Raw genomic sequence first — 144,179 nt, 5'->3', positions numbered from 1 at the left:
AAAATATAAGAGTTGGAAGAAATTACAAATCCTGTTATATCAGTCACAGTACTGACAAATCAATGGCACACTTAAAGATCTCCATGAACAGAAGTTAATAAAGGGGCACCTAACAGGGTTTGAAATCTACAATAAATTGTGAAGCACCCAAGGAGTATCAATAATGGGAAGCCATTACTACCATTATCACCACTGACCTGATGGAACAAGCACTAAAGAAGAATTGTCAATGGCAGGAGCCAGGGAAGAGAGACTGACCCATATGAGTCATAACTGTAGAGTAAATATAGCAGTTGCCCAAACTATGGCCAACTACAGAGAGGCATGAAATAGCAAAGAAGAGTCATACCTTGATCTTTACTTTTATATATTTTCAACTGTTTGTCTTTTTCCAGAAATCAATGGACTATAGCATTACATGTTGCAGTCTGCAGGGATTAATCTTTCTAGGCACGAAGCTAAAAATACGGTCTGAAACTTATGGGTACACCACTACTTTGGCCACCCAACATTCATCACCATCAACATTCCTGTAATTCATTCATGTAAAGAAATTCCCATTTCCCCAGGAACAAAATGTAATGTCTCATCAGCCAACATATACTAGCAGGGCATGATTGTATCAATAACAATTAGCCACAACTGTTACTTATTTATACATTTTTAGAATAAAAGGAAGGAAGAAAAAAATGAACACTAAACAGAGCTGCTACAGTCCCCACTTTGTAGCTGGTAATAAGCCCCATGAGTAATCATAGCTTCCTTTATATCCTACACATTCTATCTTCTCCTGCCTTCTACCAACACTGCCAATAGTTGTTAAGTTTTTGTTTGTGTTTTTCTTTCCTGGAGGAATGACTCAAACTTCTATCGTTACAACTTCTAAGTCCCTATAGGACCTTTCTTCATGAGACTACTTCTGTTTTTTTTTATTATTATTAATTACTACTATTGAAATGGGAACACTGAGCTACACCCAAGTGATTCTCCAGGTTCCACACATAGTCCTACATGCTATATCATGCAGCCATAATCTAGTTTACTCTAGGTTATAGGTATCAAGCATCTTTCCCAGTATACTGATTCAGAAGCATGCCAGTTTAGTAGTATAAAATTGTCAGGGTGCACTCTCAGCTTCTAACTGATAATAATCAAAGCTATGTTTCTAGAGGAATTAGTATTCTCTGAAGCACTTTTATGTCCAAACTCACCAAGTCCAAGACTGTGGGAATAGGAAGAAAAGTAATTTTAGTAGGTTATTGAGTATAATTATGAGAAGAGCCACCACACCTTAACCTTTAGGTTTCTGGACCCTTGAAAACTGGGAAATTTGCAAAAGGTCACCCTAAATTGGCTTTAAGGCATACATTATGCCCTTTGAGAAGGCACACCAATATAATTAGTTGTTATTCTGCAGCTTGCTCTGTAATTGAGACTTCAGCAAACCTTTCTATAGTTCTAACAGTCCATATGCTTTTGAGTAATGCAGCCCATGAAACAACCTGAGAATATCATCAGTGGAAGCCCATTGCAGACTGCCAAAAGAGGCTTGCTTATGTGTAAAGAAGGGGTCAGCTTTTTAACCTGATCGTTGATAAGCTTCTCTGCCCTAGAAACTCTTCAGTGGGAATTTACATGAAATCAGATATAGTCATAGTATACCTATTCTCTACATGCCTCTCTGGAAAACTCCCTTGTTACCAGACTTCAGTCTGTCCTTTCTAAGTCCTTGGGAAATTGGGCAACCCATTAATCACTTTTCATGGGTCTGTGAGGATCCCTATACTCCAAGCCATCTCTCATTCTAGACAGTAGAAACCCAGATATTTTGCCCAAAGTTCTTCTCACTGGCATGTTTCGTTTTCATACAGTTTATTAGGGCTCTCTGTAAGTGAGGTTGTAATGCAGCACTATATACTTCCAGCGGTGCTAAATGCCATGCAGACTTATTTATATGTCTACCCTAGACATGGTTAACTAGCCCCCCTGTTAACATAGGAAACTCCTCATGAGGCCATTTATTTAGGTGTAAAGAGAAGTAGTGAAGTGTTTAGAGCAGGGAGCAGGTAACATATGAGTATGAGCAATATTTGTATCCAACTTTCTTGTGCCTTCAAGACTTCCTTTGGTACATTCACAATATATGACTTTGATTTAATAGAAAGTTTACCTTTCTATGTCCAACGTTCTGATTGAGTGGATCAAATTCACATTTTAATATTGGGCATCTTGGGTTTCACATTCATTTAATTTTCTATGATCAGGCACTATGGCTCTCTCTTGGTCCAATGGTAAGATAGAAACTATTTTGCTAAATGCAGAATTTTTGTCAGCAGAATACAGAATATACCATGACCTTATTTCAACATTTTTGGGTCTTCACTGTAGTTCTCCTATTGGGAGTTGCTGAAGCCTTCAGACTATACCTCTTTATGGTACAGACTGCTGAGGCACAATTTAGGCTGTTGGAACACATGATCCAAGTGGCATAGGTGCTTTCATCACAGCCTAGATGTAATACAAATCATTTTTTTCTTTTCTTTTTTTTTTTTCTGCTCTGGCACTGCTGAAACTGGCAGTATTACAGACTATCTGGTAAATGAATTAGAGGACTGCACCCCTTTTCCCTCAAAAATCTAAACATTTCTCTTTTTTACCTAGTAAGTGGCTCAGGAAACAGCAACTTTTCTTTTACTTTAAAGGAGATCTTATGATGTGCCCAGAAAACTGGACCCCTAGAATTTCCAAATATATGGCATACCCCTGACATTTCTCACAAATTAGAGTACTCTGTTTTCTAGGGTCTCAAGGATGTTTTCAGTTTCCTGCTCGCCAGGTTCAGTTTGCATAAGAGCATCAATATGTTACACAAAGCTGACATTCTGAAGGATAACAAGGTGATCAAACTTCTTCAAACTAAGTCATGACAGAAAGCATGACAGTTGATATAACCCTGAGCTAAGATAGTATTAGTATACTATTATTCTTGAAGAGATAAAAGCAAACTGTTTCTGATGTCTTTACCGACTGCACAGAGTATAAATCATTTCTTAGATCAATAGCTACATACCAGTATTTTGTTGATATCAGTATGGAATAGTAGCTATGACTAGTATAATTGATTGAATGAATTTAAAATTAGCTAGTCATTTTCCAAGAGTTATTTGACTTTCTCACTGGCCCCGGAAGGGAATAGTGGATATTGTAAGTTTCACTGGGGCAATACACTATGGACTACTAGAGGGCTGAAGGAAAGAGGTGGGCATGGGTTCTAAACTACCTGTTAGATACTGTACTCACTACCTGGGTGATGTGATCTGTAGCCCAAACCTCAGCATCATTCAGTATACCCATGTAACAAATTTGCACAGGTACCCCCATATGTAAAATAAAAGTTGAAATTATTTAAAAAGGTGTAAAATAATAAAAAGAAGCAAAATGAAACAAAATGAAGAACTGAAACAATGATAATAGCTGCAAAAATATCACTACCCATGCTGTTTTGACACTGCTGGTGGAAGAATATTCTCTGAAATTCCCCCAGGGATGCATTATTGCCTTTGGCTACTATATGGCTAAAATGACAGATAAGGTATGGCAGGTGACAATTCCAGATATCCTTCCTACCATGGTACCCCACTGATAACACTAAGAAATCAACTGGAGATTCTGCAATTTAATATGTATTCCTACTCTACATTCTGCGGCATAGAAAATAACCACAGGATAGGTCCCTGGATCCACTGGACTTATCTTGAGATTTATGTAGACCAAGACTCCATCTATCACCTAATTACCATGATCACAGAGGTGATTAGACAACTCCCAGCAACTTTATATACATGAAAATCAGTTTAAGACTAACTCTGTGTTTGTGTATACGTCTCTGGAAAGTTTTAAACCAATCCTTTCCAATTTCTATTTTTCATCACTTTACATAATCAAGCACTTCAGAAGAAAATACTGCCCTAGTGGTATGTCTACTTTCCTACCTTCAGGCAAATATTTTCTTAAAATAACTGAACAATGACTCTTGCATTCTATAAAATTGTGCCTTTCTCATTAATTTGTTCAACAAATATTTATTGAGCACATACTAAGAGCTCAAAAAAAAAAAAAAGGATAAAAACAAGACATGCGCCTCGCGCCAATGAAGCTTACATTGTAAGTTGAAGATAAACATACATAAATACTTAGTTATGGTGTGAAAATAAAGACCAAGGAAAAGTAGAGCAGCAATAACACTTGTAAGGGAGACATTATTTGATCTGAGAGGCACCACAGACTTCCTGGGAAGCAGATTTTTGAGTTAAAAGCTGAAAGATACGTAAGATATTAAATCAACTTTAGAAATGTGAGAGAGAAGAAAGGTCTATGGGGCTGGGGGATCAATTCCAAAATTCCAGGCAGATAGAAGACTATGACAATCTTAAGGAAAGCAGATGTAATGGAGGATTCTAGAAGTTATACATCAATGATCAGACTCACACAAGTTTCAGGTTATCAACTAAAAGTTTAGTTTAAAATGAATAAATTTATACATACCAAAACATATTTTACATGGTAGCAGGAAAATAAAACTGAAGCCTGGAGTAAGTAGCTCCTGTATTTGCCTGGTGTTGGCAGATCTAGATTTCAGCAGTTAAAATGAATTAGGTTTCCTGTAATCCAAAGAGCTGGAGTTAATTTCAAGGTGCCCTCCTCAACCCTTCCCTGTATACAAAGTACACTTGAGAGGCGAGAACAACAGGATCACCAGAGAAGAGACAGGAAGCACTGGAAGTAAGGAAAGGGCTTGAGGCAGCTTGCCTGGGACAGGGACTGACTGAGGGCCAGGAGAGATTCTTGAATACAGGCAAATAGTGAGAGAGAAATCCCCGGGGCCCCACAATCCAAAACGGGCTTCTACAATCTTGGCTACAAGAGAAACCCTCCACTCATTAGGGCCTTGTCCCTGACATACAGAACTGCCTAAAGATTGCAGAGTCACTGCTGCAGAAAGGGAACCCACAAGGAATCCCACAGGCATCCAAGCCTAGAGCAGCCTCAATTGGGTGCCATTTTGGGAGCCTAAATACCGGAGACCTACAGACATGGCTGCTGCTGCTAAACTGCTCCAAGGAAGGAGAGAGGAGACTGGGTGCTCCCACACCCCACCGGGAGGGTCCCTACCACCCTGCTGCAGGCTCCTGTTAAGACTGAGAACTGAATGCATGACACTATTCATAGCTTCTTGCCCATGCTGCTTGCCACATGGGAGGGACCCTGCCCTCTGTGGTCTCAGTCTCAAGGCACCATTTTGAGAGTTTATGGCTGGGTTACCCCCTGCCCTCAGGTGGAGTTCAGAATGATGTAGCTGCAGCCACAGCACCTGCCCAAGGAGAGACAGGAAACCAGATTGTCCTATACACATTTAGAACAATACCCATTTCCCTGCAATGGGCTTCTGTGAGACAGACTGCACTCCCCACAGCTTCCTGCTCACACTGCCTGCCTGGGAAGGGCCCTGGCTTCCCTGGTCACAAGATCAAGGCACCATTTTGAGACTTTAATCCTGAGCTGCACCCTGTCCTTGGGTCAAGTTCGAGTTGATATGGCTGCAGCCACTGCCAGGCCAAAGAGGGACAGAAAACCAGGCTTTCCTATGCATACCTAGGACAAAATCCACTGCTCTGCTACTGGCTACTGTGAGACCAAGACTTGAGTGAACCACACTCCCCACATGCTTGCCCACAATGCTCATCTGAGGGGGGCTCTGCCCTCTCTGGTCACAAGCTTACAACTGTTACTGTTTTTGAGAGTTTAATCCTGTTATGTGCTTACTCTTGAGCCAAGTTCTAGGTAGTGTGGCTACAGGTACCACCCATACAGGGGAGGCACAGGGGAGCTGAGAACACTTAGGACAATACCCACTGCTCTTCTACAGCTAACTGTGGGACTAGGACTAGCCTGCCCAATTCATTCAGCTCCCAGGAACAGGAACATGAACCACTTCAGTCGCAGTGGGCTGCTCCGCCACCACTACTGCCATCACCCACATCATATGAGCTGCCCAGATACTGAGAACCTGCCCAAGCACCTGCCCTGTAACTCCCACTGCTGTATTTGAAGCAGGTTACCTGGAGGTTCAAGAATCAACCTTCCAGGACTCACTAACATCAGAGCAATGTAAACTGCTCTGAGACCTAAAATCAGGCACATTTGTCCCACTGCTGCTACCACTGGGGCCTAAAGACTGGCTCAGTTTGTATCCAACTGCTGAGCAAAACTTCAATGCAACCTCAAGAAATAACTATGCTCTGAGCCACTGAGGAAATCACAGATACCACTGACCCTTTTTGCAATGTGTACTGCTGTGTACTGCTGAAGACATCATACAAAGATCACACTACCAAAGGAAGCCAAAATCAAAGCCAAAGTATCCTACTAAATCAACAACATGCACACATTTTCAGAAAAAAATTCTCCCCTACAAGAGCAATTTAAAAATTGGAAAAAGCAACTGTTACACTAGATATGCACATATCAATGAAAAGGCACATTGATATTGAAGAAAAAACAGGGAAATATGACACTACCCAAGAACCACAACAATTGCCCAGCAACAGACCCCAATCAAAAAGAATTCCTCAAAACACCAGATAAGGAATTTAAAATGTTGATTTCAAAGAAGCTTTGCCTTGGTTTTCAAATTACTCTTGCAATGAGATGCAAGAGAAATTTCAAAATCAATGTAAAGAAATTAGAAGATCAATTCAGAATATGTATGAGAAACTTACCCCGGACACAGATATAATTTTTTTTAAAAAAGCAGAAATTCTGGAACTAAAAAATTATTTGAAAGCCCTACATTTGGAAGCTTCAGTAATAAACTAGACCAAGCGGAAGAAAAAAATCTCAAAACTTGAAGTATTTTGAAATAATCTAGTCAGAAAATTATTTAAAAAATAGAATAAAAATGAACGAACAAAGGTTTTGAGACACATAGGGCTACATAAAACCTCAGAACTTATGAGTTATTGATATTTCCAGGAAGAAAGAGCAATCAAAATGTTTAGAAAACATACTTAAGGAAATAATCAACGAAAACATCCCAAATCTAGCAAGAGCATCAGATATGAAGATACTGGAGGCTCAGTAATCCCCAGGGAAATATATTGCAGAAAGGACTTCATCATGGCATATTATAATCATAATGGCTAAAGTATAAAAAAGAATGAAATTAGCAAGAGAAAAGCATCTAGTCATCTAGAAAGGAAATCCCATCATACTAAGTAGATATTTCAGCAGAACTCTTACACCCCAGAAGAGAATGAAATGAAATTTTCAAAGTGCTGAAGGAAAAAACTGTCAATCAAAAATTATACATCCTGCAAGAATAATTGTCATAAATAAAGGAGAAATATTATCCACACAGGCAAACATGGAAAGAATTTGTCACCATTACAGTAAAGAAAATGGTCAGAGGTCTTAAACAAGGAAACAAAAGACCAATATTCACTATCAGAAAAATACACAGAAATATAAAACTCACAGTATGTATAAAACAACTGCACAAAAGAAGAGAAAGTAATTAAGTGGCAATATGTCAGAATTTCATCCATCCACAAAGACAAAAAGAGGGGAAAAAAGGAAAAAAGTTATAAAACAACTGGAAAACAGCAATGTAAAATAACTTTAAAACTAATAATTTATAAAACAACCGGAAAACAATTAACTATTAATATCAATATTATGAATGTAAATTGATTACATGTGTCATTAAAAGATACAGATTGGCAGGATGGATTTTTAAAAAATCATCCAAGTATATGCTTCACACAAGAAAATCACCTTACATGTAAAGACATAGATTGAAATTAAAGGGGTAAAAAAGATATTCCATGCAAATGGTAAGCAAAATCAAGCAGGAATAGTACTTATATCACATAAAACAGACTTTAAATCAAAAATATTAATATAAAAAGATAATTATTTAATAAGGGGATCATTTTAGCAAAAGGATATAATAGTCCTAAATATATATACACCCAATGCTGGAGCACCCAAGTTCACCAGATAAATATTACTAGACCTAAAGAGAGAGAAATATTGGACTTCAATCGGACTTTAGATCAAATGGACTTAACAGATATTTACAAAACATTTGCCAAACAAATACAGAATACAGTTTTGTTTTGTTTTTTTTTTTTTTGAGACAGTCTCACTCTATCACCATGCTGGAGTGCAGTGAAGCGATCTCAGCTCACTGCAACTTCCCACTCCCGGGTTCAAGCGATTCTCCTGCCTCAGCCTCCCAAGCAGTTGGGACTACAGGCATGCACCACCATGCCCAGCTAATTTTTTATTTTTAGTAGACAAGGGGTTTCACTATGTTGTCAGGGTGGTCTTGACCTCTTGACCTTGTGATCCACCCACCTCAGCCTCCCAAAGTGCTGGGATTACAAGTGTGAGCCATCACGCCCAGCCAACACACAGTCTTTTTATCAGCACATGGAACATTCTCCAAGATAGACCACATATTAGGCCACAAAAAAAAGTCTTAAAAATTTTTTCTTAAAAATCGAAATCATATCAAGTATTTTATCAGACTACAGTGGAATAAAACTAGAAATCAATACCAAGGGAAATTTTCACAATTATACAAATACTTGGAAATTAAACAGCATATTCCTGAACTGTCACTCAGTAGATTAATATGGAAAGTTTTTAAAATTAAACAAATAAAAATGAAAACATATGAAAACCTGTGAGAGACAACAAGAGCAATGTTAACAGAAACATCTACAGCATTAAATGCCTACATCAAAACATTATAAAGATCACAAATTAACCTAGAGTTACAACTCAAGGAATTGGAAAACAAGAACAAACCAAACCTAAAGTTAGCAGAAGAAAAGAAGTAAAAATCAGAACAGCACTGAATGAAATACAGACCTAAATAAATAAATAAATAAATAAATAAATAAATAAATAAAAGATAATACAAATGATCATTGAAACCAAAAGTTGGTTCTTCAAAAAGACAAACAAAATTGATAAACCACTAGTTACACTAATGAAGAGAGAAGATCAAACAAATACAATCAGCAATGTAAAATGAGACATTACAATAGCTATTACAGAAACACAAAAGATTGACGATTATGAACAACTATATTCTCACAAACAAGAAAACCTGGAAGAAATGGATAAATTCCTGCAAACACACAACCTTCTGAGAATAAACCAGGAAGAAATAGAAGTTCCTGAAGAGACCAATAATGATTAGCAAGATTGAATTAGTAATAAAAGAATCTCCCAACACACACACAAAAATCCAGGATCAGATGAATTGCACAACTTATTCCACCAACTATGCAAAGAACACTAATATTCTCAAAACTATATATTTTAAATCAAGGGAAGAGGGAATTCTCCCAACTGAATCTGAGGCCAGTATTATCCTGATACTAAAACCAGAGAAGGACACACCCCACCAAAGAAAGAAAGAGAGAAAGAGAGAAAGAGAGAAAGAGAGAAAGAGAGAAAGAAAGAAAGAAAGAAAGAAAGAAAGAAAGAAAGAAAGAAAGAAAGAAAGAAAGAAAGGGAGGGAGGGAGGGAGGGAGGGAGGGAGGGAGGGAGGAAGGGAGGAAGGGAGGAAGGGGAGAGAGGATATACAACTATAGACCAATATTCCTGATAAACATAGATGCAAAAATTCTTAACAAAATACTAGCAAATCAAATCCATCAGCATATGAAATAATACATCATGATCAGGAATTATCCCAGAATCCCAGGGATGCCAGCATATTTTGATATATGTGAATAAATGTGATACATCACATAGAGATAAAAATCATATAATCATTTAAATAGATGCAGAAAAAGTATTACATAAAATGTGGCATCCCTCCTGATAAAAATCCTCAACAAAGTAGGTATAGCAGGAACATACGTTAACATAGTAGAGGATCAATATGTGACCAACTGTCAGCCAACATCATACCTATTGGAAAAAAGTTGAATGAGAACTGGAACAAGAGAAGTATGTCAACTTTCACTACTCTTATTACTGGAAGACCTTGCCAGAGCAATTGGGCAAAACAAGAAAATAAAATGCATCCAAATTGGAAAAGAAGAAGTCAAATTACCCCTGTTCACTGACTATATGATCTTATACCTAGAAAAACCACTTCAGTAAAGTTCAGTAAAGTTTCAGGATAAAAAAATTAAGGAACAGAAATCAGTAACATGTATATACACAAATAATGATCCAGCTGAAGATCAAATCAAGAAGGCAGTCTCATTTGCAATAGCTACAAAAAGGCAAAATACCTAGGAATAAGTTTAACCAGGGAAGTCAAAGATCCCTATAAGGAGAACCACAAATCACTAATAAAGAAAACCATAGATGGCACAAACAAATGGAAAAATATCCCATTATCATAGATTGGAAGAATCAATATTGGTAAAATGACCACATTGCCCAATGCAATCTATAGATTCAATGCAATCCCTATAAAATTACTAATGTCACATTTCACAGAATTAGAAAAAAATAATCCTAACATTCATATGGAACCAAATATGATTTCTTGCTCCTGAATAGCAAAAGAAATCCTAAGCAAAAAGAACAAAGCTAGAGTCTTTACGTTACCTGACTTCAAATTATACTACAAGGCTATAGTAATCAAAACAGTATGGCACTTGTACAAGAAACATACATAGATCAATGAAACGGAACAGAGATCCCAGGAACAAAATCCACATACCTACAACCAAATGACCTTTGACAAAGTCATAAAAAATGTGCACTGGGAAAAGCACACCTTGTTCAACAAATGGCACTGTAAAAATTGGGAAGTCATATGCTATATGCAGAAGGATAAAATTAGACCTATACCTCTCATTATATGCAAAAATTAACCACTAAGAACGTAAATGTAAGACCTGAAACTATAAAATTTCTAGAAGAAAATCTAGGAAAATGTCCTGGACATTGGCCTAGGCAAAGAATATTACCAAACTTCAAATGCAAATGTAACAAAAACAAAAACAGGTGAATGAAGCTTAAAGAGATTAAACACAGTAAAAAAGAATCAACAGAGTTAAACAGACAACTCACAGAATTGGAAAAAATATTTGCAAATTATATATCCATAAGAGGTCTAATAACTAGATTCTACAAGGAATTCAACAAGCAAAAATACATACATACATACATACATACATAAATACAAAATAATCCCAGTAAAAAGTGGCACTGTCCACCACTTCAGACATAAAAGTGGTCAACGTGAAAAAAATACTCATCACTAATTATTGAAAAAATGCAAATTAAGACCACAAAGATAAACTGTCTTGCACAAGTCAGAATAGCTATTATTTTAAAAGTCAGAAAATCACAGTTGGTGAGGTTGAAGGGAAAAGGGAAGTATTATATACTGTGGGTAGCAATGTAAATTAGTACAGCATTATGAAAAACCATATGAAGATTTCTCAAAAAACTTAAAATAGAACTATAATTTGACCCAGCAATCCCACTACTGGGTATATACTCAAAGGGGAAAAAATAATTATACCAAAAAGATACCTGTACTTACATGTTTATCACACCACTATTCCCAATAGCAAAGATATAGAATCAACTTACGTCCATTGACAGATAATTGGAGATATCACATTTTCTCATATATGCACACATACCTCCAACACACGCACCATGGAATATATTGTACCATAAAACATAAAATTATGTAATTTGTAGCAACATGATGAAAGTGGAGGCCATTATCTTAAGTGAAATAACAAAGTCAAATACCATTTATTCTTACTTATAAGTTGGAGATGGTAATGGGTACACATGAACATACAGAACAGAATAATATACATCTGACTCCATAAAAGGTAGAATTGGAAGAGAGGGATAAGGATTGAAAGATTACCTGTTCAGTACAATGTTCACTATTTGGGTGATGAGTACATTAAAAGCCCAAACTTCACCACTACCCATTTATATGCTAATGAGAAATCTGCACTCATACCCCCTAAATGCAGACAAATTTAAAAAATTAAAAAATAGAAAAATCTTAAAAGGCAAAAGAGTATTAAATCATATCATTAAAAATTTAAAAATACAGACACAAAAAATAGCCCTACATATTACTATAGATTCAGTGATACTAGATAGATCTAGATAGACTAATAGTTGAAAAAATACATAACATATTGAACAGTCTTCTATTGGGGCATAAAAATGGAAGAGAAAAAACAAAAAGAAGACTTTTGAGAAGTAATGAAGATGTATGTCATGAACTGAAGGGTATGATTAATTCAATCTTTGCACAGTCCTCCACACAGGATGAAATTGAAAATTTCATACTCAATAGGATGTATCTGAATGTGACATACATGTGATATATATTTGTAATTTTGGATGGTTTTCCTTGAGGTATTTATTATCTAGTAGTTTTTGTATGTAAACTTCTACTATAAAATATTACACTAAGAAGAGGCCAACTTATCTTAAGTGGGCATTGGCAAGGTAAAGCTTCAGAAGGAGAAGGAAGCCCAATCAAGCAAGTGTTTTAAATTTATGTTGAAGATATTGGCTGTTATTCTAACAACCCTGGAAAGAATTGGCATGATGGTATATAAATTTTAGGGGATGCAAAGGGAAGAGTGAGAAGGCAGTAGTTCAGCTGAGAGATGAATGTGGATTTGATAAAGGTGAAGGCTGTGGAGACAGAGTAATGTCGATGGATTCCAAAAATATTTTTAAGGTTTCTTTCACCCTGTACTATGATCATCAACTTTCTACAGATAGAATATGTAGACATTAATGTTCACATGGTAATAATTATTATACCTTTAACAGAACATAGCCCAGGAACCACTTCCCTGTTCTTGGAACTATGGCTGGCGGCATTGAGAACATCAACTTTCTAACAAAACCTCTAAGTTTCATTAGCATGGTGTAAATTGAACACCTTAGTATTGCCATATTCCAGTGTCACATCTTTAAGAGTTAGGTAAGGAAAAAGTATAAGAAGTTAGTTTTAATTTAAATGATTATTACTTAATTTATAAAGAAATTACTGCTAAGAGATTTTTAGACATTAATAGAACATCATTATGCGGCAGAGTCACACAACATAAAACCTGTAATACAGAAAGCCATGAATTTTTTATTTAAGTACTTGGTCCCCTTTATCCTGAGAACAACGAGGAAGCAAAACTCAGAAACGTTGAATCAACCACTTTATACGTTCAAACAACCCTAATGAATTTCTATAATGGGCATTTTTTATACACTAAATTATAGAAAGTTATATAAACCAGTGCTATTAAATGATCTGGTTCATCTACCTGGGAAATTGCTCTGGGTCTGTTATTTAAACCTTCTGGACCTCTTATGCCAGATTTCCTTTTCCCTTCAAAATATAATTATGTGCACTAAATCAAATATTACAAACTATAGATATTTTCCTATAAGCAAAATACAGTATGGGGGTAGAGGGAAAAACCCTTACTCTAAATCTTCATCAATCAAAACCATTCAGCTAATGTTGGCAATGAAAATCTCCACATAAGGAAATGTGGAATAATACTTCTTGCCGAGCTTCAGTTTGGGGATTGTGAGGGTCAGGATTACGTGTCAATTTGTCTAAGCCGTAGTCCTGTTATTCAAGCAAACACTAATCTATGTGTAGATGTAAAGGTATTTGTGGATATGATTCAAATCCATAGTTAGTTGACTCTAAGAATATTATACTAAATAATCTTGGTAGGCCTAATTCAATCAATTGAAATACACTAAGAGCAGAACCAAGGCTTTTATGAGGATTAGATTCTGAGGATAGATAGCAGGTCAAGCCCTTACTTTAGAGTTCTAGCCTGCCCTGACAGTCTTCTCTACAAACTTCAGTTGGCCTACAAATAAATACAAGTTGCCTTGCCAGCCTTCACAAATGTAAGCCAGTTTTTTGTAATAAATCTCTTAACATGTATTTTTTTACTGGTTCCGTTTCAGTGGTTGAACCCTAGCTGATATAATGTTACTTTGTAAGTATCAGTGACTATCCTGCTGGTTTAAGGTTTGCAAGCCGCTTAACACTCTTACCGTGTAGGAAAGCATTAGCCTCCCTTTTCTGTACCACTCCAATGAGGCACGTTTCTGGGAGATGGGGATGGTGGAAAGAATGTAAAAATTACTTTAAAAGTTACTAAACTAAGATGCAATCCTAGATTCTGATATCTGCCCTACCTCCCCTTCCTCCACATTTTGAGGGTATCAATTTCTAATGTTTTCCGCTACTACTAGATTATTAAGTTATCCTCCAGATATTTTTAGGTAGACAATTTGGCAGCTACTGCATTATCCTCATGGGTGGGAAGTGGGGGAGAACTCAGATGGAAAATGAAAATAGCTTTGAAAAAATCAGAAACGACAATGAAAAAGCTTGCAGAAAGAAATTTAATATACCATGTCATCTAGTGTACAGGTATAGTTCATTTATCTAGTTTATTCATCTAGAACATGTGGTTCTTTGCAAGGCAGACACCCTTCCAAGTTACTAATTTGTCCTCTCCTGTGAACAAGTCCTTCTTTCCCCTGATTTCCAGTACTTTCTATACCACTTTGTTCTTCAACAACCAACCCCAAAGTCCAGTGAAAGACAGGAATTTCTTCTCAGTTTCAGGATTTTGTCTGAGACCCTACATCTTTCCTCAATTAATGGTACATGAAATACCCAGCCCTGGATTGAAGATTCTCCAAGACAATCTTACCTCAGAAAAACACAGCAATGATAATGATCACCCAAGAGATATACAAAGTGGCTATTAGGAAGACTAGAGTATTATTACAGCTGTACACTGTAATACGGAACACCATTATGTATGTTAGAAAAATATATCTGACTGCTATTCTCAATTTCAACAGTTAGTGATGTTTTCTGCAACAATGTTTTCTGTAGTATTCCAGCTTCCCCAGTCCGTACTGTAAATAAAGGTCCTTGTGACTACCTGCTGTCTACACAGGTCAAACCAAAAATTTAAATAGAATACGCATCATCTGCCTACAACTTTCAATTTGGTGGTAACATTAGTATCTGCCACTCAACCAGTATCGAGTGGTGTGCTTTATTGTTTTCTAGGTACAGAGAGAGCTCTAGGGGCTTTCTCTTGGCTCTTCCTACTACAACAGGTATTATTACCCCATAGGTAGTAGAGGGAGAACAATGGAGATTCTGTATGATGTTGAGATATCAATTCCAAACATACACAAGGATATTGGGATAATAAATATGGTGCTGATTTGAGCACACACTTCAAAAACCGTACAAGTATTTGGAAACACTGTTGTTTTGGCTGACTCCATAAACATCCATAATACTAAAATTCTGCAATAGCATTTCTGGGTTCCAAGTTGTAGAAAATTAGAAAAATTCCTAAAATGAGCCTACTTTAGAGCACATTTACCTTGGTGAATAGTGATAATGCCCCCTGAAGTGAGCTGCAAGGAAGATTCATTGAATGTGTTTATGATGTTATTACTGGTTCTATAATATTCAATATTCCTTTTTGTAGAGAATCAGAGCATGGGGTTTTGGTGCAATGCAACTTTTTTATTATGGTGAGTCAAAGCTGTCCAGTTTTGTTTAGGGGACATGTGTCATACAAATGAGGTAAAATTTCAGTCAACTTCTTAACTACTATGGCCCTTGAGATCCTATCAATTAGCCACAAGTAATGTTCTCTATGGATGAAACTATTCTGGTGTCTGTGTGGGACCTGCCATAGATGCAGATAATTGTGCCACTTTACATTTGCTAACTGAATGGGTTTCCCTTACGTCTGAAACAACAGAACCCTCCCATTGCTAACGAAATCAGATCTGAAGCATCTCTAGCCAGAATTTACAGCGTACAGAGAAAAGTGAGCAAGACATTTTGAAAGCATCTCAGGACTCTTTCTTTCATCACTCTATTTCTAAAAAAATGAAGTGTCTTCTAGCTACTCTCAGGGAAAACAAATATGGGATATATACAGGTTGATCACCTGTAAAACACATTCTGTAAACATTCCTATTACCAAGCATTTGATTGATCTCAAAGTTTGATCCTCTAACCGCATAATTCTCTGAAATGCTCATTAAAATGCCATTTCTAAACCTCAGTCTATTCTTAACAAATTAGATTTTCCCTAATAGATTCTGAGAATATCTATTAACAAAGATATTCTGAGGAACACTAAAATTTGTGAAATCAGTGCTAACTTTACCAAAATATTACTGGCATTTATCTTTAGTTAGCATAGTCTCTTTACCTCTAAACTACAATCCAGTTAAATGAATAGTTAGAATTACTCCTTGAACATAATAGCAAATTATCTTAAAATTAAATTCTTGTTTTTCAAGAAAAATAAATCACTCGGTATCCATTTCTAGATATTTCTCTGATATCTGCTGATATAAATTGGAAAGGTCCTGCAATTATTTTAATGTATAAGAATTCTCTGCAAGAGTTTGACTTTGTAACTGGAAATATAAAGCATGTTAAGTCCCAAGTAATTTAGGAAAAATGAGGACTTGAGGTCTGTAACATGAGAAAAAATCTACTCTCTTTTGTAAGAAACTTGCTAAAATAAAGAAATTATAGCATCTGCCAGAAAGGAGATAAGAATCTGATGTGATAGGAGAGAAGGTACTGCTTCTTTCAATAATGGATGCTCATACTGGTTAGAAAGGGAACTGAAAGTCCTTGAAATCTTTATTTCTGTCATAATTCTCAATGATGTACTCATTTATAATCAGTGTAATATTTTCACTTTAAATATCTCTGAGTTTATTAATCAGACATTAAAATTTGAAATTTTACAGAATTAATCTGTATTTTCAATGTAATAACCAGGTAAGAGGTTTTTTCTTATATTTTTCTTGTACAGTCATAGAAAAATCCTTCAGTTCTAGTCTCTACTGTAAATTGAGAATTTAGGCTCTTGTATTTGTCAGTTTTTCTAACTCGTTTAATGCTATTTTAAAAAGGATTCTACTGCATAGTTTTGGTACTCTTCATGCCCTCATTCTCTTCTAAGGTCAAAAGTAACTTAAACCCTGAAAGTGACACCTTCATCAGGCGTTTTATTCCAGCTGAGTAGAGGTGACAGCTCAATTATATATTTCATTCCTACATGCCATGGGATGCCAGATACGCTTGTCCCTGCTCTATCAACATTTTTAATTGATTCATGCTCAAATGAGGCCAGTTAACCCTACATCTTCCTTACCCACTGATATGGTTTGGCTGTGTCCCCACCCAAATCTCATGTCTTTGTTTTACCACTAATAATTTCTGTCAATTTCAAGTTGAATAAGGTTATCTTATCTGCGAATAAACTGTTGACTCATTAGAAGACACAAAAAATTAGTGACAATAGTTTTTACCTTCATAGAGTTTGGCATCTAAATACTCTGGAAAAATCCTATAACCATCCTAGAATCTGACTTTATTACCTACTAATTTAGGTGGTTTAATTATTTTGCAAACTACTATCTTACCTTTTTACTCCAGGCCACTGGCAGTGAAGTTGAGGAACCAAGGTTGGAAGAGGAAGGAGTTATTAATATTTGCTTTTTCTTCCATAAACATGTAGGAATAATAAAATCAGCAGAGCAAGCCAAAATCCAGGTAGGAAGGTAAAAACTATTAAGTCAAATGTAGAAGACTGAAATTGTTGCTAAAATGTAAAGCAGATTTCGAAGCAAGAATTGGATCCAAAATTTGAAAGGGAAGGAGGTCAGAATCATTGAAATGCCTTGGGTGAAAATAGAGAATGGCCCAGGGCAATTTTCTAAACAGGGGTTATATACTTGACCTTTACATAGTGTATGGATAAACTAGCCAAAAGTAAATGGCTTGAGATAAGAAAAAATAAAGATTATTTTCTGCTTAAAACATAAAAATCAAAAAAATACTGTTTCTGCCTCTAAAATTGTTGCACTCATATATATTTTTGAAACACTATTGACACAGGCAAAGCTCTTGGTTAAAATTTGTCATCATTACCATCATCACTTTTCTTTAAACTATAGTAGAAATCTCAGTTTGAACCTTTGCTGGGCTGGCTGGCAAGCTGGCTGAGTGAACTGGCCAGAAGTTTATTTTCATGCAGTATCAGTGGGTTTTCTGAGAATAAAATCAATCAGAGAAAAGAAAGTTTGACCAGAGAATAAAGGTCTATGCTCCAGGTGAAGCTAAAAACAGCCTGATGATTCTCAAGAGATTTATCTGACAAAATGCAGAGAAGTAGGAATGCAGACCAGAAATGAAGTGAAAACAAAAATCAAACTGAGGTTTTCCAGAACTTTAATATTTATTGTGGAACAAGCAGTACTTATTGATTAGCTCCCTAACTGAAGTGAAAGAAATTATGAGAGAGGAATTTCTGCCTACCTCATACTGGAACACAGTTCAACTTTAATATTTTGAAAGCTTCATGGCCTATGGTGTAGCAAGAGAGGAAGGTGACAGGAGGACATGGAGATTTCAAGTGGGTCCCCAGAGGAAGACAGGGAATCTGCAGCTGCAACCTGCAAGACATAAGACGCTTCCATGTACATGGAAGACACCCTCCAAGGCCTTTATAAATATTTGACATTCTACAAGAGCCACATGGGGAAATAACCAGTGGGATTTGCATTTTTATAGTTACTGTAGCTTCATTTTTACCCATGACTACTTTACATGACCTCTAAAATTATTAGAATTTGAAATATCCAGGAAACAAGGCATTGTGAATTTTTTTGTGAATGGGCATGTTTTCAAATAAGGAGTGACTTAAGAGAAGTTGAGAGTAGCATGCTAAAATGTGTACCATTAATTGGCATACTTAAGACTCACAAAATACTTGATGCTAATTACAAGTCATACTTTAATCAATGTTAGATTTCTAAAAAATTCCAGATTCAAAATAAATTTTAAAAGAGATTCCAAAATTAAATATTGAGTGACCTTTATTCAACAATTGCCAGCAGCATTTTTCTCAGGTAACCATTAAACTAAAAATACCAATTGATTCTAGGTCACATTTTTTATTTTAGGAATTCTCATCAGTGTCTTTGATAAGAGTCTTTACCTTCTCTTGCCCTCATTCTGCCATTTCCCTTTCACTCTGTTCTTTCTCTGAAATTAAACACTTTTTCACTGCTGCTTAACTCCTCATACTACTTGCTGGACTCCAGACCTTTTTAACTAACGCTAATTCCACTTTTCTGCCTTTTTCCCCTCTTGACCTTATTCTCCTTCATGTACTTTCATAAACCTCATTCTTCTTTCTCTTTTCTATCCTGTTCTTTCTACCATACATGAGTATACCTGTGTCTTTCCTAATTCCTAATATGCCAAAATAGTCACATTTTCTAACTCAGCTAAAGTGTTTACCCATAAAACTGGGTAAAGATACTTAGGTAAAAGCCCTTTAGAGGTGAGATAAATTATAATAATTATATGGGATCAAGGTTCTACAATTCATTTTTCCTTTAATAGTATGGTTTCATATGAGTATTTAAATAAATAAATGTTAAATGAATATAAATTCTCTAAACATTTAGGTTTCTATTTCTGTTCTTGTATGTTACTAAACTTTTTGAAGTAAAATCTCATTATGACTGGTTTCTACTTCCCTCAAAAAGGAGAATATTTTGATATTTCATATGAATGGACATCACTGGCTCATCCTGCTAGTTTGTGATGCATGTTAAACAAACACAACTCTGATGCCCACTTCCATCGGTTACTGCAAGCACTGAAGTGGATATTAAGTCCATATTACAGTTCCTGGCACACAGCCAACATTAAAAAAAAAAAACAACAACGTAACTTTTCTTCCATAATATTGGTCAAAGTTTTTAAATTATTTTATAATGTAAAACTGATGCTTAGAGAGGTTAGAAACTTAGAAAGGCTTGCTTGCAGCCAAAAAAACTACTGAAAGCAGAAATGACATTTAAAACCAGATGTATCCAACCTGCAGCCAGTGTTCTTAACTATTATATACCTGCACTGATTTATCCACTCAATATTTTCTTTCCTCTGGGCTGCACTCTGGTTTTACTTGTCCTTCTAATGGCTAGGACAATTCTCAAGTGATATAGAAACAGAGAAAAGATCAATCAATGTAATCACTTACCCTGGTTTGATTCTGCTTATAAGTCACTTATTGCTAATTAAATATTCACCTTGCATGATGGTAGAAAAACGGGTGTACTTGAGTGATTCATTTTTCCTCAGTTATGGGGTTGAAATTGGGGTGGGGGATGGCATAACTAGAGCTCTCTTTAGAGGTTACAGTGTATGACTAGCATTTGGCATATGGAAAATATGCATTAATATCTTCATTTTTAAATGAAGAGTGATCATATGCCTAAAGTATTATGAGTAGACTAGTTCTCAATAATTCTGTTTGGAAAGAACATCGTGAGTCTTGAATATAAAGCTGAAGAATTGGAACTTTAGAACATAATCCAAAAAAGTGCTGCCAGGTGCAGCGGCTCACATCTGTCATTCCAAGCACTTTGGGAGGCCAAGGCAGGTGAATCGCTTGAGACCAGGAGTTTGAGACCAGCCTTGACAACATGACGAAACCCTGTCTTTACAAAAAGTACAAAAATTATCAGGGCATGGCTAGGATAAAAATAGGCAGAGGAATGTGGAAGGACTAGACTGGCTGAGTCTTCCAGCCTTCATCTTTCTCTCACGCTGGATGCTTCCTGCACTTGAACATTGGACTCCAAGTACTTCAGCTTTTGGATTCTTGGACTTAAAGCAGTGGTTTCCCAGGGGCTCTAGGGCCTTTGGCCACAGACTGAAGGCTGCAATGTAAGCTTCTCTGTCTTTGAGGTTTTGGTATTCGGACTGGCTTCCTTGCTCCTCAGCTTACAGATGGCCTATTGTGGGACTTCAACCTTGTGCTTGTGACAGCCAGTACTCCTTAATAAATGCCCTTTCATATGTACCTCTATCCTATGAGTCCTATCCCTCTAGACAACCCTGACCAATACAGTATATAAAGAGGAAGTTTTACATATTACAACATGAATGAAAGTAGATTGCAAGAGAGGAGTGGCGAGACATAAACATGGGAATAGATCATGTGTTTAGAGCTTTCAGCCATTTTCTGTTAGCATTTGTGCCTTTGCCATTTTGCTTCCATTGCACAATATCCTCCTGTGACTTTTTTGCTAATTTGAAAATTTTCATAGCATATACAGGAGACTTTTTTGCATAATGGGTACTTGGGAATGGTTATCAACTGACAAAGCTGAGGGTGGGTCTTCCTCTCCCAGTCCACTGACACAAATATTAATCTCCTTTGGCAATACCCTTATAGACACCCAGGAACAATACTTTACATCCTTCAATCCAATTAAGTTAATACTATAGATTAACCATCACATATGCCCTCTCTCACTTCCACAACACTGCATATGCTTATGACTATAAATAATTTATCTTTTATTCACACTTTCTAACCCAGGCAGAGTAATTTTCCCTATAGAAACCCTCCCATTATCCTTCTCTTCACTGTAGTTGCTCCTCTGTCTTAACTCCATTGCTTCCCTATTTAACTCTAGCAAAACTCTTGTCATACAGACTCAAAACTGTTATTCCTTCCAATTAGACCACAAACTCAAATGAGTTTGGGACCAAAATATTTCATAGTTCAGCTGCTAGCATAGTTTCTGGCATGGAATATGAGCTTAAATACTTTAATATGTTGAATTTGGAAAAAAATATGGAATTGACAGTCAAAATGCACAAGCCTAAGCTCCACAAGTAATCTTAAGACAGGCAAGTCACATACCCAGTCCAAATCTGTAAGAATCACATCTAGTGTACAGATTTATAGTGTTATATAACATATGAGAAAGTGCTTTGTTAACTGTAAAATGACAGGGTATTTTAATTATTATTAATTTAACTTCAAATCTAATGAACAGATTATTTGAATTGATGCTTTGTACAACAGAAATGGAATGGACATCCTAAGTTAGAAATTAAGTAAAATAATAAACTCTTAAAATGAAAGTAGATAGAAAAACAAAAATAGAGATCTCAAAGTGATTGTTTCAGAAAACTTACATTGGAAAAAATAAAGTTTCAGAGAACTCTTAGGAAAACTCAAGAAGCAAATCACAGTAAACAAAACAAAACAAAACAAAACAAAAAACATATTTGTCTAGACTACTCGAGATTTTAAAAGTTTCAGAGAAGAAAGGCTGCTAAATTTGATCACAAGAAATTCATATCATAGATACATTTAATAAGATCTGTTTAACAGCTGCCATTTTACATTGAAATAGCATTTAATTTACATCAGCCACCGAGTAACTGGCCAATCCTTTTATTGGACTGATTTGAACTAAAGTCTCTAAGAAATAAGAATTCTTAATAATACCTTATAAATGTGACAGTTACAGATAGTGTAGAATGAGATCCATACCTCCTGGTCTTTGCCATTTTCCATCTCATTACTTTGGTTCAGTTACAAGATTACATTTTAAGCTCAGCCACTAAATTGTATACACTTTACAGTCTGTTTTCCCAATCTATTTTGACCACATAAGGCAAAAATCACAGCTATCCAATTAATTCCCCTAATTAATAAACTTTATTTTCCCTTCAGCTGCTGATGGCATGCTCCATGCTGTTCATCTAACTGTCGGTCTTAAGCCTTCCCTCCGACCTACTTGCATGGATCCTTGATGATTTTGGGCGACACGCCAAGATTTTCACAGCTTTTACAAACACATTAAAAACATATTAAAACCCCTTCCGCAAATCTGTCCCTATATACCACTGTGTCGCAGTTGCATCTCTGCTTAGCTTTTTATCCATACCTTTATTGCTTCTCTAGTAACTACTCAGTTCACTTTTGTAATAGTTTCTCAGGGTTGATATTTTTTACATTCCAAGATGTACCACATGAAGCTGATCTCAGAAGCTAGCATGCCCACACCTGTACACACAACTGCCATTCCGTGTTCCTCCAGCAATTCTATTCACTATTTCTTCACTAAAGCATTTGATCCTAACATATATTTTCTTGCTTTTAAACTTGAGAGGGACTTCTTGTTGTTTTCCTGATGCAAATCTGTAATCTATAATTGCCTCTCATTCAATCCCAGCCCTCCACTAGTAACTCTGATATTGGTAATGTCTCCCCTGTAACTCCTGTTGTCTGGAATAGTCTTTCTTATTATTCTCCATCTCATTAGCTCTCTGTTTCCAAGCTCAACTGAAAGCAGAATATTTTTCTCATGTCTGGCTTTTATTTTCTCCTTCTCTCCTTCACTTTTATACAATTACAGAGGTAAATATCATCAATCCAATGAAAACAGTCATTTAATGTGAATCTCAAAACACTAATAACAGATGCATCATAGCTCAAAGTGGTAAATATTGTCTGTCTCCATGTTAGACTGGCTCCAAAAGATTATTTCAAATGGAATTGTTACTACTTGCTTTGGAAATATTTGACATGCACAAATCTTTAAGAACTTTGTTATATAAAAAGGCTATCTATCTTTAATTTCTGTATCTATGACATGGTTAGCATAGCTGAGATTTCTTATCAGGCAGCATTAAACATTAAAGTATATTCATTGCCAAGACCATAGTTCAGCATATGGCAAATGCAGGATAATATTATAATTCCCTGGAATTTAATACTGTGTTGATACTTACATCTTTTCAATTTATAAGACACAAGGCATATATGTTTTAAATTGTGGTGAAATACATTATAGTTATTCCTCCCTCATATCTGTGAGGGATTGGATTCAGGTCCTTCCTTCCTATCCCTTGGGCCCCACAGATACCCAAATTGCAGAGGCTCAAGTCTTATAGTCAAGTACTATATTCAAAGTCCATAGTAGTTCCATATAACCTAGGTAATCTTCCTGTGTCCTCTAAATCATCTCTAGATTACTTACAAAATCTAATGCAATGCCTGTACATAACTTTATTCATGTGGATTCAACATATTACTCCATGTGCAGCAAATTCAAGTTTTGCTTTTTAGAACTTTGTGGAATGTTTTTCTGAATATTTTCGGTGTATTGTTGGTTGAATCCACACATGTGGAACCCATGGATATAAAAGCCTGACTTTATAGAGGAAAAAACACTCATAAAACTATAATATTATTGGGCACTCATTTGACAACCCACTCATTGCACAATATTTTAAAATACATTATCTCATGTTGTCCATGATATAGTTACTACTGTTACTCTCATTTTCCTAAAAGAAAAACATTTTGAAAGTCGAAGCAGGTTGCCCAAATTTGTACTGCTAATATGAGACCCAGCTTCATATTCAAACTTATGTCTTCTGACTTTATATTCTAAGTTCTTATTGCATATTCATCTAATAAAGCTTCATGAGGTCATTTTAACTTGGATTAATAGAATTATGACACAGAGATAGTCAAATGTCCTTTTAAATTGGGAACAAAATGAGTGTCTCTTTAAAGGAAAAGGGAGAGTCCAAAGATATGTATCACCAGACTTCAAAGAGAATGTCTGTTACATTTTTCAGAAATGGTACAATTCTCGACAAAAACAAACAATGGGGAAAGGACATCATATTTAATAAATGGCATTGAGAAAACTGGATAGCCTTATGAAGAAAAATGAAACTGGACTCCAACCTCTCACCTTATACAAAAATTGACTCAAGATGGATTCAAGCCTTCAACTTAAGACTCGAAACTTTACAAATCATAGAAGAAAACCTAGGAAAAACTCTTCTGGGCATTGGCCTAGAAAAGAAATGTATGATTAAAACTTCAAAAGCAAATGCAACAGAAACAAAATTAGACAAATGAGTGTTAACTAAACTACAGAGCTTGTACATAGTGAAAGAAACAGAGTAAATAGGCAACCACGCAGAATGGGAGAAAATAATTGCAAACTTTGCATCTGACAAAGGTCTAATACTCAGAATAGATAAGGAACTTAATTCAACAAGAGTAAAACAAAGTGATCAAGAGACAATTAAAAAGTGGCCAACAGACATGAATGGATGCTTCTCAAAAGACGACACATGAGTAGCCAAGAAACATATGAAAAAATGCTCAATATCATTAATCAAAGAAATACAAATTGAAATCACAATCAGATATATTTCACACCTTTCAGAATGGCTATTTTAAAAAAAAATCAAAGGGAAATACCAACTGATGGCAAAAATGATAAGAGGGAATTGCTTATACACTGTTAGTGGGAATGTAAATTAGTTCAACCCCTATGGAAAACAGCACAGAGATTTCTCACAAAACTAAAAATGTAACTACCAAACTACCATTTGACCCAGCAATCCTACTACAGGGTATCCACCCAAAGGAAAGAAAAAAGCATTCTTCCAAAAGTCATCTGCACCTATGATGTTTATCATAGCATTATGTATAATACCAAAATCATGGAAACAACCTAAGCCTCCAACAGTGGATTAAAGAAAATGTGGTGTATCTATACACACACACATAAATGGAATAGTATGCAACCATTAAAAGAAATGAAATCACGTTTTTACAACCAAATGAATGCAGCTAGAGATCATTATCTTAAGTGAAATAATACAAACAGAAAATCAAGTACCACATATTCTCACTTTCAAGTGGGAGCTCAATGATGAGTACCCATGGCTATAAAGATAGAAACAATAGACAATGTGCACTCAAAAAGGTGGAGGGAGGGAAGCAGGGAGAGGACCAAGGATTGAAAAACTATGTATTGGGTACTAAGTTCACTATTTGGGCAATGTATTTACTAGAAGCCCAAACCCTACCGTTACTCAATATACCCATGTAACAAACCTGAATATGTACCCCCTGAAACTATAATAAACAACAAAAAAATTAGCTCAATTCCACAAAATATAAAGGCTAAAAAAATATAGAGATGAAGGAACAATGAGAACACATGGACACAGGGAGGGGAACATCACACACTGGGGCCTGTCAGCGGGTTGGGGACAGGGCAGGGAGAGCATTTGGACAAATACCTAATGCATGTGGGGCTTAAAACCTAGATGACAGGTAGATGGGTGCAGCAAACCACCATGGCACATGTATACCTGTATAACAAACCTGCACGCTCTGTCCCAGAACTTTAAAATAAACAATAAAACATTCTTACAAAAGGAAAATATGTAGTCCATTGTTTTTATGGAGAATATAAAAGTAAGGGACGTTTTAAACTGAAGTTCAACATACTATGTTAAGCACAATTTTGAGCAAAACCTAAACACAGGGAAAATGAAGGATGGTTGATTCATGACTAGATTAACACATTGACAAAGAGAAAAAGTAGCTCTTTTGCTTGCAAAGATATTGAAAATGAGCTGGGGCACATAATTTACAATAATTCCAAATATGTTTAAATACAGCATTTTATGACTTATAAAATTTGTAAACAATGAGGAAATACAGAGCCATTTTAGTAATTATCTCCATTTCTGGAGGAGAAACTAAAGCTGAGAGTGACTTCCCTCAGTGAGTCAGTGACAGTCTGGGATGTGAGATCTGGTCATTCGATGCAAAGAGAAGTGTAACAGTAATAGCATAATATGTATGGAGATTACTATCTCTCACTGAGGGATATGCACTCATCATTTCCTTACAGCCAGTTCGTGCTCTGCAAGGGCCTAGGCAGAACTGTGCCCCACACAAAACTGTCTATCGTAAACTGATCCTTTGGAACACAGGTTGACCAGGTCACATCCTGAAACATTCCAGATCATGCCCTTTTTTGCTCTTTTCTAACAACTTGAGCACCAGTTGGCTCACTGAGGATGAGAGATGTGAAATTACCTAGTTAATGTACATTGTGCTGGCTCACATTCTCACACACAATCTGAAGTACAAAACACATTCATAACTAGGGAGACCTGAAAATCTCAGTAAGAAAAGACTTTCTACTGTTCCCTCCCCTTATCATGTGCCTTTTTTAGTTTTAGAGAAAGAATCTTGCTTTCTCGATTCTGTGGCTTACAATGCTAATAGCTATGAAGGGAAGGTTATGAAAATGAGACAATATGGAAACAAAGCCTGAGAGAAGCAAACTGAGGCTAGAGCCAGGTTTTGTACTCCTGAATGTCACTCCCTGGTCCATTTCATTGTACTTTGCCCTTTTCATTTCAGTCCTAACCACTGATCTCAGGATAGTCTGCATTCAATCGGGACACAGCAATTACCCTTTATGAGACCCACATTCAGTTATTCAAGTCTTAATGTTCTGGACACCTTTAGGAGATCTTTTCATTACAGGCACACAGTATCGAAGCAAGAGAATAAAGAATTTCTTCTGTACAAAATGCTGTGCTAAAGGTTTCAAAACTTCAGAGACCTGCAAACTGTGGCTTAAATAATACTAAGGGTAAGCTCTTACAGGCATCTGAACCCTTGGTTCCACCTAGGGAAAGGGCTCCTTTGTGTCTAACTCTTCTGTTATTCATGCCATTCCTGTTGAGACTTTTTTATTAAATCAATGCCTTTTCCCTACGACTTTGATACAGACAGTGTCTCATTATCTATACCTGAAGTCTCCAGAACTATTAATCACTTTAATTTGCTAACTAGGGTAGAGTACAGGATAAGTGGTTTGAGGGCTTCTGATTTGCAGTGATTACCTAGGCTAAAACAAAACTTTTTAGTCTCTTTTTCAAACATTATTCCATTGCACTATAGAATATGCTATAGGGAACAATCCTCTACTGGCAGGCAATAAGATGACCTTAATGGAGCTCTTTTCCATCTTATGTCTGTGACTCTTTAACTCAGTTATCCTTCAGGCATGGGAAGAGCTTTCCATCACTACCCCTAATTTGTCTAACTATCAACATTACTTCAAAAAAAGCCTCCCAAGATATGTTCCACTTTTCTGTCTTGCTTGAACTTCTGTTTCATGTCACTGGCTGCCTCTGTTGATACAGGATTTCAGCCCTGCCAAAATCACTTTCTGGTGTTCCTCCAGATTGTTATTGAGATACTTGATAAAATGTCTCTTTTCATGACAGATGTGAAAGCATTTGTCTCCCATTTTATGACAGGTACATTTCTAGCATCACTCATTGCTGCATATTTATATAGGTGAGCATTCCAGAGATAGAAACCAAGCAGTTTATATGTATAATTTATACACAATCTTCTGCTTCTCCTGTTGTTTGAAATTCAAGATACTGTCTTGTGAATGTTTATAATCTTGAATAAGCAGAGCTCTAGGCAAAACATACCCTGATGCTGTCTTCTCTGAATCAGTGGAGACTTGCCAGACAAGTGATTTTAGATAAAAGGAAAAGATTTAAAGAAACAAGGAAAGAATAAATACACTCATACAAGTATGCCTCTGACTAGTGGAGTGTAGGTGGTATTAATATCTAGAATTTTGTATGTAGAGTTTACAATCTATACATGTGCAGTGAGGGACTTTACTGAGTTTATTTTTTAAAATTAGTTATTCTTTACGTGGCAACTGGCTTCAGGAGTAAATCACCTGGCTTCAAAATACAATTCAACATGAGTGGATGGATTTTAAATAAAACTGTGTACAAATACAGGGGAAGATGCATATATTACAAAATTATTTTTAAAAATACTCTCAACAGGGCATTTCCAGGCTAGCTTACTGAAACATTCTTGAAGATGTTATGTTTTTCAGGGATATGTAATCAGCAAGTACTGATTTTCTCTCCAATCCTTCATCTTATTAATGTGCTGCTTTAATGAAACATGTGGCCACTAATCCAGTAGGAAATGTGCATCTGGTTTCCATCACCAATTGATATGTTTAGAACTGCATGATTCCATCAATTCCCTGTCTTGGTATTCCCACCCAAGGGCTCAAGATCACTCTCAAGTAACTAGCACACTCAAAAAAGCAGTTTCAATTTTCTCTTATAGATTATATTATGGAAGGAATATATTTGCTCAGTGTAGGAAGCACTATTTTAGTGTAATTCTAAGAATATAAGTATAGACATTGATATAGGTTCAGCTGTTGATATAGGCAGAGGCAGAGATGGCGTTGAAGTAGATTTTCTCCTTGTGAGTCCCTCTTTTGTTTCCTACAAATTCTGTGACTTCAGTTAACTGATCTTGATAAATGTCCTTGTGGTAAAATGGAACTATATTAGACCCAGCCTCACAGGATTCTCCTCAGTAATAAGTAGGTTCATGAAAGTGGGATCACTGGCAAAGAGTAACATACATGATTAATATTAATTATTGTTAAATAAGACACACTAATGGAAAGTGTAATGTTAGAATTAAACTTTTCATTTCTCTTCTTCTGAAAACCTTAATACAGATACAAATTCTCCTCCCCTGCCCAACTCTCAATACACACAAATACACCAAATTCAATGAATCCAGCATTTGTAAGTTACTTATCCACTCAGTCTTCATCACCAAACCATCACCACCACCACCACACCATAGGCACCACCAGGTACCTTTGCTTATGTGGCTTTCTGAAATGCTTTCCTCTCCTTACTCATTACTTAGCTGGCTAATTCCTATTATTCTCTGTGATTTACCTTAGGTATGACCTCCATTAAAGAACCCTCATATCATCTTGCCCTGCATGAAATGTATTAGAAGGCTTTTCTCTGGTCTTTCATGATATTTTAAAAGGATATTATCATTTACAAAATGGAATTCCAATGACTTTTCACAAGTGGTCTATCAACTAAGCATGTACTTATGTAAATATTTCCAGAGGATTTCATTAACCTCTGAGTGAATAGTTGAAAAAAAATGAATGAAACAGATAGATATAAGTCCATGTTTTTATTTGTAAATAAATGTATTGCCAAAAAATTATATATAAACAATGTCTCGAATGACATGCAATAATCAAAATCCTCAAAAGAATACTAACATACTTTTCCATTTAGTAGCGATTTTAATAAATGAACTACAATTTAAGGAGACTGTTGTATTTCTTTTGAGATAACCCCTTAAGTTTTACATTCTGTATCAAGGCATCCATTTGCAGTAATAAAGATTCAAGGCTTATCCCTAAAAGGCAATGCCTATTCTTTATAGTCAATATGCTCCTGCTAGCAAATAAAGCCTGAAGAAATAACAGATACTAGATTTAAAACCACTTTATTAAAATCAATCCATGGTGAAGATATGGAAGAAAACCACAAGAGTCTTGAGAAAATAAACTAGCTACTGTCTGGTTGATACCAGAAATAGAGACTGGTACAAGGAGAAAAATAAAAGAATGAAGTATCATAAGAATGACTGATACTCATTAGAAACATCTGGAAATAGATGGTTAGGAATATTAAAAATAAGAATGAAGAGGTATATATGATGCCACTGAAGAAACAAGCAAAATTCAAATGAGTAAAAGGTAAACAAGAAATCAGGAAATAAAATAAGTTTAATAAAATCTGAAAAGGGAAGAACGCACAAAGTATCAATAAAGAAACTATAATATGATTACTGCTAAGTAAGAGCTCAAAACATCATGGCTATAGAAACATTAAAGAGACTTTAAAACATATAATTTCTAAGAGGTCACAATATATAATAAGTTACAAATATAAAAATGTTTTAATATTTACAATTTAACATAGATATAGACAAAGTTATGGGTAAAGAAACAAAAGACAACAAAAGTAACATCCCTACTTATATACATTCACTATGCTTTCAGGGTACATACTTTTACTTTCCCAACCCTAACAATTACATAGCATTTCACGCAATAAAATTTTATATAGCATATCTGAATTACTTCAAAGCTTAATGCAGATTTAAATAAAACTTTACTATTTGATCATAAATTAAGCAAATGGGACTACAGTGACATTTTTTATTTTCAACTTAATGGTTATTTAATAATCACTGCACTCCTTGGGTGTTAACACTGTAGAACTTGACAAATTAATAAGGTAGTTCTAGGTTGAATCTATTTTCTCTTAAATATTAAATTTATGATTTGTTAACAACCTCTAATAAGGACACACGACTTAGAGTTTGCCAGTTTTGTGTTACAAGACCTTTCTAAACTGAGGCAGATATGAACACTAGTTATCACATTCCAAACGCTCTGCTTCCTGCACATACCATCTCCTGCATTGCCTATTTTTTCTAGCATAGCATTTAATAATAAATTGCATATGTTTAATTGTGGAAGTCTTAAAGCTGTAATAATTTATATTGTGTAAAATAGAAAGGAAGTGAATTCAGTACATCAAGGATGGACAATGTGCTCTTACTCATTCTCCTGTGGCTGAGGTAGAAATCAGTAGTGTATATGTAAACCTTTTTTTTCTGAGTCTCAAAATTCCTCTCAATGCCCAGTTCCAGGCAACCATTATCACTTGCTGAGAGTTAGCATATGGGTGAAAATTGATGTGACATCTCTAGTTAAGAATATGAAATGCTGGCGTATAAATTATAGGTGAAGTGATCACTGGTATCTGGATAAGCAATATCATTCAGTTACAAAAGAAATGGTGGGCAGGGTTAATGTGAAATCTGAGAACTACGTAAGCCATTTCTCTGATATTAAAGCCATAATATAGCTACAATGTAGCCAAAACTGGCTGTGGAACTTAGAGAACCTAAGTGTTACTGTCTTAGATAGCTGGAACAAATGCTGGGACTACTCTTTTATATGTTAACTCCTTAACTACTCACAGCAAACTTATATGTTGGGTACTATGACTACCATCTACCTATCCTCAATTTAAAAAAAATCTTATTATCATCCAAGTTAAACTGGATAACAAAAGGTAGAGGTGGGATTTTTAACTAGTCTATCTTCAGAGTAAGTGTCTCTACTAACTTCTATACTTCCTGTTGCCTATACAATTCTGTTAAAGCAATCAAATAAGAACGTGGGTAAAAGTGAGTTTAAAGCACTAGCAGATGTAAGGAGTTGATATTAGTAATGAATCCATGAAACATGCAGGGTGGTTAAAGGTTGGGTTTGCAAATAAGAGGTGTTTGTTGTTGTTGTTGTTGTTTTGAGATGGAGTCGCTCTGTCACCAGGCTGGAGTGCAGTGGTGCTTTATCAGCTTACAGCAACCTTGTCCTCCCTGGTTCAAGCGATTCTCCTGCCTCAGCCTCCCGAGTAGCTGGGACTACAGGTAGGCGCCACCATGCCTGGCTAATTTTTTTTATTTATTGTACAGACAGGGTTTCACCGTGTTAGCCAGGTTCATCTTGATCTCTTGACCTCGTGATCCACCCGCCTCAGCCTCGCAAAGTGCTGGGATTGCAGGCATGAGCCATGGTGCCTGACTTTTTGTTGTGTTGTTTTGTTGTCTTGTTGAGACAGAGTCTTGCTCTGTTTTGTTGAGACAGAGTCTCGCTTGAGTGCAGTGGCGTTATCTCAGCTCACTGCAACCTCTGCCTCCCGGGTTCAAGCGATCCTCCTGCCTCAGCCTCCCGAGTAGCTGAGACTGCAGGCATGTGCCACCACGCTCAGCTAATTTTTTGTATTTTTAGTAGAGACGGGGTTTCACGGTGTTAGCCAGGATGGTCTTGATCTCCTGACCTCGTGATCTGCCCTCCTTGGCCTCCCAAAGTGCTGGGATTACATGCCTGAGCTACCGTGCCGGGCAAGAGTCCATTTTAATATGTGGGTATCCTGTGGCCAATCAGTAACTACTGAAAATATCAGAAGACTTTATTTCACTGGAGTAACATTTGAATATTAACACTTTGTTATATTATCCTCAAGAAAGCAAACAGGGGAGTCAATGCAAACATCTCAGTGATTTTCTATTTATACTTGATTACCAATATTCTGTTGCTTCATCTGCCTTTTACTTTATCAGGAACTCCTTGAAGGTAGGGACCATGATCTTTACAGTAGGTATTGATAGAGTAGGTATTCTATAAATGGGTGTTAAATAAGTGAGTTAAACTGTAATTCTATTTACATTGGCTTTTACTCAAAATGTCAGCATCATTATTGTCAGGCTTACCTTTAAACTTGAGTCTCTGAATTTGTGCTAGCAACATGTTTACATAAACAGAAGGCTGTAGATATCCAACCTCCATATCCCCAACACACATACACATGACCCTTTCCCTGTAGTAGCTTTCATCACAATTCTGAGGGTGAAGAAAGCAGGGCTTAACTTGCATGTTCCTCAAAATACGCATCTCTACGGAGCAGAAGAGAAACTGGTTATGACCATTGTTAGAATACAAGGAAACGGTCTATTTCTAGCTCAAAAGATGTGTAACAATGTCTTGAATTTTAAAGAAACAGGCTCAATGCATCAATAAATTAAGGGCAAGCCAGTTGTAATTCAGCAGTCAGTAAACAGTATAGAACTGCAAGACAGTTTTCTGAAAAATCAAAACTCAGTGATACATGTTTTTCCCTTGCTTTTGTAAGTATGTGTTTTGGAAAAAAAAAATACATCATCCTTTTATCTGGGTTTTCAGTAATATAAAATGCCCTCACATGTTAAAAATTCCAGACAAGATATAAACAAAAACTAGTTATTTTTTGCATTTTTTTTTATTATTGGCAGCTTTAAAACTATTTCAATGTCAATGTCAACTGATTCAGAACTTTTATTTTAAAAACAATTCCGTATACCTATTGGTACACTATTAAATTGGGCAACAGATGGTAAAATACTTACAACAAAAAGGAGCTCATCTTGAAATTGAATCATAAATAGATACTGTCATTATTACTAAATTATAAACACACAACCATAATTAAAAGTAACACTTGAGATAAATCCTGTTGCCATATGCAAACATGTTTGTGGTTAGGAACTAACACATTCAAATACCCAACAGCAGATTCTGATATATTCCTGAGTAAATTTCCAACTTTGACGGTGCCAATTGTTTCTTTCCTTGATATTTTTAATGTTTTTTTAAAGAATGACTATAGCGTGTATAACTGTATTTGAGATGTTGCTCAAAAATAAATAACTCCTGACATGGATTTATAGGCTTGAGTGTAGTATATTTTAACCTCACAGTTTGGTTATTTTTAATGCTGCTTTAGATGTTTCTGAAATTTTTAAGTGTCAAACCACATAAATTTCAAATGTCCCTTATAGCCATTTAGATGTTTTTCTCGTTACTGATGATGAGTAAAAATCAGTTTTGGAGGCAGCAGTATAAGGGCTTCACTATCTCATTTGCCCTAGATATGAGTTTGCTTCGTTCCCATTTTTTATAGGCAATAATGCAGCTGTGCTAGAAATTTGCCAACTGTTACTCTTTTTTGTGTGCACACAGGAACTGATGGGGATTTAACAGTCCAATATTTAGGCAAACTATTCTCTCTATCCACAAATCCCCACAGGAAAAAGATACCAGATCCTTCTTAATATTTCTGTGTGCTAGTATTCTCCAGGACTTTGCTAGTTGTTCAACAATTTTCTGAGTCTACAGTAATAAGAAAGAACCTGGAGCAGAGGTCGTCAAGCTTCCCACCCTAGACCCCTTACATAGCTCTTTCCTCAATGCACATAACCAAATAGAGCAGCTGATATACTAGAGGAACATGAATTCAGAAGCTTACATAACACCACCCTGTACATTTGAAGACTACTATACTTCAAAAGGTGTATTTTTAGTAGAGACAGGGTTTCACTATGTTGGCCAGGCTTGTCTCAAACTCCTGACATCTGGTGATCCGCTCGCCTCTACTTCACAAAGTGCTGGGATTAGAGGCATGAGACACCACGCCCAACCAGGAGCTCTTTTGGTAGAAAATACATATTTAATTTTTTAGGAGTGAAACATATATTGTAAACTATATTGAAATAAGGAATACATAGGTAAGTATGCAGAGAAATCCAGCTTAGAGTGGAGCAGGGAACAGTGAATTAAAACACTAGATTGAATCTCTATGCTAGAAGACATCAGAAAAGAATGAAGGGAAAAGTATATTTCTATCTATACAGATAGAGATATGTATATATATATAATGACAACTAAGAAATGTGGTAGAATGAAAATCGTTAGTATATACACTAGGTAGGCATAATAAAAGGAGAGAAAAATTAAAAAATATAAGAAAAGAGCTGAAAGAATGGAGATAAAGCCAGTATTAAAATAAAAAAAGAAGACTTGAGATTGAACTGTTAAGGAGAAAAAAAAAAAAGAGTAATTCAAATTTAGATTATGGAACATTTTAAGAATAAAGAAAATGAGAAAATTATAAATACTAAGAGAAAAAGCAGGTTACTTGTAATAGAACAAGAATCAATGTGAAAGGAGACTAATAATAATAGTGGGGGGAAGGAAGAAACTTTCAGAGGTAATGGAAATGTCTGTGGCCTTAGTGGTAATAATTTCTCGTTGGTACACTTATTCCCAAACTCATCAAGTTGTATACATTAAATATGTGTAGCACTTTACATACATTATACCTCAATAAAATTTTTTTTAAAAATCAGTGACATCAAAGCTTTCATTAGTGACCCTTGATAAGGAAAAAAAAATAAAACCCTTTTGTACTGAAGAAAAATAACTTTGAACCAAATTTTCAATCAAGTGTGCGCTACAGTAAAAACATTCGCACACACAGAAAGTCACAAATAATTTGCTGCATAAAATGAAACACTTAGGAAGACATGTGGAAGATATGAGAATTAAGGGTATTCAAGTATTTTGGTAAAATTTATTATTGTTCATAAAGGTAAAAACCAAAGAAACAGAAATAATATATACACAAAAAATTAAATACAAATACCTTTTGGTGACTGGAAATGGGGGGATGAAATGGGGGACATAAGGAAAGACCAAAGTACTTGTCTTGTTGGTGAAGTATATAGAAAATGATGTATTTAAGAAGGTAATTGCAAAAAAACAAACATGAATATAGGTCTTTAACAGCAACAACCTAAGAAATAAAAATAAAATTACCAATTCCTAAATCAGCCAAAGAAAGTGTTACTGATGAAATAAAAAAGGAATCAAGATTACAATAAATAGAATATATAAGTAAAATGTCTAATAAATCCTAGTTAATATTATAATAAAATGTGTTAAATGACTTAATAGATGCACTTTTTAAATTTTTTAAAGCACAGAAAAATTTAGCAGAAAGTACAGAGTTCCCATATATGTACTGCTCCCACATATGCATAGCCTCCCATTATCAACATCCCTCACCAGAGTGGTACACGTTACAAATGATGAACCTATATTAACATATCATTACCACCCAGACCCTCATAGTTTACATTAGGGCTCGCGCTTGGTGTTCTATAATGACATGTATCCTTGTATCCACTATTATAATATTATACAGGGTATTTCAATTGCTCTAAAAACCATCTGTGAGGCCAGGCGAGGTGACTTTGGCCTGTAATCCTAGCACTTTGGGAGGCCAAGGTAGGCGGATCAAGAGGTCAGGAGATCAGGACCATCCTGGCTAACAAGGTGAAACCCTGTGCCTACTAAAAATACAACAAAAACAACAGCAGCAGCAGCCAGGCGTGGTGGCAGGTATCTGTAGTCCCAGCTATTCGGGAGGCTGGGACAGGAGAATGGCATGAACCTGGAAGGTAGAGCTTGCAGTGAGCCGAGATCATGCCAATGCACTCCAGCCTGGGTGATGACGTGAGACTCCGTTTCCGCCTCCCACCAAAAAAAAAAACACGCCTCTGTGTTCTGTGTATTCCTCCCTATTCCCAAATCTTGGCAACTACTAATCTTTTTACTATTTTACCATAGTGTTACCTTTTCCCAAAACGTCATATAGCTGGAATTATATAGTATGTAGCTTTTCAGATTGATCTTTCACTTACTAATGTGAATTTAAGATTCCTCCATGCTTTTCATGACTTGATGGTTCATTTCACTTCAGCAATGAATACAGCTCTATTGTCTGCATGAACCGCAATTTATCCATTCACCCAACTCAACAACATTTTGGTTGCTTCCAAGTTGTGTAAAAATGAGTATAACAGGAATAGGAACAGTTCCAGTCTCCAACTCCCAGCGCGAGCGACACAGAAGACCGGTGATTTCTACATTTTCAATTGAGGTACTGGGTTCATCTCACTAGGGAGTGCCAGACAGTCAGTGCTGGTCAGCTGCTGCAGCCCGACCAGAGAGAGCTTAAGCAGGGCGAGGTATTGCCTCACCTGGGGAGCACAAGGGGAAAGGGAACCCCTTTTCCTAGCCAGGGGAACTGAGACACACAACACCTGGAAAATCAGGTAACTCCCACCCCAATACTGCAAGTTAAACAAACGGGCACACCAGGAGATTATATCGCACACCTGGCCAGGAGGGTCCCACGCCCACAGAGCCTCCCTCATTGCTAGCACAGCAGTCTGCGATCTAACCGCAAGGCAGCAGCCAGGCTGGGGGAGGGGTGCCCGCCATTGCTGAGGCTTAAGTAGGTAAACAAAGCTGCTGGGAAGCTTGAACTGGGTGGAGCTCACAGCAGCTCAAGGAAACCTGCCTGTCTCTGTAGACTACACCTCTGGGGACAGGGCACAGCTAAACAACAACAACAACAAAAGCAGCAGAAACCTCTGCAGATGCAAACGACTCTGTCTGACAGCTTTGAAGAGAGCAGTGGATCTCCCAACACGGAGGCTGAGATCTGAGAAGGGACAGACTGCCTGCTCCAGTGGGTCCCTGACCCCTGAGTAGCCTAACTGGGAGACATCCCCCACTAGGGGCAGTCTGACACCCCACACCTCACAGGGTGGAGTACACCCCTAGAGGAAGCTTCCAAAGCAAGAATCAGACAGGTACACTCGCAGTTCAGCAATATTCTATCTTCTGCAGCCTCTGCTGCTGATACCCAGGCAAACAGGGTCTGGAGTGGACCTCGAGCAATCTCCAACAGACCTACAGCTGAGGGTCCTGACTGTTAGAAGGAAAACTATCAAACAGGAAGGATACCTACACCAAAACTCCATCAGTACATCACCATCATCAAAGACCAGAGGCAGATAAAACCACAAAGATGGGGAAAAAGCAGGACAGAAAAGCTGGAAATTCAAAAAATAAGAGAGCATCTCCCCCTGCAAAGGAGCGCAGCTCATCGCCAGCAACGGATCAAAGTTGGACCGAGAATGACATTGACGAGATGAGAGAAGAAGGCTTCAGTCCATCAAACTTCTCAGAGCTAAAGGAGAAACTATGTACCCAGCACAAAGAAACTAAAAATCTTGAAAAAAGAGTGGAAGAATTGATAGCTAGAGTAATTAATGCAGAGAAGGTCATAAACGAAATGAAAGAGATGAAAACCATGACACGAGAAATACGTGACAAATGCACAAGCTTCAGTAACCGACTCGATCAACTGGAAGAAAGAGTATCAGCGATTGAGGATCAAATGAATGAAATGAAGCGAGAAGAGAAACCAAAAGAAAAAAGAAGAAAAATAAATTAACAAAGCCTGCAAGAAGTATGGGATTATGTAAAAAGACCAAATCTACGTCTGATTGGGGTGCCTGAAAGTGAGGGGGAAAATGGAATCAAGTTGGAAAACACTCTTCAGGATATCATCCAGGAGAACTTCCCCAACCTAGTAGGGCAGGCCAACATTCAAATCCAGGAAATACAGAGAACGCCACAAAGATACTCCTCAAGAAGAACAACTCCAAGACACATAATTGCCAGATTCACCAAAGTTGAAATGAAGGAAAAAATCTTAAGAGCAGCCAGAGAGAAAGGTCAGGTTACCCACAAAGGGAAGCCCATCAGACTAACAACAGATCTCTTGGCAGAAACTCTCCAAGCCAGAAGAGAGTGGGGACCAATATTCAACATTCTTAAAGAAAGGAATTTTAAACCCAGAATTTCATATCCAGCCAAACTAAGTTTCATAAGTGAAGGAGAAATAAAATCCTTTACAGATATGCAAATGCTTAGAGATTTTGTCACCACTAGGCCTGCCTTACAAGAGACCCTGAAGGAAGCACTAAACATGGAAAGGAACAACCAGTACCAGCCATTGCAAAAACATGCCAAAATGTAAAGACCATCGAAGCTAGGAAGAAACTGCATCAACTAACGAGCAAAATAACCAGTTAATATCATAATGGCAGGATCAAGTTCACACATAACAATCTTAACCTTAAATGTAAATGGACTAAATGCTCCAATTAAAAGACACAGACTGGCAAACTGGATAAGGAGTCAAGACCCATTAGTCTGCTGTATTCAGGAGACCCCTCTCACATGCAGAGACATACATAGGCTAAAAATAAAGGGATGGAGGAAGATCTACCAAGCAAATGGAGAACAAAAAAAACAGGGGTTGCAATACTAGTCTCTGATAAAACAGACTTTAAACCATCAAAGATCAAAAGAGACAAAGAAGGCCATTACATAATGGTAAAGGGATCAATTCAACAGGAAGAGCTAACTATCCTAAATATATATGCACCCAATACAGGGGCACCCAGATTCATAAAGCAAGTCCTTAGAGACTTACAAAGAGACTTAGACTCCCATACAATAATAATGGGAGACTTCAACACTCCACTGTCAACATCAGACAGATCAACGAGACAGAAAGTTAACAAAGATATCCAGGAATTGAACTCATCTCTGCACCAAGCAGACCTAATAGACATCTATAGAACTCTCCACCCCAAATCAACAGAATATACATTCTTCTCAGCACCACATCACATTTATTCCAAAATTGGCCACATAAATGGAAGTAAAGCACTCCTCAGCAAATGTACAAGAACAGAAATTGTAGCAAACTGTCTCTCAGACCACAGTGCAATCAAACTAGAACTCAGGACTAAGAAATTCTATCAAAACCGCTCAACTACATGGAAACTCAACAACCTGCTCCTGAATGACTACTGGGTCCATAACGAAATGAAGGCAGAAATAAAGATGTTCTTGGAAACGAATGAGAACAAAGATACAACATACCAGAATCTCTGGGACACATTTAAAGCAATGTGTAGAGGGAAATTTACAGCACTAAATGCCCACAAGAGAAAGCAGGAAAGATCTAAAATTGACACCCTAACATCACAATTAAAAGAACTAGAGAAGCAAGAGCAAACACATTCGAAAGCTAGCAGAAGGCAAGAAATAACTAAGATCAGAGCAGAACTGAAGGAGATAGAGACACAAAAATCCTCCAAAAAATCAATGAATCCAGGAGTTGGTTTTCTGAAAAGATAAACAAAATTGACAGACCACTAGCAAGACTAATGAAGAAAAGAGAGAAGAATCAAATAGATGCAATAAAAAATGATAAAGGGAATATCACCACCGACCTCTCAGAAATACAAACTACCAGAGAATACTATAAACACCTCTATGCAAATAAACTAGAAAATCTAGAAGAAATGGATAATTTCCTGGACACTCACACTCTTCCAAGACTAAACCAGGAAGAAGTTGAATCCCTGAATAGACCAATAGCAGGGTCTGAAATTGAGGCAATAATTAATAGGCTGCCAACCAAAAAAAGTCCAGGACCAGATGGATTCATAGCTAAATTCTACCAGAAATACAAGGAGGAGCTGGTACCTTTCCTTCTGAAACTATTCCAATCAATGGAAAAAGAGGGAATCCTCCCTAACTCATTTTATGAGGCCAACATCATCCTGATACCAAAGCCTGGCAGAGACACAACAAAAAAAGAGAATTTTAGACCAATATCCCTGATGAACATCGATGCAAAAATCCTCAATAAAATACTGGCAAACTGGATTCAGCAGCACATCAAAAAGCTTATCCACCATGATCAAGTGGGCTTCATCCCTGGGATGCAAGGCTGGTTCAACATTCACAAATCAATAAACATAATCCAGCATATAAACAGAACCAAAGACAAGAACCACATGATTATCTCAATAGATGCAGAAAAGGTTTTGACAAAATTCAACAGCCCTTCATGCTAAAAACGCTCAATAAATTCGGTATTGATGGAATGTACCTCAAAATAATAGGAGCTATTTATGACAAACCCACAGCCAATATCATACTGAATGGGCAAAAACTGGAAAAATTCCCTTTGAAAACTGGCACAAGACAGGGATGCCCTCTCTCACCACTCCTATTCAACATAGTGTTGGAAGTTCTGGCTAGGGCAATCAGGCAAGAGAAAGAAATCAAGGGGATTCAGTTAGGAAAAGAAGAAGTCAAATTGTCCCTCTTTGCAGATGACACGATTGTATATTTAGAACCCCATTGTCTCAGCCCAAAATCTCCTTAAGCTGATAAGCAACTTCAGCAAAGTCTCAGGATACAAAATTGATGTGCAAAAATCACAAGCATTCTTATACTCCAGTAACAGACAAACAGAGAGCCAAATCATGAATGAACTTCCATTCACAATTGCTTCAAAGAGAATAAAATACCTAGGAATCCAACTTACAAGGGATGTAAAGGACCTCTTCAAGGAGAACTACAAACCACTGCTCAGTGAAATAAAAGAGGACACAAACAAATGGAAGAACATACCATGCTCATGGATAGGAAGAATCAATATCGTGAAAATGGCCATGCTGCCCAAGGTTATTTACAGATTCAATGCCATCCCCATCAAGCTACCAATGAGTTTCTTCACAGAATTGGAAGAAACTGCTTTTAAGTTCATATGGAACCAAAAAAGAGCCCGCATTGCCAAGACAATCCTAAGTCAAAGGAACAAAGCTGGAGGCATCACGCTACCTGACTTCAAACTATACTACAAGGCTACAGTAACCAAAACAGCATGGTACTGGTACCAAAACAGAGATATAGATCAATGGAACAGAACAGAGTCCTCAGAAATAATACCACACATCTACAGCCATCTGATCTTTGACAAACCTGAGAGAAACAAGAAATGGGGAAAGGATTCCCTATTTAATAAATGGTGCCGGGAAAATTGGCTAACCATAAGTAGAAAGCTGAAACTGGATCCTTTCCTTACTCCTTATACGAAAATTAATTCAAGATGGATTAGAAACTTAAATGTTAGACCTAATACCATAAAAACCCTAGAGGAAAACCTAGGTAGTACCACTCAGGACGTAGGCATGGGCAAAGACTTCATGTCTAAAACACCAAAAGCAATGGCAGCAAAAGCCAAAACTGACAAATGGGATCTCATTAAACTAAAGAGCTTCTGCACAGCAAAAGAAACTACCATCAGAGTGAACAGGCAACCTACAGAATGGGAGAATATTTTTGCAATCTACTCATCTGACAAAGGGCTAATATCCAGAACCTACAAAGAACTCAAACAAATTTACAAGAAAAAAAACAAACAACCCCATCAAAAAGTGGGCAAAGGACATGAATATACATTTCTCAAAAGAAGACATTCATACAGCCAACAGACACATGAAAAAATGCTCATCATCACTGGCCAGAGAAATGCAAATCAAAACCACAATGAGATACCATCTCACACCAGTTAGAATGGCAATCATTAAAAAGTCAGGAAACAACAGGTGCTGGAGAGGATGTGGAGAAATAGGAACACTTTTACACTGTTGGTGGGATTGTAAACTAGTTCAACCATTATGGAAAACAGTATGGCGACTCCTCAAGGATCTAGAACTAGATGTACCATATGACCCAGCCATCCCATTACTGGGTATATACCCAAAGGATTATAAATCATGCTGCTATAAAGACACATGCACACGTATGTTTATTGTGGCACTATTCACAATAGCAAAGACTTGGAATCAACCCAAATGTCCATCAGTGACAGACTGGATGAAGAAAATGTGGCACATATACACCATGGAATACTATGCAGCCATAAAAAAGGATGAGTTTGTGTCCTTTGTAGGGACATGGATGCAGCTGGAAATCATCATTCTTAGCAAACTATCACAAGAACAGAAAACCAAACACCACATGTTCTCACTCATAGGTGGGAACTGAACAATGAGATCACTTGGACTCGGGAAGGGGAACATCACACACTGGGGCCTATCATGGTGAGGGGGTAGGGGGGAGGGATTGCACTGGGAGTTATACCTGATATAAATGACGAATTGATGGGTGCTGACGAGTTGATGGGTGCAGCACAGCAGCATGGCACAAGTATACATATGTAACAAACCTGCACGTTATGCACATGTACCCTAGAACTTAAAGTATAATAATAAAAATAAATAAATTTTTAAAAAATGAAAAAAAGATGAGTATAACAATCATTCTATAAACAACCATGTTCAGGTTTTTCTGTGACATGTTCAGGTTTTGTGTGTTTTGTTTGCAGTTCCTTTGGGTAAACACCAAGGAGCATAACTGCTGGATCACATGGTAAGAATGTGTTGTGTTCTTAAAAAAAAAAAAAGTGACATTGCCTCATCCACACCCATGGGCAAATTCACTAAACATGAGACTTGCTGCAAAAAAATTTTAGTTGTTATTGTCTCCCAGTTATCTGGCCAATAATTAAAACAAAGACATGCTTTCCTTGAGAATCTAAAAATATGTATATCTTAATACAAACTTTTAATGTTTAACATTGCTTTATTATTTTCCCAATTTATAAAAGTAATAATTATTGTAATTATCTCAAAAGTTCAGTGAAACATTTTAAACCTTGGGGAAAATTTCCTCACAGTTCTATCACCAAATGTCAAGCTTCGCAAATACCCAAATTTATGTCCATCTCGTCCTTCCAGGTAATTCATTTAGAAGGCTGAGACTACATTTGTAAGCACAACTTTACAATAATTTTTTTCTTAAATTATTAAAACCGTTTGCAGGATATGTATACTGTGATTTACTTAATTGTTCTAATGTTGAAATATCTTTGTACATAAATATGTGTCTGACTGGGGATTAAATCTGTAGTTTAGGTTCTTAGAAGTGATACCTCTTGATACATGTTGTCAATTTGATTTCCAGAAAGCTTATACTAATTTACACTTCCATTAGCATTATATGAGAGTGCTTTTTCTTTTTTTCCCTCCATATATTCTGATGTGTTTCAGTAGCACCATTTAAACTGCTTGGCAATACTTATTTTATTTATTTTTTTATACTTTAAGTTCTAGGGTACATGTGCACAATGTTCAGGTTTGTTACATATGTATACATGTGCCATGTTAGTGTGCTGCACCCATTAACTCGTCATTTACATTAGGTATATCTCCTAATGCTATCCTTCCCTCCTCCCCCCACCCCACAACAGGCCCCAGTGGCAATACTTATTTTTATTATCAGTATTTTGTATTTATACATTTTGCTACACTTTTAATGCACTTTTAAATATACCAATCTGAACTTTCTAATTAATACCATGTGGTAAAGAAATATTATTACTACCAATTTCTAAATGATTTATTTCATTTGATGGGTTATTATTTAAATAGGTAATTCCAAGATTTTAGCAACAATATACAAGCCCATTGTCCACCTTGGATTTTTGTGTATTAGGTTCCACCCCCGCCCAAGCTTTACTGAATTATAATTGAAAAATCAAAAATTTTATAATTAAGGTATACAATGTAGTATTTTGATATATGTATACCTCCTGTAATGATACCCACAATAAATCTAATTAACATATCCTTCACTTCACATAGATACAGTACTTTTACAGAACAGAAAACAGTAAAACTGCTGAGTTCTAGTAGTGCTGACAGAAACTGAAGATTGTTACTGCCCAATGAGAGGGGCAGCTTCTCAGACTGTGGTGGCCTATGGGCCAGTAGCAACAGCATTAGCACAATATAGGACCACTCCAAATCTACTGTTGCAGAGCCTTCAGCTAACAGGATTTGTAGGTAATCTGTAGGCACTTTGAATTTTGAAAGCAACTGGATATATTGAGCGTTCAGATACATGATCCCAGGAAACAGAATCAAGGCTGTGGGAGTAATCCAGGAGAAGAATGAGTGTGGTCTGAACTAGAATAGTGATGGTTAGGATGGGGAGAGGAGAATGCGTTTGAAAATATTTTGGATTTATAATTCATGGGTCTTGGTAAGGAAAGTTTAAACAAGTATAAAAAGGAACCATAATAGCCGGGCACAGTGGCTCAAGCCTGTAATCCCAGCACTTTGGGAGCCTGAGACAGGTGGATCACGAGGTCAGGAGATCGAGACCATCCTGGCTAACACGGTGAAAACCCGTCTCTACTAAAAAAAAAAAAAAAAATACAAAAAACTAGCCGGGCGAGGTGGTGGGCGCCTATAGTCCCAGCTACTCGGGAGGCTGAGGCAGGAGAATGGCGTAAACCCGGGAGGTGGAGCTTGCAGTGAGCTGAGATCCGGCCACTGCACTCCAGCCTGGAGGACAGAGTCAGACTCCGTCTCAAAAAAAAAAAAGAAAAAAAAAAGGAACCATAATAATAAAAATATAAATGAAAACAGTCTGTTTTCTTACAACATTTCAGGGTTTTCCTCTCCTTCTTCCCCAAAAGAATGACAAGTTACTAAGTTCAGAGGACAGGGTGATTTGAGGTCATGGTCCAGCAAGTAGAACTACTGTTGTGATGAGTAAATAGGTTAAAAGATTAAATTCCATGTTACATAATGCCTCTTTTCTTGTCTCCGGTCAGTTAACTCTCTTTGCAATCAATTACCTTCATGTTGTTGAAATAATAAAATGTACCTGAAGTGGCCTATTCTCTATCCTTCTACCATAAAATGGCCTAATGTTGAGTTGCAACTACTCTGCTCAAGACTTTAGAAGAAACACTGTTTCTCCCCCATTCTACTCCCATTCCATTAGGTTTATCCTCACTTGCTTCTTCTTACCACTGAGAAGGCAAAATATCAAGGATCAGGATAATGGTGTGCGACTAAGTTGGGAGAAAAAGCAATCGTTTAATTCTGCATTAGTTCAAAACAGTAAAATCTGACTTTTAGGCAAAACAACTTCTTAGTTGCTAGATATTTCACAAAAGGGTTTGCTGCCAAATCCTCCATTAATAATAGCCAGAGTGATTTTTCTTTCCTCCAGATCATCTCCTGTACACCTCTCTATAATTTGTGCTAAAAGTAAATAATGCTTTCTGCACTTGGGAATGAATAAATAGCTAGTACTATACCTGCCATCCCACTGGAAATAAAAAGAACATGGACATGACGGAGGAACAACAGCTTTAAGACAATGGGCAACAGGAGATGCTCAAGTGTGAGCTGAGAAAATAAAAAATAGCAAGGTAAGCCCTTTAACCTACAAGTTTTACACCTGGAAGCACTTTCCACTCTAAATACAAAGAGAGAATCCGAGTAGGACACAGTAATCTCATGATAAGTTTTCATACATACAGTATCATACTTATAAGACTAAGCACTTTCCCCATAAGATCTGGTTTCGTCATGGATATTTACTGTTAGTTCAAGTCAATACTGTAATGATATCCTAGTGATACAGCAGATAGAAAGAGAATAGTTAGGCAGATAGTGAGGGTAAAGTAAGTGCTTGGCAAGGCTTCCCTTTCAACAAAAAGCAGCCCCCAAATCATTTCTTTTATAACAAAGAGCAGCCTGAAAAATTGAGCTCCAAGCACACATAAGCAAGCTTGAAGCTTGCACAGGTGAATGCCGGCATCTGTGCCGATAGAAAAAGGTTACCTAAGGGGGCAAGGCATGTTCAGCATGGAGACTCCATTTTCCCTTTTCTTTGCTACCATGTGTGCCGTAAAAAACCAGGCAACATGGCACCAGCCAGGTAGAGAAGCCATCTGCATAATAAAAGATTGAGATGGGGAGGTGAGCTTCTTCAAGCATTATGCAAATAGCACACCCAGTCTGACCAATCTTTCGTGCCTTATGAAAATCAGACACTGCGCCTCAAGCTCATCTATAAAACCTTCTACATTTCACTACAGAAGTGGCAACCCATTTTCTACAGGACCCTTCTCTGTAGCAAGAGAGCTTTTTCTCTTTCACCTATTAAACTTCAACTCTGAACCTTACTCTTGTTTGTCATGTTCTAGTTTTCTGTGGCCATGAGAAAACGAACCTCGTGTATTACCCTAGACAAACGATGTCAATTCACTAAGTAGTGCAATCTTAAATACAGACTGAAAAGTAAAAAATAAAATCTCTTTGCCAGTATCAATGTTAAAAGTATAATAGTAATTCATATGGATTTTTAAAAGTAATAAAATGTCTGCTAAAATTAAGAAGTGAATTTAGCATGATCACAGGATACAAGGTCAATATAAAATATAAATTGTATTTGAATAGACTCACAACCAATAATTGGAATTAAGTTAAAAATGCATTAGCAGCATTAAAAATCACGATGACTTAGGCATGCCTGAGATAAATTAAAGACAACCAAAATAAATGAAGAAATGTACTATAGTCAAAGATTGGGAGACTTAATATTACTAAGAAGACAGTTCTAGGTTAGATCGTAGAAGTTCATATAAATTCTACTCAAAGCCAATTGTAAAAATTGATAAGCTAAATTTATAGAGGCAAGGAAAAAACAAAGGAAAGGCAAAATAACTTTGAATAAGAAAATGGTTAGAGGATTGACACTATTTTCAAGACTTATTATAAAGCTATAATAAGACAGTATGGTGTTGCTATAAAAATAAAATATTAATTAGTGTAAAAGAACAGAGAATCCAGAAGGAGACCCACATATGTATGGTCAATTGAATTTTCAACAAAGTGTAAAAGTAACTCAATGAGAACAGGTAGGTTTTTCAACAAATGTTTATAAATATTCAACCTTCAACAAATGGTAGATTTTATTTGTAAACAACAAATGCTGGATATGTGATCAAAATAAAAAATGACTCTTAATCTCTCCTATCATACACAAAAAATTATAGAAATGGATTATGTACCTAAATATAAACCTAAAGTTATAAAACTAAAAGAAAACAAAACAATTGTAAACAAGATAACTTGGAAAGGACCTAAGTGAAAAAATGACAAGTTGAATTTATCAAACTTAAAATTTTCCCACTCTTCAAAAGTCACCATTAAACAAAAGGAATGCAAGCCTCAGACTGGGTACAAATATTTGCAATCTGGCAAATGGATTTGTATCAATAATATATAAACAATTCTTATGATTAAATAACAACATCAGTGACTCATTTCAAAAGGAAATAGAAGATTTGAACTGACACTACAAAAGATACATGAATGTCCAGTAAACACATAAAATGATATTCATCATAAAAAATTAAATTAAAACTAAAATGAGATTCCTCTAGTTCTCATTAAAGCAGCTAGTATTAGAAGACTGACCATACCGAGTTTTGGCAAGTTTATGTAGCAAGTGTAGTTCTCATATATTGCTATTGGGATTATAAAATGTTACAACCACTTTGGAAAAATGTTTGGCAATCTCTTATATAATTAATGATACATATTATATGTAGCAGACAGATGGGTATCTGAGATTTGCCTTCAAGAAAAGACACGTTACCCAGTTGCAAGGAGTGTGTTTAGCTGACATTTTCTAGCTGTAGCTCTGTAACAATCTGCCTCAACTTTCAAGATGAGGTCATGCTCTTCTCAGTGTAGAACCTAACCAAAGACTAACAAGGATGTAATTAATAGGAGAGCCTGGCCGTTTCTGCATAACATAGGATTCCTTTAATTGAGAATTTTATCTAGAGCTCTCTATTGGGGTGGCAGGGATCCTTTCAGGTTTATGCTGCTGTCCGATATATTCCCCTATCCAATCCTGCTTCATTTATTTTCGTAAGTGTTACTCTCCAGTAAAACTTTGTACTCCTAACACCCTCCCAGTGTGTGAGTCCCAGAAAACCTAACCTATCCCAGTGGGAGCTAGATTAACTATCAACTAGCTGGGAATGAAGACTCCATTCCTCGTGGCACATGGTGTAAAGAGAGCTCCTGGCAGAAGATAATAGTTCAGTTGTTAACTTTCAGCTGTTGTGAGCTGGGCTGATGGTGAAGGAGCTTGTCCTAGTGACTGCGATGCTAAATATAAAGGAAATGGAACTGGATAATTATTACCAAATTGTCTTAATGTGTTATAAGCAAATAAATGAAAACTGAAGACAATTAACAAGCAATTGATAACTGAGTATAAGAGTGAGATAGTTCCTTTGGTAGCTTAGAAACCAGCCTTTATTTCATGTAGTGACTGAACATAAAGAATCTAAAGAGCCAGACAATTGAATGTAGGTGAAGGCAGACAGGAATATAGACCTGAAAAGATTTCTGCCAGCCCAACAGGGAGCTCCATATCAATGATCCTCAATTAAGGAATCCCAGGTTGTACAGAGATGGCTAGGCCCTCCTATTACTTCTTTGGTCTGACAAGGTGGAAGTGTTATTCCGAAGTCAGAGCCGCAATTTGTAAAACAATGGATGCTGACACAGAGAATGGGAATATCTGAATAAAAGACCCCAAAAATGTTTACTCCCCGGACTTATTCCAGTTTCTAGGCCTACAAAAGTGGCCCGTTCCTGCCCATTTAAACTAGTATGCTATCTATGAAGAAAATATCTAATTATTTCACCCAAAAGGCAAATGCAAACACTTCAGAATCTGCCCCCACCTCCTCTCCTGGCTGCCTGTATAACCTTATAGCTAGTGTTAGGTTAGAGTATAACCCATCCAGCTATAAGCTACGCCTGGTAAAGAGAGATTAATGACTTTAACACCAAAAACGTTGTTGCAGATAATTCAACTCATAACATCATATGATTAAGTATTTCCACTCCTAGTTTCTTACCAAAGAAAATAAATAACTGAATTATCTGAGAAGCAAACATCAAGATGGGATATGTGCAAGAGACGAGAAGAAACACTAAAAGGTAAAGGGGGAGTTACATGGTGAGAAGTTTCAGGCCATAACACAGGTCTGACACCGTGAAAAAAGAAAGTGAAGCAAGGATTTGGTAGAAATAACCAAAGACTGGCGTTTTGCGAGGACACCTAAGCAAATGTTGCGTGCTAGGGCAGTCCTACAATGGGTGAAAACATCCATTGTAGGCTAGTCTACTCCTAGTCATAGGCTGGGAACAGCCAGGAATACATGGGGGATTGATATCAACATGAATGCCACTGCAGGAAATATAAAGGTAGGACATCAGGAAGTTGTCAGTCACCTGTGCTCCCTGGGGCATTCTGTCCTGAAAGGAGATCTGGGCTGTACAACTGCATGGCAATGAAAATAACATAACTACCAACAGAAACTGCAAACAAATGTTCATGGAAGTTTTATTCATAACCTGAAGCAGCAAGCAATTCAAGTGTCTATCAGCAGATGAATAGTTAAACACATTAGGTCATATCCTTACAATGAAATATTACTCAGAAATAAACTGGGACAAACTACTGTGCAAGAATATGCATGAATATCAACACTTACACTGGGTGAATGTAGCCAGGGAAATGAGAAATTGCATTATATTATTCCATTTACATGAAGTTCTAGAATATACAAAACTGATCTATAGCAGTAGATGTTGGATCAGTGATTGCTTACAGCAGGAATTGCAGGGGAATTCATTACAATGGGTCAGCAGAGAACTTTTGGGAGTGGTGAAATGTTCATAATCATGAATGATACCATGATTACATGGATGTATACATTTGGTAAATTTATCAAGCTCTAAAAATGGATATGTCTTATTGTATGTAAATTATATCCCTATAAAGTATATTTTTAAGAAGTGGCTACTTGAACAGTTCTATATTAGGAACACAACTTATTTTTCTATTTCAACTAACCAAATTCAATTCAATAAGTATGGGGGTGCTAAATGTCAACCCTTCAAACAGAAAACTTTTAAAGTATATGTCATTATTCTGTAAGCGAAGCATTGGAGACTCAACAATGTAAGTTGTATCACATGAAATCACACAATTCCTGTAGGGTAGAGCCAAGTCAATATAAAGCAAATTCTAAGATCTTACAGTCAGCTCCATTACCTCATATTTTGATAGCATAATAGGAAGCCAGAAAATCCTTCCAACCATCAGTTGACATACAGATCTTCAGTGTGGTTCAAAAAAGAAAATTAAATCTGCTAATATCCTGAAATACCTATTTTGATGTCACCCCTGTAATTTAAGTGACACACTACTCAATTATATTAATACCACCCTACCCTAAATTGATGAAACTATTTTCCTTCAGAGTTGTTCATTAATAAATTCAGAATACAGCTCTCCTGAAATTGTGTTTCATCAGCTATTTACAAGATTCTTTAATACACTAAAGAGAGTTACAAACTTACTAGAAATAAAAAGGGCTTTCAGGGAGATTTGAAGATAGTTAAGGCCATTGATTTAAGAAGACAATCAAGTATTAAAATGGTCTTGAGGACATAAGAAATGGGATTCTTTGTATACACATGTAAAGAAGGCAAGCACTCAAAAGATAAATTATAGTAAGGAGGAAAATACAGATCAATACACTTGGAATTTAAAAAAAAAAAATCAAGAAGGCAATTTAAAAATGGATTTCAGGGTAAATAGGAATCAAGTGATTTGTATAAACCAGGATAATGTATTTGTTCTTAGTTATGGTGAAGAGGCAAGTAACACCATAGGTATTGTAGCCCATAAATAAAAAGAAAAAAAAAACCTTCTATTTCAATACAGATAACTTTTAACAAATGTTCCCAAATGTTAACATTCCCTTCTTTGATGTACAAATCCTGCTTTATTTTTGTTATTTTTCAGTTATTACATCATTAGAGGGCCAAACCTATAGAGTTGTCCCCTCTTATCCACGGGGATACCTTCCAAGAGACCCATCAATTGAAACACGTTTCTGTTCATGTCTTTCACCAGTAAATGTAATGACTCTTCCATCTCAACTAAGCATTTATCATGCACTATGGTCATAATTTTTGCAGTTTGAGGTATGACAGCAAAATGAGCACAAATTTCTTTTCTTCTTCATAGTTTTACACATAGTAGATTCGTTCTTACTATAGATCTTAACCTCAACATATGGTGTTTTTACTTTCCTGATTAAATCAAGAACTTTTACCTTTTCACTTAAAGAAAGCACTTTATGGTTTATCTTTGACATATCCGAATTGGCAGCATCACTATTCTTGTGCTTTGGGGCCACCATTAAGTAAAATAAGTGTTACTTGAACGCAAGCACTGCAATAATGTGACAGTCAATCTGATAACCCACAAGGCTACTAAGTGATTAAAAGGTGGTGAGACTAGACAGCATGGAAACACCACTGGACAAGCGGGGTGATTCATGTCCTGGGCAGAATGAAGCAGAATGGCACTAGATTTTATCATGCTACTCAGAACAGCAGGCAACTTAAAACTTATGAAATGTTTATTTCTGGAATTTTCCATTTAATACTTTTGGACTGCAGTTGACCGTAGGTAACTGAAACTGTTGAAAATTAAACTGAGGATAAGGGGTGAACTACAGTATTACTTATCAGTGATTGCTGGTCAATTGTTTTGGCTAGGATTTCAAGCTCCAAGTTTCCATTTCCATATATATATATACTGAATTTATATTTAGTCACTATTTATATGTGGACATGAGACCCTATTAGAAGACAATTCCAGTTTCATTTTTCTTATTCAAAAAATAATTTATTTGGTATATAGCAAAGAGATACTTAATTATTTTGCCACTGAATGACACATTTGATGAACATACTATTGTTGATGCAGAAAACTTAGATAACAGTCTTGATTATTGCTGCAGAAAATATTTTACCAAAAGTAACAGGGGTTGTTTCACCTCCAGAGAAAGTCCTTAATCCCTCCACCCCTTTTATTTTACTCTAGAAAGAAGAGTGTATTAATACAATTGACTTGAGTTTGAAATGCTCTTTGACCAAATTTTTTCAGGTATAAGACCCCAGAGAAATCATTTGTCCAACATTGCATGACAGTACCCTATCACTTCTTTTCTGTCAGTTCTAGAAGGTTTGGCTTTTCATTAAGCATGTGTTGTAAAGTATGGAACTCATGCTTGGTTGTTGGGTAATATCCAGTAACCTTCCTGAGCCCAGATTGGTTGCTAGTAGAAGCAGTATATGGAATACTACACAGCCATAAAAAGTGATGAGTTCATGTCCTTTGCAGGGACATGGATGAAGCTGGAAACCAGCATTCTAAGCAAACTATCACAAGGACAGAAAACCAAACACCACATGTTCTCACTCATAGGTGGGAACTGAACAATGAGAACACTAGGACACAGGGCATGGAACATCACACACCGGGGCCTGTCATGGGGCACAGGGGAAGGGATAGCATTGGGAGAAATACCTAACGTAAACGACGAGTTGACGGGTGCAGCAAACCAACATGGCACATATATGCCTATGTAACAAAACTGCACGTTAGGCACATGTACCCTAGAACTTAAAGTATATTTGGAAAAAAAAAAAAGCAGCAGTTTATGCCTCAGTGGTCTCACAGTAGGTTAGCAACAACCATCACCATGGCCAGATAATGTGAGAACAATTTTGCACCAGTATGTGAGGGTCAGTTCCTGAATACTTTAAAGTAATTAGATAGGATGCTCTTAAAATTACATCTGGGGGGTCAGATTGAGGAGAATTAGTTTCTGCAATTAAGCCTGAATGGGATTCACCATTTATTGACTGACAGTTCCACAAAGCATCTAACAGTCTTGCACAGAATAGCAGCTAATTAAATACTGGAGACCTACTTGTTTCTACAGCAGTGAACTGTGCTATTTCCTTAAAGCTTTGGAATTGGTAGCGGTGATGTTGCCAATAGTGATATTTTTTATTTCAATTTGAATCAAACTATTCATATAAAAATATACTATCTTTTATACTGACAGTAGGCAAAATTCTCTATATAATTTAACTCTATATTTGAAAGAGTTTTTACATTCATTATTTCATATAATCTTTGCAACAACTAAGAAAAATTACATAGAAATGGCATTGGCAGTCTCACTTTATAGTTCAAGAACCAGAGATCTAAAGAGGATATGTAACATGCTACAAATAACCAGAAAAACTTTGGGATGTAAAAGAATATATATATATATTTGGTCTTTTGGCTCCATGAGATATATTTCCAATTTAGATTAAGAATTCCTCAGGTAGATCTAGTATCATGAAATAGGATCAGAAAATAATCATAAACTTCATTTTAAATACTCTTTAGGTACAAAAAGTATCCTGCTTTATCACAAATGTGTTTAAAGTATCAGACATAGGAAAAATGATAAAACAAGAATAAAAGCAATGAGTCTGAGTGTGTTTGAAACATGGAGTTAACAACAAGAGTATCTAAGCATATTGTATTTTGTCTTATGTCTGACCCCCTGGAAAGCAGACCCTGAGATGGGATAATTTTATAAGCTATTTGTTGAGGAAATAAGCTAGTTAGGCCATGGGAAAAGCCAGGCAAAGATGTGCCACTGGGAGAAATCTGGTGTCCGTCTGATACTGGGTAGAGCTTAGGAGTGTGCATTGTGCCACAAAGGTTGTATCTCTTACAGGCAATATGACAGAGCCATTATATCCCTATGTCATTCCAGGCAAGCTGGCCCTTATCAGCCCCATCAAGTCTGAGAAGATGGTACAGGTATAAAAAGTCAGCAGCCAACGTCTGTGGCTGGGAGCAATAAAGGGATCTGGGAGGATCTTCAACAACAGCTGCCTCTGATTCATGTGTTACCAGTCTATGAAAAATTTATTTAAATTCATTTAATGGAAGTTACAGCAGAAGCTCCTACTTTGTTTGAATATTGACATTTCTGTACTAAATTTTCAAGTGTTACAGAAGTTTTATGTTGGAAGAATGACTTGCACAGAATCCATTGAGAAATAAGGATATAATTTTAATATATTTTGAAGATATTTTAAGAACCATTCTATTTTCCTATTTTTCATTTGTGATAACTCTTAAAACTTCATTCCAGCAAAAAAATATAAAATAGAAGATTTAAACAATAGTTGTTTAAACATGCTTGATGTGATCAAGTAAAATCAGTAGTAGTTTCTGGGAAATATTTAAATAATTTTACTATATTTAATACTATTTATTAAATAAATTTTAATAAATTTTATTTATTTAATAATATTAAATATTTCTGGGAAATATTAAAGTATTTTCAGGGCATGTGCAGATGCTTATATTTGTAATTCATATTTAAATAATTTCAGAAAAAATATTCTTAAAGAATATTTAAAATTCAAGAATTTAAGAACTATTATTCAGAAAACACAAACATTCATTTCAAAAACAAATCAAGAACTGATTATAAGATTTTTTTTTAACAATATGATAGATCAGAGGCATTTCTAACATACCTCTTGCACTTGAAAAAACAAAATAGTGTGTAGATACTCATGCTGTCAACTTTTTTCCAAGAAATCCCATGAACTTAACAGGAAAACTGAAAGAAACCACAGACCCTCTGATAGAAGCACTGGGCCGCAGCCTACACTGTGAGCCAGTTGGAAAACTAACTTCCAGACTGTGGGGGTGGGGCAACTGCCTCTGGGATATATACTCTCACTGGGGAACCTGGTAATCTAAACCTTGGGGGAAGGTCTTATACATACCCAGCACTGGAGCCTATTTGGTGAGCAGTGGGGAGTGTATGAGAAGGAACAGCATTGGGTCATGCTCTGTGTGCACTCCCAGACTACAGCAGTGATAGTGAGAAGCCATACTTGAATCTAGCTCCCAGGTGACCTTACTGGAGTTTGCCAGCTAAAACAGGAGGTCACTGGTTGAGAGAAGCTCCCAAATGAGATTCGTAATATAATCTTGAGTGGGGATGAACCCCTCAGCCATAATTGAGGGACAAATGAGAAGTGCACTATAGACACGGGCACAGGTAACCCCTACAGTCCACTTACCACTAGGACAGGGAGTGGTGTGTCCTGAAAGCTGCAGTTTCCATCTTAGCAGGAAAGGCTTATGGCCTCGGGCAGTTTCAAGTTCTGAGTGCAGACTGCCTAGAACCTAGCTAACTGCTGCTAGTAGAACACTGCAGATGTGAAATCTGACTCGCTAAATGTGTGGCAGCTGAGTGGGGCTTACTGCCACCTGCTACTTCCCATGCCCTCTGTGACCTCTTCCGTGCAAGAGAAGCAGTTGTGCTCCTCCCTGGAACATTACTCCAGTAACCAGAGAACTTCCCTTTGATTAGCACTGGGACTGCTGCTTGCCCCCTATTTGGAGAGCCAGAGCACTGACCTGCCTGACCCAGTCCCAACCTGGCTTTGCCCATCCACCTGCACTGGCAGCTCAACAAAAGGACATAAACTTTTGGGCACTCTATGGCCCTGCCTATTGTGTAAGACAACAGAGTACCTCCCCTGGGTAACATAACACAAGCACACATCCCACTGCTACTACTGCAGCTGGTGAACTTTTGCAAGTACCACCTCCTGACTGGAGGCCAAGCTATACAGTCCTTTACAGCATCTGTAGACAGAATAACACAACACCCAGAAAGGAGAAAACTTGTGCATGACCTCAGCTATCACCATTGTCTGCATCGCCCAGACTAAACAGCAGGCCCTGAGTCTGTCCATGTTACTAGTTCATTACTACTACAAATGACTTTTGAGAAAGCCAACGCAATAAGGCTATTTATAACAAAGTAAATCTCAGAGTCTGCATCACTTCCCTGCCACCCCTATTAGAGTTCTGATATCCTCTTGGCATATCAAACTTGGTATCCTCTGCTGGGAGACTTGAAGACAGGTCACATTATTGGATCCCTTACAGACATTCCCCCCTCACCAGCCTGGAGTGTGGCAGCCTTACTGGGCAGCTAGACCCAGAAAAGCAGCATGAATAACAGTAGTCTGGTCCTCAGGTACTCCTGCTCCTAGGGGAGAGGGAGGTGTATTATATCAAGGAAACATCCTGTGAAACCAGTGTCTCAGAAAGTTTCACTTGTAGGAAGTTTTTCTTTGAGAGGCACAGGTGCAGTGCTAAGCTCAGTGGTGAAAGTGTGTGCCTCTACACCAAGAGTCAGGCAGCCTCACTCTGTGAAGGGCCTTACAGAAGGGGACTTCTTCCCCTGTCCACCACTGCAGAAAGAGCTGGGGCTTCTTGCTTGGGAACTTGGCATAGATACACCTGTAGACAGCCTTTCTGGAACACTTCAGGGTGACTGTATTCCCACAGAAGGAGTATCCTCAAGGTTCTGGCTTGCATGAAGGGTAGAGTCACAATCCCTCTATAATGAAATAATAGCATTCCTACAGGTGAAAAGAGGTTTCTGTCTGATCTGAATAGCCAGAACACCGAGTCAGGAGTGTGACTGGGAGGTGAATTGCTTTCCTGCTGATCTGGCAGGGTGAGCTGAGGTGGCTTCCTCACTTCCACTGATATTCCTCCAGCTACCTCTTGTCAAGGCTGGGACATCTGCCCACTTTGGATATTACATTTACCAATCTGCTTTAGTTACAGCTGATTTTTACCCATGGACAATCCTACTGGCCTGAAGTCTAAACCGTTAAACTTAGTGAAGAAAATACTGAAGGGAAAATAAAGAAAAAAGTTCATATCATTGGAGAAAGAGATAAGCTTAATGAGACCTTTGCCATTCCAACCCCACAGGACACGGAGTTGAAACTGCATACACACCAAGTACATTGTGACTATAAACAGCATCTAAGAAAGCCATTATAAAGAGACTCTCTATTACCAAAAAACACATACAAAGTCTTCACCCCTGAAAGCACCCATTGCTGAATTAGGTTGCAATTAACTATGAACATTAAAGTCATATCAAGAGGAATTCAAAAATTTAAAATACAGTTGAATCAAATATAAAATTAAAAATAATTAGAACAGTCTACCCAAATGAGAAGAAATCAGAAAAATATTTCTGGAAATATCAAACGATTTTCTATAACACCCCTCAAAATATCACACTAGCTCTCCAACAAGGAATCCAAACCAGGAGGAAATCTTTGAAGTACCAGAAAAATAATTCAAAAGGTTGATTTTTAAGTTACTCACAAGTGAAAACAAAGAAATTTAAAAAAAACAATTTGGTACATGAATGAAAGACTTTCTAAAGAGACAGATATTAAAAAGGAAAATCAGAACTTCCAGAAATGAAAGACACATCTGGGTAATTACTAGATGCAGTAGAAAGTTTTAACAATAGATTAGGCCAAGTAGAATAAATAATTTCAGAGCTTAAAGACAAGGCATTCAAATTAACCCAAATACAATTTTTAAACAGAATTAAAATATACAGTCTCCAAAAATATGGAATTAGGTAAAATGGCCAAACCTAAGAATAATTGCTATTACTGAGGGAAAAGAAACAGCAAATGTTTGGAAAATTTATTTGAGGAAAACTTCCCTGGCCTTGCTAGAAATCTAGATATTCAAATACAAGAAGCTCAAAGAACTCCTAGGAGATTTGTTGCAAAAAGATATCACCAAGGCATATATTCATCACATCTAAAGTTAACATGAAGGAAAGAATTCTAAGACAAGTGAAACAAAAACATCAGATAACCTACAAAGGAAACCTTTCAGACTAGCAGCAGATTTCTCAGCAGAGGCCTTCCAATCCAGAAAGGATTGGGGTCCTATCTTTATCTTTAGCATCCTTATGCAGAGAAAAAAAGTCAGCCAATAATTTTGTATCCGTCAAAACTAAATTTCATAAATGAAGGAGAAATAAATTATTTTTCAGACAAGCAAATGCTGAGGGAATTTGCCAGTACCAGACCAACCCTAAATGAAATGCTTAAAGTAGTTCTAAATCTTGAAACAAAAGATCAATATGCTCCAGAGTAGAACAACTTGGAAGTATAAAACTCACCGGTTCTATAAAACAGTAAGATAGTGAGTTAAACAAAATAGTTATCAACATAATGACTGAAACAGTATCTCACGTCTCAATATTAATTTTGAATGTAATTGGTCTAAATGCTCCACTTAAAAGACACAAATTGAGAGAATTTTTTAAAATCACAAATCAAATATCTGCACCTTCAAGAGACACACCTAACATGTAAGAGTTCTTACAGACTCATAGTTAAGAAGTAGAAAATAATGAAAACCAAAACAAGCAGAAGTAGCTATTCTTGTATCAGATAAAACAGACTTTAGAGCAAAAACAGTAAAGACAAATAAGGTCATTATATAATGATAAAATGATCAATCCAGCAAGAAGATATTACAATCCTAAATATATATGCAAGTAACTCTGGATTCATTAAACAATTACTACTAGACGTAATAAAATAGACAGCAAAACCCATAATAGTGGAAGACTTCTAAACTCTACTGACTGCACTAGACAGATTAAGACAAAGCCAACAAAGAGAAAATGAAATTAAACTACACTCTAGAAGAAATGGACCTAACAAATATTTACAGAACATACTTAGAGAACTGCAGAATACACATTCTTCTCATCAGCACATGGAACATTCTCCAAGATATACCATATAATAGGCCACAAAACAAGTCTCAATAAATTTTTAAAAACTGAAATTGAATCAAGTATCTTCTCAGACCACAGTGGAATAAAATGAGGAATCAAGTCCTAAAGGAACCCCAAAAGTACACGGATACATGAAAATTAAACAATCTGCTCCAGAATGATTTTTGGGTAACAATGAAATCATGATGGAAATTTAAAACTTCTTTGAAATGAATGTTAAGAGTGAAAGAAGTTATCAAAACCTCTGGGATACTGGGTTGCTTCCAAGATGGCTGAATAGGAACAACTTTGGTTGGCAGCTCCCGGGAAGATCGATGAAGATGATGGGTGATTTCTGCATTTCCAACTCAGATACCTGGTTCATCTCACTGGGACTGGATGGACAGTGGGTGCAGCCCACAGAGGGCGAGCTGCAGCAGGGCAGGGTGTCACCTTACCCAGGAAGCACAAGGGGTCAGTGGATTTCCCTTTCCTAGCCAAGAGAAGCTGTGACAGACTGTACCTGGAGAAATGACACACTCCTGACCAAATACTGTGCTTTTCCCAGTCTTAGCAACTGGCAGACCAGGAGATACCCTCCCATGCCTGGCTCAGTGGGTCCCACACCAATGGAGCCTTGATCACTGCTAACGCAGCACTCTGAGGTCAACCTGGGATGCTGGAGCTTGGCGGTGGGAGGGTCGTCTGCCACTGATGAGGCTTCCATAGCTCAAAGTGTAAACAAAGAGGCCAGGAAGCACGAACTGGGCGGAGCCCACCGCAGCTCAGCAAGGCCTACTGCCTCTATTGATTCCACCTCTGGGGCGGGGCATAGTAGAACAAAAGGCAGCAGATGGCTTCTGCAGAATTAAATGTCCCTGTCTGACAGCTCTGTAGAGAGCAGTGGTTCTCTCAGCATGGTGTTCGAGCTCTGAGCATAGACAGAGTTCTTCCTCAAGCAGGTCTCTGACACCTGTGTAGCCTGACTGGGAAACACCTCCCAGTAGGGGCCGACAGACACCTCAAACAGGTGGATGCTCCTCTGGGATGAAGCTTCCAAAGGAAGGATCAGGCAGCAATATTTGCTGTCCCGCAGCCTCCACTGGTGATACTTAGGCAAACAGGGTCTGGAGTGGACCTCCAGAGCTGCAGCTGAGGGGTCTGTTAGAAGGAAAACTAAAACAGAAAGGAATAGCATCAACATCAGCAAAAAGGACATCCACACCAAAATACCATCTGTAGTTCACCAACATCAAAGACCAAAGGTAGATAAAACCACAAAGATGGGGAGAAACCAGAGCAGAAAAGCTGAAAATTCCAAAAAACAGAGTGCCTTTCTTCTCCTTCAAAGGATCACAGCTCCTCACCAGCAAGGGAACAAAACTGAATGGAGAATAAGTTTGAGGAGTCGACAGACATAGGCTTCAGAAGGTCGGTAATAATAAACTTTTCCAAACTAAAGGAGCATGTTCTAACCCATCTCAAGGAAGCTTAAAACCTTGAAAAAATGTTAGAAGAATGGCTAACTAGAATAAATAGTGTAGAGAAAACCTTAAATGACCTGATGGAACTGAAAACCACAGCACAAAATCTTTTTCGTGACACATGCACAAGCTTCAATGGCTGATTCGATCAAGTAGAAGAAAGGATATCAGTGATTAAAGATCAAATTAATGAAATAAAGAGAGAAGTCAAGATGAGAGGGAAAAAAAGTGAAAAGAAATGAACAAAGCCTTCAAAAAATATGGGACTATGTGAAAAGACCAAATATATGTTTGATTGGTGTACTGGAAAGTGATGGGGAAAATGGAAGGAAGTTAGAAAACACTCTTTGGGATATTATCCAGGAGAACTTCCCCAACCTAGTGAGGTAGGCCAACATTCAAACTCAGGAAATACAGAGAACACCACAAAGATACTCCTCAAGAAGAGCAACCCCAAGACACATAATTGTCAGATTCACCAAGGATGAGATGAAGGAAAAAATGTTAAGGGTAGCCAGAGAGAAAAGTCGGGTTACCCATGAAAGGAAGCCCATCAGACTAACAGATCTCTCTGCAGAAACCCTACAAGCCAGAAGAGAGCAGGGGCCAATATTCAACATTCTTAAAGAAAAGAATTTTAAACCCAGAATCTCATATCTAGCCAAATTAAGTTTCATAAGTGAAGGAGAAATAAAATCCTTTACAGACAAGCAAATGCTAAGAGATTTTATCACCATCAGGTCTGCCTTACAAGAGCTCATGAAGGAAGCAATAAACATTGAAAGGAACAACTGGTACCAGCCACTGCAAACACATGCCAAACTGTAAAGACCATCAATGCTATGAAGAAACTGCCTCAATTAATGGGCAAAATAACCAGCTAACATAATAACAGGATCAAATTCACACATAACAATATTAACCTTAAATGTAAATGGACTAAATGCCCCAATTAAAAGACACAGACTGGCAAACTGGATAAAGAGTCAAGACCCATTAGTGTGCTGTATTCAGGAGACCCATCTCATGTGCAAAGACGCACATAGGCTCAAAATAAAGGGATGGAGGAAGATTTACCAAGCAAATGGAAAGCAAAAAAAGCAGGGGTTGCAATACTAGTCTCTGATAAAACAGACTTTAAAGCAACAAAGATCAAGAGAGACAAAGAGGCTATTACATAATGGTAAAGGGATCAATTCAACAAGAAGAGCTAACTATCCTAAATGTATATGCACCCAATACAAGAGCACCCAGATTCATAAAGCAGGTCCTTGAAGACCTACAAAGAGACTTAGACTCCTACACAATAATAATGAGAGACTTTAACACCCCACTCTCAATATTAGACAGATCAGTGAGACAGAAGGTTAACAAGGATATCCAGGACTTGAACTCAGTTCTGGGCCAAGTGAACCTAATAGACATCTACAGAACTCTCCACTCCAAATCAACAGAATATACATTCCTCTCAGCACCACATTCTAAATTTGACCACAAAATTAGTAGTAAAACACTCCTCAGCAGATGTAAAAGAACAGAACTCACAACAAACTGTCTCAGACCACAGTGCAATCAAATTAGAACTCAGGAGCAGGAAACTCACTCAAAACTGCACAACTACATGGAAACTGAACAACCTGCTCCTGAATGACTATTGGGTACATAGTGAAATGAAGGCAGAAATAAAGATGTTCTTTGAAACCAATGAGAACAAAGACACAACAGATCAGAATCTCTGAGACACATTTAAAGCAGTGTGTAGAGGGAAATTTATAGCACTAAATGCCCACAAGAGAAAGCAGGAAAGATCTGAAGTCAACACCCTAACATCACAATTAAAACATCTAGAGAAGCCAGAGCAAACACATTCAAGAACTAGTAGAAGGCAAAAAATAACTAAGATCAGAGCAGAACTGAAGGAGATAAAGACACACACACACACACACACACACACACACCCCTTCAAAAAAAAAAAAAAAAAAAATCAATGAATCCAGGAGCTGGTTTTTTGAAAAGAACAATAAAATAGATAGACCTCTAGCAAGACCAATAAATAAGAAAAAAGAATCAAATAGACACAGTAAAAAATGATAAAGGGGATATCACCACCGATCCCAGAGAAATAAAACCCAGCATTAGAGAATGCTATAAACACTTCTATGCAAATAGACTAGATAATCTACAATAAATGGATAAATTCCTGGACACATACACCCTCCCAAGACTAAACCAGGAAGAATTTGAATCTCTGAATAGACCACTAAGAGGTTGTGAAATTGAGGCAATAATAGCCTACCAAGCAAAAAATGCCCAGTATCAGACCAGACGGATTCACAGCTGAATTCTACCAGAGGTACAAAGAGGAGCTGGTACCATTCCTTCTGAAACTATTTCAGTCAAGAGCAAAAAAGGGAATCCTCCCTAACTCATTTTATAAGGCTAGCATCATCCTGATACCAAAACCTGGAAGAGACACACACAAAAAAAGAGAATTTTACACCAATATCCCTGATGAACATCGATGCAAAAATCCTCAATAAAATACCAGCAACCCAAATCCAGCAGCACATCAAAAAGCTTATCCACCATGATCAAGGTGGCTTCATCCCTGCAATGCAAGGCTGGTTCAACATACACAAATCAATAAATGTAATCCAGCATATAAACAGAACCAAAGACAAAAACGACATGATTATCTCAATAGATGCAGAAAAGGCCTTCGACAAAATACAGCACTCTTTCATGCTAAAAACGCTCAATAAAATAGGTATTGATGGAACGTATTTCAAAATAATACGAGCCATTTATGACAAACCCACAGCCAATATCATACTGAATGGGCAAAAACTGGAAGCATTTCCTTTGAAAACTGGCACAATGCAAGGATGCTCTCTCTCATCACTCTTATTCAACATAGTGTTGGAAGTTCTGGCTAGGGCAATCAGGCAAGATAAAGGAATAAAGCGTATTTAATTAGGAAGAGAGGAAGTCAAATTGTCTGTTTGCAGATGACATGATTGTATATTTAGAAAACCCCATCATCTCAGTCCAAAATCTCCTTAAGATAAGCAACTTCAGCAAAGTCTCAGGATACAAAATCAATATGCAAAAATCACAAGCATTCCTATACACCAATAATAGAGAGCCAAATCATTAGTGAACTCCTATTCACAATTACTATGAAGAGAATAAAAGACTTAGGAATCCAACTTACAAGGGATGTGAAAGACCTCTTTAAGGAGAACTGCAAACCTCTGCTCAAGGAAATAAGAGGACACAAACAAATGAAAGAACATTCCATGCTCATGGATAGGAATAAATATCGTGAAAATGGCCATACCACCCAAGGTAATTTATCGATTCAATGCTATCCCCATCAAGCTACCAATGACTTTATTTACAGAATTGGGAAAAAAAAAAAACGACTTTAAATTTCATATGGAACCAAAACAAGAGCCCACATTGCCAAGACAATCCTAAGTCAAAAGAACAAAGTTGGAGGCATCATGTTAGTGACTTCAAACTATTCTACAGGGCTACAGTAACCAAAACAACATGGTACTGATACCAAAACAGATATATAGACGAATGGAACAGAACAGAGGCCTCAGGAATACCACTACACATCTATAAACATCTGACCTTTGACAAACCTGACAAGAACAAGCAATGGGGAAAGGTTTCCCTGTTTAACAAATGGTGATGGAAAAACTGGCTAGCCATGTGTAGAAAGCTGAAACCAGATCCCTTCCTTACAGTGTATACAAAAATTAACTCAAGATGGATTAAAGACTTAAATGTAAGACCTAACACCATAAAAACCCTAGAAGAAAACCTAGGTGATACCATTCAGGACATAGACATGGTCGAGGACTTCATGACTAAAACACCAAAAGCGATGGCAACAAAAGCCAAAATAGACAAATGACATCTAATTAAACTAAAGAGCTTTACACAGCAAAAGTAACTATCATCACATTTAACAGGCAACCTACAGAATGGGAGAAAATCTTTGCAATCTACCCATCTGACAAAGGGCTAATATACAGAATCCACAAAACTTAAATTTATAAGGAAAAAAAAAAAACCATCAAAAAGTGGGAGAAGGATATGAACAGACACTTCTCAAAACAAGACATTCATACAGCCAACAGACACATGAAAAAATGTTCATCATCACTGGTCAGCAGAGAAATGCAAATCAAAACCACAATGAGATACCATTTCATGCCAGTTAGAATAGTGATCATTAAAAGTCAGGAAAGAACAGATGCTGGAGAGGATGTGGAGAAATAACACTTTTACACTATTGTTGGGAGTGCAAATTAGTTCAACCATTGTGAAAGACAGTGTGGCAATTCCTCAAGGATCTAGAACTAGAAATACCCTTTGACCCAGTGATCCCATTACTGGGAATATATCCAAAGAATTATAAATCATACTACTATAAAGACACATGCACACGTACGTTTATTGTGGCACTATACACAATAGCAAAGACTTGGAACCAACCCAAAGGCCCATCAATGATAGACTGAATAAAGAAAGTGTGGCACATATACATCATGGAATATTATGCAGCCATAAAAAAGGATGAGTTCATGTCCTTTGCAGGGACATGGATGGAGCTGTAAACCATGATTCTAATCCAACTATCACAAGGACAGAAAGCCAAACACTGCATGTGGAGTTTGGTTGACTTAGGTGGGAGTTGAACAATGAGAACACATGGACACAGGGTGGGGAACATCACACACCAGGGCCTGTTGAGGGATGGGGTTCTGGGGGAGGCATAGCACTAGGAGAAATGCCTAATGTAAATGTGAGTTGATGGGTGCAGCGAACCAACATGGCATGTGTATACCTATGTAAAAAACCTGCACATTTTGCACATGTACCCTAGAACTTAAACAAAACCTCTTGGATACAGCAAAAACAGTGCTAAGAGAAAATTTTATAAGACTACATGCCTACATTAAAAAGTGTGAAAGATCAAGGCCGGGCACAGTGGCTCATGCCTGTAATCCCAGCACTTTGGGAGGCAGAGGGGACCAGATCACCTGAGGTCAGGAGTTCAAGACCAGCCTGGCCAAGATGGTGAAACCCTGTCTCTACTAAAAATACAAAAATTTGTCTGGCATGGTGGTGCACATTTGTAATCACAGCTACTTGGGAAGCTAAGGCAGGGGAATCACTGAAACTGGGGGGCAGAGGTTTCAGCGAGCGCAGATCATGCCACTGCACTTCAGCCTGGGCAAGAGAACAAGACTCTGTCTAAAAAAAAAAAAAAAAAAAAAAAAAAAAAAAAAAAAAAAAAAAAAAAGATGAAAGTTCAAAAATTGAAAATCTAATGTCACACCTCAAAGAACTAGAGAAACAAGAACAAACCAAACCCCAAGCTAGCAGAAGAAAAGAAATAGCAAAAACTAGAGCACAACTCAATGAAATTGAAAAAAAAAAAAAATCAAACATCAATTAAAAAGTTGACTCTTTGAAAAGATAAATCAATAGACCATTAGCTAGATTCTCCAAGAAGAGGGAATATTCAAATTATCTCAATTATATATCAAAATGGAGACAATGGCTTCATCCCTGGGATGCAAGGTTGTTTCAGCATACTCAAATCAATAAATATAATTCATCACACAAACAGAACTAAAGACAAAAACACATGATTATCTCAACAGACACAAAAAAGGTCTTCAATAAAATTCAACATCCTTTCATGTTAAAAACCCTCAGTAAACTAGGTACTGAAAAAAAACATACCTCAAAATAATAAGAGCCATTTATGACAAACCCACAGCCAATACCATACTGAATGGGCAAAAGCTGGAAACATTCCCTTTGAAAACTTCCACAAGACAAGAATGCCCTGTCTCACCATTCTTAGTCAACACAGTGTTGGAATTTCTGGCCAGGGCAATCACGCAAGAGAAAGAAATAAAGCTTATTCAAGTAGGAAGAGAAGAAGTCAAACTGCCTTTGTTTGCAGATGACATAATCCTGTTATCCCCATTACTGGGTATGTACCCAAAGGATTATAAATCATGCTGCTATAAAGACACATGCACACGTATGTTTATTGTGGCACTATTCACAATAGCGAAGACTTGGAATCAACCCAAATGTCCATCAGTGACAGACTGGATTAAGAAAATGTGGCACATATACACCATGGAATACTATGCAGCCATAAAAAAGGATGAGTTTGTGTCCTTTGTAGGGACATGGATGCATCTGGAAACCGTCATTCTTAGCAAACTATCACAAGAACAGAAAACCAAACACCACATGTTCTCACTCATAGGTGGGAACTGAACAATGACATCACTTGGACTCGGGAAGGGGAACATCACACACCGGGGCCTATCATGGGGAGGGGGGCGGGGCGAGGGGAGAGGGATTGCATTGGGAGTTATACCTGATGTAAATGACGAGTTGATGGGTGCTGACAAGTTGATGGGTGCAGCACAGCAACATGGCACAAGTATACATATGTAACAAACCTGCACGTCATGCACATGTACCCTAGAACTTCAAGTATTATAATAATAAAAAAAAAGAAAAAAAAGAAAACCCCATCAGCTCAGCCCCAAATCTTAAGCTGATAAAAGCAACTTCTTTAGTCTCAGGATACAAAATTAATGTGCAGAAATCACAAGAATTCCTATGAGTAAACAACAGACAAGCAGAGATCCAAATCATGGAGGAACTCCCATTCACAATTGCCACAATGAAATAAAATACCTAGGAATACAGCTAACAAGGGAAGTGAAGGACCTCTTCAAGGAGAACTACAAACCACTGCTCAAGGAAATCCGAGAGGACACAAGCAGATGGAACAACATTCCATGCTCATGGGTAGGAAGAATCAATATCGTAAAAATTACCATACTGCCCAAAGCAATTTATAAATTCAATGCTGTTCCCATTAAATTCCCATAGATATTCTTCACAAAATTAGGAAAAACTATTTTAAAATTCATATGGAGCCAAAAAAGAGCTCGCATAGTCAAGACAACCCTAAGCAAAAATGACAAAGCTGGAGGCATCATACTATCCTACTTCAAACTATATTACAAGGCTACAGTAACCAAAACAGCATGGTACTGGTACAAAAACAGTCACATAAACAATGGAACAGAATAAAAAACTCAGAAATCAAACCACACATCTACAACCATATGATCTTTGATGAACCTGACAAAAAACAAGCAATGGGGAAAGGACTACCTGTTTAATAAATGGTGCTGAGAGAACTGGCTAGCCATATGCAGAAAATTGAAACTGGAACCCTTCCTTACACCTTATACAAAAATTAACTCAAGATGGATTAAAGACTTAAATGTAAAACCTAACACATAAAAACCCTAGAAGAAAACCTAGGCAATACCATTCAGGACATAGGCATGGGCAAGGACACCAAAAGCAATGGTTTAAATATAAAACCAACAGATCTAAACATCTAGAAGAAAATCTAGGCAATATCATTCAGGACATAGGCATGGGCAAATACTTTATCATGAAATCACAAAAAACAATTTTTGCAACAAAAGCAAAAATCGATAAATGTGATCTAATTAAAGAGCTTCTGCAAAACAAACAAAACTATCATCAGAGTGAACAGACAACCTATAGAATGGGAGAAAATTTTTGCAATCTATCCATCTGACAAAGGTCTAATAAGAAAAAAAGAAAACAACGCCATTAAAAAGTGGGCAAAGTATATGAACAGATACTTCTCAAAAAAAGACATATGTGCAGCTAACAAACATGAAAAAAGCTCAACATCACTGATCATTAGAGAAATGCAAATCAAAACCACAATGAGATACCATCTCACATCAGTCAGAATGGCAATTATTAAAAAGTCAAGAAACAACAGATGCTGGCAAGGTTATGGAGAAACAGGAATGCTTTTACACTATTAGTGGGAATGTAAATGAGTTCAACCATTGTGGAAGATAGTCTGGCGATTCCTCAAAGACTTAGAACAGGAAATACTATTTGACCTAGCAATTCCACTACTGGGTATATACCCAAAGTAATATAAATCATTGTATTATAAAGTTACACGTACGTGTATGTTCATTGCAGAACTATTCACAATAGTAAAGACTTGGAACCAACCCAAATGCCCATCAATGTTAGACTAGGTAAAGAAAATGTGGTACATATACACCATAGAATACTATGCAGCCATAAAAAGGAATGAGGTCATGTCCTTTGCAGGGACATGGATGAAGCTGGAAGCCATTATCCTTAGCAAACTAATGCAGAAACAGAAAATCAAACACCACATGTTGTTACTTATAATTGGGAGCTGAACAATGAGAACACATGGACACATGGAGGGGAGCAACACTTATTGGGGCCTGTCAGGAAGGGCAGGAGAGGGGAGAGCATTAGGGAAAAAGCTGATGCATGCTGGGTTTAATACCTAGGTGATGGGTTATTAGATATAGCCAATCACCATGGCACATGTTTACCTGTGTAACAAACCTGCACCTCCTGTACATGTACCCTGAAATTTAAAACTAATAAAATAATTTTTTAAAAAAGATGTTGGTATGGATGTGGTGAAAATGGAATGCTTATACACTGTTGGTGGGAATGAAAATTAGTACAATCTCTGTGGAAAATAGTGTGAAAATTTGTCACAGAACTAAAAGTAGATCTACCATTTGATCTAGCAATATCACTACTGGGTATCTACCCAAAAGAAAATAAGTCATTATATCAAAAAGACCTCTGCACATGTATGTTTATTGCAGCACAATTCACAATTGCAAAGATATGAAACCAACCTTATTGCCTATCATGTGATGAGTAGATAAGGAAAATGTGCATATATACACACCATGAAATACTACTCAGCCACAAAGAAGGAAAAGATAATGTCTTTTACAGCAACTTGGATGGAGCTGGAGGCCACTATTCTAAATGAAGTAACAGGATTGGAAAAGCAAATACTGTCTGTTCTCACTTATAATTGGGAGCTAAGTTATATGTATGCAAAGGCATACGGAGTGGTATAACAAACATTGTACACTCTGAAAAGGGTGGGTGGGAGGTGGGTGAGATATAAAAAATTACATATTGGGTACAATGTATACCACTCTGGTGATGAGTGCACTAAAATCTCAGACATCACTACTATACAATTCATCCATGTAACCAACAATCACTTGTACTCCTAAAACTTTTGAAATAAAAAGAACTGATCATTATTATATTTCATTCTCTATATAAAGTAAACCTAAAATAAAATGGAATTATGTAAATTCTATTATAGAATTAACATTAAAAATCCGTATCTTACAGATTTCATAGAATCTTAAATCTGTTTTTCTTTTTAAAAATCTGACAAAGAAGTATGAGACTAAATACATTCAAAATCTAAATTCTGGTTATTTGTTTAGAAGTAGGAAAAGAAACACAATTTCTATTTAAACAGATGGAGAGAACTATAGAAATGAAGTTACAGATTGATGGGAATCTTTCATTCATTCATTCATTCATTCATTCATTCAAATAATCATGGACAATCTGCAGTATGCCAAGCATTTTGCCAGACTGAGAAATGCATGAGTCACAAAACAAGCAATATTCCCTGCCCTTATAGAACTTTTATTTTTTTGAGTGTGCAGAATATGATACTGCAAATAAACATAATATAAGACATTTTAGTTGGTGACATAGCCTTGTGTCTATGATCATTTTAACAGTGATAAAAATGTTTTTGATGAGAAAAATGTTATTGAAATTGTGGGGTTTACCTTTTATAAGTAGGTTTACAGAAATAGCTACTCCTATGATAGTATTATTTTAGGATTTAATACTTAATTACTTTATTTAACTTTTCTGTTCAAAGAAACACTTTGTAAATGCCTATCAATGGTCATAAGAAGGCTGCCCATTGTCATTGTTAGGGGTTAATATTATAAAACAAAACTCTACATTATTTATAGTTACTAAAAATCCCCACCTTTGAAACTTACGGGCAACAGTTGTATCTCTACTACACATTCTATCCAATACTTCTGAAAAGTAATTTGGCTACACTGCATAGAGGCTATTCAACTTGGTAAGTATTAGTTAGGGATCTGCAGAGCAAGACAACTAGTAGAATATATATTTGCAATGTAGTACACTGAAGTCAGAGGTACAGTCTTGACTTGGGGTCTTTAAATTTCCTAGACCCATTTTCTATTCCTCTCTCTTAATGGAGCTAAGCGTGAAGTAGTGGGAACTAGGTAGATGTTATGTATGTGATCAGAGTCCCTGGGTTAAAAAATGGGACCTTTTACATCTGCATATCCAGAAGTAAGTAATTATTGCCACAATTTCATGTAGTATTTAAAAGATAACAGACACAGAGCTATTTTAAAGGCTCACATGTCAGATAGATAAATGTTGACCTGAGAATCAAAATTGGCAGCAAAAATGGAAATAAGATGAATTTCCTAAGAAAATCAGCGTATAAAATATTTCCCCTTGACATATGGTCTTTGGGTTAAAAAAAAAAGTATATTTTTTTAAATCTCACAAATAAATTATGTACAGTTAAACATCTGCCAAGTCAACCAGCCTTTAAAAAGGCTGACACTAAAGGATGACATTTCTACTGTTTAAAACTTTGCCCTGGTAAAAACTAAAAGGGGAAAATTGAATTGCATCTTTGCATTTTATTTGCCTAAAGTGATTTTAATGACTAATTTGGTGTAGAATGGAGAGCTAGCAATAACGTTCCATGTGTTTCTTATTAGAGCTGGATTACTCTAAAAAATAAAATAACCCTCCCCCCCTTTTTCCTGCCCTTAATGAAATGTCAGAAGGTGAGCTATTTAGCAGCACATTAAGCAGAGTAGTAACTACAGTTTCTCAAGTAAAGTGAAAAACACTGATTTGAAGAAAAAAAAAAAAAAGAAGAAGAAAATGTTACATGCATCTGGCCTAAGAAGATCACCAGTAGCCCAAAGCTAAATATTTGGCTTTTTAATTTTCAGTTAGAGTGAAAAAGAAAATGTATAACTTTTTAAAAGGGCTTTATGCTTAGTGATTAGTCTGACGGCCACCGTCCCATACTCCAGAGCATGGATTCTAAAGGCAATTTATCCTGCATACAATTGTAGAAGCTGCTAGGGGCTTTATATTTAACAAAATTCTGATGCTGAATTTGAGTCATTTCAGGAAAAAAAAAAAGTCATCATTGATGCATCTGTCATTTGTGTTCTGGAAGGCAACAGAATTCATTCCGGATGGTTCAAATGAGATTTAATGAAGGTACTACTTAGAGAGGTATGGGCAGTATTAAGGGATTTGTGTATATGTGTGTGTGTGTGTGTGTGTGTGTGTGTGTGTGAGAGAGAGAGAGAGAGAGAGAGAGAGAGAGAGAGAGAGAGAGAGAGAGAGAGAGAGAGACTGAGAGACTCGGTCTCACTCTGTTGCCCAGGCTGGAGTGCAAAGATGCAGCCTCGGAGGTTCAAGGGAGGCCCAGGGAATCTCTAAAGGGTATAGAGGCAACCAGTGACAAGCAACAGAGAAAACTCTGGGGATAAAACAGGAGTGAAGAAATAGCATTACCGTATCTTCTGTGAGAGCTAGATCTAGGAAGATGATGGGCTTGATAGGAGTTATAGAGAACAACTGAGGAGTACTTTCAAATATATGGGGCACTGAATCAAGGAGGGAACAAGGAAGAAGAATCTCAAACTTTTTTCCTGCACTGTGATCTCCTGCCTACATCTCCTGTTGGCCAAACTAGGACTAGGCTTATAAACAAAATGTTTTACAAATAAGTTTCTGAACAAAAGCTTGATTTTAGAGTTTGTCAGTACCTGTGGGGTAATCACTCTCACTATGGCTAACTTCAGCCTACCAATGTCTTAGCACGGAACAAGATGTGAGAAGAGATGCACAAAATTGACTGTTGCAAGCTAGTGAGTTGGCTACAGCACACCACTGGTTAGGTGTAAACAAAAGCCAACCTCCAAGAAGTCCAGAGGATGCATTATGCAGCAGATTTAGAGCAAGACAAAGACTGGTGGAGAATGCAATGAAGGGGGCTGTGGCAGTTATCAAACAAGGTAACTACATAATTGACAGGCTCCATGACTTGCCCAGAATTTTCCCATAGTTGATCCAGCTAGGACTCCAAGCTAATACAAATACAAATGATAGTTTCTCTCCTACACTGATCTACCTCTTTAATGTCTAACTAGGAAAGTATAGCTCTATTATATATGTAGCCACAAATTTCATAAGAAAAAACTTTTGATCCAATCCGAATAAAGCTAAGATTCAGAGACAAAAAGTTATTTAGTTCGAAGTTTAGCTTCTGGATAGGTTTGCAAAAGGAAAATACATGTTAGGCTTAGAAATTCAGCTTTTTTATTTTTGACTTTTTAAAATGGAGATGGGCAGTTAAGAAAGGTTTCAGTAAAATCCAGTGATAGAAGAAAGGATTGCTATTTTACTTCTAAAAATTTGTTCAGAGACCAACAAAAAAAACTCAGTCTTTTACAAGTTACCTCCTTGACAAGACTTTTTGAATCATTCAAATGGTAGAAGTTATAGTTAAGGTCTACATATCTTTTTAAACTTGAGTGGATGTAGTTGAATAATCTGGTTGCAAAATATAATTTTTTTCTATGAAATTATAATCACAAATTAAAGTATTTTCATTAAAAGTCTATTAGATATTAGGCACTTTTATTTGTAATATATATTGAGAGGTTAATATGGGACTTTCTCTCAGATTTGATTGAGGATGCAAAATGCCATGACGAAACCAATTTGTGACATGTCCTCTCAAGTTGCAAATGAAAGATCTATGAGATTTTTTTAAGTGTCTTAAATTTTGCTTTTACACCCTTATTCTAGTTCCTAACCAGGAGTATAAATGAGTTGAGTTTGAGAATTTGAGACAGACTACTTTTTTAAAGTATTGTAAATTTACATCTCCTTTGAAGAAAGGGCTTTCCTCTCACCTCAATCTAGGTTAGAGGCATTTTAAGGGAGCTCTACTGAGAATTTCCTGTAAATTTCTTGGCATTTGGGGTAAGCGGGATCTGCTAATGATGGTAATCAAGCGATGTGTCTTAAGAGGACACAAACAAATGGAAGAACATACCATGCTCATGGATAGGAAGAATCAATATCATGAAAATGGCCATACTGCCCAAAGTTATTTATAGATTTAATGCCATCCCCATCAAGCTACCAATGAGTTTCTTCACAGAATTGGAAAAAACTGCTTTAAAGTTCATATGGAACCAAAAAAGAGCCCGCATTGCCAAGACAATCCTAAGTCAAAAGAACAAAGCTGGAGGCATCATGCTACCTGACTTCAAACTATACTACAAAGCTACAGTAACCAAAACAGCATGGTACTGGTACCAAAACAGAGATATAGACCAATGGAACAGAACAGAGCCCTCAGAAATAATACATCTACAGCCATCTGATCTTTGACAAACCTGACAAAAACAAGAAATGGGGAAAGGATTCCCTATTTAATAAATGGTGCTGGGAAAATTGGCTAGCCATAAGTAGAAAGCTGAAACTGGATCCTTTCCTTACTCCTTATAGGAAAATTAATTCAAGATGGATTAGAGACTGAAATGTTAGACCTAATACCATAAAAACCCTAGAAGAAAACCTAGGTAATACCATTCAGGACATAGGCATGGGCAAAGACTTCATGTCTAAAACACCAAGGCAATGGCAACAAAAGCCAAAATTGACAAATGGGATCTCATTAAACTAAAGAGCTTCTGTACAGCAAAAGAAACTACCATCACAGTGAACAGGCAACCTACAGAATGGGAGAAAATTTTTGCAATCTACTCATCTGACAAAGGGCTAATATCTAGAACCTACAAAGAACTCAAACAAATGTACAAGAAAAAAACAAACAACCCCATCAAAAAGTGGGCAAAGGTTATGAATAGACATTTCTCAAAAAAAGACATGCATACAGCCAACAGACACATGAAAAAATGCTCATCACTGGCCATCAGAGAAATGCAAATCAAATCCACAATGAGATACCATCTCACACCAGTTAGAATGGCAATCATTAAAAAGTCAGGAAACAACAGGTGCTGGAGAGGATGTGGAGAAATAGGAACACTTTTACACTGTTGGTGGGATTGTGAAGTAGTTCAACCATTATGGAAAACAGTATGGCGATTCCTCAAGGATCTAGAACTAGATGTACCATATGACCCAGCCATCCCATTACTGGGTATATACCCAAAGGATTATAAATCATGCTGCTATAAAGACACATGCACACGTATGTTTATTGCAGCACTATTCGCAATAGCAAAGACTTGGAATCAACCCAAATGTCCATCAATGACAGACTGGATTAAGAAAATGTGGCACATATACACCATGGAATACTATGCAGCCATAAGAAAGGATGAGTTTGTGTCCTTTGTAGGGACATGGATGCAGCTGGAAACTATCATTCTTAGCAAACTATCACAAGAACAGAAAACCAAACACCGCATGTTCTCACTCATAGGTGGGAACTGAACAATGAGATCACTTGGACTCGGGAAGGTAAACATCACACACTGGGGCCTATCATAGGGAGGGAGGGAGGGGGGAGGGATTGCATTGGGAGTTATACCTGATGTAAATGACGAGTTGATGGGTGCTGGCGAGTTGATAGGTGCAGCACACCAACAGGGCACAAGTATACATATGTAACAAACCTGCACATTATGCACATGTACCCTAGAACTTAAAGTATAATAATAAAAAAAGAAAAAGAAAAAGAAAATAGACTTAATGTTGAAAGGATGGGTCTATCAGCCTGTATTAGTCTGTTCTTACACTGCTGGTAAAGACATACTCGAGACTGGGTATATAGAAAACCTCTTTATAAAAAAAAGAGGTTTAATGGACTCAGTTCCAAGTGGCTGGGGAGGCCTCACAATCATGGTGGAAGGTGAAAGCCACATCTTACATGGTCATAGATGAGAGAGGAGTGAGAGCCAAGTAAAAGGGGAAACCCCTTATTAAACCATCAGATCTCATGAGGCTTATTCACCATGAGAACAATATGGGAGAAACCGCCCCCATGATTCAATTATCTCCCACCTGTTCCCTCCCACAATATGTGGGAATTATAGGAACTACAATTCAAGATGAGATTTGCGTGGGGACACAGCCAAAACCTATTACAGCTCAAGGCATGAAAGGAAGGGAGAGAGGATAATGAGATGAGTGAGCCATATTTCTACCAATAGTGGGGACAAAAATGCATTATATTACTCACGGGTCAGAGTGGGCATTCAATAGATTAGGCAGAAGCCGTCAAGTTCTGCTTAAGGCAGCGATGTAACGGTGATGTGACCTTGGCAGAGAAGACAGACTGCCAGATGTCCAAGGACTGAGAGAAGAAACATAAGTGACCAGATGGAAAAAAGCAAAAACGAAAATATCACCTGAATCTTAGGAAGGACTGTTTAAGGCCACAAAAACACCAGAGAATGAGCATTGAATGTCTACAAACTCTAGAAAGTCCTGATATTAAATCAGGACAAAATCTGACAAGTAATTATTGTTCTTAAGTATTCTTATTTAGCTCCAAATTCAGTACACTCAAATAATGGAGCAGTCAGGAACCATGGCTCCCAGCAGGTAAAGAAATACTAAAAGAAGAAAAGCCGGCCAATTCCTTTTCCAACTATAGTCTTCTCAAGCATAAAGCAAGTTCAAAGTGGGAGAAGAAATTTTACGTTTTTACTGTTGCTTGAGAAAAAAAATTAAATTTCTAAAGGCAAGACTATTTTGTGATTTGAAGTGACTAAGTCTTTTAAGTATCAGAATAACAGAACAATTTAAAGGCATAGAAAGCACAAATCAGAAAAGAAATATGACTGTTTTTAAAATAAGAAATTATCTTTATAAAACATAACTTCATACAAAATGAACTACCATAAGTTTATAGGGAAACAGAATCAGCTAAATAGAAAAAAATGGGGAAATGCCATTAAAAGGCATTTTGCAGAAAATATGAGTATAAAATATTTGAAAGATGCTTAACCCCTGTGATGAGGAGGGATATACAAATTAATAAATGAAATGCTATTTTACACATACTGGATAGGCAAAAGAAAAGCCTGACAAATCAAGTGCTATTAAGAATGCAGAACAAGATAAATGTATAAATGTATATACTGCTGGTAGGAGGTATATTGATGCAACTTTGGAAAACTATGTGGAATTATCTAGCTAAATTGATGTAGTAGTGTTATACTGTTTTATTATAAGCGTTGTGGAAATGTGAATCTCCAAATTCACTTATCTGGTTTCACGTTCCAGTTTGCAACTTGAGAAATTTACATGCCATTTGGTTAGAGTCCTTGAAGAGCAAAATCAATGGTGCCCAGTGGGTTCCGGTTTTCTCTTCTTTTTGCTTCACTCTTCATCTACCCCAGCTCTGTTACCCATAGTGAATGTTTTTCTGCAAACTTACAGAGACAATATCCATGAAAACTCAACCAAATTCCTGTGAAATCAAATATCACAGTGATGAGAATAAATATGTATTTGGTCTCTGCCCTTGGTTCCTGGCACACAAAATCCTTGGAATCTACAAAGTTATAACTATTTTTTAATATGAAATGTTTGATGGCTAAGGGTCCTTTGGGTAGTTATGGGATGGGGGCTAGTTGCCAGGGGAAACCACCATGTAATTAGAAGGTTAGAACTTTCAGTCCTATCCCCTGACCTTCCGGGAGGGGAGAGTGACTGAAAGTTAAGTTAGTCACCAACGGCCGATAATTTAATCGAGCATGTCTACTTAATGAAGCCCACATAAAAAACAACAACAAAAACAAATCAGGAGAACCTCCAGATTCCTGAACATGTGGAAGTTCCTGAAGGGTGGTACACCCAGAGAAGGCACAAAAGCTTGGCGCCCATCCAGTGTGCCTTGTTCTATGCATGTCTTCCATCTGGGTCCTTTGTGATATCTATACAGTAAGTTTGTAAACATAAATATTACCCTGAAATCTGTGAGCTGCTCTAGCAAAATCAATCAAATCCAAGGTGAGCATGATGGGAACCCCAATTTATAGCTAGTTTGTCAGAAGCACAGATCACAACCTCGTGCTTGAAATTGGCATCTAAAGTCGGGAGCAGTCTTGGGGGGCTAGCTCTTGATATGGTTTGACTCTGTGGCCCCACCCAAATATCATCTCAAATTGTAATCCCTACGCATTGAGGGAGGGACCTGGTGGGAGGTGACAGGATCATGGGGGAAGTTTCCCCCATGCTTTTCTCATGTAAGTGAAAGAGTTCTCATAAGATCTGATGGTTTAAAAGTGGTAGTTCTCCCTTGCTCTCTTCCTGCCATGTGAAGAAGGTTCTTGCTTCCCCTTTGCCTTCTGCCATGATTGTAAGTTTCTTGCTGCCTCCCCAGCCATATGGAACTATAAGTCAATTAAACTTTTTCTTCATATATTACCCAGTCTCAGGTAGTCTTTTATAGCCATGTGAAAATGGACCAATACAGCTCTTATCCTGTGGGATGTAATGCTTTGTTATCTCCAAGCAGATAGTATCAGAATTAAGTTAAAATTGTAGGGCACCCAGCTGATGTCTATGAAAACCAGTTGCTTGGTGTTTGGAACACACACACACACACACACACACACACACGGTGTAAGAATTGTGTTGAGTAACTTCGTGAGGAGGGAAAACAAAAAAACCCTTTTTCCTCTGTCTAATACTTCTATAGATTTTTATGCCAAATCCCTTTGCTATTCCACTCCAAAAGCTGCATGTGCCTAGCTTCCTGCAAGCTTCAGCTTTTCAGCCACATTAGGAATCGTCAGTAACTTCTCTGAATGTTTTCTAGGTTTTCTTTCTCTGGAACTTCCTATATTTTAAAATTAATTCCTATGATAAATTCCATATTCCATTATATAGTGCTGATGCACTGAACAAACTGACATACATATATTTTATTTTGTAAATTAATTTTTAGTGTCTATTTAGGAGCCTTTTCTGTCCCTGTAAACCAGGAAACACAAAGCATCTATTTGCATTTTGGAATTTCATTGCAGCACACTTGTAATAAGACTGAATTCAACCCAAATACTTATCAAATACAAAACAAATAAATGATGATATAGCTTTTAACAAAGAAAATTAACATAGCTGCCACATCAATATGGTAAAATCCTAGGAAACATTGATAAAAGACAATTTAGTGATTCAATTTATAAAAAGTTAACTGTCTTTAAAATGTAAACAATACCTTTTTTGACTGCATCTACATAGTAAAATGGTAAGAAAAATAAGTGTAATGATGATCATTAAATTCAGGATCATTGTTCCCTCTGAAGAGAAAGATTAAAATGGAAACTGGGAAAGACTAAAAGACAGATGTTATAATTTGAATTGTATCCCCTGCCAAATTCATATGTTGAAGTCCTAAGCCCCTGTACCACAGAATGCAACCTTATTTGGAGACAGATTCTTTACTAACATGACTAAGTTAAAGTGAGACCATTAGGAGCTGCCCTAATCCAAGATGACTGACCTCTTTAGAAAGAGGAAATTTGGACATGGTGACATACACACAGGGAAAACAATGTGAAGACAGAAAGAAGATGGCCATTTCTAATCCCAAGAGAAAGGCCTGGAACACATTTACTCACAGCCCTCAGGAAAAAAAAAGCCCACCCTACCAACACCTTAATCTCACACTTCTAGCCTCCAAAACTGAGATGATACATTTATATTGTTTAAACCATCCAAATAATACGGCTTAAGTAACTATGACAGCCCTAGCAAACAAATGCAATAGGTAAATAAATGATGTTCATTTTCATATTATTCTTTATATCTTATTCTTACATTATCTATAGTTTTATAACTATTCCATATTTGATAGAAGTTGAAAAATATAAAATGTTTAGATGAGAAATGCGATGATTTTATGACCAATGAGGTGCCCATATATTTGGTTAAACATTCCTGGTGTGTTTTTTATTATTTGAGGTTCAGGGGTACACATGCAGGTTATATAGGTAACCTCATATCACAGGGTTTGTCGTACAGATTATTTTGATACCCAGGTACTAAGTATAATACCCAACTGTTATTTTTTGTAACCCCTTCTCTTCTCCCACTGTCAAGTAGGCCCCAGTGTCTGTTGTTCCCTTCTTTGGTCCATGTGTTCTCATCATTTAGCTCCCACTAAGTGAAAACAGGCAGTATTTGGTTTTCTGTTCCTGTGTTAGTTTACTAAGGACTATGGCCTTCAACTCCATCAATGTCAAAGGACATGATGTCATTTTTTATGGCTGCATGGTATTCCATGGTACCACATTTTCTTTAGTCTACCATTTACGGGTATTTAGGTTGATTCTGTGTCTTTGCTATTGCAAATAGTGAGTGCTGCAATGAACATATGCGTGCAAGTGTCTCTATGGTAGAATTATATTCCTTCAAGTATACCCAGTAATGGGATTGCTGTGTCAAATGGTAACACTGTTTTTAGCTCTTTAAGGAATCACCACACTGCTTTCCACAGTGGCTGAACTAATTTACACTCCCACCAACAGTGGGATTGTGTTTGCATTTCTCTAATAATCAGTGATAAAGCTTTTTTTCATATGGTTATTGGCCTCATATATGTCTTCTTTTGGATGTGTCTGTTCATGTCTTTTGCCCAGCTTTTAATGAAGGTGTTTCTTTCTTATAAATATAAGTTCCTTATAGATGCTAGGTATTAGACTTTTGTCAGATGTATGGTTTGCAAATATTTTCTCCCATCCTGTAGGTTGTCTGTTCACTCTGCTGATAGTTTCTTTTCCTGTGCAGATGATCTTTAGTTTAGATTCCATTTTTCAATTTCTGTTCCTGTTGTGATTACTTTTGGCATCTTCATCATGAAATCTTTGCCAGTTCTTACATCCAGAATGGTATTGCCCAGGTTGTCTTCCAGGGTTTTTATAGTTCAGGGTTTTACATTTAACTCTTTAGTCCATCTTGAATTATTTTTTTCTGATTGAGATTCACATCTGACTCAGTAAAATGAGTCGACTAAATTCCCCTCTCCAATGTAGGTGGGCCTCATTCAATCTTTTGAAGGCCTAAATTGAGCAGCAGCAGCAACAACAAACACTGAGTAACAGGATTTGCTCTCTGCCTGACTGAACTGGATTCAAGTCTTTTCCTGCGTTTAGATTTGGGCTTACACTGGAACTACACCATCATCTCTTATTGGGTCTCCCAGCTTGCTAACTGCTGACTTAGCCTTCGTAACTTCACGAACCAATGAATCTGAATTATCTGAAGAACCTAGACTAATCCTATATGTATGTGGGATACTATGTCTGAGGGACAGTTCACATAAACAAGCTGTACCCATTAAACCACTGTAACAAGCTACATTTTCTTGAGCAACATCTGTACCAACTTTTCTTCCTGTATAAGACTCCTCTCTCTACCTTGTTTTTTTCTTCTCTCTGTAGTTTATCTAGCACCTTGGAATGCCTCTGCCCGGGGACAGGAAGCCAGGAATTCTAGCAGTAGTGGTTTCCAAACTTGACTAATCATTCCAAGTCCCTGGCAGGTCAGGGGACGGGGGACATTTTAAATAATAAAAATTAAACATTCCTAAATTTGTAAAATGCTGTTGGCCAATTTCTGAAATTCTGTGCATATTTCACAATATTCTTTACCTGGCCAAATTTTCTAACGATAGAGTATGTCTCTGAAATCCAATAGCACTTATGTAACCTTTTTTATGCATATCAAATTCTTTCTTGCATCATAATTATCTACTTAATGTTTCCTCTAGATATTAATGTTTCTTGAAATCAGCCTTCATATTTGTGTGAAATATTTTTTCCAAAATGACAAGATGTTTTACATACACTGGGTTCACAATAAATTATTGGATTTATAGGTTAGAGAACTACAGAGTAGTGGAATTTTTAAGAATAGTTAAAAGCAGAACTCTTACAATGTAGATATGGAGAGGAAAAAGCAGAAAATGTATATAAACGTGGCCTTAAAATAGTGTGATAAAAATGATAAAATATATAACTCTATAGAATCATAACTAGTGTTTTTTGGATGTGAAAAATATTCATCTCCACAAATCATGTATTTAATCTGAGACTAATAGTACTTCTAATTTATTGAGTCCATTCCAGGTATACTAGACAATGTTCTAGGTATTTTATATTATTATTTTCACAACCCTCCAACAAAAGTTAATAATTTCCATCTTATAGATGAAGAAACTGAGGGCTACAACAATATTCTAATCACACAGAACAATTTAATAAACCTGTATATGGTCCCTGGTACAGTCATGTGAGGACTAGTGGCTTAGGCCAGTATACAGATTTTATCTATCATAATGCAAATCAGTTATGTACAAGGACCGATATTAGTCATTAAAATGCCAGAAGACTAGCCTTCAACTTCAAATGTCATTATTTTAAAAATGCATTCACTATAAAGATGTTCTGAGGTCAACTTCTCTGTACTAGATACTGTACCAACCTGTTTATAGAAAGAGCTATCATGCATGTGTGCATTTATTACTTTGAAGAACTGCCTTAATAATAATCCTATATATTTATCTGTGAGATAGGAAACATCTTAGTCATCTCATGTAATTGTGAAAAATAGTTTATAAAAACAAAAGCAGTTTAGAAAAAGCATAAACTACTAGGGGAAAAAACGTAAAAAGTCCCTGTAGTACTGTGTCCATACTTGAACTAGGCACATCTGCTTTAAAAGCGTTTTTTCATAATCACAACTATGTCTTTTAAAATAAACCTGCTACCTTAAAACAAAGTCTGCATTAAAATAGTTTTTATATCAGAAATAAATGTGTGTTTTTCCCCCAAAGTTTGATAAAATCCATTTAATTGTGCAGTCTTAACTTCCCATTATCGCATAACTGAAATTAGTAACGATAGGTGTTTAAAGAAGCAAATTCCAATTACTATTAACATAAGCAATTTGTTATTCCAAATGTAATCAATGTAGCTATTAAACTACTGTAAACAGAATCATTATCAATGTGAATTATATCACTGTACCATAAACAGTCTATCAGATTTACTTTTGGTGAGTTTTTTGTACTTTGTGTATTTACATATTACATATGCTATATATACATATTACATATGTTATATATGCATATGCAAATATGCCATTGTGAACACTCACCTTTTTTACTTTCTTCCCTTTTCAAACTTAACAAAAGTAAAGAGAACATTCTAGATTATAAGTAAGAAATGCCAAGAAAAAAGTTTTATTTTACTCTGAACCCTGTTGATTCAATATAACTGGCAGTGGCTTTCACATCCAATTTTAAGTTCTCTCATTTCTATGATTATTATTTTACTTTTATAAAGAAATATGACATCATATGATCACTCAGATAAATGGAAGAATCTTTAAGTGAAGCATGGACTAAATTATCATTTAAAGTAAGATATTTCAGGTAGTCTTTGATATGGTTTGGCTGTGTCCCTACCCAAATCTCATCCTGAATTGTAATAATCCACACATGTTAATGGTGGGACTAGGTGGAGAAAATTGAATCATGGGAGCTGTTTCATTCCTACTGTTCTCATAGTAATGAATAAGTCTCATGAGATCTGATAGTTTCATAAGTAGGAGTTCCCCTGCACAAGTTCTCTTGCCTGCTGCCATGTAAGACATGATTTTGTTCCTCATTTGCCTTCTGCCATGATTGTGAGGCCTCCCCAGCCATGTGGAACTGTCAATTAAAACTCTTTCCTTTATAAGTTATCCAGTCTGGGGTATGTCTTTACCAACAGTGTGAGAACAGACTGATCTAAGACTGATCTGATCAGATTAAGACTGACTGAACAGTCTTAATCTGCCAGTTCCACAGGAGATGGGAGCAGTAGTGGTGGGGCATGTGTGGAGGGGTGACATGCAGAGAAGAAATACAAGTTAAAACAATGGCACCACAGATCAAACCCAGGGCTTCCTAAGTCAAACCCAGAAGACTCCACACCAACACAAATGGATTAAGAGGGTATTAGGATTAAACAGTCAATAAGTACATTAGAAAGAGCAGGTATTATTTCTACTTTACAGAAGAGGAAGCTGATTCTGTAAACCGTTTACATATTTTTTTTTAAAGCCGATTAGTTCATCCATGTAACAGCAAAATATCGAAGGTTTACCAGGCATTTCATTGATTATTAGAGATAAGGAAAGATAACATCATCGAAATGCCAAGCGGATATTATGAAGACAGATGTGGAATAATTTTCCAGTAAATGATTGGGTGAGCAAGATGATGCCAGAGCAGTTATTTTTGTCAAATCTTGATGGTTAGAAAGGGAAGGAAACTGCTCACTTTTGTCAAACATTTTTCAATCTCTCTGTAAATGCAATCTGCCTTTTGTTTGCATAAAATTGCTAGATACTGATAAAGAAAAATTATATTCTGAAATGGGATTTTAAGCCAATAAAGAGCCAAACTTGGCATAACAATGAAATTTGGCCTCATTATAGGTAGAGTGGCTTTTCCTATTTTGTGGAAAAAAATCTCTAAATACCCTTTTTCCTTTCTATGACTACCACTGACCAGAAGTTGAGCCTTAGATTCTATGGGAGGAAAAGAAAGCTCAGGCCCATTTCCTTGAGGCAATAAGGTTACAGACTGGCCCCTGCAAGTTAGCAACAGGATGGAAGGAGGAGAAAGGCCAGGAGCAAAGCCTCTGAAACATCTTGGACTGGTATCACATGATTTAACGTTTGCTGTTTCCATTGTCTGCAGTTTGTTCAAGTCTTCAGGTAAATTTTGTTAAATGGCCAAGCCTGGTACCAGCCATCGCTCTGGGAAAAAATATAGAAAAATTCTATACCTTTCAAGTTGTAAAGTAACAAGGCATATAAGCAGGACTCACCTAGAGTATGGTTAGCAGGAGGTCGTCACAGAAAACAGGGAAATCAATGGTCTAGAGCCCTATTGGATAGTTAGCTGAGGTAGCAAGTAACCAGAATGCATTTATGAAATAAACAAAGACTCCTCATGGATTCCTAGAGACCTAAAGAAGAGACTCAATAAAATAGTAATTTCTTATAACCAATTATGGGACTTTCACCTTAAGGATTTGTTATACTTTATTCTGGCATCATCAGCTGGATGTATTATATCCAAGTCCATAATTCAACACAACCATATAGCACAAGATCCAGGTTCAAAGTTTCCTTGCCTTGAAGCATAAATGGTACCAGGGTTGCCGCAGGTTGAAATTTGAAGCAGTCATTACTGAAATTTCATTCTGCATCTTGAACTAATTCATGTCACAGTTCTTATCAGTTAATAATCTAAGGCTGATACAGTGATCCCTTTTTGAATATAGTGACTTAATAAAGAGGCCAAAATGTTTGGTCTACCATCTTTGGAACCTAAGTTTGAGATTACCAAGATTTAACATAGAAGTAGTTATCATGTACTGCTAGTCTTATCTCTTCTAACTTGTTTTATGGCCTATTAATATTCATAATATTTTCAACTTATTTTAAATTCCAATACTTTAAAATTTGAATTACACTGGACTTTGACTGTAGCAGCTGAGCCTTCCTGTATCTATCGATGTTTCGTTTATTTTTAATTAAAAATTTAGTATGAGAAAATAACCAAATAAAACCAACATGGTACTATTCCATATTGGAATCAGGTCTGCTAAGTAAGGACTCATCATCTGGTCCTACTCAGTGGGAACAAGGATTAAGTGGAGATCAGAGACTACCCAATTTCCATTTGCTCTTGTAACAAATTGTGTGTTAGACATATGCAAGGTTAAAAATAGTAATTAACAAGGAGAGGGTGCTGGTACCAGGATTTAGGTGAATCTTAGCTTTCCCTTAGCTCAAGTGAATATAAATAAGTCCATAGAAATTTAAATAGCTTGAAAACTGGGTTAATTTTCCCTTGTGCTTATAAATGCTTTGTACAGCAATGGCAAGCTGTTACAGGGCTCAACAATATTAGTGGGGAGAACAACTTTAAAAATGTGAGATTGCATTATCTTCCCAAGGACACAAGATGAGAATTGCCAGGCACACACAATGAAGTAAAAGTGGAGAGTGGAGAACTGGGACTGGGAAAGGTAGCTTATTAGAGAAATTATCTATTCATCTTTAAAATGATGCTCTAAGGTATTATTATCTCTGTTTTTAAAATGGGAATTCAGGCTCGCGGAGGTTAAGAAACTTGACTAACATTTACATATTAAGTAGTGGAGTGCTGAGTTCAAACCTAGGTCTTTCTACTTTATGACCCATTCATTTCCACTGTCCCACAGTGCCTTATGTTTTAGGGTGAGTATCTCTTCCAAATATTCCACCACCCCACCCGTTGAACCATCACTTTGTTACATCTTTTTGAGTTTTGTTTTTCAAAATCCAGTGAAAACAGAATTTAATTTGATGTCCTTGCTGTATTCAGATTATATCACATACACACAAAAAGGAACTCCAGGTAATGGGCATGATTTTTTATAAATTGAAATAATTAGTATTAAGAATGAGATGTCATTAGAGGACTCACTTGGCTTATTAATTCAGTTAATATAACCTAAAAAGAACAAGCTGATTTTACTTTATGGCACACCTGGCTTTAAGCTGCATTAAAAAAAAGAAAAAGAAAGGAAAAAAAGGCATTGCTGTGAATCCAGAGAAGAAATTCTGTATCTCAAAGGAGAGTGAATTTTCCTTTGAGACAGACAATTATATTACATTTCCTATTCTAGCCCTCCTGTTTGTTGTTCACCAGGACTAAAATAATAGATTCATCTGCCCTAAAGGTAGACATTATTAGTTGCTCACTTGTGTCAAGGAAAGTTTGCCTCATTAACAGAAAGCTCCCCCATGCTGTGGCTAGTCATGGTTATGCATTAAGTAGAAAACTTCATTAAATCAGCACTTCAACATTCTTTTACCTTTACATCGGAATTTATGCAATGAGCTTACTTAACTCCCTCACTTTAGAGGAATGTACACAATTGATTAGATCATTAAATGCCATCCAATCCATGTGTATAGCTTTTCTTTGTAAATATACCCAAGTCTATCATAAGAATCATATGCCAAATATTATATAATTGTACATTTATCATGGGTATGAAAGCTAGGCATCAATTGTTACTGGTACTTTAAAAGAGAAGACGTCTTCTGAGTCTTTGTAAGTTTCTCAAAAGCATGTTAGAGTCACAGCATCAATGTGTGCCTCAAGATATGCTCAGCTTTATCTAACCTTTTTGTTTTCTAAGAAGCATTATCTTATCCATAAAAGATAAAATGACCTTGGAGATATTTTAGAAGTAATTCAAGTACAGGATTTTCTGAGCTTTGAACCAGATATTTGACTTGGAACCTTGCTTCTGGTCTTTCAAACTGAATATTTAGCTGTTTGGGGTAATCCTTTAAATAAATACCAGTTCCAGTAAATTAGTAGTATTCCGATAAGAGTTAGCATCACACTTCTCTTCCCTCAGTGTTGCATAGACTCAGATTTAGTTTTTAAAAATTTCTGGAAATGATTTCAAGGACAATTCATTGAATAATAAGCAATCAAATTAGTTTTTCACTAAATCGTTTTGCTAAAGTGATACTGTTTTACAAAGCTTTTTCGTGTTTTGACTGATTTTGTCGAGTGAAAACTAGCTGAAGAAATTATGTAAATATGTGAGCTGTTAGAAATAGTCGGTAACAGAATGTGCTTATAGAAAACAATTCAGTGCAAAAACCAAAGGCAATAGTAGCAATGTATATACTGCCTCAGGTTTATGTACCAGTCTTACTATGCTTCTTGTTGATGATAGCATATTGGGTCATTTAACCATCTACTCTAGATAGCAGCCTCCCAGCTTCATAAAAAGACCCTAATTATGTCTATTTTATAGAATTACATAATAGGATTAAATAAGTTACATGATTTTTGTGCAAAGCGCAAGATACTATGCAAACGTTAGCTACTTTTATTAATACATATTTTTTGCTGTCATCTCCATGAAACATCCAAATTTTGACCTGCATTTTGTTCAGTTTACTCCTACACATCTGCTTTCTCTAACTTAAAAAAAAAAAAAAAAAAATCGTCATCTCAAATTGTATTTCCCCCTTTGCTTCCCACACAGTAGTCTTTTTGTTTGCCTATTCACAAAAAAACATACTTCTTTTTATTCACTTATCTTTCCTTTAGATGGGACTATCACTTTTTAAAAAGTTATTTTCTATCAATAGCTGAAGCATCTTTGATAATAGTCTAAACCCCTACCTCCAAAGTTAAGTTTCTCTTCACCTTTTCCCGAAAGTGCTACCTGAAGGACATGGTAGATTTGTAGAGCAGTTCATGTTTCCATTGGAATCTTGATTTTCCTGGTCATAGAAGACAGTGTTCCTATAATATATTCATGGGTGTCTACTGCATGCACACTGCTGTATATATAGGTGTGTATAAAATTGTAAAACCTAGTAAACTGGACAGAAAAAAAATTTGATTTAAAGCTGAAAATAGGAAGTAACAGTGTGGTAGAAACAGCGATACAACAGAGCCTGCAATACATGTATCTTGCTGGAGACCCACAAACTAGAGGCAGCAGGATGTGCTGCCAAATACCTTTTGGAATGTTCACTTTTGGAAAAGATCAACTGAAACTGGCAAGTTATTAAATTTCTACTTGAAAAAAAAAAAAAATGTCGGCTGGGCGCGGTGGCTCATGCCTGTAATCCCAGCACTTTGGGAGGCCAAGGCGGGTTAATCACCTGAGGTCACAAGTTTGAGACCAGCCTGGCCAAGATGGCAAAACCCTGTCTCTACTAAAAAAAATACAAAAATTAGCCGGGTGTGGTGGTGTGTGCCTGTAGTCTCAGGTATTCAGGAGGCTGAGACAGGAGAATCACTTGAACTCGTGAGACAGAGGTGGCAGTGAGCCAAGATCACGCCACTTCACTCTAGCCTGGGTGACAGAGAGACACTGTCTCAAAAATAAGTAAAATTAAACAAAATTAAGAAGTCAAGGCCGGGTGCGGTGGCTCAAGCCTGTAATCCCAGCACTTTGGGAGGCTGAGATGGGAGGATCACGAGGTCAGGAGATCGAGACTACCCTGGCTAACACGGTGAAACCCCGTCTCTACTAAAAAGTATAAAAAACTAGCCAGGCGAGGTGGCGGGCGCCTGTAGTCCCAGCTACTCGAGAGGCTGAGGCAGGAGAATGAGGAAAATGGCATAAACCCGGGAGGCGGAGCTTGCAGTAAGCTGAGATGCAGCCACTGCACTCCAGCCTGGGTGACAGAACGAGACTCCATCTCAAAAAAAAAAAAAAAAAAAAAAAGTCAAGTGGAAGATTAGTCAGTTTTTATCCTTGTTTATATTTGCAAACAACTGAAGACAATGGCATTGATTGAAGAACAATTAAGTCAGGCATTGCCCTTTTCATAGATGGATTTTTTTTTTTTTTTGGGAGACTGAGTCCAGGCTGGAGTGCAGTGGCATGATCTCAGCTTACTGCAACCTCTGCCTCCGAGGTTCAAGCGATTCTCCTGCCTCAGCTTCCCGAGTAGCTGGGACTACAGGCTCATGCCACCACACCCAGCTAAGTTTTTGTATTTTTAGTAGAGACGGGGTTTCACCATGTTGGCCAGGATGGTTTAGATCTCTTTACTTCGTGATCTCCACACTCCCTCCCCCCACCACCCCACCTCGGCTTCCCAAAGTGCTGGGATTACAGGCGTGAGTCACCGTACCTGTCTGGACAGATTTCTTAATGTGGCCTGCAGTACCATTTTAAGTACCAAAATGGTTTTTCCTAAATTACTGTGTACGTCTTGTCCTAGGCCTGCCTAAATTAGACTTGATTTTGTTTCCTCAATTAAAATAAGCAAAATGAAGATAATTTGAAAATGAGCATTATGAAAACACCTAACATTTTTCAAAAAAGGTATAAAAGATTTCTAACATCTGAGAGATAAAAAAGACTAAGCTATATAGAAGACAGTGGATGTTTACAAAAACATCCATTCTCAAAGGTCTATTTGTTTTAGCAGCTTTATTGAGGTGTAATATACAAAGAACTGCACATATTTTATGTGCACAGTTTAATGAGTGTGGACATATGCAAACACTCATGATACCATCACGACAATCAAAGTAATAGACACAGCCATCCCTCCCAAAGTTTCCTTGTGATCTTTCCCCCCAATCTCTTCTACTCCCCTGAACTCCAGAACCTATATCCAACTTCACCGTCAAGACCTTTAGATTTTAACAAGCATCTATCTCAAACTGAACATGTATACAAACTGAATACTTAATCTCCCCTCCCCCCCAACTCCCATTATTGCTTCAAATCTGCTCTTCCCGTTATTCCCAACTTACTAAAAGCTAATTCTAATCTTCCAGTTGTTTCGTCTAAAAACATTGGATTTTTTTCACATTCCACATGGAATTTGTCAGTTCATCTCATTGTCTTTATTTTTAAACTATATCCAAAATCTAAGAACTACCACCTGTATTGTTACCACCATGCTGGCCCCTGGCATTTCTCATCTAATATGTTTTAGCATCTTTCTAACTGGACATGGTTGCCTTCCTACATATTATTCTCAATACGGTAATCACAGTAATTGTGCTTAAGGGAAGTAAATGTCATGTTATTCTTTCTGCTCAGATCTCTGAAGCCTTCTCATTTTACTTAAAATAAAAGCCAATGGCCTCACAGTAATCTGTCTGCCCCTACAGAACTTGGCTCCTGCTGTCTCCTTGACCTCATCTCCTACTCCTCATCCCTTACTCCACTCCAGCCACATTGTTTCACAGACTTCAGCCCTGTCCACCCAGGAATTCTGCACTTGTTGTTTTGTTTTTTCCTGCTGCCTGAAAATTTCTTCCTAATATTCATGTCTTGTTCTCTCACCTTTCTCTAATCTTTACTCAGATATTCCTTTTTAGTGAAGCCATTGCTGACCACACATCAAATACAAAGTGAAGCCATTGCTGACTACACCATCGAATACAAATCTTCCAAGGCAAGCTCTTCCTTCTACAATGGTTATCACCATTTGACTTACAATAGATTTTACTTCTTGATTGTTGCTCGTTATTAGAATCATTGTCATTATTACTAGAATGTAAGCTCAGTGAAAACAAGGATGATATTCTGATTTGTTTTGTGTTGTATCATAGAATTCAGACTTTCACCTGGTAAAAGAAGTAGCTAATTTGAATAGCATGTCCACAGAAAATGCAAGGAAAAAAAAAGTCAGACAAAAAGCAGTCTTCATGTGGTAGTTCTTTCAGATGATCCTTAATACCAGGAGAAAATAATTTTGTGGATTAAAGGAATGATGTTCCAGTAAGGAATCAGAGAAAATGAATTTCAAAATGGATTAAAGAAATAGCGTTTAAGTAAGGACTTAGCATAATATGGGTCATGATAGCCAGATTTTTGCTCTTAAGGCTGAGAGAGGGAGAAAGGAATAAACGTGTATCATGTCCTTTGGGATAAAAGTGGAATCTCATCCTGATTTCCTTTATAAGTATTTGTGCTCCACAAATGCCCCAGTTCGATGAGTTACTAAGAATTTAGTTCCTTTACCTCATATGGTCACACATCATGTGACTTTATATAAGATTCCAAGTATCAGGAAAATAGGATACATCTAGAGTTTGAATTACTACATTTATTTCACTTTTAAAAAATGCAGCTTTAGTCAGCAATGAAAGAAAAAAAAAACAGAACAGACAAAGCTTAATAGCTCTTACCGGCGTTTTTACTTTTGATGTTGCATCCGTCCTCACAAATTTCATGCCTTGTAAATGAAAATACTTGAAGCTTAATTTTAATGTTACCAGTGTCGATTTCTAGAATGAGTATTCAAGATATATTGACAACATGCTTGAAAAAATATTTGGAATGGCTTTTAATAGATAATTTCTAAAACTATAAGCTAGCAGAGATTCCAAATGGTAAAATATATTTTCTCTGATAATTTGAGTTTACATCACGGAAATATAAGACTTATGTTACATCAGAAAATGTATATCTCTATATGTACAAGCTTTAGCTATAAATTTAGTTTTCTGCACCTGTAGAAATCTAATTTGCCTTCTATATTACTTTCGTCTCTCTTCAACAAAGTTATGGTTGGTTGATGACAAAAACATCTGGGGTAAAGTTCAATATTTGAAATCTGTAGATATATTTACAATTTTGCTCCAAATTTATTTATTTATTTATTTGTTTACTTACTAAGACAGAGTCTAGCTAGCTCTGTCACCCAGGCCGGAGTGCAGTGGCCAGATCTCAGCTCACTGCAAGCTCCGCCTCCCGGGTTTACGCCATTCTCCTGCCTCAGCCTCCCGAGTAGCTGGGACTACAGGCGTCCGCCACCTCGCCCGGCTAGTTTTTTTTTTTTTTTTTTTTTTTTTTTATTTTTTTAAGTAGAGACGGGGTTTCACCATGTTAGCCAGGATGGTCTGGATCTCCTGACCTTGTGATCCGCCCGTCTCGGCCTCCCAAAGTGCTGGGATTACAGGCTTGAGCCACCGCGCCCGGCCCTCCAAATTTAATCTATAGCCAAGTATTAAATCTTTAGGCTCTTTTGTATCCATTATTCTTTAATTTTTTTTTTCTACATTACCTTTACAACATAAATAGTTTTGTATTTCTAGTTTTATTTGTGTGAAGCTACTTATTCAAGTATTTTTATTTAAGGCATTTATTTTCTCCCTGAATCCATTTTTATAGCAGCAAAGAGTATCATTTAGAGGTAAGTGAACATGTGGTTGTCAGAAGAATATATGTTATGGATAGTGATGATTTGGTGGTGGCGACTGGCTGAGTGCTGAGAAGTATGGAATCCGTACATATAAAGCACTTAACAGAGAGCCTGCAGAATAGAAAGCATTCTGTAACTGTTAGCCCTGCTGATGCTGTGACTGCTAAATTCTGGCCATATAGGATAGTGACCAGGCTATTTCATCTTATTAAGTGGATTTCCAGATACAAATGTAGAAATAACTTCAAATGTTTTCCCACTGAAACTTATAAGACAATTTTCCAAGTGCTGAAGATACGTAAATGTGAGCTCAGTTGTTCAATGTTTGTCCAAGATCTCCTAGGATATTAAAATAAAATACAGCCAAATAAATCCTGCTCTCTGGCACTATTGAGGAAAGGGATTTCATAGAATTGAGATGATTCTTAACGATTTGGTTAATGTAAACATTTCTATTTGATGCATCTTAATTATTAAGTCACTGGTTACACTGTGCTACTTTAAACTTTCATAATAAATAGTCTGAACATATAATCTGGTACTTATGGTTAACCCGTAAGACTTTAAAGTAGTGCAGGCAGTAAAAAAAAAAAAAAGAAAAAAAAGTGCAAATGTCATGGATGGCTTCACAGCATTAGAGAATTGCTCTATTATTTGTGAGCTCTTGACATCAACGAACAGATAAGATATTCTACAACTGGAGGTTGCAGTAGAAGCCACAATATCTACACTACATCACTGTTACATAATCTCTGGACTTCAGTGTTCTCATTCACACACTGATCAATATTGAGCAGAATAATTCAGTCAATAAACGTTTATTTAATGGCTGTTTTGTGTCTGACAATGGGCTAGCTGCTGAGATGATATTGGAGTTTAGAATCTACTGCAAAACAAAGACATGAAAACAAAATCATTTAATATGGTAAGATGATGGCTATAAGCCTTGCAAGTTAAAAGGACCTATAGGAACAAAGGGGGATGGCGAGTAAAGTATTTTGGTATGATTGGGGATTATTGCTTTGCCAAGCAAGCAGAAAAATTAAAGGAAAGAAGAAAGGGAGAGAAGGTGGGCAGAAAAGGAACTAAAAGAGAAATATGAAAGGAGAAGTGAACGAAGGAAAGGAAAAAAGATTCTAAATTTTAGAAAGAACAAGATGCTCAAAACACATTGGAGGCATCAAAAGTCTTGTTTTATCTGGGAAACTTTCAGTGAGTGTGAGAGGATGAATTAGGAGCATCGGAAAGCAATGCCACACAAGGAAGGAAGGACATAAGGGACTAATTTATCTTCTAATATATTTAGAGTTCTTATAATTCATTTAAACAATAGAAGTCTGAGAATTGAATGAGATTACAAGGTTAGATTTTCAAACTGATAATTTCTATGATATACATGGGAAATATGTTAGAAGATAACAAGATTCAAAGCTTAGAGAAACCAGAGAGGACAGTATTACAAAGATCCAAATGATAGGTGCCAAGGGGCAAATGAGTTAAGAATATTTTTTAGTACTATTTTGCATGTGTTAAAACAACTCCTTTATTCAATGAAGTAAGCCTAAAATCCTTGTCATTAATATTGTCATCTCCATGTTACGGAAAAGAAAACTGAGGTAGCAAGGTTAAGTACCACAGTAGGGTAGGACGTAAACCTAGGCATTTTGGCTGCTAAATCTGTATTCTGAACCACTATAATTTACTACCTTAAAGACAATACTGTGATGATACAGGATGGTAATGAAGAGGGTAAGAGGAAAGGTGGTGGTTCATTAAGTATTCTTTGGGAATATACTCAATAGATATGAAAATTGACTCCTGGATTTCAGGCTTGAGATGGTGCCATTTAAAGTTACATATTACAATAGGAACTATTTTTAGCAGAAGACAGTGAAATCAGGTTTGGATATATACATTTCAGAAAATTTAGGCAAATGTTTGTCAAGAACCTTCCAGGTGGAGGAAACATGACTAATTCTCTATAGATATAAGCCTGAAATAGAAAACTGGATTGCAGAAGGACCAGTCCCAGGCTACTCTGACCCCCACCCCCATTTAATATTCTGTTCAGAAACACTGTCCAGAAAAATACTGCTTTTACTTACCATTTTTTTTACTAACCTCACAAACTTACATCCCATCCCCATAAATCTCACAAAGGATGAGTTTGATCACATGATCTTAATTAACAGTGGGGCAAGTTTCCACCACTTTTTCTTTCCCTTAAATTCATCTATTCCACAACTTTATAATTGGCTCAAAGATAACATTTGTCATTACTTCTGTCTAAACGAAGAAAAAGTACTTATAACCTGAGTCTTTTGTCCTTTCACTTAGAACGTCCTTAGAAGAACAAAGTATAGTACCCCTGCAACAAGAGTATACTCCTATGAGTATAATAATTTAATCATTACTAACACTCAATTGGAAAATCAAATATATATTTTGACTGATTACTACTTCAGATTTACCTGTGTTCTTTGAATTGGCTTCCTTATTTTAAAATTGGAGATAATACTTTTTACCCAACAAGGTAGCTGTGTGAGTGATATGAGAAAACAAATTCAGAGAGCACAACATAGTGCCTGGCATGAAGGAAATAATAAATAGAAGTTAAAAAGAAATTCCAGTCATTTTCACTCTGAGTCTCACAGCATTTTCCTTATTGCTCACTCTTCCATAACATGATCTGTCCTGCTTAACAAGCTATTCTCATCCATTGTCCCCACCTTCATTTATCAATAAACTTATCTAAAAACATTTCTACATTTCATCTATGTTTTAAATCAATAAACCTTTCCCAGTAGCGTACTCATCTTCTTTGGAGCTCTCAAACTCTGACTAAAAATATGTTCTTTAATGCGATCTGATCATGACTGCTACCAGTTGAAAGATCTTTCTAGGTTTCTGGTATTTATAGAATTCTGGCTATGCTCTTTAGTATAGGCTTTAACCATTCCATTTATTTCTTCCTTTCTATCCTACCGAAGTCAACTGAAGATATAGCTCCAAACACCTCTTCCCATATGCAAATGCATATCTAAACATCTTTTCTTCTCCTGAATGTATCTCCTTATTTTAGAAATCTCTTCCTTTTCAAGATACAGATATTACCTCCTCTGAATTGCAGATAGAGTTGGACAATTCCTCTACCCTTTCACAGACCCTCTTTGGGCTTCTACAATACCACCTGCTATTATGTTTCAATTAAAGATTAAACGGAAATTAGAGTTCAAATAGCTTCACCTGTAACATTGGGTAAAACCAAACCTCTCTGGATCCCTAGACAATTACAGCCAGTATCTATGTACCTTTTTTAGAAATTAGCCATATGTTTTTGCTCTGACATCTCTTCAATATTTTAGGGACCTTGTTATTATTTAAAACATTTTATGTTTGTCTATTGCTGCTTTAAGATAATCTTTTTCCCTGCTTCTAATTTCCTATTCTGCTTAGCAGTTTGAATTTCTACTTCTTAAGCATAGACTCTACCCCGAGTTTGACAGTTCTGGTTGCAGATGTTGAAATATGTTCTTGAACATTGTCTCTAGACACAGATTATAGCTAGAGCCCTATTATCACTGAGACCACCCCTGCCATCTTCCTGAACATTTAATATTATGCTTCCTGGGTTCCTAATCTCTACAGAATAAAGCAGAATTTCATTTTGAACTCCCAGTTGATAGCATTTCGTCTGGACAATATCCAGAGAATACAATAATCCTGAAGCATGGTGCTTGTCAAGTAGACTAAAATACCACTCTCCACACCTGTCGCTAGGTCAGCACCCACATTTTTTCCACCTGTTGGATGCATCTTATTCAGGTTCTACTCCCTATTTGCTTTATTTATATCTTCTGAGTCCCCACATGTGACAGGCATAAGTGATGGTTTCTATGGGAAGGAATAAAGGAGTCTTTTAAGAAAAAAAACCTCTTCACTATTTTTTAAAATAATGGTAGGGGAAAATGTGGTTATTTAGGAAGAATGGGATTTGCTGAGTCTTTTGTTATTTCTCTGTAAATAAACACTCATACTATAAAGGTATTTAAAAGACACACTGAATGAATACTGTGTTCTCTTTTCTAACCCCTTACACTTTGGGAAATTGAGTGTGAAGAAACACAATAAAAAAAATAAGCTTTCAGATCAAATCTCTCACATGTATTGATTTCTTCCATTTTGGTGATTTGTATGGAGAGTCTACCATGAACTCCAACAGAGCTTGCCCTTCTTTGCACAAGGTTACTAACATGGTAAGGCATTTTCACTGTATTACTTCTCTTATCCCATCCAATTTAATGCTTTTAATTTAACCACTCCCTCTTTTTCAAGAATTCATGCTTCTCCCTTGTGTAGTGCAAAATATCTATGGCTCTTCTTTGAGAAAGGCCTACAGGATTGCAAAGGTCTAATAGACTCGTCAGATATGGTTTTCAAATGTTAAATGCCATACTGACATTCAAAAATTCATCTTGGGTCCGACACAAGAAAAAAAAAGTTGTGCCACTTAAGAGTTCAGAAAAGCACATCATCTACTGAGTGAGGGCATGAAAGCCAGTTCTCAGCAGAATTTTCAAATACCTGTCAAAGAACAAGGAATGCAGCATATTCTGTGGTAAAAATTATATTGTATTTTGTTTTGCAAGAATTGTGAAGAAAAACGTTTTTGAAAATCTTTGCATATAATCACAATTTATACATGCGTTTAATTCTCAAAATCAATTTGTCTTTGGCACATATTTATTATGGATTATAGGATTACAGCACTAGGAAGAAACTTAGAAGTAACAGTGTCCCTAGTCACTTAGGTGTTATTAGAGAGCTTATATTCTAATTTTAAATTTACTCTGCTATATGCAGAGTACATGTCTTTACAGAAAAGGAACTGATGCGCTAAACTCTTTGTTTACATGGCAATTACTCCCAAGACAATGAGAATTTTTTTTTTTTTTTTTTTTTTTTTTTTTTTTTAAAGACAGTCTGGCTCTGTCTCCCAGGCTGGAGTGCAGTGGCAGGATCTCAGCTCACTCACTGCAAGCTCTGCTTCCTGGGTTCACGCCATTCTCCTGCCTCAACCTCCTGAGTAGCTGGGACTACAGGCGCCTGCCACCATGCCCAGCTAATTTTTTTGTATTTTTAGTACAGACGGGGTTTCACCGTGTTAGCCAGGATGGTCTCAATCTCCTGACCTCATGATCCGCCCGTCTCAGACTCCCAAAGTGCTGGGATTACAGGCGTGAGCCACCGCACCTGGTGCAATGAGAACTTTTAAAGACAGAGGTAGGCCATATTCATCTTTGTATTGCTGATGCCTAGTATATGTTGTAGTTTATTTTAGGTATTTTTTTTTGAAAGAATGAATCAAAACAACCTTGAACACAGAGGGTCCAAACATATAGGAGTCTTTCTTCCTTGAAATACACAGCGACACTGAAAACCTCTTATTATTCCTTTTGCATCAGCTTGCCTCACAAAGGCATACACATTGAGAGCTGTTGTTAGGTTTTTATTGTTATGTTTTTCCTGTTTCTTTGGCCTTGAAGTCTTTCTGTAGAGTGGCCATAAGCCTAGGTAGACACTCTTTAGAAAAGCCCTGATTCAGAGTTGGGGCGGGCGGCGGAGGGGTGGGGGGTGGTGACTGGGGGAAGAAATTAGCTTCCATGTGTGAGTCAGATGAGACAGAATGAGGAGATGAAACCAAAATGCATAAAACAAAGGAAATTTAATACTTACAAATCCCAAAGAAGGTAGGGGTGTCGTGCAAATGGGCGGCTGACGGGAAGGATGTAGGCAGCAGGAAGCCCAGCTGGTGAGTAAGGAGCGGGAGACAGAACCTGTTGGATTGTGCCTCTCTTAAGGTTAGTGAGCTTTTATGCCTTAGTCTTTTCCACAGGGGTTGTGGATTGACTAGTCTAAAGGAAACACATGTGAGTGGGGGAAAACTTACTTATAGAACTCAGGTGTTGACCATTTTCTCACTAGCAGCAGCTGTGGGGTGTGTTGGGTTTCCTATGGGCAGGATGAGAAACAAGTGAGCCCTATCACAAACACTAACACAGGGAGAAGTTTTAACTAGGCGAAAGGTAATGGGATACAACGAGGTTTCTAAAGACCTGTCTGGCCTAGAAATGGATGCCAAGGCAGCAACTATATTAACCAAATGTATGACAAGGTTATTGATATTTTGATACAGCTTGTATCAAGCTTGACACACATTTACTCTTTGATACAGTAAATATTTATTAAGTCTCTACTATATGCCATGAGAGTAGTACTCAACCACTGCTTCTCCAAACACAGTGTTGAAACTTTATCATATGAGGTCAAGATACAGATTGTGTCATGCTCAATTTTGCATAGAACATAAGCCTTTTCTTTAAGGCAGTATATAATCTGATTATAGCATAATTAAGGCTGGGAAAAACTGTGCTATTGAATGTGAGTGATCCTAATAAATACACTGGAGGATCTACTATGCCTAAAATATATTTTTAAAATAGTTTAGATTTTAGTAATTTCCCCCTTCACACCTACCACACAGGTTTTCACATTAATAACTCAAACCCACTTGTCCCATTTTACTCTCTTTGAACCTTACTGTAACTAACAGGTAAAGTCACAATCCTCATTGGGTTTTATATATTTAGGTTGGGCTAATATAGAGCCAAAATGTATCCCTTGAGAAGTCTTTTTCTTCCACAGTTCAACTCTTAAATCCTATAAATGTTATTGCAGCTGTAACCCTATCCTGAACGGGAAACAAGTTTGACTTGAAAGATTTATTCTTGTCATATAAGATGGCTTTATAGCTATGCATACCATTTATTGATCTGACACTGTGGTTATATTTTTTCTTTGGGGGAAAACAAATTAAAAGCTTTTTAGGGAATTTGATAAGGAAAACTGATGCTTACATCCAGCAGCATCCCTTGTTTAGTGGGTAACTGACAAGAGACTTCCGGCAGGGAAATCTCACCCCAGCTCTCCTTTGTTTCTTCTTTTACTCTTAATTTCTCTTTTAGGGCTCCTGATCTTCATGGTGACACCATATGAAAACCTGTTATCAAAAATGTTCTAACTAAAGCCATACTTCTCCCACCAGAGATTACAACTTTACAGAAATCAACATCTCAATCTAATGGAATCAACTACCTAAGTAGAATTTCAAGCATGTTAAATGTACCAATTAGCCTCTTAGAGGAGTTTTGTTAAAGAATTTTTATTTTTATTTTTATTTTTTTTTACTTATGCCCTGAAAGAAACTAAGAGAAAATAGAAACAGTAAGATTAAGACTTTGAGTTTCTTAAGGCTAAGACTTTCTAATGTAGTATGCAGGGCATAGACTGACCTTAGCTATTAAAAAAAAAGTGCAGAAATGGACAATAGCAACTTGGGATTTTCAGATATCTTTTTTGCACTTTTTTTTTTTTTTTTTTTGGTTCTACCTAGAGATTCTTTGTCTGCTCTGTTAATTCTTTAACTGCATCCCACGCCAGGTTTTGCCAAACACTTGAGGTAGATGAACTCTTCTTTTTCTTTTTTTTTTTTGAGACGAAGTCTTGCTCTGTTGCCCAGGCTGGGGTGCAGTGGCATGATCATGGCCCACTGCAAGCTCCAAACCCCGGGTTCACGCCATTCTCCTGCTTCAGCCTCCCAAGTAGCTGGAACTACAGGCGCCCGCCACTACGCCCGGCTAATTTTTCTGTATTTTTAGTAGAGACGGGGTTTCACCATGTTAGCCAGGATGGTCTTGATCTCCTGACCTCGTGATCTCTCCGCCTTGGCCTCCCAAAGTGCTGGGATTACAGGCATGAGCTGGTGGCAAGGTAGATGAATTCTTATCCAGCCATGATCCAAAGATTCTTTGGAGAAGTTTTTTTTTTTTATTCATTATCTCTTCTCTGAGTTTCCACTAACTTCTTATTCTAGGATACCCATAATTCAGAAGAAGAAATGAAAGTTATTCAGCTTAAGGAGTTTAAAATTAGACTTTTCATATATTAGGGCTACAAAGACTGCTATTTATCTTTTAATCTAAAAAATATGTTAATACAGATGAATAAACTAACCTCTGGAGAGGTTAAGTGGTTGATGACAGTTCAAATGGCTACTTATTGCAGAGTTGGGTCATGTCAATATTTTGTTATTTACATGAATAAAACAATTCTAGTTTTGATTGCACTGCTTTTCCTGATCAGATGTTCTATTCTTGTCTGAGCCAGTCTTGTAATTCACCAATTTTCTACCATGAAGTCCCAAAATGGTTGGTTGTCTTTACTTGTAAGAATCAGTAAATTGTAGTTAATATACCCTGCAGAAAGCTAAGCCAGATATCAAAATCTGGTCCACAGCATTGCATTATCACACACGTGAGCATAAGTGAGGTAGAATAAAGTTCACAAACTACTGAGTTGAGTACATTTCCATCTTCCACAGTGTTCAGCAGCGTGCTATTAACAGCAGATAAGATAGTAGACAAGATTATAAACAGTCAGGGGAGTAAAGATTTTAGATAATATCAGGCTTCAAAATCTGCAAGCCCTACCTTGACCCAGCTGCCCTTTTTCCTTTTGTTTCATTAAGAAGTAAATGCATGAGACATCATCAAAGGAGAAAAAATTCATTATGTTATCTAGGTTTATATTCCAACTTTTTATTTGGTTTTAAGATTGGAGAGGTTACATAGGCCTGTGAGATTTATTTTTAACCCTTATTTCTAAACTTGAATTTACAGATTTAACCACTCCCTGACTGGCTTAATGGAAAGAGAGAATAGAACATTGGAAGGATGGTCAAATCAGCTTACCTATTCTGCAGAAGCCATACAGTTTTACTCCTTAGTAAGACAGAAACAAAAAGATGACAGTGTCTCTTACTATACAGACCAAAGGCTTGACCCTGACAGCATGAAAGAAAGAAGAGAGAGTATATATGTGTGCTATATTAGCATGCAGTAACTGTGCAATAGTTTATATGAGCAAGTCAACATATAGACTCAAACCAATCAGAATAGACTTCTTCATGGAAATTATGGAAGTGGAGTTGAAGACATTCAGAAGGAAGAGAAAGAACTAACCCCTTCTAAATGTCTACAAGTATGGGTTTATTTCTTGAAGATATAAATCATAGTCCTAATCTTCAATATCCATGTCTTAGCAGAAATAATTAACATTCACCTAGAGTGATTTATCTGCTGGGATTCAACATAAAATATGTGATTTGATGCAAACTTCCTTTATATTACAAAATTTCCTTTTCTATAAAATACCCTTGTCATGGAGGTGTATAATATATATATATATATTCAGTTTAACATTTACAAGGCTAGTTCTACTGTACGCAGACTAGAACTAGAAATTCAGACTCCAACTCTAAGGCCTTTTCTTTCCCACAGAAGTGTGGTTTTCAGGCAATAAACCGAGGTCAACCAGTGTCCATGGTTTTTATTTTTCACATAGGTCAAACAGTAACCTCAAAGCCCCTTTAATGCCAAACATATAATGAAAGAGTTCAGGGTCCAATCATTTACATTTCAGCAAGAAATATGTTTTACTTTGATATGTTGGCAGCGGTTCAGTGCAAATGACCTGCTTTCACACATTGACGTTTTTCAAGGTTTGGAGCAATTGGCTTGAAATTTGAAACACTTATGTCTGACTTTCATACCTCTGATATATAACGGAGTGCTTTTTTGGAATTTTGTCCAGTTATTTCTATTGAATTCCCACCTCCACCTCCATACAGTTCTCAAAAATGAGAACACAGATTAACTGTCAAGTACAGTTTTTGCTGTCAATTTATTTTTAGCCTATTATATAAGATCAGATTTGGGATGGAAATATTCATGTTTTTGCACTTCTCTTATTAATCATTTTAATCAACAAATAACACTTTTAAAACAGCATATTCTATTCAAAAGCTGCAATATGGGAAAGGAAGCACGTTATTATGACATCAACATGGAAACCAAGCACTATGATGTTTAGTAAACTCTTTAAGTTACAAGTCCTATTTTTATTTTCCCTCAACTATACTGAATATCACAGGTAAATCTAGATGGATTTTAAACTTTGCCCTCTTTTAAAAATTCCTAAATTGAGCAAATGAGTCTACATGGAGACACCATTACTATAGTGGTTAAATCCCAGATTCCAACCCCACATTATGTAACTTGAATCCTGACTCTACTGCTTGTATAACCTTAGGAAATTTTCTTAATTTCTTTCTGTCTTTGTTTTTTTATCTGAAGAAAAACAAGATAAAAACATAATTTCTGTTTCACACTGTTGTTACAAAGATTTTATGTAAAAATGTACATAAAAGGCTTACAATTTTTTTATCATAGATAGTAAATGCTCAATTAAATTTGAGTCAAAGTGTAATAGATAATGGAGAGGTGATTTTTCCAGTATTTCTTTTTTGTGCTATGAAGTATATGTGGTTTAGCTGTTAGGATATTATTTTAGGAAATCTAAGGCAACATCTCATCAAAAATCAAAGTAAGTGGGTACAGAATATGCTCTAGGCATTTAAGGAAAAAGATCAGTGCAAACTACAATTTGATTCTAGCTTCTCAGTATAGCGGTTAAGTGCTTTCAGGAGATATCAGTGTGAGTTTTCCAAGTTCCTCACTTTTAAATTGAGTGCATTTATCTGAGACTTCCTTATGGTATTAATGAGACGAACATGTCTTTCACTGGAGAGTTACAATGCAGCCTAATATTACTGTCATTAGGAAGTCAGGAAACATGTGAAATTAAACAACTTTGAGAAACAAAATATTGAAGAATTTTCTCAACTATGTAATGCATGTGCCAGAGCATCAATATTGATCTCCACTATTAAAAATCAAAATTATATTTTAAATGCTCGAATATTGAAAAACAGGATACAATTTAGCTTAAAAGTCCCATCAGTTTTGATGTTGGTTGGATATGTTTAAATCTACGTAAGTGTTCTTATCAGATGGATGACTTAATTAAGTTTTGTAATTACAATGTAGATCTTTCATCTGTGAATTAAAATATATTATGTAAAAACTCCAAATTAAATTTGAGTTTTATTGTAATAAAGATTCACACATGGCTAATGAGTCGATATGACATTTATATTTGCATATATTATAAAACGTTTTGTGTAACACAGTTATCAAATTCTGTGCAGAATTTTAAAATTTAAATGAACATGTTTTGAACAGACACAACGGATGCAAAGCCTCATGTTTAGATAACTTTAAAATGATACCTTATTTAGTTAAAAGTGACACTTAGATTTATCCCAATTGCTCTGATATTTAATTTAGATGGTGTGTGATGATCTGCATGAAGATAATTCTGAGCTCAAATTTATTTTGTTTATATTCTCACATCTGCCACCTATCCTTGATTAGGAGTATAAGTGTCCTTCTCTAGATTCTTGCATTTATGAAAAAGGGAAATTACTGTTTCCTTCCCCTCAATCATGAACTTCAGTGCTATGCACAGAGTACATCCCTGGAAAGAAGGGAAATGAATCTCACAGGGATCAAACATAATCAATATTAGCTAGCCAATGAGAATAAGCCTTACTCTCTGACATAGTCCAAATACACTTTGAGAAATCACATCCACTTTTCTGAAGCAACATGTTTCTCTAATCTTTAATATGTTTTAATAGAATAGGACCTCATTCCCAAAACTAATATCCAGAAGTCATCCAATTCATAATTTTATTTTGGCTCTTGTATTGAATTCACAGTTTCATTTTATGTCCTCCATGTGAACCAAATCCTTTCTGATCCCAGGATTTGCCCTCAGCCTTTATATTGAACAAATAAGTTTTTTCTCCTAGTTTTTCAATCCACTAATTCTTGCTTTCACTCCAATATAGCATTCTTCATCAGTCCAGGACTCAGTTATTCCTGGGCTGTCTGTGTTCACAGAATGTTCAATCCATCCCTAGGCCAAGCCATTAGTTGGAACCTTACACAAATCTCTAGAAAAGAGACCACAGAATAATAATATAAAATAGAGGTGAAAAGCAAAATTTAGAGTCTTCTTGTCAAGTCCAGATTTTAATATTTCACCTTATATAAGCATGAAAATAGAAGATGGTGAAATGGATAAGTATACGCACTATAGCATCTAACCACCGAAATGAATTCTAAGGGATTATCAACATTACAGGATTTCCTGTAGTATAAACATCCAAAAGTTTTCGAAACCATAAGCAAGAGTGTGTTTAATAATTTTCCACAACTACCAAAAAAGATTCTGAAAAAACAGAGGTTGAAATGGACATTGAAGAAGGCATTGTTTTCTTCTTGAAGAGACCAAGATGCAATGCCAGTGAATAATTTCTGTAACTCTAAAACAAAGCATTTTCAGTTTTATTCTTCCCTCCCCTAAACACTTTATCTTTATTTATCCACTTTTAACCCTGCTTATCCTATATAAAAATTAGTTACTATTTTTCTTTTGAATGCTAGCTAAAGCCAGATATCTGACTTTTATTCAAGGCACAAAGCATGCATTAACTTAGGTCCTTTAATTTTTAAAAAAAAAGCCTAAAATTCTTCTGCAGTAAAATTTATAGATATTAATTGCAAAATTTGATGTGCTTGGATAAATATATACTTCTATATAAACACCATTTTATCAAGATATGAAAAAGAATTTCCCTTATTTTACTAAATAGATCACATTTTTGTCCTTTTTTTGTCTAATATTTTTAAAATAATGAACATTTTATAGGCTTGATTATACTGTCTTTAAAGAGTATCTGTTTCTTATGTTGGCTGGTTTTATGTGTGAAGTTATTTGACTAGAGATGACTTCAGCCTCTAACTCTTCACCTTTCTTTTTATATATGGTATTTTTAAAAATTGTTGGCTGGGCACAGTGACTCACTCCTGTAATCCCAGCACTTTGGGAGGCTGAGGTGCGTGGATCACGAGGTTAGGAAATCGAGACCATCTTGGCCAACATGGTGAAACCGCATCTCTACTAAAAATACAAAAGTTAGCTGGGTGTGGTGGCACGTGCCTGTAATTCCAGCTACTCGGGAGGCTGAGGCAGAAGAATCACTTGAATCAGGGAGTCGGAGGTTGCCGTGAACCAAGATCACACCACTGCACCCAGCCTGGAGACAGAGTGAGACGCTGTCTCAGAAAAAAAAAAAAAAAAGAAAAGAAAAAAATTGTCATTTTTCTTGAATATGAGGTAAGATGAAGAACAGTAAAGATATATGCATGCATATATTCAATGCATCACTTTTCACAATAGTAAAGATATAAAATCAACCTAAATGTCCATCTGCAGTAGACTGGATAAAGAAAATGTGGTATGTACACAACATGAAATACTACTCATTCCTAAAAAAGAACAAGGTCATATTCTTTGCAGCAACATGGATGGAGCTGGAGGCCATTATCCTAAGCAAACTACCACTAGAACAGAAAACCTAATACCACATATTCCCACTTACAAGTGAGAGTTAAACGTTGAGTACATATAGACACAAAGTAGGGAACAACAGACACAAAGCAGGGAACAACAGATATCAGGGCCTACTTGATAGTAGAGGGAGGGAGGAGGGTGAGGATGAAAAAACTACTTATCAGGTACTATGCTTATCACCTGGGTGACAATATAATCTGTACACCAAACCTCCCATGACATGCAATTTACCTATATAACAACCAGCACATATACACCTGAACTTAATGTTTTAAAAGAAAAGAACAATAGTATTTGGGAAAGATACATGCTTATATTTATGTATCTATATAAACAAGAAATTTTGTGGAAAAAAATTTTTACAGCAGTACTTCTAAATACAGTAGTAGTATGAGTGTAAACCTAAATTACCCTGTTAAGTCATCAAAATAATGTGTCTTCCCCAGTAGACTCTGCTACTAAGTAAAGTACCAAGGGAATAAAATGTCTAATGAGACTGGAAGGTAGAATACACGATCTCTAGGAACCACTTCAGTCCTAGAATATTTTGACCTAACAATTGCAAAGATTAAAAAATATTGTTTATTTAGAACTTATTATATACCATGTAATGTTTGCATGGTGTTACAATTTCACTTAACTCTAACAATAACAAAGTTAATTCTTTCTGCTCCTAGATGAAGAAAGGTGCACTGACCAACAGCAATGCTGCACATAAGTGGCCAATATAGAAAATGAATCTAGTCATATATGTCCCTAAAGCTATCTTTTTTTTTTTAAATACAGTCTTACTGAGATGCCCAGGCTGGAGTGCAATAGCACAATCTCGGCTTACTGCAACCTCTGCCTCCCGAGTTCAAGCAATTCTCCTGACTCAGCGTCCCAAGAAGCTGGGATTAAGGCGCCCGCCACCACGCCTGGGTAATTTTTGTATTTTTAGTAGAGACAGGGTTTCACCATCTTAACCAGGCTGTTCTTGAACTCCTGACCTCAAGGGATCCTCCCGCCTCAGCCTCCCAAAGTGCTGGGATTACAGGTGTGAGCCATCGCGCCCATCCCCCTAAAGCTTTTAATATTTTATTCCCTTTGTCTAGATGTATGCCTCTCTTACACCTTCTCTGTTTTGAAATTGAACTTTGTATTGAGTTTTAAGTTCTAAATGTAGTTGTGTCTTTTAAAGACATGGGATAACTATTAAAATAATTCATACAAACGTTCCTTTTTTTTAAGTCAATGGGTGAATTTTATTTATGAAATTGATGTTTATTTCTTAAGCACAGAACTCTTTTTTCTTTGATCTTCTCCCTAAAAACACTGGTCTAGACAATACTGACTGTTTGCAATACATTCACTATCCCTTTTTGTCAATGGTGCCAGCAGGAACAGATGCAACATTTCTAAAGTTCTAATTAGCTTCCAAGTCTATATATAAATATTTTTTTTGTGTTGCCCTTATCACATGTAGGAGCAAACTATTAGAGTTCAATATAGTCCTTTTCAAAATGGTGGAAAAAGATAATACAATATCAAGCACACAAGTGTACTGTTTAATTGCTGTTGCTGTAACTATTGCTGCTGTTACTTACCAAATCTCTTGGAACAAGGGCAGAAAACATCCCCAGCATCCTCCTACTCACTGTGCTGGAGATGTTCCACTGCTCAAGTGGAGGGGTTGAAAAGATTTTAAGTAGTTATTTGTTATCCCATATTATGACACTAATATAAAATGAAGAAACTATTTTCCATGACAAAATGCTAATAAGAGTCTGTGCTAATGAGGTTTTTGTCATATTAATGAAAATAAATGCCAATATGATATAAAATTATTATGAATAAAAATTGCTAATGTAGCAGCCCTCATAATGTGGGATGTTGAATGCAAAGCAAAGATATCAGGAGTGTGTGTGTCTGTGTGTGTGTGAGAGACAGAGAGTGTGTCTGTGTGTGTGTGAGAGACAGAGAGAGAGAGAGAGAGAGAGAGAGAGAGAGAGAGAGAGAGAGAGAGAGACTCAGGGAGAGGCTAAAAGAAATCCTGAGTTGTAATTTCAATCACATCAAAGATACAGAATGAAAAGCAATTAAGGAAGAAGAAAAGTGATAATATTAAATGTACAAAGAAAAAAAAGGAGATCCAATGGAAAAGGATGTCTTTATATCATGATCAGAAAATGTGTTATGGTAAAAATTATTTTATGTTTCTTTGTAGGAAGGGAGCAAAATTAAAAAAATACATAAAGCACTTGACCTGAAAAGCATGTTATCATGGTTAATATTATTCATAAGAACTCATAGTATTACTCATAAGAAGAAATTCTTATAAAATGATATATCATGTATTTGAACATAACAGTGTTTTTTTTATTATGATAAAACACAGGATTCATTCACCTTCTTAGGAATATATTTGAGTCTATTTAATTATTTAGAAAATCTCAAAGCTGGAAGGTCCCAGAAAGGCATTTATTTATGTTGTGCATCGTCTCTTTGATCTACCACCTACTTTAATGTTGCTGTAACAACATTATCTATCAAAAAATTTACTACTTTGTACCAGCCTATAAAATGCACATGATAAATTATAGGTGAGAATCATGTATTCAAAAGGTGTTTATTGACTACTGGTAGGTAACATAACCACTTCAAGAGGTAGATATTAATTCTGAAAAATAAAGCCCAAACGATTTGCTTACATGATAAACCTGGGGTGTTACAACTTGCTATTAATAAATCAGAATTGGATGATATTATAGTAACAAGAGGCTAGGGAGATAACCCGACCAGCATGGGAATTAACCAACAGCTTCTCCACATGTGGCTTTACAGGGTCTGCCAGATTCTCTTCATTCTTTCTTCCTGGTATATTTATTTTTCAATGGAGTCCATCTCCAGTAGCTTTGTAGGATAGGGTGAAAGGTTGATCTATTTTGAGTCTTCAAATGCTGAAAAACATCTTTATACTTTCTTCAAATTCTATGAGTAGTTTCAGTAGGCAAAGAATACTGGTATGTTAATAATTGTCTCTCAGAATTTCAAACTATTTTTCTCTTGCTCCTACTGTTGCTGTTGGGAAATCTGTGACATTTTCAATCTTATTTTTTATAAGATGTTTTGTTCTTTCTTGAGTTTTTATGGCCCTCTCTTTATCAATTTATCTTCCATGTTAAGAAATTTTATAATTAGGGATCTCAGTGTCATATGTGTGGGGGGTGTGTGTATGTGTGTCCACATGTATATGTACACACACATCTATATGTTTATGATTATGTATATTTTCTCCAGATTGAATGGGCCCACATAGTTCCCTGAATAATTCTGAGATTCTTACCTTTCAGTCTGAGAAACATTTTTACATTGTTTGATAATGCAAGAATGTTGATAATTTTTTCTTCTTTTTTATTACCTTATTCTATAACTACTAATGGTAGGATATTGGTTCATCAGTATTAATGCTCCAATGTTATTGATAATTACCTATTTTAAGGTAATTCCTGAGGACTTCCCTCTTGGAAACATCATGCCTCATACTCATCTTTCACCGCAACTGGTGCCTCCAAGGACTGAGCTTTCCATATATCTTTGGGTGAATCATCTTTCTTTCCATCCAGCTTTCTTTTTTTTTTTTTTTTTTTTTTTGAACATACATCATTTATTTGAACTGAACAAAATAATCCATAATAAATCATTGCAATGGCATGAAGAAAACACTGTGGTTGATGTTTAATTCATCAAATTTCTGCCAGCGTCCATTTGGAGCACAATAAACAAGATCAATATACTGCGCTGGATTATACATATTAAGGTCAACAATTTGTCTGACAGAATGGTAGAGACAGTTTTCTTTTTTTTTTTTTTAAAGGAAACCGTTTTTACATTGATTATTCCTAGAAAGTGTATTTTTTTTAAATGTAGCTAAAATGATTTACTTTTTCCTAAAATTATGGAGTAGAAATACACAAAAGAAAGTATCTGTTTGCCAAATGGGAAAACTATAAAAATCATTCAGGAAAATAGATGCTGTATTACATGTGAACTTTTAAAGGTCATTATCAATGACTTCCACAGATCATCTGGATGACATACACTATATTTACAGATTCTATAATTAAACTCCAAAGCAAGAAAAAGAGAACTTACATATTATCACAACCAAAAAAGGCATAGAGAGCTAAATGTATACAAATCACTCTACGAGCCACTACTATGGGTGAGTTCAACATCTGAGGTCTGTAACCTCAAGTCTGTAGACAGACCAGTTGGGGACCTAAAGTATGAAGTGTACCGGCATGTACACATTTGTATCTACGTGTGGAGACATTTCAACATGGCAGTCCAACTTGTGGGGAAAAGAAAGAGAGATCAGACTGTTACTGTGTCTATACAGAAAGAAGCAGACATAAGAGACCCCATTTTGTTCTGTATTTGAGATGCTGTTAATCTGTGACCCTACCCCCAACCTTGTCCTTGCAAGAGACGTGCTGTGGTGACTCAAGGTTTAATGGATTTTGGGCTGTGCAGGGTGTGCTTTGTTAAACAAGTGCCTGAAGGCAGTATGCTTGTGAAAAGTCATCACCATTCTCTTAATCTCATTGTACCCAGGGACACATACACTGCCAAAGGTCGCAGGGACCTCTGCCTAGGAAAGCTAGGTATTGTCCAAGGTTTCTCCCCATGTGATAGTCTGAAATATGGCCTCGTGGGAAGGGAAAGACCCGATCGTCCCCCAGCCTGACACCCGTGAAGGGTCTGTGCTGAGGAGGACTAGTACAAGAGGAAAGAAGGCCTCTTGGCAGTCGAGACAAGAGAAAAGCATCTGTCTCCTGCCCATCCCTGGGCAATGGAACATCTCGGTGTAAAACCCGATTGTATGTTCTGTTTACTGAGAAAGGAGAAAACCACCTTAGGGCGAAAGCTGGGACTTGCTAGCGCAATGCTGCTCTTTATGTACTAAAAAGGTTTATGGAGATGTTTGTATATGCATGTCAAGGCACAGCACTGTTCCTTAAACTTATTCATGTCACAGAGATCTTTATTCATATGTCTTACTGCTGACCTTCTCCCTATGATGATCCTATTATCCTGCCACTTCCCTTTGTCTTTTTTTTTTTTTTTTTTTTTTGAGACGGAATCTGGCTCTGTCGCCCAGGCTGGAGTGCAGTGGCCGGATCTCAGCTCACTGAAGCTCCGCCTCCCGGGTTTACGCCATTCTCATGGTAAAGATAATGATCAATAAATACTGAGGTAACTCAGAGACCGGTGCCGGCGTGCGGCGTGCATCCTTTGTATGCTGAGTGCCGGTCTACCATCAGAGTGAACAGGCAACCTACAGAATGGGAGAAAATTTTTGCAATCTACTCATCTGACAAAGCGCTAATATCCAGAACCTACAAAGAACTCAAACAAATTTACAAGAAAAAAACAAACAACCCCATCAAAAAGTGGGCAAAGGATATGAACAGACATTTCTCAAAAGAAGACATTCATACAGCCAACAGACACATGAAAAAATGCTCATCATCACTGGCCATCAGAGAAATGCAAATCAAAACCACAATGAGATACCATCTCACACCAGTTAGAATGGCGATCATTCAAAAGTCAGGAAACAACAGGTGCTGGAGAGGATGTGGAGAAATAGGAACACTTTTACACTGTTGGTGGCATTGTAAACTAGTTCAACCATTCTGGAAAACAGTATGGCGATTCCTCAAGGATCTAGAACTAGATGTACCATATGACCCAGCCATCCCATTACTGGGTATATACCCAAAGGATTATAAATTATGCTGCTATAAAGACACATGCACACGTATGTTTATTGCAGCACTATTCACAATAGCAAAGACTTGGAATCAACCCAAATGTCCATCAGTGACAGATTGGATTAAGAAAATGTGGCACATATACACCATGGAATACTATGCAGCCATAAAAAAGGATGAGTTTGTGTCCTTTGTAGGGACATGGATGCAGCTGGAAACCATCATTCTTAGCAAACTATCACAAGAACAGAAAACCAAACACCACATGTTCTCACTCATAGGTGGGAACTGAACAATGAGATCACTTGGACTCAGGAAGGGGAACATCACACACCGGGGCCTACCATGGGGAGGGGGGAGTGGGGAGGGATTGCATTGGGAGTTATACCTGATGTAAATGACGAGTTGATGGGTGCAGCACACCAACATGGCACAAGTATACATATGTAACAAACCTGCACGTTGTGCACATGTACCCTACAACTTAAAGTATAATAATAATAAATAAATTTAAAAAAAAAATCATAAAAGCAAATAAAGTGAGAGAGAGCTGTCACTTTGTTCTTATAAGAACATGGCTGTCACTTTGTTTATGATAAGAAATGACTTTTAAATGTATATAAATTTAATAGTTTACAGCTGACTTAAGTATTTAGCTATAAGAACTTTGTTTTTTTTTTTTTTTTTTTTGAGATGGAATCTTGCTCAATCACCCAGGCTGTAGTGCAGTGGTGCGATCTCAGCTCACTGCAACCTCCACCTCCCGGGTTCAAGTGATTCTCCTGCCTCAGCCTCCCAAGTAGCTGAGACTACGGACACGTGCCACCACACCTGGATAATTTTTTTGTATTTTTAGTAGAGACAGGGTTTCACCATATTGGCCAAGCTGGTCTGGAACTTCTGACCTCAGGTGATCTGCCCACCTTGGCCCCCTAAAGTGCTGGGATTATAGACGTGAGCCCCCGCACCCAGCCATGAACAGTTATACTTACCATCAACAACCAAAGCCTTGTTCCCCCATTGGTTTCATAATAGTCTCAGAGCCCCTTATTCATATTTTCCCTAGTGTTATTAACTAACAGACATGACCTATAAGTTTAGCTGCCTATGTCTAAATGTGTATCTTTGACCTAAGACAACTTCTCTTCCAAAATAGAACCATTCCATTTATAAATGAAAATGCATTGTCAAATGAATGGACCTACATAGAAAGTATTTTATGCTTCAAAATGGCAAAGTACAGTATACTATGAAGACAGCCTCCTAGTTTTCTGACAGTTGTGAAGGGGTGGCCTGCCCCTCAACACCTGTGGGCGTTTCTCCTTAGGTGGAACGAGAGACCTGAGAAAAGAAATGAGACACGGAGATCCATCCAGCTTTCATTCTGTAGCCATGGACACTATAGGCTGTAACTTCTTTGACTTTCCTAATAAACATTTTTTCCTTCCACATCAGCACTCCAAATCTTCCTAGAAATCTTTTGTCCACTCTGCAGTTTACTTTGATCATATGGGTTTGTATCTTTGCTGTCATTTTACTAGTATTTCAGGAGGTAAGAACAAAATTTTGAAGGATAAATGAGATATTAACAAGGCAAGAAGGAGAAAGACTTTATTTCAAATAAATGCACTTTGAATAGAATAGTTTTACAAAAACTAGGATTTATTAAGACACTTCGAATCTCACCATGCAGGGCTCCAAATCCGGTCTGACAGCTGACTCATGTCATTTCTACATACACAGTGATGTGTATGGTCCAGTCACAACTTTAGTGTTTACAGCTGTCATTAACAGTCAGTGAGTCTGTAATTCACACATGGTATTGAAAATTTTAACTATTTTTCTACACATCCCTTTGAAAATCAAAATAATGAATTCCATTGCAAGCTTCTCCACTTTTTAAACAAAATTTCCCTTACACAAGTTATATAAAGTTAACTTATTTCAGTCCTCCAATCTTTCCTAGTACCTAATCCATTATGATCACATATATTTGCTATATTAATTTTTAATACAAACACAACCTTTTATACATTTTTAACAAGCATTGAATAATGAGATAATAACCCTATCAAAGGTATTGGGTGATCCAATTTTGCCATTAGTACTTCAAAGAAAAAAGTAGTTTTTTGTTTGCCTTTTCATTATAGAGTGAGAGCAACTGAAATTACAAAAGGACAAAAGCAATCATGCAAAGGGTAATTCACTATCTCTTGCTTCTCTTGCATGTGCTTCTACTATTCTCCAGTCTAGAAGAGAACTGTGAGCAGCAACACGTGGAAGGGTAATAGTGCCCACCCTACTCTCCAGAGGAGTTAGTGGAAGCTCCTTTGGTGTCGCTTAAGGGGCACTGAAAAGCTTACTTGCTTATCAGATTTCCTTTAGCCAGTTTATGCTGCTTTAAACATTGTGAACATGAATACATGTGTGTTGTTTAATACAGAAAAATTTAATAAGAAGTTACCATGTACCAAAAAATTATGCTTGGCATGTCAGCATATATCTGCAAAACAATTATCTAGGCAGTCCCCATACTAACAGACAAGCAAACGAATGTTCAGAGTTTTTTATGGAGATTTTAATTTGTCTTCCTAATTTTAAACAGCTAAAAAGTGGCAAAGAGCTTAATCTCAAACTCGTGACATTAACACCACTCCTCACTCCACAGTCTCAAACTCAAGGCAGGTATTAAGTAAATATAGGCAGCTATAATAAAACACAGATTTTAAAATTCCATAAGTGAGAATAAAAGATATGAAGATGAGGTCAGGCGCAGTGGCTCACGATTGTAATTCCAGCACTTTGGGAGGCCGAGGTGGGCGAATCACAAGGTCAGGAGATCAAGACCATCCAGCCAACATGATGAAACCCTGTCTCCACTAAAAATACAAAACTTAGCTGGGAACGGTGGCACACGCCTGTAGTCCCAGCTACTGGGGAGGCTAAGGAAGGAGAATGGCTTGAACCCAGGAGGCGGAGGTTGCAGTGAGCCGAGATCACACCACTGCACTCCAGCCTGGTAACAGAGCAAGAAAAAAAAAAAAAAAAAAAAAAAAAGGTGAAAGAGGACAATAGTAAATAGTAGGTATGAGTTTTGCTAGTCTCACTTCTCTCTATTTCAATTTTGATATCCCCCACAAATAGAAATAGGTACCAATAGTGACTTAGCTAATCCATTTCAATTCCAACATAATTCTAAAACTTGGTAGACTTACTATACCGGTTTTATAGATGAGCAAGTAAAATAATTAGAATGCTGTGAGTTCCTCTGACCTCAGAATTATATTACTTTATACAATGTCACAATGTTTTCCAAATTTTAAAAGACTTCCAGCTCTAAGTTTCTGTCTAGAACATGTCAGTCACTTCTAGGTGCTTTGGTTTACAGATATGAATGGGCTAGAAATGCTTATATCCAAAGCACTGGGAATAAACCATGTATATAAATAGCTACAAATACAGAGTACCCTTCACATCCTGACTTCATGCTAATTTTCCAATTTTATATAGAGATTTCTCTAAACATACAAAATATGTATATTTATCTATAATTATCATTTCTTGCCTTGCTTACTTTGTTCTTTTCCTATTTTCATATTTTTCTACAGCCAAACCCAACCTTCCATCAAGCCAAATTCAAATACTGTATAGTTGACACTCCTTATTGCATCCTCAGATTCAACAATTTTTTTAAAAGCAATATCTATATAAAGTAAAGCACAGGAAAAGAAGGTGTGCCTGTATCGGCTCCCAATCTAGGAAAAGGTTAGACAAGCAATTAGGTGAATCCCATGAGCAAAAATGTAGCTGAATTAGGGAGACTAAATCAGAGGAAATAAAGCATAAACCATTTAAATTAAAATCAGAATAACAGTAAAAATTTGAAATATATTTGTTTTCTTGGAGCTAGCTGGAGGGATGCATTAATCATGGTTCCTCTTTTTTTAAAAATATTTTATGATACTTTGACATCTTGAGGTCTTACAGATCCAGGTAAGGACTGCCCCTCCCAGAATTAGCTAATTCCTAGAGATGGCAAACATGGCGTCCATGAGCATCATTTTGGTATGCAAACTGACCAATCCTGAGTCCATACTCCCTTTTTTCCTTTTATCACGCTTTTGCAGTCAGGGACACTATGCCCCTTTCCTGCATTACCAAGGATCAGGTACCAGACACATAAGGACTACCTCCAAAGCCCAGAATCATCCATAATAATTCAAGGTATCTCCTTCTAAACTGGCTCAGCATACCTACCCTGCCTCACCTATTTCTTCCCACAAAAAAATACAATAAAAGCTCAAACCCATCCTCTCACTCCTCTTACCTCATGATCAACTCTGGTTGTTTCCCAGGTGGCTCTTCCTGGCATCACATGGTATACCCTCTTCTCCTGGGAACTGAGTAACAAATTATCTTTTCAATGGCAATAGTCTCCCAATCTGTTTGCTTACCATTCCTGACTAATAAAAGCAAAATCCTAGATACATTTAAAACAAGGTGCCTTTCTCATATCTCTTAGAAATAGCAGAGAAGCAATCCTATGTCATATCTTCTGCCCCCTCCCCTCCCAACATTAAGGCAACTGCTGGAGGTAGGGGCAGCGTGGTGCTATAAGAAGAATCTAGGGTTTGGGAAGAACGTGGCCAAGGGTCTAACTCTATTTCTGCCACTTTCTAGCTGTTATGTTGAGTAAGTTATTTAACTTCTTCAAATATCTGTTCCCGTATCTGTAAAAGTTATCTACCTTGAAAAGTTGATATGAAGAAATAACATAATTTCTAACAGAGTATTGGGGATCTAGTAAGTACACTGCAAATCTGAATTATTTTTCTTTTAGGCGTCAATTAAAAAGTTATAAATAAAAATACATTAGATATTGATTTGTGAAGATCTATAAGTCAATGTTAGGCCAATATCTAGAAGTTACAAGATTGATTTTGGCTCAGTATAAAAAAAGAGCAGCTTCTGATTTCAGCTATAACATGTACAGAACATGGAAGCTGTGACTCCCTACTATAGGACAAAAGCTGAAAAAAGCTAAAACGCAATGAGTTTTTTTAGAGTCATCAGAGAATTTAGGTCACAGGCCAAATCATCACCTCAGAACCTGAAGAGAAGGGAAATATAGAGAATTACAGTTGAGATCAACTTACCTGGAGCAAAAGATGCTAGAGCAATATGTTAGCAGGAAAACAAATGGTAGCTTGGATTAATTGCTAGAAGTGAAATGTGGACTAACACAAAAGTGAGAAGCTTTTGGAGAATGCAGTCCTTGGGTGGAGGCAAAGCACAATTTCATGGGTTTTATATCCAGGAATCTCACCAGGTTTTCAGAGTAAAAAGCTAAGAAAAACTTCTCCTGTTTCTGGCAGGAGTAGATGGATAGTAAACATTTTGAAATACTATCATAATATCCATATTTGGAGGGCATATGGCTAGAATATTCTCTCCATACCTAAAACCTGCTCAGCACAGAGAAAGACTTTACCAGAGCCTTATCTGACCTGAAAGAAGGGGAAGTGCTCAACTATCGCTCCCTCATCTTCCTGTGTCACCTAAGCGGGAAAAAAGAAGTGGAGAAACCCTTGCAAAGGTCACATCCTAGGGAGATAGGACACTAAAAGACTAAGTGTAAATCATCAGACTTAGAAAGCTTCTCATTACACTACCTCTTACCATGATATCAAAAAATCGGCAGTTATATAACATTGGATTACAGCCAAAAGATCTGGAGAGGGTAGGCTTTAATTAAGGAAAAGATTTTAGGAGAACTCAAAGACATCATGAGAAACAAAAGAAAGACACTTTGACATCTACAACTACAGCAAACATTAAGCACAGACCATCTACTTGTCAGATTATACAACCATATGCTGAAAACCTATTTTACCTCAGTTCTACTCACCACATTACAACCTGCATCCAACAAGAAATTACAAGACATGTCAAAAGACAAGAAAAAACACAGCATAAAGAGACAAAGCAGGTATCAGAACCAGACTCAGATATGGCAGGTTTTTTGTTTTTGTTTTTTTTTAATTACCAGACAGGGTACAAAAAGTAACAATTGTTACTGTGTTAAGGGCTCCATTGAAAATAGTAGAAAAAATAAAAGAATAAATGGGTAATGTAAACACAGAGATTATACCCTAAGAAATAATCAAAAGAAAATACTGGAAATTAAAGATAGCCATAATGGAAATAATGGATTTGATAGGCTAAAACTAAAGGGATGGAAATTGATAGACCATGCTAAAACTAATAAAAAGAAAGTCGAACTGGGTATATTAATCAGACAAATATAACTTTAGAACAAGGAAAATTATTAGGGATAAAGAGGGCATAATATAATGATAAAAGAGCAATTCTCCTTGCAGAAAAAAAATTTTGATTATATATGCAACTAGCAGCGATCTATAACAATATAAGATGAAATTAGGCAAGGAGACTCCCACCTCTGTGGAACTTAATGCAGCAACATGGCTACACTGGATTGACCCAAGAAGGCAAGCAACAGCTCCTTGCAGACCCAAAGCTTGCCCAATGCCCCTACCAAGGCAGGGAGACTCCTACCTTCTCATGTCAGAGAAGACAAAGAGCTATGCTGACTTGACCCAGAAAGGTAAGCAGCAGCTCCACATAGCCAAAATGCCTGCCCAGTGATCCAGCCAGCCAAAGAGACTCCCACTTCTGTGTATTTTGGAGAAACACAGAGGATAGTCCTGCTTGATGCAGGAATTCAAACAGCCAATCAATTCATAAAAGACCCAATCTACATCTCCACCTGGACAGGGAAGCAATCCACAATCACACATTTCTGGGAAGCATATCCTCAAATCCCACCAGAGCAACAACTCCATCTAACCTTGGAGCCCCACCTGCAATGCAGGCGGTGCAGCTCACAGTGGCTCCTTCTGCTTGCAGAAAGGGGAGGGAGGAGTAAAGAATATTTCATCTTGCAAATTGAAAATCAGCTCAGCTACAGTGAAATAAAGCATCAATTACAGTCTTAACGCCCCCATTCTAGGCCCTACCTCCATGGTAACATTCCTAGATTCACTCTGGGTGAGAAGAGAACCCACTGCCATGAAGGGAAGGACACAGCTCTGGTAGAATTTACTATCTACTGACTTAAGAGTCTTTGAACCTTGAATAATAAATATTGGTTGTAGCCGGGATATAGTCACAAACAGGCCTTGGATGAGACCCAGTACCATTCTGCCTTCAGTAGTGACCCAGCGCTTTCCCAGTTGTGATGGCCATGGAGAGAGACTGCTTCTGCTTGAAGAAAAGAGAGGGAAGAGTATAAAGGACTTTGTCTTGCAACTTGAGTGCCAGTTCAACCTCAGTAAAATAAAGCACCAAAGAGACTCCCAAAGCCCCTGACTCTAAGCTTTAGCTTCTGGATGGCTAGTGGTATGATGTAATCAATGTGCTGAAGGAAAGAACCTGTTATTTTAGAATAGTATATCCAGCAAAAATATCATTCAAAAATCAAGGATAATCATTTCCCCAGACAAATATAAGCTGAGGGACCTGTCCTACAAGAAATGCTGAAGAGATTTTGTAATAAAAATTCTCCAAAGGTGTAAAGCTCACTAGTAACAGTAATTACATGGACAAATACAGAATATCTTAACACTGTAATTGTTGTGTATAAGCCACCCATATCTTGAGTAGAAAGACTAAAGGATAAACCTATCAAAAAAAAATCAGTGCAATTTTATAAGACGGACAGTATAAGACATCAATAGAAACAACAAAAAAAGTTAAAAAGCAGAGGGTATGAAGTTAAAATGTAGAGTTCTATTTATTTATTTATTTTATTACTATACTTTAAGTTCTGGGATACATGTGCAGAACGTGCAGGTTTGTTACATAGGTATACACATGCCATAGTGGTTTGCTGCACCCATCAACCCGTCATCTACATTAGGTAATTCTCCTAATGTTATCCCTCCCCTAGCCCCCAATCCCTGGCAAGCCCCAGTGTGTGATGTTCCCCTCATTGTGTCCATGTGTTCTCACTGTTCAACTCCCACTTGTGAGTGAGAACATGCTGTGTTTGGTTTTCTGTTTCTGTGTTAGTTTGCTGAGAATTATGGTTTCCAGCTTCATCCATGTCCCTGCAAAGGACATGGACTCATCCTTTTTTATGGCTGCATAGTATTCCATGGTATATATGTGTCACATTTTCTTTATCCAGTCTATCATTGATGGGCATTTGGGTTGGTTCCAAGTCTTTGCTATTGTAAACAGTGCTGCAATAAACATACGTGTGTATGTGTCTTTATAGCTGCATGATTTATAATCCTTTGGGTATATATCCAGTCATGGGATTGCTGGGTCAAATGGCATTTCTGGTTCTAGATCCTTGACGAATCGACACACTGTCTTCCACAATGGTTGAACTAACTTACACTCCCATTGACAATGTAAAAGCATTCCTATTTCTCCACATCCTCTCCAGCATCTGTTGTTTCCTGACTTTTTAATGATCGCTATTCTAACTGGTTTGAGATGGTGTCTTATTGTGGTTTTGATTTGCATTTCTCTAATTACCAGTGATTATGAGCTTTTTTTCATGTTTGTTGGCTACATAAATATCTTCTTTTGAAAAGTGTCAGTTCACATCTTTCACCCACTTTTTGATGGGGTTGTTTGTTTTTTTCTTGTAAATTTGTTAATGTTTTTTGTAGATTCTGGATATTAGCCCTTTGTTAGATGGATAGATTGCAAAAATTTTCTCCCATTCTGTAGGATGCCTGTTCACTCTGAGGATAGTTTATTTTGTTGTACAGAAGCTCTTTAGTTTAATTAGATCCCATTTGTCAATTTTGGCTTTTGTTGCCACTGTTTTTGGTGTTTTATTCATGAAGTCTTTGCCCATGTCTATGTCCTGAATGGTATTGCCTACGGTTTTAGGTCTTACATTTAAGTCTTTAATCCATCTTGAGTTAATTTTTGTATAAGGTGTGAGGAAGGGGTCCAGTTTCAGTCTTCTGCATATGGCTAGCCAGTTTTCCCAGCACTATTTATTAAATAGGGAATCCTTTCCTCATTGCTTTTTTTTGGTCAGGTTTGTCAAAGATCAGATGGTTGTAGATTTGTGTAGCTTTTATGAGTTTTATCTTTCCTTGTTTGTTTTTGCAATTAGAGTTAAGTTGTCATAAGTTTAAAATAATGGGCTATAAGATATTATTTGCAATCCTTTTTTACCTCAAGTCAAAAATTCTACAACAGATACGGAAAAAATAAAAAGCAAGAAATTAAAACATATTGCCAGAGAAATTAACTTTTACACAAGGAATTCAAGAAGGAAGGTAGAAGGATAAGACCATAAAACAACCAGAAAGCATAAAACCAAATGGCAGGAGTAAGGCCTTACTTATCAATGATAACATTGAATGCAAATGGACTAAACTTTTCAAATAAAAGACATAGAGTAGCTGAATAGTTTTATTTTTATGACTTAGCTGTCTATTGCCAAGTAACATATTTCAACTATGCAGACATATGTAGACTGAAAACAAAGGCATAGAAAAGAATATTTGATGCAAATGAAAACCCAAAATTACCAGTAGTAGCCATTCTTGTATCAGATAAAATATTTTTAAGAGAGAAATCATGAAAAGAGACAAAGGAGGTCATTATATAATGATAAAGTGGTCAAATCAGTAAGATGATATGATAATTATAAATATGTATACACCCAACACTAACAATTATAAATATGTATACACCCAACAACATTATAAATATGTATACAACCAACATCCCACTTTCAGCATTAGATAGAGATCCAGACGGAAAATTAACAAAGAAAATTTGAACTTAGTCTTCACTGTAGACCAAATAGACCTAGTAGATATTTACAAAGCATTTCATCCAAGAGCTGCAAAATATATATTCTTCACAGCAGATGGGTCATTCTCAAGGATAGACCATATGTTAGTCCACCAAACAAGTCTTACAACATTCAAAAAATTTGAAAGAATATCAAGTATCTTCTCTGACCACGATGTAATAAAACTAGAAATCTATGACAAGAGGAACTTTGGAAACGATACAGACACATGGAAATTAAACAATATGCTCCTGAATTACTAGTGGGTCAATGAATAAATTAAGACAAAAATGTAAACATTTTCTTGAAACAAAAAAATAGAAACACAACATACTAAAACTTATGAGATGTAACAAAAGCAGTCCAAAAAGTTTATAGCAATAAGTGCCTATATCAAAAAGTAGAAAATTAAAATAATCAACCTAATGATGCATCTGAAAGAACTAGCAATCAGAGTTGTCATAAGTTTAAAATAATCCTAAGTTTAAAATATCCTTCTTTGTAGATGATGTGATCTGATATTAACAAATGATATGTAGATGATACGATCTTATATTTAGAAAAACGAAATGGCTCCACTCAAAAGCTACTAGAAAAAATAAACAACTGTAACAAAGTTGTGGGATGCCAAATCAATGTGCAAAAATCAGCATTTCTATATGTCAGCAGCAAAAAAAATCTGAAAAAGAAATTAAGAAAGTAATAGCATTTGCAATAGCTACAAATAAAACAAAACACCTAGGCATAAACTTACCCAGAGAACTGAAAGATCTCTACAAGGAAAACTATAAAAAACTGATGAAAGAAACTGAACAGGTCAGGAAAAAAGGAAATATATTTTATGTTTATAGATTGGAAGAATATTGTTAAAATGTCCACACTACTCAAAGCAATCTACAGTATGTTTATAGATTGGAAGAATATTGTTAAAATGTCTGTACTACTCAAAGCAATCTACAGATTCAATGCAATCCCTATCAAAATACCAATACTAGAAAAGCAAGAGCAAACCAAACCCTAAATTAGTAGAAGAAGGGAGATGATAAAGATCAGAGCAGAAATAATAAAATTAAAGATAAGCAACATTAACAAACTTTTATACAGACTAAGAAAAAAATAGAGAAGACTGTTAAATAGTTAAAATCAGAGATGAAAAAGGAAGTATTACAATTGATATTATAGAAATTAAATGATTATTAGAGACTACCATAAGCATATATATATCAATAAATTAGCACACCAAGACACATGAATATATTTCTAGATACGTACAACCTACCAAAAAATCCAAAACCTAAATAGACCAATAACAAGTAACAGGATCAAAGCTATAATAAAGCGTTTTCAATCAAAGCAAAGCCCAGGACCCTATGGCTTCACTGCAGAATTTTACCAAACATTACATGAAGAAATAACACTAATCCTACTCAAATTACTTTAAGAAGTGAGGAGGAGGGAATGGTTTCAAATTCATTCTACGAGGCCCGTATTACCCTGATACACAAACCAGACAAAGACACATCAAAAAAAGAAAACTACAGACTAATATATCTGATGACATCATGCAGAGATCCTCAACAAACTACTAGCAAACTGAACTGAACAACACATTAAAAAGATATTTCATCATGACCAAATGGGATTTATTCCAGGGATGCAAGGATGATGCAACGTACACAAGTCAATGTGATACATCATATCAACAGAATGAATGACAAAAAACATATGATTAATTAATGCAGAAAAAGCATTTCATAATATTAATTAACCCTCCATGATTTAAAAAAAGCCTTAAAAATTGGGTATAGAAGGAACACACCTCTATACGATAATAGCCATATATGACTGACCCACAACTAGCAATATACCGAATGAGGAAAAACTGAAAGCCTTTTCTCTAAGATTTGGAACAAGACGAGGATGTCCACTCTCATTGATGTTTATCTATATAGTACTGGAAGTCTAGCTACAGCAATTAGACTAAAGAAATAAATAAAAAATATCCAAATATAAAGAGAAAAATCAAGTTATCCTTCTTTGTATATGATATGATCTTATACTTAGAAAAACCTAATGACTCCACCCCAAAACTACTAGAACAAATAAACAACTTTGGCAAAATTGTGGGATGCCAACTCAATGTGCAAAAATCAGCAGCAAAATATGTCAGCAGCAAAATAATCTGAAAAAGAAATTAAGATAGTAATATTTCCAGTAGCTACAAATAAAACAAAACATATGGGCATGAACTTCCCCAGAGAAGTGAAAGATCTCTACAATGAAAACTATAAAAAATTGATTACAGAAATTGAAGAGGGCAGAAAAAAAGGAAAGATATTTTATGTTTGTAAATTGGAAGAATCAATGTTGTTAAAATGTCCATACTACTCAAAGCAATCCACAGATTTAATGCAATCCCAATCAATATACCAACGACATTCTTCCCAGAAATAGAAGAAATAATCCTAAAATGTATATGGACCACAATAGACTTAGAATAAACAAAGCTATCCTGAGAAGAAAGAACAAAACTGGAGGAATCATACTACCTGACTTCAAATTATACTACGGAGCTATAGTAAAACAAAACAAAACAACAAAAAAACCCAGCACGATACCGGCAACAAAACAGACATACAGAACAATGGAACAGAAAAGAGAACCCAGAAATACATCCATACATCTAGAGTGAACTCATTTTCAACAGAGTTGCCAATAACATACACTGGGGAAGGGCAATTTCTTCAATAAATACTGCTAGGAAAACTGGATATCTATATGCAGAAGAAACTGGACACCTATCTATCACCATATAAGACACTGAATCAAAATAGATTAAAGACAAATCGAAGTCCTGAAACTCTGAAAGTATTAAAAGAAACACTGGGGAAACTCTCCAGGACATTGGACTGGGGAAACATTTCCTAAGTAATACCCCATAAGCACAGGCAACCAAAGCAAAAAATGGACAAATAGGGTTGCATCAAGTTGAAAAGCTTCTGCATAGCAAAGGAAACAATCAACAAAGTGAAGAGATAAACCACAGAATGGGAGACAATTTTGCAAACTATCAATCTGACAAGGGATTAATATTCAGAATATATAAGTAGTTCAAATAACTCAATAGGAAAAATCTAATAATCTGATTTTAAAATGGCCAAAAGATCTGAATAAACGTTTCTCAGAAGAAGACATATAAATGAGCTGGGCACGGTGGCTCACGCCTGTAATCCCAGCACTTTAGGAGGCCAAGGCGGGCAGATCACGAGGTTGGGAGATTGAGACCATCCTGGATAACACAGTGAAACCCCATCTCTACTAAAAATACAAAAAGGACAGTCTCTTCAGTAAATGATGCTAAGAAAACTGGATATCCACATACAGAAAAATGAAACTAGATCCCTCTCAGAATATACAAAAATCAACTCAAAATAGGCAAAACACTTAAATGTAAGACCCAAAATGCTAAAACTACTAGAAGAAGAAGAAAAAAAAAAAAAAAAAAAACAGGGGAAATGCTCATGACATTGGTCTGGACAAGGAGCTTTTGCATAAGACCCCCAAAGCACAGGAAACAAAAGCAAAAATAGACAAATGAGATTACATCAAACTAAAAATCTCCTGCACAGCACAGGAAACAATCAGTAAAGTTAAAAGACAACCTATAAATGGGAAAATGTATTTGAAACTATGCATCTGACAAGGGTTTAATATCCAGAATATATAAGGAAGTCAAACAATTGCAAAAAAAATAAATAATTTAGTTTAAAAAATGGGCAAAAGATGTGAGCAGACATTTCTCAAAAGACGAATATGAATATTCAAGTATATGAAAAAATGCTCAATATCACTAATTATCAGGGAAATGCAAATCAAAACTCCAATGAGGTAATTCCTAACCCCAATTTAGAATGACTATTATCAAAAAGACAAAAATAGCAAATATTGATGTAGATATAAAGAAAGGAGAACACTTATACATAACTGTGGGAGTAAATTAATATTCATTATGGAGGTTCTGCAAAAAACTAAAAACAGAACTACCTATGATCCAGCAATCCTATTGCTACATATATATATATATATATATATATATATATATATATATCCAAAATATAGGAAATCATTATATCAAAGAGATACCTGCACACCCACATTTATCGCAACAGTATTTACAATGGCCAAGATATGAAATCAACCTAAGCATCTATCAACAGATGAATGGATAAAGAAAATGTGATATATATACCTAACAGAATACTATTCAGCCATAAAAAGAATGAAATCCTGGCATGTGCAGCAACATGTATGGACCTGGAGGACATTGTTTAAGTAAAATAAGCCAGGCACAGAAAGACAAATACTGCATAATCTAAATTATATGTAGATTCTAAATAAATTGATCTCATAGATTTAGAGAGCACAATAGTGGCTAGCAGAGGCTGGGGAGGGGTGCAGGAAGTGGGTTATTGGGAGACATTGATCAGTGGGTACACAATCACAGTTGGATAGATGAAATAAGTTCTGGTATTCTATTGCAGAGTAGGATGACTATGGTTAACAATATTATATTGTATATTTCAAAATAGCTAGAGGAGAGGGTTTTTAATATTCTCACCATAAAGAAATGATAAATATATGAGGTGTTGGATATATTAAATACTCTGCTTTTGTTTTTACCCAATGTATCTGTGTATCAAAATGTTACCCCCGTCCTATAAATGTGTATGATTATTCTCTATCAGTTAAAAACAAAATAGAAAATGTGATGATAAAACTGATAGAGGAACAGAGAGGAGAAGACAAATATAGTTGGAAACTTTACCACCCTTTCTCAGCCATTGATAGTTCATGCAGGCAGAAAATCAGTAAGGATATAACTAAGTAAATAGCAGCATCAGTCAGCCTGATCTACTTCACATTTATAAACATATTTCATTCAGCAACAGCATAATAAAAATTCTTCTCACACTCTTGTGGAACATTTACTAAGATAGACCACTATAGGTCATAACACACATATGATCACATTTAAAGAATAGAAATCATGCAAAGTATGTATGATCATAACAGATGATAATAGAATTTGTCATAACACAATTAATCTGGAAACACAGTACAGAGAGCTGGGAAATCTACGAATACTTGAGGAATTAAACAACACATTTCAAAAAATTCTATGAGTCAAAGAATCTCAATAAGTTCATATATAAATATATACATATATACGCATGTATATATTTCAACTAAATGAAAATGCAACTTAAAATTTGTGAGATGCAGTGAAAACAGTGCCTACAGGGAATTTCATAGCATTAAGTGCACATACTAAAAGAGAAGAAAGATCTAAAATCAATAATCTAAACTGAAATCAATAATCTATACAGAAAACATTTAAATTAAAACAAATAAAATTTAAAAAATAGAACTTAAAGCAGAAAAGTGAAATTGAAAACAGAGAAGCGATAGAGAAGGCTCACAAAACCAAGAGCTGGTTCTTTAAAAAGTTTAATGAAAGTTGTAAACCTCTAACTACCCAACTTCGGATGAATAGAAGGCAGAAATCATCAATAGCAGAAAGGAAAGATGTGTCAATGCTACTGATACCATCAATATTAAGAAAATAATATAGACATAACATGAGCAAGTCTATGATCAAAAATTTGTTAAATCAGTCTAAATAGTGCTAGAAAATTTAGTTGTACATGTACCAAAAAATGACAAAACAGACCTAACACCTTTCACAAAAATTATATCAAAATTCATCAATGACCTAAATATAAAAGCAATAGTGTAAAATTTCTACAAGAAAATGTAGGAGAAAATTTAATTGATTATGTATTTATCGATACTATATACAATAGCAAAATCACAACCTATGAAAGAAAAAAATGATAAATTAGACTGTTAAAATTTAAAACTTCTGCTGTAGTGGAGACATTAGAAAATAAAAAGAAAAGCTACATGCTGGAGAAAATATTTACAAATTGCACATCTAATAAAAGACTTGCACCCAAAATATACAAAGAACACTGAAAAATAAGGAAACGAAAATCTACTTAAGAAATAGTCAAAAGATTTGATCAGATGTCTCACCAAAAAATATAAACAGGTGTCAATAAGCATATGTAAAGATGCTTGGTCAACATCTTTGATCATGAGAATTGCAAATGTAGTCAACATTGAAATAACTTCACACATCTATTAAAATGACTAGTTTCCAAATAGCTGACAATAGCAAATGATGTTGAGAATACAGAGGAACAAGAATTCTCCTTTTTCTTGTTAGGAGTACAAAATGGTACAGCCACTTTGAAGATGGTTTGGCAATTTTTTACAAAAATAGTCTTATTATCTACCAATTGTGCTTCTAGGTATTTATCAAATAGTTTGTAAACTTCTGTCCACACAAAAACCTATACACAGATTTTTACTGAAATCTTATTCATAGTAGTCAAAAACTGGAGATTATTGTCATTAGATTTTAATAGATTAATGGATAAAGTGAGGTTCATTCATACAATAAAATACTATTCAACAATAAAATGAATGAGCCATCAAGCCAGGCAAAAATACGAATAAATATTAAATTAGTATTGCTAAGTAAAAGAAGCCAGTCCTAAAAGGCTACATTCTCTGTTATTCCAATTATTTGACTTTCTAGAAAAGGCAAACTACAGAGACTATAAAATGATCAATGATTGCTAGGGTAAATTGTAGGAAAGAGGAATAGGTAAAGCACGGAAAATTTGTAGTGCAGTAAACCTATATACTAGTAAGTACATAATATCACACATTTGTCAAAACCCATAGAACTTTACAGCACAAAGAGAAGACTTTATGAATTTTTTAAAAGAAATTATTTAGAAGGTTAAAGGTATCCAGATACGTAATGCAGAACGTGATGAAATAATCTACTTGTATTGCATATTGCTGAAACAATTTTTACTGAAGGTGGAGCAGGGAAAAAGTACTGACCTAGGTAAGTTTGGAAATGAGTGGAATCTGTAAGACTAAAGACAAAAGCAGCTGCATATAAGCACTGTAATCTATTTGATAAAGTTGTTTCCTAGGGTTACAGGTTAACAATTTGGATACTACTCTGCATGTATACTGGATTTGAACAATTAAGTAAATGGTTTTGCATGATGGAAGCCAGTTTTCTCACTTTTAGAGTGGGAATTTACAGATAAGCAAGGAGATCTAAGGAGTGGTGGATTGGAGTTGCAGTAATCAATATATAAATACTGATTTGTTTAATACTAATCAGTTTAATGCTGTTTAGTAAAGGTAAATGGTTATATACAGAATATTTGTGTATGTATATACAAGTGTTTAGTATACACACATATATTTCTGGGCTCTGTTAGCTAAGATAATCTCAAATAAATGACACATCAGTAGCAACAAGCAAAACTAGTACTAAAATTCTGGTTTGTAATGCCATTCTCCAATCAAAGGAACCAGTGCATTCTGGAGAAATGGTTGATTCTCATACCGAGAAAGCTTATAGACAAGATGAGCCTGGAGAAACTCATAGTGCCAGAAAGCAAGGGAGTGTGAAAAGAAACGAAACGAGAGGAGACGGGAGGGGAAGAAAGCAGGGAGAGAAGGAAGGAAGGGAGGGAGGAAGGAAATAAAGAAAGCACATTGATGAAAGAGCTCCCAGTAGTCAAAGCTGAAGCAATGTGAACAATTTAATAAAGTATTACTGGATCTTAACCCAAAATAGAAAAAAAAAAAAAAAAAAAAAAAAAAAAAAACACATTCATTAGTCCATGCTGATATAAACAAATGTATTAAAACAAATGTTTATATAAATTTTCAGCAAAACTGGACTCAGCAAAGATGGGCACAGAGGTTGAAGGTCAAGGTTTGGTCAAGAAGAGGGCTTAGATGGATTTAACTAGGGTTTGGTCAAAGGGAGTTTTTGCCAGGGATTTATGAGAGCTCTACGTATTATCTCAACTTGTTTGTATATCTAAAACTTTTCTAAAAGTTTAAGTTTAATAGAAAAACAAACAATAAAAATCTTTACAAGGAAAAAAAAGAGCTATCTATAAATGGAATGAGCTACCTTAGATTAAACAGCATTCCTTCTTGTTGTTAAATTTTCTCAGTAAGGGGTTGAAAGATGTATCAAGATTCTTCAGCAATTGGTCATCACAGATGAACACTCATATAACTGTTAGGAAGAGAATTAAAACGTTTTTGTGGTAATTGATCTCATCCAACCCAAAGATTCTAGGACTTTCCTTCCTTCATTTTGAGCTACCCTAAAAGGAAAAGCAGGAAAACATTGTCTTCTATAGCGCATAGAACAGATGTCTTGCAGATAGAATTTAGGATAACCAAATGCATATTTCTTTTTACAAAGTTTGTTCACAAACAGGTTCCAATTAATCCTCAAAAAGATTCAGAATAAGTGTGTTTATAGTTAACGTTATTGGTAAACATTAGAGGCCAGGCTCATTAGTTCATGCCTATAATCCCAGCACTGTGGGAGGCCAAGATGGGAGGATCACTTGAGGCCAGGGGTTCAACACCAGCCCGGGCAATGTAACAAGACCCTGTCTCTACAAAAAATAAAAATTTATCCAGGTGTGGTGGTACATGCCTGCAGTCCTAGCTACTTGGGAGGCTGAGGCAAGAGGATAGTCTGAGCCCAGGAGTTCAAGGCTGCAGTGATCCATGATCTCACCACTGCACTCCAGCCTAAGTGACAAAGCAGGACCCTTTCTTTAAAAAAAAAAAAAAAAAAAAAATCAGGCTTCAAATGAGTAAATATTTTCTCAAACTATCCTGAAAATCTAATATATAGATTTTTGTTTCCAAGTGAAAATCTAATATATAGAATTTTGTTTCCAAGTGAAAATCTAATATATAGAATTTTATTTCCAAGTGAAAATCTATATTTTTATTTCAAACAGTCACCTTATAAGCAAACAAAAAGTAATACAGGCATTTGTAAATTGGGAAATATTGGAACAATTCTTGTCATGGACACCTAATATAAATTACCACAGAAGAAAACTGGAGCTCAGGATCATTTTTATTCATCACAACACTGACAAAAATTATTGATAAATATAGGATAAAGAGTCAGAGGTTTTATCTTAACCACAAGGTGCTGTTTATTATTCATAAACCAGCCATTAGGAGCTCCACAGGGGTTGATATGAAATTAGGAAAACAAATTTGGTCAATTATGCTGTTGATTGTTGAGGGAATGTTAAGTCATTGAAATATGAAGTGTTCATTGATTCCATATTCTAAACTGTCCCCTTACAAACAAATGTTTAAAAACAGACATCATGAGTTAGAAACTGTGTGTGTAATAAATACCTACTACTAATTAAGTAAGGAAAATAGTAGGAACAGTTATTGGCCACGCCCACTAGTGATGTGCTGTTAAAAGTCCTCTGTAGCAGCATTACAACCTCCTTACATAGTTTTATTTTTTCCATAGCATTTATCAATTTCTAATGTACCACATGTATCAATATACTACAGCTGCTGTAACAAAGTACTGCAGCCTGGATGACTTCAATAACAGAAACCTATTTTCTCACAGTTCCAGAGGCTACAATCCCAATATCAAAGTGTCCGCAGATTTGCTTTTTTCCCCTGAGGGCTTTTTACTGTTTCAGGCCTCTCTTTGACTTGTAAATGATTGTCTTTACCACGTGCTTTCACTTCATCTTGCCTTTGTATGTGTGTGTCTGTGTACAAATGTTCTTTTCTCAGACAGACACCAAGCATATTGGATTAGGTTCCACCCCGATAACATCATTCTAATTTGATTACCTCTTTTAAGACCCTGTATCCAAATACGGTTACATCATGAGGGTCTGGGGGTAAGTACTTCAACATGCGAGTTTTGGGGAAGACACAATTCAGCCCATAATATTACATAACTCATTTAAAAAAAATGTTCATTAATTATTCTCTCTCCCACACCAATAACTAGAAATGTAAGCTTAGAAATAGAAATAGTATTTTTCCATATTTTGTTCAATGGTGTATCTTAGTTATTGTGAATGATCCATGACACTTCATGGCCACACAAATATATTTCTATACATTGAAAAAATATTCTTAATGGTATCAAATATTTATTGACTACTTAGAACATGCCAAGTATTTGGTGTGGATTGTTAAAAATTATATGGTGTAGGTACTATAATTAATATTCTCATTTTAAAGTTGAGAAAATTTCAGTTTTGTGAACTATGACAGTCATCCAGCACATCACAGTTCATGAAACTTGGAGCTGGGAGTTGAGTTTAGGATACCTGGCTATGTGATCATCATGCTTAGACTCCATGCCACGATGTTCCTCAGCTAATAAAACAGTGATTTTCGGTCAGTGGTAGAGAAGAAAGAAAGAGATTTGCTCATATGAAAAACATCGATATAGAAAGTTAATACATGTATACTTAGAAAAATGAAACTCCCATTAAAACAAAACTGGGTTGTCATAGGCAGAATAGTGGCCCCCCAAAGATGTGCCTACTATAACCCCAGAATCTGTAGCTATGCTAATGGCATAATATCTTACATGCCAAAAAGGACTTCACAGATGCAATTAAGGGTATGAACCTAGATAATCCCAGTTATCTAGGTGGGTCCAACATAACCATATGAGCCCTTAAAACTGAACGAGGCAGGCAGAAGAGTGGGTCTTCAGAGAGATATGACATTAGGACTTGACCCACTGCTGCTGGTTTTGAAGAGGGAGAAAGGCTCAAGCTAAAAAATGCTGGCAGCCAATAGAAGCTTGAAATGGTAAAATGGATTCTCCGTTGAAGCTTTCAGGAAGGAAGGAAGCCTTGCCAACGTCTTGATATCAGCCCATTGAGACCTGTGTGGGTCTTTTGACATACTGAAATATAAAATAAATTTTAGTTTTTAAACCACTAAGTCCATGGGAATTGGTTATAGCAGCAAAAGAATACAGGGGTTAAGAACATGATTAGGAATTTCAGAAAGAAAAGAGATTAAATCTGAGCTAATTTATTAAATTTCACTAGTATTTAAGGGAATGAAAATAAAAACAAAATAACATATTGGTTACCCTTCATAAGATAGACAAAGATTAAAAGAATAACATCTACTGCTGGTGAGCCCCTTGAAAAATAGGCATTTTCATGCAACTTGGCAACATGTATCAAAGGCCTCACAAACTTCCAGGAATTAAACATTTAGAAGTTTATCCTAAGGGTTTAATTAGGCAAAAGTACAGTGATGCAGAGGAGAATGTCCACTGAAGCATTGTTTATAAGAGTCAATTATGATTTCCAGGAACAATGTTAATGATTCTGTACTACCTGCAAACTCTTCAGCCCAGGCCCTAAGGTACCTGGTCTGTGGTTCCCTTTCAATTTTCCTGTTTTCTCCCTTCCCTACAGGATGTTTACATTCTGATCAAATTCAACTACTCACTGTTGTAGAACTTTCATCTCACCTTTGAAAAGGATTTTCCCTGGTATTCCCTTTTCCTGGAAGCTACTGCCATTTCCAGTCTTGACCTCTTAAAAACCATCTCAAATGTTACCTTCTTCAAACCCTCCCTGTCTAACTTCCTTCCAAACACAGGTGAAGTTTTCCTCCATTAAATTACCACATGATTTGGATACTTCTAAGACACAGATTATCTTTTTACTTTTGATTATACTTATTGGCATGCTTGTTTCATGCTTATGCTGGAATGCAAGTGCCCTGAAGAAGCAGAAATTATGTTGCAAATGTCTTTATAAGCCTTGTAGTGTCAGGCAAGCAGAGTGCCTTACACACACACACACACACACACACACACACACACACACAAAGAGAGCATGAAAAATAAATATACATAAAAAAGAAATAGAGACCATTTAACTTCCTTTTTCTTCCGATTTCTATGCCTTTCTTTTCTTTTTCTTGCTACTGCTCTGTCTAGGACTTCGAGTACTATGTTAATAGAAGTGATAAGAATAGGTATCTTCCTGTTGAGTCTCATTCTAAAGGAAAAGCTTTCAATTTTTTGTTATTGAGTATGATGTTAGCTGTAGGCTTGAAATACAGGCTTTTATTGCAACAAATTTCTTATATATCTAATTTGTTGAAAAGTTTTATCATAAATGGATAAAAATTTTGTCAACAATTTGAATTTGTCAGATACTTTTCCTGCATCTATTGAGAGAGTTATATAGTTTTTATCTTTCATTATTATTAATATATGTATTTTATATTTTATTTGTACTTTTATTTATAAAATTGCATTGGGAAAAATCTGCAAAAACATACCAGTCTTTTTAATTGTGAGTATCTCAGGGTAATGAGATTTTGGGCTATGTTATTTCTTACTATTTCTTTTTGCAAATCTGTACTTTGAAATGATTATTTCGTGAAATCATGTCTAGTTTCTTAAACCATGAGCCTAGAGAACACTGTATATTATATGACAGAATATATTCGAGGAGAGAAAAAAAACTTCATGAAGACAATAGTATTGAGTAAAGATAAACTGTACTAAAATACCTGTTGGTGGCTATGTAGAACTCACTTTGCTAAACAGTTTACATGGATTAATTATTATTTTGTCTTACTTCATATTTTCAAGAAGTTTGTAAGAAAGACAATATTATTAAACCTATTTTTCAGATAATAAAACTGAGGTCCCGGGATTTAAACAGGGTACTAAAAATTAGAGCTAATAGGTTCCTTAGCAAAGATTTGAACTTGGCCAGTTTGTCTACAGGATTAGGATGCTTAGAAAGAAAAGAAAAAGAATAAGAAAAAGAAAAGCAAGCGAAGGTAAAATGGGATTAGGATTTATAGTAAAGCCAAAATTTACATGCAATCAGGGGAGACAATATGAAGCTAAGTTAGTGAGTTCAATTCAGGTATTGACATTTGGGCTGATGGCCAGGGCTCAGTGGAAGTGAGGCTTCCCAACTTCATGAAAGGTTAGAGTGAAGTTGAAGGAGACTATTTGGAGTTAAGTATATTTTCAAAATGGGCTTTTCTAAATTTGTTGACCATACCAATTCTGAATATTCATTATAAGCTCCAGGTTCACAACAGAATAATTCTTTCTAAGCCTATTCTTGGAAATAAATATACTTGTTTGGAAATTTCACAGCTCTATCTCCATTTATGCTCCATACAAAAAGTAAAGATAATCCAGGGCTAGTTATTGCAGCCGTGGAAATATCTCACAAGTTGTGATTTAAATTGAATATGAAAATATTTCCTAGAGATACCAAACACATATTCTTCCCTGAGTCACTGCAGAAGCATTTATCAATCTCTATATAATGTATTTGCTCTATTATTGAAAGGTTATTGACATTTCTCTATTTTTAATATTTTTAGATAAACCAGTCTGACAGAAGTTTTTCTTTGCTTTCCTCTGCCTATTAATTACAATCATGTGTATTTGAATATGATGTGTATATTTATGTGTGTATATTTTAAAGGAGGCATTCAATTATTTAGTCCTCTTGGCTGAATTTGTCTAACAAAACAGTGCTGTAGCAGATGATAAATATGTCTTTCTTTCAAAGCACACCAAAACAGATACCAGTGGCATCCATTCATAAGCTGGGTATCTTGTTATGTCACGAGTACATTGTCAAGTCCACAGTATAACTAGCTACGGGCAAACCACAAAAGCTCTGTAGTTTTTGAAACGTTTTTATCTTATCAGATCATAGTTTTAATATCCCACTTAACTAAGTCATTGTCAACTAGGAGACTAAAAAATATCTTCTGGGAATGGTTACACTATTTATTCATCAGGGAACCAAGATAATTAAGTCATCCATCAAAGTTAATGCTTGCATGGATTGTGATGTTTTCTTGTTGTCCTGACCTTGGTGTGTGTCTAGTGCACAGATAAAACCTTTGATGGATATGTGAGCAGTTATAACTACCTCAAGGCTTGAACAGCCCAGTGTGTTCCAAGTGAGAAGAACAGTATATTTTATCCTTCTGCTTTCAATCATCTTGACTTTCTCCTACAAAGTGTCACTTTAGTCTAACCACTCAAGCTGAATTAGTTATTCTTGGCGTTCCCTTAGCCCTTTTCAGCTACCCCTATTAAAATCCTTAGCACAGTATGTTATGAATATCTGTCTCACTTACTACAGTGTGATCTCTTCAAAGGGTTGGATTATATCTTACCCAGTTTTGTTTTCCTTGTACCAAGCCTAATGACTATCATATAAAAGTTGACTAATACAAAATGAACATACTAATTAAATAATTTCTGTATTAACACTATTTGGTATAGATATTTCTAGAAGGATGATAATCTTTAAAAGAAAAAGAGAAATAGAAAAAAAGAATAATTTATTGAGTACCAACCAAGTGGCATAAAATATCTTAGAAAAGATGTTATCTCACTAGATTTAAAATCATATAAAATTGTTTAAGCCTAGACTATGCCATTTGAGAGCAGAAAAATGTTTGAAAAAGAATTTTACTTTCCTGTCAGTTTCTTCAGCTAAAGCATAAAAAGTTCAGAATATCTTTTGTGTAGGATTGCTGTGAAAATAAAACAGGGAAGAGTTGTTTTAAAATGATTTGTGAACTGTAATATACTGTAATGAACTGGTGCACACATAAAATGTGTGATGGATATATGAGCGGTTATAACTACCTCAAGGCTTGAACAGCCCAGTGTGCTCAAAGTGAGAAGAACACTATTGTAATGAACTGTAAGGTAACGTACTGACAAAGATTCTTTGCTTGACCAAACTTCAGTCAGGCTCCTGAATTTTCTCCTAGGACCATCTGCATACTTCCTTATAAAATCCTGTTTCACAGAGAATTCTGCTAACTTAGTTTAGCAAGAATTCCCCACCCTGGATATTTGATCAGGTTCCTTATTCTCCACAATCTCCTAAGTAACGTCTGATCACCCTGTCCCGTTTTCAGTAACAATCCTGCTAGGTCAGGATTAGCCAGAATCGCAATGTTTCCTCCTAGTAATTTTCCATGCACTGATACCCACTCTGTTCCTCAGCTGTAAATTCTCACTTGCCCATCCTGTATCAGAATTGAGTCCAGTTCTATGCTGAGGTCCCTTTTCTCTACTGCAATAGTCCTAAATAATATCTGTTTTTACCATTTTAACTACTATCCAGCTCTGTTATTGCTTTGACAGTACAACCGCAAAACAAGGTATTATAAAGACGTTCGTTATTGTTAATGTCAAATTTAGATTTTTCTCTTGATTGACCTCACACTTGACACAGCTGGCTACTCCCTCCACTTTGAAACACTAGTTTGGTTTCCATACTTCATCTACTTCATTCACAGTTAGTCTTTCTCGTATTGTCTCATCACATTCCTCACATCTTGAAGCTGGAGTTAGTTCTTACACCTCTTTTCCTACCTATCTGCACTTGCTTTTGAGAGGATCTCATTCAATCTTCTGACTTTAAATTTCATCTGAAGCTAAAAATTCCTAAAGCTTTATTTCCAGCTCAGTCTACTTGCCTGAATGCAGATTCACACATCTGTCTATTAAACATCTCCACCTGGGTATATAAGAGACACCACCAAGTTAGCATGTCCAAAACTGAATTCCTGACCTACCTCCAACCCACCCCCATCTATTCTACCTACAGACTTCTAAACCTTAACTAACGAGAACTCCACTCTTTCAGGTACAGAGTCCCATAATTTGAAAATCATCCTTTTTCTCACAAACCACGTCCAATTCGTCAGAAAATCATATTGACTCTGCAGTCAAAATGTACACTATATCTGACCACTTCCAGCACCTCCACTGCCACATCTTCATTTAAGACACCATCATCTCTTGCTTGGGTTATAACAATCACTTTGCCACTGGTCTTTTTGCTTCAATTCATTCCCTTCTACTTGTCTGCTTACAGCCCTTTTTATCCTACAAATAGTAAAACCAAAACTCTTCGCAACAGTCCACAAGCCCTATCTGATTTGCCCCTCCCATATCATTACCACTGTCATTTTTCTGATGTCATCTAATGCTCTACCCCAATTCACTTCTCCACTTCAGCCGCATTATTTCTCAAACACACCATCCACCCTCCAGCCTCAAGGACTTTGCACTTACTCTTTCCTCTGCTTGACTTATTTCCCTCCTGATATCCACAGGGCTCATTTCCCTACCTCATTCATGTCTTTATACAAATTCCACCTTTTCAGTAGGCCTTCCCTGAATATCCTATTTAAAATTGAAACCCCCACTATAGTCAATAACAATGTAATTGTACATTTTACAATAACTAAAAGAGTATAATTGGATTGTTGGTAACACAAAGAATAAATCCTTGAGGAGACGGATACCCAATTTTCCATGAATGTAATTATTATGTATTGCATGCCATAAATACATATGCCCCATAAATACATACATCTACTATGTACCCACAAAAATTGAAATTTTAAAAATTTAAAAAATAAATAAATAAAATAGAAAATAGAAATTCCCAACTTCTTATCACCCATCTCTGCTTTGTTGTTCTCTAAAGCATTTATCATTTTCCAAAATTATTTGCTTATTTACTTATTATTTGTTCCACTCTGCCACCAAAAATGTGTGCTCCATAGGTGGGGCTCTGTGGCTCACACCTGTAATACCAACACCTTGGGAGGCCGAAATGGGCGGATCACCTGAGCTCAGGAGTTCAAGACCAGCCTGGCCAACATGGTGAAACCCTGTCTCTACTAAAAATACAAAAATTAGCTGGGTGTGGCAGTGGGGACCTGTAATCCCAGTTACTTGGGAGGCTGAGGCAGGAGAATCACTTGAACTGGGAGGTGGAGGTTGCTGTGAGTCGAGATCGTGCCACTGCACTCCAGCCTGGGTGATAGAGCAGGAATCCGTCTCAAAAAAAATAAAAAATTTAAAAAATTTTTAAAAAGTAAGCTTCATATAAGCAAGGCATGTGTCTCTGCTTTATTAGTGACTGTTTCCTAGTGCACAGTAGAGTGCCTGGCATAGAAAGACATTAAGGAAGTGTTTAAGTGGATGAATGAGTTATGACAAAATACAATGCCCAAGTAAGCACTAACCACTCATTTTTAAAAAATTTTTATTTGCAATGTCTTATCTCACATCTGTTTGCCAAAGTCTACTGTTTGGGATTGTCTTTTGCGTATTTCATCTTCTGTTCTTTTTTTATTAACTGTTGAGCTGTAAATTTATATCTGGTTGAAATAATTTATACAATGTTGTTTTTTGCAAAATTACAACCAAATATAAAAAACAAATATTAATTTGGTATAAGTGCAAGCTTTTGTTGTGGGAAAAAGAAATATTCATAAGCAGGCTCTCTCTAAATTTATTACAAATTTTTATCAAATAACCATATTGAGCATATCAAACTAAACAGGGCAATAAAATGTATAAGCTAATATGAGTCATACTCTTTTTTTTTTTTTTTTTTTTTTTGAGAAGGAGTCTCGCTCTGTTGCCCACGCTGGAGTGCAGTGGCTGGATCTCAGCTCACTGCAAGCTCCGCCTCCTGGGTTCACGTCATTCTCCTGCCTCAGCCTCCCAAGTAGCTGGGACTACAGATGCCCGCCACCTCGCCCGGCTAGTTTTTTTGTATTTTTTTAGTAGAGACGGGGTTTCACAGTGTTAGCCAGGATGGTCTCGATCTCCTGACCTCGTGATCCGCCCGTCTTGGCCTCCCAAAGTGCTGGGATTACAGGCTTGAGCCACCGCGCCCGGCCCGAGTAATACTCATTTTATAATGGCTATTGTACCTAATATTAGGTGACTATAGTAAGCAGCATATGTAAATAGCTGAGTGTATGTAAATACAAGAGTGATATTATAATAAGTACATATAAACACCATACGTAAATAGCTATTTACGTTTATATGTGCTTATATGTGCTTATTATATCACTTTTGTTTAGCCACACCAAATATGTGCAGGTTTCTTTTTCTTCAGTAGGTTCTGTAATTAGTATCAATAATTATATTTTCCCTTGATAACAAGTACAATCTATATTTTTAATAAATATTTTATTTTATATGGCAGTTAGATTTACAGAAAAATCATGAAGATAATACATAGTGTTCTTGGATCCAAGCCCAGGATCCTCTCTTATATTAGTATAGTACATTATCATAATTAATGAACTATTATTCATAACCTAATTATTAACTGAAATTCATATTTTATCAAGATTTCCTTAGTTTTCTCTAATGTCTAATCTCTGTTCTGTGATCCCATTCAGAATGTCATATTATATTAGTAGTGTTGTCTTCTTAGGCTCCTCTTGACTTTAACAGTTTCACAGACTTTCCTTGTTTTTGAATTCCTTAAAATATTGATGAATATTGCTCTAGTATTTTATAACATGTACTTTGACTGAGATTTGTGTAATCTATTTTTTTCGTAATTAAGTTGAGTGTTTGGTTTTTTAAGAGGAAAACCACGGAGGCAAAGTGCCACTTCATCACAATATATCACACAGAAAAACTATTAACATGACTTTTCACTGTTGATGCTATTAACCTTGATCACATGACTGATGTAGTGTTTGTCAGATTTCTCCACTGTCTAGTTATTTTTCTTGTTCTCTATAATGTACTCTTTGGAATGAAATCATCATTGTATCCACATATAAAAAGTGAATAGCTATGCGAACTTCATTGAGAGTAGAATATTTACATACATTATTTTAAAGTATTCTGCATCTAAGATTTGTCTATATTTCTCCATTGATTTATTTATTCAATCATTCATAAAAAGTTCTAAGTACCATTTATTTAAAGATGATTCTTTCTCCTTTGGGTTGCCTTTGCTCCTTTGTTAAATATCAGTTTGGTATATTTGTGTGGATCTATTTCTGCGTTCTTTATTTTGTTCCATTAATCTATGCATCTGTTCTTTTACCACCACACTGTCATGATTAATGTAGCTTTAGGGTAAGTCTTGAAATCAGGTAATGTGACTCCAAATTCTTCTTTTTCAGTATTGTCTTGGTTTTTCTAGGTTTTTGCCTTTACACATTAACTTTAGAATCATTTTTTTATATCTATATATAGCTTTCTAGGATTTTGGTTGGGATTGCATTGAATTTTTAGATCAAATGTAAAAGAATTGACCTCTTTACAATGTTAGTGTTCCAATCCATGAACATTTCACATGTTCATCCATGGAGTAACTCTCTCTCTCTATTTAGATCTTTGATTTCTTTCATCAGTGATTTGTCGTTTTCTGAACTCAGATCCTATACACAATTTATAAAATTTGGATGTAACTTCTCTGGTTAAAAGTTACCTTAATTTATGAATTTATCTTGTAAATATAAATGTATGGGACATCTCTATTTATACTTACATTTTTATATTTATGGAAACCTTTACATATTTATATAATTATATACAATTTATATTTATATTAAATATATAATGTTAAGCTTTTTAGGGTAATATATAGCACTAAGTACAGCTTACTGCAATTCAAGAAATCCTAGAATAGGAATCAAAAGACTTGAAGACTTTGTAGGAAGAGGTAGAGTAGAAATCATTAGTATTGATTCAGCCACTTGCTAGAGGTATACCTGACTGACTACTTCTCAGGTCATCATGGGGATTATATGAGGTCTGTGAAAACATTTTGCAAACGTAAACCTATATAATATTATATATAAAGTATGAGCAGGCAACACAGCCATCAAACAACAAGTAATCTTAGCATTTGCAACTATTTCTTATTTAACATAGAATACCATAAGAGTAAATATTAGGGAACACTAAATGTTACATATTAAACACAAGACCACACCCCATACCTCTTTCTGCTCTAAAGCAACTTTCCATATTATCTTCTTAATTTTTAACAGACATAATAATGTGTTTGAATATGGGCTAAAAATATACATGTATTTATAAGCACTCAGTGTGAAGAACAGCTGGTGCACCCTTAAAATAGTATATTATATGCATTGCTCCTCATAAATATTTTAAAACTCTCTTTAAAGGGGAAACAAGAAAACTTTATCCAAAAGTGCCATTTCAGTGTTGCAGCGTATCTGTAGCAGCATATATCATAAATATATATTGAAATTCTATAACACAAATAGCAGAGTTACAAATGAGATATAAGGGGAAACAAATCTTTTAAATTGCAATATACATTTTTCACTTCAGTATTGTAATGATCAACAAAGATCTATAACAGATTATTACCCCAAACTGTAATAAATCTTCTGCCCTCATATTATAAGCACTTAAGACAGTCTTGGGACCACAGTGGCAAGGCTTATATTTCACCTTGTCTTCATATAATCTAGAATATATATCTATGAGGCTGTAATATGCCTAACACATATTTCCGTGCATGGCTGAAACTAAAATCTATTGCCATGGGGCTTAAAATTCAATAACAATTGTTCTTCACACTCCAAGAGAATTGAAATGGCCAAAGGAATCATCAAATACACGTATAATAATAATGGTACCAGGTAACTGTTCACCTTTAACCACTGGAGGAGAGGCAAGCTATAGAATCCACAGCCTTTGGAAATGGATCCTGATGTTCACCTTTTGTGTGCAATGCATTGAGTTACCTCTGAGTTTTTCTACTCATATATCCAGACACTCTTCCTTGGCAGGGAGAGGTCAGAAAGCACCAGGAGATTAATCTTCTTCCACTTTTCATAATATATGCAAAGTTTCTCTTATGCAGTTTTATATTATAAACATGATTATACTCATCAATGTATAAATTAAATTGAATACAACAACATAATATATCACTGGAAAAAATGGGGTAGGGAGGAAGAGGGGGAGGAAGAAGATGGAGAGAGATTGAGAGAACTTACTATTTTGGAAGACTGGATCAAAAGAATGGATTTTAAAAAAAGACTTTAAGGAATTAAAATAGAAACTACATACGCATATAACAAAATTAAACTCTACTGAAAGCTTTGATCACTGTGCTTGTGCAGTATTATGGTTTTGCAGTTTTACTACATATCATTAAAATTCAGAAATATTGGTAGTACCAATTATGCATCATAAAGAAATATTCAAGCCATATGGGATGACAACTTTTTATGCCTCCACATATGATTAATCCAGACAAGACAAAAGTGTTACAGTTTGAACATAAACTGACTTGGACATAGACCGTAGATACTTTGCTAAATTGTAATTCACTTTTTTACTTTTATTAAATATTCTTAATAGTTAACACATATTGAGCATTTACCACATGTAAGGCATGGTGCTAATTCTTCTCTGTGCACCAATTCATTTATTAACAATGGCATTGCTGAGGTTGGTGCATGCAGGGGCCTTTGAAAACAGTATGCTGAGAATAGATAGGGCTCAAGGACAGTCTCTCCAATTGAACTTTTAATGAACTCCCGTAGGCGCCAAGAAGGCGGGCAGATAAAGAAGAGCATAGAAACAAAGAACTGAGTAGAAGGTTACATCTGGGAAAAGAAAGTTTGTTTTGCATTACATTCTTTCTGCTGACCTGGGGTTTATGGAGTATAAATAAAGTGAGGCGGAGGCTCTGGGCGCAGCCGCCATGTTCTCTGTGTGTCTTTGTCTTTTGTGTGTTCTTTCATTCTCCACCACCCCCGGCACGGACCCCATCAAGTGGCGCAGCGATTAGGGTCAGCACGGGTGAGTAGGGGAGAACAAGAAGGGGAACCCCCTAGGAGCGGGTAAGGCTCGGATATTGTTAAGGGGAACCTTCTTAAGCTTTCACTATGGGAATTCCATCTCTCTGGCCTCAGAATATTTATGGCTGTTTCAAGGACTGTTGCTGTCTATGGGAGTAGAAGTGAAAGAAAAAGACTTTGAAGGGATTATTTGCCCATGTTGAACAACATTGTTACTGGTTTCAGTATCAGACTAAAGTGCAGCTGAATCGGAAAAAATGGTTACAGGTAGTAAAAGCTCTGCTTAGAGCTCTCTAGTTAGGGGATATTATGCCTCTAAAATTGTGGACCTTGTGTAACTCTATCACTCAGATATTAGAGTTACTTGAGACTGATTCGGAGTGTGGTAATGTAGCCACAGGAGGAAAGGTATCTGAGGATTTGGAAAAATAAAATAAAATAAAATAAATCTGAAATGGAGCCCATTTGTGCCAGGGTAGCAAAAGGGGGAGAAGAGAAAAAGCCAGCTCTTCCTTCTTCTAAGGGAAATTCTGACATGCAGTGTATTATGGAAATGCTTCAACAAATATTACAGATACATTCTTCTAATTCACCTTTGTGAGCTTTCCCTGTTTCTTTTCCTTCTGCCCTGTTAAAAGAGGATTTTCCAGTGCCTCCAACCCCCCGGCTTCCTTATCTTTACCTTTGTTTGGCAAAGTTTTCTCAGTGCCTTGCCCGCCATTGGGGGAGGGAGAAAAGGAAAAGATAAAAAAAAAATTTAAGGAGCTGGATCTGTTTCCAATTATTTGTGCTTCTTTTGCTCCTAATGCTCAGTTTTCAAATGGTGGCAATAATGTCCAATTTAATGCCTTACAAATTAAATTTTTATAAGAAATGAAAGC

At 36.3% G+C, this 144,179-nt stretch overlaps 1 long non-coding RNA gene across 1 annotated transcript in view; it reads left to right on the top strand.

Annotated features, from left to right (window-relative positions):
• The first annotated feature begins 142,995 nt into the window (after positions 1-142,995).
• Positions 142,996-144,179, top strand: part of LOC140712741 (uncharacterized) — a 7,718-nt gene continuing 6,534 nt past the window's right edge. Inside the window, exon 1 of the long non-coding RNA XR_012094460.1 lies at positions 142,996-143,299. This is a non-coding gene — a long non-coding RNA (uncharacterized lncRNA). The remainder of the gene's footprint in view (positions 143,300-144,179) is intronic.

This window comes from Chlorocebus sabaeus, chromosome 1, assembly GCF_047675955.1.
Source record: "Chlorocebus sabaeus isolate Y175 chromosome 1, mChlSab1.0.hap1, whole genome shotgun sequence".
Taxonomy (NCBI): Eukaryota; Metazoa; Chordata; class Mammalia; order Primates; family Cercopithecidae; genus Chlorocebus; species Chlorocebus sabaeus.
This window is presented reverse-complemented; position numbering and strand designations above follow the sequence as displayed.